We start from the raw sequence: 144,179 nt of genomic DNA, 5'->3' as shown, positions 1-144,179 counted from the left end.
ATTATAAGTTAGTGTATATGTTTGGAACACCTAGAAGGAGACGAGATAGACATATGGTGTCTTTGGCACTATTGCTCAGGGCCGGCCCCTGGGTCGATCTAGCCATGTCCGTCCGTCTGTCTGTGAACACATTATTGTGATCTAAATATAGGTCGCAATTTTAGTCCAATATACTTAATATTTGCCACAAGTATGTATTTTGGGTCAGAATAGAAACCTATTGATTTGGGAAGAAATCGGTTAAGTTTTAGATATAGCTCCCATGTATATCTTTCGCCCGATATCTACTACTATGACCCAAAAGCAGAGTTTTGCCCTGATTTGCTTTAAATTTTGTACAGGGGGAGAATAAAAGTTTTGAATCGGCCAATCCCCAGGGCATTGACCGATATACATTTTAAGTTTATAGATTTTGTAAAAGTCTAACAAAGTTTGTTTAGATCGAGCCAGATGTAAATGTATGTATTTGGGACAAAACCTTTTATCAATAGCACCCAACACATTTGACGGATTTGGTATTGAAAATGTGGATCTACAAAGTTGTGCAGGGTATTGTCGTCCCCGCCCGACTTTAGACTTTTCTTAATTGTTTTATTTAAATCTTTTTATTTAGTGGTTACTGAATTAATAAAAACCCATAAAATCAAGTTTTGTCCGGCAGTTTCATTTTGGGCGTTAATGAGTTAAAAACACGGGGTTTATGTCTTTCCGCTCTGGACCGTGGCCAAAATGGGCTAACGCAAATCCAAAGTTTCTAGCCTCCGGTCGGAGTTATAGACTTTCCCCTGTGGACAGAATCCAAAGTAGACTAACGCAAATATAAACTGACTTATGTGGTTCCATTTTATTAAATCTAAGTGTGTAAAACAGTCAACATATATACTGACGGACTTAGTAATACATTTTTATACCCTCCATCATAGGATGGGGGTATATTAACTTTGTCATTCCGTTTGTAACACATCGAAGCCACCGTGGTGCAATGGTTAGCATGCCCGCCTTGCAAACACAAGGTCGTGGGTTCGATTCCTGCTACGACCGAACACCAAAAAGTTTTTCAGCGGTGGATTATCCCACCTCAGTAATGCTGGTGACATTTCTGAGGGTTTCAAAGCTTCTCTAAGTGGTTTCACTGGAATGTGGAACGCCGTTCGGACTCAGCTATAAAAAGGAGGTCCCTTGTCATTGAGCTTAACATGGAATCGGGCAGCACTCAGTGATAAGAGAGAAGTTCACCACTGTGGTATCACAATGGACTGAATAGTCTAAGTGAGCTTGATACATCGGGCTGCCACATAACCTAACCTAACCTAACACATCGAAATATTGCTCTAAGACCCCATAAAGTATATATATTCTGGGTCGTGGTGAAATTCTGAGTCGATCTAAGCATGTCCGTCCGTCTGTTGAAATCACGCTAACTTCCGAACGAAACAAGCTATCGACTTGAAACTTGGCACAATTAGTTGTTATCGATGTAGGTCGGATGGTATTGAAAATGGACCATATCGGTCCACTTTTACTTATAGCCCCCATATAAAGGGACCCTCAGATTTTGCTTGTGGAGCCTCTAAAAGAAGCATATTTCATCCGATCCGGCTGAAATTTGGTATATGGTGTTCGTATATGGTCTCTAACAACCATGCAAAAATTGGTCCACATCGGTCCATAATTATATATAGCCCCCATATAAACCGATCCCCAGATTTGGCTTGTGGAGCCTCTAACAGAAGCCTATTTCATCCGATCCGGCTGAAATTTGGCATATAGTGTTGGTATATGGTCGGCAACAACCATGCAAAAATTGGTTCACATCGGTCCATAATTATATATAGCCCCCATATAAACCGATCCCCAGATTTGGGTTGCGGAGCCTCAAAGAGAAGCAAATTTTATCCGATCCGACTGAAATTTGGTAAATGATATTGGTATATGGTCTCTAACAACCGTGCAAAAATTGGTCCACATCGGTTCATAATTATATATAGCCCCCATATAAACCGATCCCCAGATTTGGCTTGCGGAGCCTCAAAGAGAAGCAAATTTTATCCGATCCGCCTGAAATTTGGTACATGATATTGGTATATGGTCTCTAACAACCGTGCAAAAATTGGTCCACATCGGTTCATAATTATATATAGCCCCCATATAAACCGATCCCCAGATTTGGCTTGCGAAGTCTCCAAGAGAAGCAAATTTCATCCAATCCGGTTGTAATTTGGAACATGGTCCATATCGGTCCATAATTGTATATAGCCCCCATATAAAACGTTCTCCAGATTTGACCTCCGGAGCCTCTTGGAGGAGCGAAATTCATCCGATCCGGTTCAAAGTAGGAACGTGGTGTTAGTGTATGGTCGCTAACAACCATACCAAAATTGGTCCAATCACACAAAAATTGGTCCATATCGATTCATAATCATGGTTGCCATTAGAGCCAAAAATAATCTACCAAAATTTTATTTCTATAGAAAATGTCAAAATTTTATTTCTATAGAAAATTTTGTCAAAATTTTATTGCTATAGAAAATTTTGTTCAAATTTTATTCGGATCATAATCATATTTGCCACTCGAGCCAAAAATAATCGACCAAGATTTTATTTCTATAGAAAATTTTGTCAAAAGTTTATTTCTATAGTAAATTTTGTTAAAATTTTATTTCTGTAGAAATTTTTGTCAAAATTTTCTTTCTATAGAAAATGTTGTCAACATTTTTATTTCTATAGAAAATTTTGTGAAAATTTTATTTCCATAGAAAATTTTTTAATATTTTCTTTCTGTAGAAAGTTTTGTCAAAATTTTATGTCTACTTTGTCAAACTGAATTATATACGTATTGGATCGATCTTTTTTGATTTAATATATACCACGTATGGACATACAATTTAGAAGATGGTGTTAGGTGGTTTTAAGATACCTTGCCATCGGCAAGCGTTACCGCAACTTAAGTAATTCGATTGTGGATGGCAGTGTTTAGAAGAAGTTTCTACGCAATCCATGATGGAGGGTACATAAGCTTCGGCCTGGCCGAACTTACGGCCGTATATACTAGTTTATTTTCCATCAGTTATGGTTCATTTTCACGCAGTCGAAACAGTGAAAATTAGCTCTAATGAACACTAGAAGTCTATTTTCATGTTTCAGTTTTGTTTTGGGACTAATTTTCTTGAGGCAAATTTTCATATCGCCGTAAATCCTTCTCAAAATAACTTCAATGGAAGTGAAAAAGTCAAACGGCACAGGTTCAAATTCACGCGGGTATACATTTTTTATTGTTGTATCCATTGTTGTTTTTTACGTTTTTCACATCCAAAATGGCGAATTTTCTAAGAATTGTCTAAAATAACTTCATCGGAAGTGAAAACAATGGATGTAAAATCCCAAGTTTGACTTTGAAATGTTTTGAAATAAAATATTTTGGTTCAAATAAGACCCCTTTTTGTGCAACTGGTTAGACATTTTTTTTTGCAAAAAAGAACCACTGTGCTATATTCTATCTAATGTCTTTGTTTGTCTACCAAAAACTGTTGAGGTTTTAAAATTTCAATACAATTCCAAGTGATCAGGTCGTATGTTGTATGTATGTGTCTTTGTATGTATTTTTTTTTTCGATTTTTAATTAAATTAAAAATTTTTAAATAAACATTTCACATATTCTCCCGTGTTGAGTAGTGAAAGGGGCAACGGGTGGTGGATGAATGTATGGCAAGGCAGCAGCATGTATAGACAGAACATGTGTAAAAACTAATAAATTTCTATGTCACTTTGGTGATCATCCCATATATCACAGTGATGTTTTGTTTAAATTCGAGACTTTTTTCCGCATTTACCTCTCATCATCAGAGGTAGATGTAATAGATGCGGTTATTTTTGTTGGTGGATTAGGAATAATAAGCTTTTAGAAGTTGAATGGTAAACACACACACAATCCATTCCATTTCCAAAGCATTTACGATAACAAACCACAGATGTTAAGTGTTTTCCAAGTGCTTTTCGGAGGGCGAAGGCGATACATGAGGCAAGTGCAGCAAGTGGAAGCGGCAATGTCTTTCTGTCGTCCTCTTCAATCGACACACACCACCAGGGTGATGGCGTTTTTTCGTGGGCAAAGTGTGGCCACAAGACATTCAGATTTTCAATTTTGTTTATCAAACACATTAAGAACTTTAAAAATAAAGGCAATCGACATGAATGAAATCTATACATGATCGTCATTGGTATTATCATCATAGCCATTAGATTGTGATCATTTTCCCCCTTTCGCAATGGGGAAAAGTTTGAGGAGGGAGACGCAGAAAAGAAACCATCGACGCAGTGGTTAATGAGTGATGTTGATATATGCGATATCCTTGTCTGTCTTCTTGCTGCAAAGGCTCACTCTCGATACACATTTGGAGTGGTTCAATAAGTTCACCTTTCTGTTCTTGTCTAAATTATTGGAATTTTCATTTCAAAACAAACTTTTATGTAATTTATATTCATCTATAGCAGACTACTGCTGGCATGTCTTATGCTTCTGCCATTAAAGCAAATGAACAAATGAAACAGAGATCCACTTATTATACTTGCGGTGTTGCAACTTTCCTTTACGATGAAGCCCCCCCCCCCTACAAAATAATTTCAGCAACAGTTTGTTTATAAACATTTGTGATTTGTCATTTCCGTCGAAGTGTTTAATTGTTCTCTAAACGTTTGGTGTATATTTTCATATGAAATTGGGTAATTAACCAAAATCTATTTTAAGACATTTCAAAAGCCCTGAATGGTATTTCACAGTATGGTTCAATGATGCTATCAGTCCATAAACCGCATCGAACTGTGACTTTTCTGGATGCATTGGTAGCTTCTGCAATGCTTTTGCCTGATATTCACACCAAAATCGACAATTCTGCTTATTTACATACCCATTCAGCCAAAAATGAACTTAGTCCACGAACACAATTTCGCAATAAGAAGCATGCGATGAATTTTTTTTAACAGAGCTCGCATTTTGGTAAAAACGAATGAAAATCTGAGTAAAACAAAATGCTAAACGTGCGTCAGCTATTTAAACCATTGTTGCCAAAAAGAGAATAGCTAAAAACCACCATTTATATATAGCCGCAAGTTGGGCTGGACCGAATCTTAAATGTGCAACACCATTAATCATAAAAAAGAGCTTCCTTTTAAAAACCCTTGTCGTATATAGAATTTCAGGGGTATTTGATGACACATACTATCTCAAGTATATCGGTTCAAATGATACGCTTCCCGAAGTTAAACTTAAAATTAATACATATGGAGACTACATCGGATTCAGGATTTCTATCGGAAGATTGATTGTGGTTTATGAGGGCTATATTAAACACTTAGCGATATAAACCAAATTTGACATATATCTTTATGGACCTAAAATACGTCAAGATTTTTAATTTCAGGTAAATTGTTTTATTTATTTATTTAATGTTTACATCCACAACGAGGCAAAGTCTCATATGCAGGATTCTCATAACATATAAATTTCCATTTAACAATAGATGTAATTTGTGTCTAAATCAACGCAACAGAAGTTCATTAGAAAAGGCTTTTTACATCCGGCCTAGGCGAATAAGCTCCTAATAGAATTGTAGAAAGATGTGTGCTCTTAGACTATGTTCTACTACAATGCTACCTAAGCGAATAAGACCAAGGATCCAGACCAGGAATCCCCAGATGTAGGCAGCTCCAAGGCAGGTGGTAGGAAACCATTGGGACACCTTTTTACGTCTGCGGTCAGACCCGCAGGGTATTATAGCAGAATTGTAAAATAATATTCTAACGAAAGTTTCCTAATCTTAACACGATCGAGTAAAGAACAAGTAAGTAAAGTCTAAAGTCGGGCGGGGCCGACTATATTATACCCTTCACCCCTATGTAGGCCAAAATTTGTGTTATCGTCTCAACTACTTCACATTTGCTGGAAGCTATATAAAGGAAACAATTTTTTTACTTCTACTCTAGAATTAAAATTTAAATCGGCTAACGCAACTTCCCCAACTCTGGTGTAGGTATATACGAGAGCCACATATATATAATCTGAACCGATTTTGACTAAATTTGACATGTATGTAGAATAATAATTCTGCTATCTATGCGAAATTTCACGTATATGGGAGTATAACTTTGGCCCCCCTGGTCATATGAGTGCAAATCGGACGGAAGATATATATGGGAGCCATATCTAAATCTGAACCGATTTCAACCAAATTTGGCACAATTACCGATACTACTAAACGTACTCCTTGTGTGAAATCACGGCAAAACCCTGGATTTTGAGGCCATATAAGTTCAAATCGGACGAAAGATATATATGGGAGCTATATCTAAATCCGAATCGATTTTGACCATATTTGACACATACAATACTATCGTTAAAAGTACCGCTTGTGCAAAATTTGAAGTAAGTCAGGGCCAAACTCTGGCTTTTGAGACCATATAAGTCCAAATCGGGCGAAAGATATATATGTGAGCTATATCTAGATCTGAACCCATTTTAACAAAATTTGACACACTTAACGATACTAACAAACGTACTCCTTATGCAAAATTTGAAGCAAATCACGGCAAAACTCTGGCTTTTGTGGCCATATAAGTTCAAATCGGACGAAAGATATATATGGGAGCTATATATAAATTTGAACCGATTTCAATCAAATTTACCAAGCATTGGTAGAATGTCAATACTACCCTCTGTGCAAAATTTCACGAAGATCGGTATTAAACTTTGGCCTCTGTGGTCATATGAGTCTAAATCGGACGAAAGATATATATGGGAGCTATATCTAAATCTGAACCGATTTGGCTGATATTTTGCAAGATTTTCGAGATTCATAAAATATTTGGATGTACGGTATTTTAAGAAAATCGGTGGATAAACACGCTAACTATGACCAAATCGGGGATAAATATGTATGGCAGCTATATGTAAATCTGAACCGATTTTTTCCAAAACCAATAGCGATTGTCTCTGTCCCAAGAAACGGCCCTATACCAAATTTGAGGATGACCGGACTTAAATTACGAGCTGTACTTTGTGCACAAAATTACATATACAGACAGACGGACAGACAGACAGACAGACAGACGGACATCGCTAAATCGACTCAGAATTTTATTCGAAGCCGATCGGTATACTAAAAGATGGGTCTATGACCACTATTTCTTGGCGTTACATACAAATGCACAAACTTATTATACCCTGTACCACAGTAGTGGTGAAGGGTATAAAAATAGTAATAACAATACTGATATTGAAGGTCAGGTATCTTAAAACTTCTTAACACCGTCTTTGAAATTGTAAGATAGTCCATACGGGGTATATATTAAACAAAAAAAAAGGCCCAATAAATACGTAAATAATTCAGTTTGACAAAATTTTCTATAGAAATAAAATCCAAAGAAGGACTGGGGAATTCTCCCCACTTAAATATGAGCTAAATTATTAGTTATTGTACCAAAAAGAATAGAAACAACCGAAGAAAGCAACTACAGGGATTGATGGCAACAACAACAACAATGATGTGAAGTCTAAGTAAGATTTTCCACTTCCACAAAAGTTGAAGGTATCACCTGTAATCATAAGTTTTGTTGGGTATAGTAATAAAATGTATGTTGGCAAAATTTTCTATAGTAATAAAATTTTGACAACATTTTCTATAGAAATAAGATTTTGGTAGATTATTTTTGGGGATCGGCTATGTATAACTATAGACCGATATGGACCAATTTTGGCATGGGTGTTAGTGGCTATATACTAGCGCAATATGCCAAGTTTCACCACGTACCACATTTCAACCGGGTCGGATGAATTTTGCTCCTCCAATAGCTCCGGAGGTCAAATCTGGGGATCGGTTTAAATGGAGGTATATATAATTAAGACCAGTGTGGACCAATTTTTGCATGGTTGTTAGAGACTATATACTAAAACCACCTAGGGGGCTCCGGAGGTCAAATCTGGGGATGGGTTTATATGGGGGCTATATATAATTATGGACCGATGTGAACCAATTTATGCATAGTTGCTACAGAGTATATAGGAACACCATGTACCAAATTTCAGCTGTATCGGATGAAATTTGCTTACACCATGTACCAAATTTCAGCCGGATCGGATGAAATTTGCTTCTCTTAGAGGCTCCGCAAGCCAAATCTGGGGATCGGCTTATATGGGTGCTATATATAATTATGGACCGATGTGAACCAATTTGTGCATGGTTGTTACAGAGTATATACTAACACCATGTACCAAATGTCAACCGGATCGGATGAATGTTGCTCCTCCAAGAGGCTCCACAAGCCAAATCTGAGCGTCGGTTTATATGGGGGCTATACGTAAAAGTGGTCCGATATGGCCAATTTTCAATACCATCCGACCTATATCAATAACAACTACTTGTGCCATGTTTCAAGTCGATAGCTTGTTTGGTTCGGAAGTAAGCGTGATTTCAACAGACGAACGGACGGACCGACGGACATGCTTAGATCGAAACAGAATTTCACCACGACCCAGAATATATATACTTGATGGGGTCTTAGAGCAATATTTCGATGTGTTACAAGCGGAATGACAAAGTTAATATCTTACTTTTTTAAGTATGTCTCAAAAATTTTATAAACTAAACGTGGGTATAAAGTTCAATGACATAAGTTCAATATGAACTAAAGCAAAAGAAGATTTTCGTACGATTCCCAAAAATAGTAAGAATAAACTACTGTATGGTTAAAATGGTCACGATGTGGCGCCAATGATGTAATTTCGCGAACTGCAGATAAAACGTAAAACAAGGCATTCAATTTTCGTGGTTTTAACAACGCTTTGTGGAAATCTCAAAATGTGGAGTAAAATTTGGTTCGATTTTCGTGCGAGGAAGTTCATTCTTCTTATAAAACATTTCACTTTTTTCGGTGTATAGGCCGCTATGGACCTAGTTAGGCATCGTTGGTAATGGCCCTATACTAGCACAATGTAAAAAATGTCAATTGCATCAGACTAAATTTGCTCCTCCAAGAGGATCCAACACCAAATCTGGGGATCGGTTTATATGGGGGGTCTATATATGATTATGAACCGATATTGACAAATTCTGGCATGGTTGTTAAAGACCATATACTAACACCACGTACCAAATTTCAGCCGGATCGGATGAATTTTGCTCCTCCAAGAGGCTCCGGAGGTCAAATCTGGGGATCGGTTTATATGGTGGCTGATATGGACACATTTTTGCATTGTTGTTAGATACTATATACTTACACCACATACCAAATTTCAACTGTATCAGACGAGGATCAAGAGGATCCAAAACCAAATCTGGGGATCGGTTTGTATGGGGGCTATATATGATTATGGACCGATATCGACCAATTTTGGCATGGTTGTTAAAGACCATATGCTAACACCACGTACCAAATTTCAGACGGATCGGATGAATTTTGCTCCTCCAAGAGGCTCCGGAGGTCAAATCTGGGGATCGGTTTATATGGGGGCTACATATATAATTTTGGACCGATGTGTACACATTTTTGCATGGTTGTTAGATACTATATACTTACACCACGTACCAAATTTCAACCGGATAGGATGATCCGGTTGATTCTCTTATTCTTAGAGGCTCCGCAAACCAAATCTGGGGATCGGTTTATATGGAGGCTATATACGACTATGGACCGATATCGACCAATTTTGGCATGGTTGTTAAAGACCCTATACTAACACCACGTACCAAATTTCAGCCGGATCGGAAGAATTTTGCTCCTCCAAAAGGCTCCGGAGGTTAATTCTGGGGATCGGTTTATATGGGGGCTATATATAATTTTGGACCGATATGTACAAATTTTTGCATGGTTGTTAGACAACATATACTAATACCACGTACCAAATTTCAACCGGATCGGATGAAATTTGCTTCTTTTTTGAGGCTCTGCAAGCCAAATCTGGGGATCGGTTTATATGGGGGCTATACGTAAATGTGGTCCAATATGGCCCATTTGCAATACCATCTGACCTACATTAATGACAACTACTTATGCCAAGTTTCAAGTCGATACCTTGTTTCGTTCAGAAGTTAGTGTGATTTTAACAGACGGGCGGACGGACATGCTTAGATCGACTCGGAGCAATATTTCGATGTATTACAAACGGAAAAGTTAATATACCCATCCTATGGTGGAGGCTATAAATAGTGAAAATTACCCATTAAAATATGAATCAAGTGAGTTATAAAAAAATTGAATCAAAAGATCTTCCTGTGTGATTAAAATAAAGAGCTTATTTGGGAGAACGTTTTTAAAACAGATTTTAAAGTTGTGCCCATAGAAGAACTTCCAATTTGTTTTTTGCTTGGAGGTTAATCAATGAGCTATAATATCATTATTTATTAAATCATTAAAGCCTTGAAAGCGTATCATAGATGATACATTGATTTTGAAAATAATTTGCTTCAATATTTTTAATTTTGCGCCACCAAAAATATTTTCAAAAACTTGTCACATTACTTTAAAAGCCTTTTTACAACATCGATCTCATGACAGTCAAGAATCTGTTTAAACTTTTTCCTGCTTTTTGCATCGTAATGAATAAAATTGTTTCATTTCATTTGTTTGCATAAACGTCCCATTGCAGACCAGAAGTGAGTGAAAAAGTCAAATTTATCTGCTTTATTATAATCAAAATCATGTTATCCATTTAACGACATTAGTGTACGCATGCCTGCAACACCATTAGCATCAACATTAAACCAGAATGATGTTGATGTCGATGCTGTTGCTGCATCATCACTACTTATTCGAAGATATCTTGGATGTGACTGTGCCAATATCCATCTATAGAGTCATCGTCGCAAGAAAATCGAAAACAAAAGCAATAATTCTACAGAAAGTAACCGCTATAAATGTGATTGGGGCATATACGAGTAGGGTTTGCAATCCAATTCCATAGACATTTAGGTAGAGGGTGCAAATTTTGAATAGGGCCTTTATTTTCTTCGATATTATATATCACTATTATACACGATCGGATGAAATATGCTCCTCCAGGATGGTCAAAATGTCAATTCTGGGGATTGGTTTATAAGCGGGATATATAGCTAATATGTAATGCAACAAATTAAAGCGCTAAAATTTTTAGGTTTTTATACCCTCCACCATAGGATGGGGGTATATTAACTTTGTCATTCCGTTTGTAACACATCGAAATATTGCTCTAAAACCCCATAAAGTATATATATTCTGGGTTGTGGTGAAATTCTGAGTCGATCTGAGCATGTCCGTCCGTCCGTCCTTCCGTCCGTCCTTCCGTCCGTCTGTTGAAATCACGCTAACTTCCGAACGAAACAAGCTATCGACTTGAAACTTGGCACAAGTAGTTGTTATTGATATAGGTCATCCGATCCGGCTGAAATTTGGTACATGGTGTTAGTATATGGTCTCTAACAACCATGCAAAATTGGTCCATATCGGTCCATAATTACATATAGCCCTCATATAAACCGATCCCCCGATTTGGCTTGCGGAGCCTCTAAGAGAAGCAAATTTCATCCGATCCGGCTGAAATTTGGTACATTTGGTATATGTTCTCTAATGACCATGCAAAAATTGGTCCACATCGGCCCATAGTTATATATGGCCCCCATATAAACCAATCCCCAGATTTGACCGCCGGTGCCTTTTGGAGAAACGAGATTCATCCGATTAAGTTGAAATTTGGTAGATGGTGTTGGTATTGTTCTTTAATGACCATGCAAAAATTGGCCCACATCGGCCCATAGTTATATATAGCCCCCATATAACCCGATCCCCAGAGTTGACTTCCGGAGCCTCTTAGAGGAGCAAAATTCATCCGATCCGGTTGAAATTTGGAAAATGGTGTTAGAATATGGTCTCTAACAAACACGCAAGAATTGGTCCATATTGGTTCATAATTATATATAGCCCCCATATGAACCGATCCGTAGATTTGATCTCCGGAGCCTCTTGGAGGAGCAAACTTCATCCGATCCGGTTGAAATTTGCAACGTGGAGTTATTATAAGGCCGCTAATAACCATGCCAAAATTGGTCCATATCGGTCTATAGTTATATATAGCCAATCCCCAATCACACAAAAATTGGTCCATATCGGTTCATAATCATGGTTGCCACTCGAGCCAAAAATAATCTACCAAAATTTTATTTTTGTAGAAAACATTGTCAAAATGTTATTTCTATAGAAAATTTTGTCAACATTTTATTTCTATAGAAAATTTTGTCAAAATTTTATTTCTATAGAAAATTTTGTCAAAATTTTATTTCTATAGAAAATTTTGTCAAAATTTTATTTCTATAGAAAATTTTGTCAAAATTTTATTTCTATAGAAAATTTTTTCAAAATTTTATTTCTATAGAAAATTTTTTCCAAATTTTATTTCTATAGAAAATTTTTTCCAAATTTTACTTCTATAGAAAATGTTGTCAAAATTTTATTTTGTCAAAATGTTATTTCTATAGAAACTTTAAACTTAATTATATACGTATTTAATCGGCCTTTTTAGTTTAATATATACCACGTATGGACTGTGTGGTATATATTACGGTGTTTAAGATACCTTGCAATCGCACCCAGAGAAGGAATATGATCACCTCAAACATGTTTTAAGAGCAAAATGTTATTTTTGGGTGGTGACCATGTAACATAGTTTTCGCAACCATGTTATTTTCTCGGAAATCATGTTTCTGATTTCAGCAAGCAGGTTATATTTGACGAGAAAATAACATTTTAGTGACAAACATGTTACATTGTCACCATACAAAAATAACATTTTGCTCTTAAAACATGTTTGAGGTGATCATATTCCTTCACTGCGTGCGACAAGTGTTACCGCAACCCAAGTAATTCGATTGTGAATAACAGTCTTCAGTAGAAGTTTCTACGCAATCCATGGTGGAGGGTACATAAGCTTCGGCCTGGCCGAACTTACGGCCGTATATACTTGTTTTCTTTTTTTACTTTTTGCAGGGAAAAGGTTTTTCAACGGTTAGGTTAGGTTAGGTTATGTGGCAGCCCGATGTATCAGGCTCACTTAGACTATTCAGTCCATTGTGATATCACAGTGGTGGTATCACAATGGATCCAACGGTTACGTATGGATATGTCTAGAACCATTACATGGTTATAAAGACTATGTAAGTTTTGTTTTCCTTGTTTGCAGCGAAAATAATTTTATAAAAACTTTGAGCATGTACACACATTTTTAACAAGGAAAGTGTATGTTAATTATAAAAATGTTCTTCTTTTTATACCATCCACCATAGGATGGGGGTATATTAACTTTGTCATTCCGTTTGTAACACATCGAAATATCGCTCTGAGACCCCTTAAAGTACATATAGTTTGGGTCGTGGTGAAAATCTGAGTCGATCTAGCCACGTCCGTCTGTTAAAATCACGCTAACTTCCAACCGAAATACGCTATTGACTGGAAACTTGACAGAAGTAGTTGTTATTGATGAAGGTCGGATGGTATTGCAAATGGGCCATATCGGACCACTTTTACGTATAGTCCCCATAAAACCCGACCCCAAAATTTGGCTTGCGGAGCCTCTTAGAGAAACTAATATCATCCGATCCCATGAAATTTGGTACGTGATGTTGATATATAGTCTCCAACAACCATACAAAAATTGATTTATATCGGTCCATAATTATATATAGAGTTCTCATATAAACCGATCCCCAGATTTGAACTCCGAAGCCTCTTGGAGGAGCAAAATTCATCGGATTCGGTTGAAATTTGTTACGTAGTGTATGTATATCTCTAAAAATTTAGTCCATATCGGTCCATAATTATACATAGCCCCCATATAAACCGATCCCCAGATTTGACCTCCGAAGCCTCTTGGAGGAGAAAAATTCATCCGATTCGGTTGAAATTTGGTACATTGTGTTAGTATATGGCCGCTTCAAATCATGCCAAACTTGGTCCATATTGGTCTATAGCTATATATATATAGCCCGCAGATAAACCGATCGCCAATCACACAAAAATTGGTCCATATCGGTTCATAATTGTATATAGCCCCCATATAAAGCGACCCCATATATCAATTCTGGATCTCTACTTACAGCGCAAAAATTCATATCGATTCGTAATTATTTGTAGGCTTTCCTATATATACCGATCAATAACTGAATTATATACGTACGACATGTCCCACGCTCAAAAATCCAACATGATCCAAGTCCTAAAACTGTACCACTTGCAGTACCGTCGGACTGGCATAAAAAACACTACTTGTACCTACTACTTGTTTTGAGCCGATAGCCTTTTTCGTAGGGTATAAAAATATGAAATCCAATATTTGATCCTATTTGTTTTTATATACACACAAAAAAAATTTCAAGAAAATTTTTCCAATTAAAATTTTAATTGAGTTTTAAAAAAATATTCAATTAAAAATTTAATTGATTCAACAAATTTTTTAATTGAAACAAAAATCAATCACAAAAATAATAGTATCAATTAATTTTTTAATTGGATCAATTAACTTTTTAATTGACCTTCAATTAATTTTTTAATTGATACTATCATTTCTGTGATTGAAGATATTTCAATTAAAAAGTAATTGGATCAATTAATTTCGTGATTGAATCAGAAAAAAATTTGTTTGTGTGTAGCAGAAGAGAAAGTGGCGAGTGCTTAATAAATCAAGTGAGAGATATAGGGAACATAAAATTAAAAACACAATTTGAGACAGAATTTAGTTAATTTCTTTTTACACTCAGAGGAGGAATATGATCACCCCAAACATTTTTAAGAGCAACATGTTATTTTTCGACGTTGAACATTTTTATTGCCATCATGTACTTGTTTACCGAGAAAACAAAATTTTTGAGTCAAAGATATTACCGTCCGAAACATTTTTGCGGTGACCATACTCCTTCTCTGGGTCTACACAGTGTAATAGTAGTCAATGTTTATTACAAAAATAATATACTATACTTGCAAACAAACTTCGTTTAGGAGAAAAGTATTTTTGTTTTGCGTATCCTATTGACTAACAAAAATATTGTCGTGAGGCCAAAGATTTCATGTCCTTAAAATACAAATACATAGAAGACCCCTTTTTCAGATATAACGCTTTTTTTTCCTTGTCCAAAAGACGATAAACTTTTCTATTTAGTCGTTTTTTCCTTATAATTAAATGATTCGAATTAAAAACGGATATCTTAAAATGAAAGAAATTTTTGTTTGACTAAGATCAAGTTGTCTTTAATAGTTGTGAAAAAATTCTTCAATATTAATGAAATTGTCATTAAATTTATTGTCTTTTTGCATCTTGACAACAAAACGTTAAACAATAGGAGTTGTTTTTCAGCACTTTATTTTAAAGACGATTTTTACTTGAAATAAAGCATAACTTGAAAAATTAAGTTGTCGTTAACCCGTTTTTAAAGGACTTTAATTGCACATTAAGAAAAAAACAGAAAAAAAAACGAATAAATTAAAATTTGCTACCTAGAATCCAGTACGCATAACTTAAATTTAAAAGACAATTATGTTTCAAATTTATCCTTACTTCAATTCTCCACTTCTTTGGCTTGGAATCAATACCAAAGTCATTAGTGCAAAGATAAAATCTTTGGAACTTAACATGTTTTTTCAGTCTTGATTAAGGCCCTTTTACTCATTTCGCCTTCCAGTTGGGAAAATCTTGAGATTTGTAGTACAATATAGCGTACGAGACTATAGATACACATATATGGGAATGAGCAACTACACTCGCCTTACAATCAATGACAACATTGTCCCATCAGTGTAAGATCGTTATCAGCACAAAATTGCCACTAAACGTCACTTTTCTTAAGATCAAAGTGTTGTTAGCGCACGATTGAGCATGCGCACGCATTTTCAATTAAATGCAGATGCAGATTTCGATCCAAAGACGCAAAAGAAGACGACAACGCACCAACTACAATGCAAGATGACGTTGCTTTTCTCCAATGCCTTAAAAGCCCATGACTGCAAAACAGTAAAACTCCCCACTTATGTGTGATGATACGAGAGGGAACCAACGGGGATGAACGAAGAACAATCAGCTATCAAAAGGCATTATCAGAAGTAATCTTGGTTTGTACTGGGGCACATAACAAAAGATGCATTCTCCTCACAGAGAATCTGAGGCAGTAGAGGCTAGACCGAGCTTCAAGCTTGACTTACACACAATTTACATGGAAAATCTTTGGATCATTTTACAGCTTTTATTTTTAGATTGGGTAGGCAGTGAGTTATCAAAGAATCTGTTTTCAAGCATGGACCACACTGGACTAGTTGACTAGTATAGTTCTGGCTTTAGCTTGAGGCGTGAAAGCCTTGTTTGGAGATTTATGCAACTAAGGGTGACAACAAATTAATTCACTGTTGGTTGGGCTTGTGAACTTGTTCGTCTTCAGTGGGCAGTGTCCACTCACACATGAATGGATCTTAAAATCTGATCAATTGTTGGAATAATTTACCAAGAGACAAAAATAAGAAACCAAAGCCATAAGCATCATCTGTGTGAGGACAAGACATCCCCAATGCCAGCCACATCATCTAAGCTTAGACTCTCACCTCTTTTTATTCCAAGGATCCTTACAGTTGCTGTTGCTGTGTTGTGTTATCTCTTAATATTGTCATTGTCACAAATTTGCAACAGTAAACAAAGGAGGGCGACCAGCCAGCAAATTTACTTACGGAGTATTACCACCGCCACTAATGGATTACATGACTTTCGCATTATCGCTTTGTTGTGCCAGCGATCTAAAAGCGCAATCAGCTTAAGCAAGTTCCAATACCACCGGCAGGCAACAACTGGCCAAAGAGGTAAGAAACAAGCGACAACCATAACATTACCAACTGCATTTGCAGCCACCTTCAGCAGTAGTAACACCCAACAGCAGCATCAGCAATCTCTTATCGCCTCAAGTTTTGTTTTTGTTTCTCTTTTGCATTCATAGTTAGTACGTCTGTCAGATTAAAGTTTACGAACAGCGACAAACTTTGTGTTCTCGCCATGGTGAGCTCACTGACCACAGTCACTACTGTCAGTCCAGAAAAACAATTTTCCTTTCCTTCGTGGTGACGACGGCAAAGATCTTTCATTTTCAGTTTGGTCTGTATGCACTTCTCTTGGAAATCGATTGACCATCTCCCAGGTATTCAGTGCTATCATTTGTGCAACTATGCAAAAATGGATTTAATTCAGTGATTATGAGATGGATAGTTTTTGTTTGCAATTTCCCAGGCTATCGAAACGGTTTGAAGTTATCACCTGAGATAGGTACTATTATTCGTGGTCAAAAGGAAGTTCATTTTAATGATATAAAATATGGCAAAATGAATTATTAATCTCTTGAACTATATTGGAAGTGTACTTTAAATGCATGGGTTCGATTTGATTGAAATTGTGAATCTGCATTTAGAAAAGTTGTATTGGAGATATGTACAGAACACACATTCCATATACGGTAGAAATATTTTTTTTACTTTCAATAGAAATAAAACTAAAAACAAAAATCTAAAAAAAATAAAATTTTGAATAAAAAAAAATTCTACAGAAATAAAATTTTGATAAAAATTTCTATAGAAATTGAATTTTTTCAAAACTTTCGAAAGCAATAAAATTATGAAAAAAAATGTCTATAGAACTTGAATTTCGCCAAAATTTTCTATAAAAATAATATTTTGACAAAATTTTCTTTAAAAACAAAATTTTGACAACATTTTCTATAAAAATAAAATTTTGACAAAATTTTTTTAAGAAAAAAAATTTGAAAAAATTTTCTATAAAAATAAAAAAGAAAAGTTTTCTGTAGACATACAATTTTGACAAAATTTTCCAAAGGCATCAAATGTTGATAAAATTTTCTATAGACATAAAATTTTGACAAAATTTTCTATAGAAATAAAATATTGACAAAATTTTTTATAAAAATAAAATTTTGACAAAATATTTTATAAAAATAAAATTTTGTTAAAAATTTCTATACAAATACTATTTTGACAAATTTTCTATAGAAATAAAATGTTGACAAAATTTTCTATAGAAATAACATTTTGACAAATTTTTCTATAGAAATAAAATTTTAACAAAATTTTCTATACAAAATAAAATGTTGACAAAATTTTCCATATAAATAAAATCATGACAAAATTTTCTACAGCAATAAAAGTTTGAAAAATTTTCCGCAGAAATAAAATTTTGCCAAAATTCTCTATAGAAGTAAAATGTTGACAAAATTATCTATAGAAGTAAAATTTTGACAAAATTTTCTATAGGAATAAAATTTTGACAAAATTTTCTATATAAATAAAATTTTGACAAAATTTTCTATATAAATAAAATTTTGACACAAATATTCTATACACAGAGAATTAAGACTGGTTGTGACAATCGAATTTATTGCCAACCTCCATTTGGCAGTTGTAGCAACTACCAGTTGGCAGTTGTGTCACCCGACTGATTCGGTCGACACAACTAATATTTCATATGGTGTTGGTTGTGTCTGCCGACGATATCGGTTATAACTACCTTCATCATTCGGTCGGATATTTACAGACCACCCCATTGGTGGACCTGACATGTTGATACTTGCTATAATCTTAACGTAAAAATGTCGGTTTAAATGGTTCAGAAGTAAAATCTGAAATTCTGCTGACTTCACCAGATATCGAGAAAGTTCATATTTCTTTTGTAAACCATGTATTTCAGTTATCAACCTCTCTAGTCAGGTGATTTCCCTGCATATTTGACTCCTTGACCATTGACTCTGATCCAATCTATTTCCTCCCGGGTTCTTCAGATAATTTGGAAGATGCTTATAAGATGTAAAAAATTGCCGCTGCTGAGAATTCTGCCGTTTTCATTTGAAATCAATAAAAATACGTCTTGTTTCGACATGAAATTAATATTTTAATAAAAATGACAATTGTAAAATTATTCAAATGATATTCGGTTGTGAAAACCATCCGTAAGTGCCGATAACTAAGTGATAGTTTCGATAATTAATTACGGCGGGTCGTGTCATCCGAATTCAGGCAAAAATTTTTAAAATAGAGACATTTAGTTCGTACAACTGTATGTCTTCTAGCACAAACGTAAATCCATTGAAATAGATGAAACACTGTAGTAAAGACCAACGTATGATTATAAATATAGTATATATATTGAGACAATTTTTATTTAATTATAAATGCAGAATTTTCATTACTTCAACCGATTTCCAAACAATCTATTCTCTGTGTGTAGAAGTAAAATTTTGACAAAATTTTCTATTGACAAATTTGACTAATTTTTTTCATAGGAATACAATTTTGACAATATTTTCGATAGAAATAAAATTTTGATAAAATTTTCTATATAAATAAAATTTTCACAAAATTTTCTATATAAATAAAATATTGACAAACTTTTCTATATAAATAAATAAGATTTTGACAAATGTTTCTATATAAATAAAATTTTGACAAAATTTTCTATGGAAATAAAATTCTGACAACATTTGCTATATAAATAAAATTTTGACAAATTTTTCTATATAAATAAAATTTTGACAAAAATTTTCTATGGAAATCAAATTCTGACAAAATTTTCTATAGAAATAAAATTCTGACAACATGTGTTATAGAAATAATGTTTTGACAAAATTTTCGATAGAAATAAAATTTTGACAAATTTTCCTATATAAATAAAATTTTGAAATTTTTTTTTATAAAAATAAAATTTTGATAAACTTTTCTATAGAAATAAAACTTTGACAAAATTTTCTATAGAAATAAAATTTTGACAAAATTTCCTATAGAAATAAAATGTTGACAAAATTTTCTATAAAAATAAAATTTTGACTAAATTTGTTATGAAAATAAAATTTTGACAAAATTTTTTATAAAAATAAAATTTGGACAAAATTTTCTATAGAAATAAAATATTGACAAAATTTTCCATAGAAATAAAATCATGAAAAAATTTTCTATAGAAATAAAAGTTTGAAAAATCTTCTGCAGATATAAAATTTTGACAAAATTCTCTATAGAAATAAAATGTTGGCAACATTTTCTATAGGAATAAAATTTTGACAAAATTTTCTATAAAAATAAAATTTTGACTAATTTTTTTCATAGAAATAAAATTTTGACAATATTTTCGATAGAAATACAATTTTTACAAAATTTTCTATATAAATAAAATTTTCACAAAATTTTCTATATAAATAAAATTTTCACAAAATTTTCTATATAAATAAAATATTGACATTTTTTTCTATATAAATAAAATTTTAACAAAATTTTCTATATAAATAAATTTTTGAAAAAAATTTCTATGGAAATAAAATTCTGACAAAAAGTTTCTATAGAAATAAAATTCTGACAAGATTTTTTTAGAAATAAAATTTTCACAAGATTTGTTATAGAAATAAAATTTTGATAAAATCTTCTATAGGAATAAAGTTTTGAACAAATTTTCAATATAAATAAAATTTTGAAAATATTTTCTAGAAAATAAAATTGTGAAAATTTTTGCTATAGAAATAAAATGTTGAAAAATTTTCCAATGAAAAGTAAAACATTTTAAGAAAGTTTAAGAAATTAAGAAATATATACCTGTGTTCTTCTATTTATTGATTTTGATGAATATAATTTGTAGATTGCAAGAGACGTACATTTCAAATCAATTTGCGTCAAAGAGCCTATATGTTTTATGAATAATACAAAATCTATGACATATTTACATTCCAAATATTAATAGATAAAATTATAAACAATGTCATGCGATAATAAATAAAAACATTTTCCCACCCTTCCCTTAGACAATGCAAAAAAAATTGCTAATTCCCAACAAACTGCATATACAATTACATGATCATGACCAGAACGCCTTGGGAATGTTGGAAATTTGTTTAAATGGGTATTTGTCATGATGGTGTTAATAATAATTACCAATCAGTAATTAATCTGAAATTTCTTATTTAGATTTCTCATTTAATTTGTACTAAACAGCAAAAACAACATCAATACTAACAACATATATTAACAAACAATGAGAAATACAAGATTTCTTATTGGATTTACTTTGACACTTCAAAGTCAGTTTAAATGCAGTTGACACAATGATATCAAGTTTACAGTGTCACGTTCGAGCTTGTAGTGGGCTGCCATCATCGGCTATCGAGTTATTGACCCACCACCTCAATAGGCCAACAGCTACAATATCTCAACAGCGGTCATTACGCTCGCAGAGTACTATGAAGAGTATAATTAAATCTATATACGTAAAAATAGAAAATGATATTTTAATAAGGCTTGACAACTTAATATCGTTTGTGGTAGTAGCTTTTTTTTTAATTGTTTCCATTGAAAAAGTGAACAAACATGCAATGGGACCTTTGGCGACTTCTAAGATTGATTATGGAATACGTCAAAATGAGGTCTAACAAAAGTTCACACCTTATGATATCGATTAGTGCGATTTGAATATTGCATTGCATTGACAGCAAAAATTATCACGCTAAGCTGAAGATTTTCAATTGAAAAATTTTATTTGTACATCATCAAAAACATCGCTTCTCTAACATATGACCCAAACATATAGTTATTTTTTCAACCCACACATAAATTTATTTAGGATTGAATTAGTTTTTACTTGCATTTAAACAAGAAACACAAATGACATCTGAAAACAAATAAGGAAAGTCTAAAGTTGGGCGGGGCCGACTATATTATACCCTGCACCACTTTGTATATCCGCATTTTCGATACTATATCAAATCGGTCAAATGTGTTAGGTGCTATATATAAAGGTTTGTCCCAATTACATACACGCCAAAAAATAATTCTTTCCTCCCAAACGAAACTTTAGACAAACAAATTTCGTTTTTCATTTGATTTTCGCTGTAAGGAAGTTTATTTGGAAGAAAAGTATATACTTTTTGTGATAAACGTTTTTCTTTTCCAGGATGTAAAAATAATTTCATAAAGACTAACTCAAAAAAAATCTTTTCTGGCTAATTGCATTTTCCCTCACATCTTTCTCACTTCCACGAGGTTTTTTACTTCTTAGCACCTTTTTCTGTAATACAAACAATGTAGAAGAAATTATTCAATTTTACAAATTTTTTAAATTTTACCTTTCGCCTGGACGGAGAATCGAACCGCGGGCCATGCAATTTGTAAGCCAACACACTATCAACTGAGCTATGTAGCCGTTATTGTCATCCATATAAGTTACAGTTATATAGCATAGCTTGCGACGCCAACGAGCCAATTAAACAAAGTTTACTTAACAGAAACATACATTTAGTTGGCACCGTGGATCAGTGGTTCTACGTCCACCTTGCATGCCAAGGGTCGTGGATTCGATCCCTGCTTCGACCGAACACCAAAAAGTTTTTTTGCTTTTTTTTTTACATATAAACCAGATATGTTCGGAAGATTCGGAAAAGATGTTCAACATTACCTACTACTATATTACATTTTTTTCTATGAAACTGTAAAATGTGTCTTATTAAAGACATAAAGTCAGAAAAGAACAGTGCTTGATATAAACGAAATCGACTGTGCAAAATTTTACGTGACTCGGCGTTAAAATTTGATCTCAACCGATTGCAACAAAATTTAACATTAATTGCTAGAATGCCAATTCTATTCCCTGTGCACAATTTCACGTAAACCGGTGTTTAACTGTGGCCTGTGTGGTCATATGAGTCTAAATCGCGCGAAAGATATATATGGGAGCTATATCAAAATCTGAACCGATTTCAACTCAATTTGTCACAATTGACGACATTATCAATTGTTTTCCGTGTACAAAATTGTAAGCAAATTGGGGCTTCTGCACTGAAAAAAATATTTACGTGATATTAGAGATTACGAAACCTAAATTTTAGGATGCGAAATTTACAAAATGTTAAATCTGTATCCTAGTTTTAATTTTATTGGTCATAGATTTAAGGCCAGATAGGTTGCTTTTTTTTCATTTTAAAGGAGCCGCATCCTTGGCTCGGAATCAATACCAAATCCTTAAGGGAAGTTCAAAATCTTTGGATCCAAGTAAACTTTTTTTTAGTGTGCGACCATATAAGTGCATATCGGGCGAAAGATATATATGGGAGCTATATCTAAATCTGAACCGATTTGGCTGATATTTTGTAAGTTTTTCGAGACTCATAAAATATGTTATTTGTATGTACGGAATTTGAAGAAGATCGGTTGATAAACACGTCAATTATGAGCAGATCGGTGATAAATATATATAGCAGCTATATCTAAATCTGAACCGATTTTTTTCAAAATCAATAGTGATTGCCCTTGTCCCGAAAACAGAACCTAGGCCAAATTTGAAGACTATCGGACATAAACTGCGACCTGTACTTTGCACACAAAAATACATGAACACACAGAAAGAAATTTCCGTAGTTAAACTACCGCTAAATTAAACTTATTTTTATTGTAGTTATTTATTGTAGTTTATTTGTTTGTAGTTAAATTTTATTAGTTTTTGCGAAATTTTCCACAGCCCAAGATAATTTCGTTTTTTTTTCAGTATATCTCAAACATTTTAAGAACTAAACGTGAATAAAAGAAAAAAGTCCAACGGTGTCAAATCACATGATCTTGGCGGCCAATCGACATCGCCATTACGTGAGATAACACGGCCATTGAATTTGTTGCGCAAAAGAGCCATTTTTTCGTTAGCTGTGTGGCAAGTGGCACCGTCCTGCTGAAACCACATATCGTCCACATCCACATCTTTCAATTCGGGCCATAAAAAGTTCGTTATCATCTCACGATAGCGAACACCATTCACAGTAACTTCCTGACCGGCCTCATTTTGGAAAAAATACGGCCCGATGATGCCGCCAGCCCATAAACCGCACCAAACAGTTACTCTTTGTGAGTGCATTGGTTTTTCGACAATCACTCTTGGATTCTCATTCGCCCAAATGCGGCAATTCTGTTTATTGACGAATCCACTGAGGTGAAAATGTGCCTCATCACTGAAGATGATTTTCTTCGAAAATTTTTGATTTGAACGCCCATTTTCATAATAAGTCTGGATAACTTTAACACGTTGTTGGATTGTGTATCTCTCCATGGTTCAAATTTAGTAAGTCTGAAATAGGGAAATGTCAAATAAAATTCGGAAAAAACTTGGCGTTTAGGTGTGGATCACATTGAACATTGGCCTTTACAATTTAACCACCCTTTATACACTCATAGAAAAAAATTATGCACGGCGTGCTCATTTCAAAACCATTCGTTCATAAAAGTGAATCTTCATACATGTGGTGTCAAACTGAGAACAGGCGGTTTCAATCTGACAACGATAAAATGACACCATGCGTTGTCAAAACAACAACCAGCGTTCATAATCTGAAAACGTTATGGTTACGACTTTATAAACAAAATTAAAAAAAAATCCGCTAGCGTGACTCGAACCTGTGTTTTCTGCACCATACGCGTTAACAGTCGCCTTAGCACATTGTACCACAGAGGGAGTTGCCATAATAACATCTAACGAGACTTTTCAAAGAAAAACGAATGCCGTTCATGAAATCGTGAACGCCCGTGGACGAAATTGTGAACATTCCGTTTTGATTTTTTGTGAACGTTTCCGTTTCATTTTGTCAACGTCCGTTCACGACTATGGAACGTAATTTTTTCTATTAGTGTAAAGATTGGCATTATTAAATAAGATTGGTTCTGTAAATGTTTACACGGCAATCTAGGAATTTTGGGATTGAAAATTTCGGTAATATTACTGGACTCTTTTGGCACAGTTGAAATTGTATGTATCCCTATCCGTGATTAATTTAATAATAAAAACTCTTACTATACCACTCGGTTTATTTCGTAAAAATTTTAAAAGCGACATATAAACTTGTTTCTTTAGCATTGACATTAGCGCAATGTAAATTATACATGTTACCATGTATGTACTGAAATGACAACTGTCATTTATTGTTTTATAAATCGCTATTCAGGTTTTGTGGTTGTTTTTGTTTTCGCTTTAAACGACATTTTCAATGTTCTATCAAATGATATGCAATTAAAGTTTTAGCTTGAGTGATTAAGTCGCAAATAACGATTAAGTTATGACCTATAAATTATGGCTTAGATACAAAATTAATTCTTATATTCATTGATAATATGAATAAGTTGATGGAAATCCATTTGAAGTTTACGGCTAAAATATTGGGTAGTCGAAAAAGTTTTTTCGTATTTTATCAAGCTATTTTTACAAGTTATCGACTTAACAGTGGCGATATTATAAGATATTTTTGGCCAATTTTAGCAAAATCGGAATATCGCATATACACTGAAAAAAATATTGTCGTGAGGCCAAAGATTTCATGTCCTCAAAATACGAATGGGAATTTTGCATGATAAATGCCGGATCGGATGAAATTTATTTCTCCAGATGGCTCAAGACATAAAATATGAAACAAAGGTAACAAAACCGAAAACTGGATCAAGATCATAATACAAGTGCTCTGAAAGTAATACTGTTGTGAGGCCAAAGATTTCGTGTTCTTAAAATACGAATGGGAATTTTGCATGATAACCGGTTGGCTGATAAGTCCCCGGTCTAACAAAAAAACACATGTTTTTTTTTCAAAATTCGTTTTTATTATTCAACATAATTCCCTTTAAGAGCGATACAACGATTATAGCGACCTTCCAATTTTTTGATACCATTTTGGTAGTAGTCCTTCGGTTTTGTCTCAAAATAGGCCTCAGTTTCGTCGATCACCTCTTCATTGCAGCCAAATTTTTTCCCTGCGAGCATCCTTTTGAGGTCTGAGAACAAGAAAAAGTCAGTGGGGGCCAGATTTGGAGAATACGGTGGGTGGGGAAGCAATTCGAAGCCCAATTCATGAATTTTTGCCATCGTTCTCAATGACTTGTGGCACGGTGCGTTGTCTTGGTGGAACAACACTTTTTTCTTCTTTATATAGGGCCGTTTTGCCGCGATTTCGACCTTCAAACGCTCCAATAACGCTATATAATAGTTGGTTTTTCCCTTCTCAAGATAATCGATAAAAATTATTCCATGCGCATCCCAAAAAACAGAGGCCATTACTTTGCCAGCGGACTTTTGAGTCTTTCCACGCTTCGGAGACGGTTCATAGGTCGCTGTCCACTCAGCCGACTGTCGATTGGACTCAGGAGTGTAGTGATGGAGCCATGTTTCATCCATTGTCACATATCGACGGAAAAACTCGGGTGTATTACGAGTTAACAGCTGCAAACACCGCTCAGAATCATCAACACGTTGTTGTTTTTGGTCAAAAGTGAGCTTGCACGGTACCCATTTTGCACAGAGCTTTCGCATATCCAAATATTGATGAATGATATGACCAACACGTTCCTTTGATATCTTTAGGCCTCTGCTATCTCGATCAACTTCATTTTACGGTCATACAAAATTATTTTGTGGATTTTTTTGATGTTTTCGTCGGTAACCACCTCTTTCGGGCATCCACTGCGTTCACCGTCCTCATTTCACCACGCTTGAATTTTGCATACTAATCAATTATTGTTGATTTCCCTGGGGCAGAGTCCGGAAACTCATTATCAAGCCAAGTTTTTGCTTCCACCGTATTTTTTTTTTTTTTTCCTTCAGAAAACAGTATTTTATCAAAACACGAAATTCCTTTTTTCCATTTTTTCACAATAACAAAAGTTGCTTCACAAAAGACGCTCTATCTCACAAACTAATTGACTTACAGACGTCAAATTTTGACACGAATCATTTGAAGGTTGGTACTATATAAAAATAATATGCATTTAATACTAGCGACGCCATCTATGTGTCAGACCGGGGACTTATCAGCCAACCTGTTAAATGCCGGATCGAATGAAATTTATTATTCCAGATGGCTCAAGACATAAAATATAGGGATCGGTTTATATGGGAGCTATAAATAATTATGAACCGATATGGACGTTTCCCTTTCTACTAATCATGATTACGATAGCAAAGAGAGCATACTGACATTACGTACCAAATCTCGGACAATTACAACTCTCGAAATTACACCCTCTCGTAGAAGAAAAAATTAACTAAAAGTAAAGAAGAAAATAATTGGCGCCAAATAATGACCATTTTAAGCATATAGTAGTTCATTCTTACTATATGTTATTTGGGAATCGTACAAAAATGATCTTTTGCTTAATTCATAATGAACTTAATTTAGCGTTAGTTTATTTACGTTTTTTTTTTGTGTATGTCAATGTACATCGTGGTGAAATTCCGAGTCGATCTAAGCTTGTCCGTCCGTCCGTCTGTTGAAATCATGCTAACTTCCGAACGAAACAAGCTATCGACTTCAAACTTGGCGCAAGTAGTTGTTATTAATGTAGGCCTTGCAAATGGGCCATATCGGACCACTTTTACGTATAGCCCTCATAAAAACCGACGTTCAGCTTTGGCTTGCGGAGCATCTTGGAGGAGCAAAGTTCATCCGATCCGCTTGAAATTTGGTACATGGTGTAAGTATATGGTCTCTACCAACTACGCAAAAATTGGTGCACATCGGTCGATAATTATATATAACCCCCATAACAACCGATCCCCAGATTTGACCTCCGGAGCCCCTTGGAAGGGCAAAATTCATCCGATTCGGTTGAAATTTAGTACGTGATATTAGTATATGATCTCTAACAACCATGCAGGAATTGGCCCATATCGGTTCATAATTATATATAGGCCCCATATAAACCGATCCCCAGATTTGACCTCCGGTGCCTTTTGGAGAAGCAAAATTCATCCGATTTGGTTGAAATTTGGTACGTGGTGTTAGTATATGATATTGAACAACCATGCCAAACGTGGTCCATATCGGTCCATAATCATATATAGCCCCCATATAAACCGATTCCGAGATTTGGTTTTGGATCCTCTTGGAGGAGCAAATTTCATCTGAGTCTGTTGACATTTGGTAAATTGTGCTAGTATATGGCCGTTAACAAACACGCCAGATATGGACCGGTCTATAGTTATATATAGCCCTCAGATAAATCGATTCCTAATCACAAAAAATTGGCCCATATCAATTTAGTAATTGTATATAGCCCCCATAAAAGCGACCCCCATATTTCAATTCAGGCTCTCTAAGTACCGTGCAAAAGTCCATATCGATTCAAATTTAATAATATGTATGTAATATATAACACGTATGGAGTAACTTACAATTTAGAAGACGATGTTAAGAAGTTTTATAATATTACTACAACCCAATTCTTTTGCGGATGACAGTCTTTCGTACAAGTCTCTATGCAATCCATGGTGGAGGGTACATAAGATTCGGCCTGGCCGAACTTACGGCCGTATATACTTGTTTATAGATAATATCGGTATGGCGAAACTCGAAAATTAACTTTTCATCCTCAGTACAATTTTTTTATTGTTCACCATATGCGACCTGACTGAATATTCGGATTTATTTACTTATTACTGATTTATATTTTTCTACAACGAAAACATCAGTTCAATTTCTTATAAATATTTATTTAGAATCACGTGCACCATTGCCAATGTCAACTAGATGAAATTTTCCTTTGTAAACACGTAATTTTTGGAACGAATTTGTTTATGAGGTAAAACGAAACAAACCCCCCATTTGGAAATGAAAGAGGAAGCTTAAAATTCTTATTCGTCAAACTTTAATGATACATCGTTGAATAGTCCAGAAAAAAAGAGATCTCCTTACAGTTGCCCACTTTTTATTTTGTATGGTGTCCATAATTTGGCTGATTGCGGTTATGCCAGTAAGGTTTTTAATATGGAACCTGATTCTAGTTCGTGATCTTTGGTCACGTTTTGGGGTGTGATCGATGCTAGTTTATTGGTGGAATTTATAGTGAATTCGTATGAGCACATTAATTTTTGACGTTGTCTATGACGACGATGACGGCGGAGACGTTGATGATGACGACAACAACTTTGAGTATTATGGGACGATATGGATGGCGATGATGGCGTTACTTGAGTTGGTGGCACTTGGCGCATAAGATGTCCATGAGCTTCACATCACAGCCCTACAAGGCATCACAAGGTATTCCCATTGTGGCAAACTGCAAAACCCATTTGAGTTCCATTACAATTCCTGGTGATGATGATGTTGTTGCTTGCAACCATTTTGTTTGGCAAATATTAAGTACCAGTGATTGCAAGAAGCCATCAGAAGCCACAAAAATTAACAATAGGCAACTGTTGTTGGCTCATGATAGTTGTAACCATACAAAGCCGGGGTAGAAGTTACAAGAAAACCGTTTTCATTTTGTTATTCACAAAAGTGGCTAACCTAAGATGGCTTCCATCGAACATGAAGTCTATTATTGTCTCAAAACCACCATATGGGAGTGTAATTGCACCAATAGAGTTCAGAGGGCTAATAGCGAACATTTCTTTGGTAAGAGATGGAACAATTTCTTTTTTCAGTTGAGTGCTTAAAATGAAAATTAGTCCTTTGTAAATCATACGATATCCATTCAATGGCTTCCTGATTTATATTTGATCGATAAGGTAGATGATACGATGGTTAAGTGGGGTATAGGCAGTTCGATATTTCAGACTTATTTGGACTATCCAGTCCATTGTGATACCACAATGTTGAACATTTCTCTTATCACTGAGTGCTGTCTGATTATATGTGTGTGACTCAATGGCAAAGGACCTAACTTGTATAGCCGAGTCCGAGGGGCGTTCCACATTGCAGTAAACATACATAGAGAACATTTGAAAGTGTCACCAGCATTACTGAGAGGAATAACCCACCGCTGAAAAGTTTTTTGGTTTTGGTCGAAACTGGGAATGAACCCATATGCGTTGTACTTTATGCAAGGCGGCCATGCTAACAATTGCACCACTGTGACTCCCTAATTGTCGATTTGATCTCCTACACACAAAGAAAATTTCATTAAAATTGAGCCAACGAAAATGTTTCATTGATACAACGAAACATTTTCATTAAGACAATGAAAATATTCGTTAATAGTACGAAACGTTTCGTTGACTAACAGAAAATTCGTTATAATAACGAAAAATTTCGTTATATCAATGAATTTGTTTCATTGGCTCAATTTTAATGACACATTTCATTAATATAACGAAACTTTTTCTACCAGTGTAGTTGTTATTATTTATTTATTTATTGTTTATTTTAATCATACAGTAAATGTATGATAAAAAAGAAAAGGGAAAAATAGCATTGGCTGCTAAGGCCATCAGCTAACACCTAGTTGTTCGATTTCCAGTCGTTCTTTCGAAATTATTATTAGAATTTCTTGAAGGCTTAAAGGAATGAAATTTGTTCCTTTAGGAGGTTCGAAGCCCAATTTGGTGCTTGGATTATGTGGGGTTATGTATAATTATGGACGGATATGGACCAGTTTTTGCAGTTTTGCACCCTATTTGCTCTTCCAGAAATTAAATCTGGGGATTGGTTTATATGGGGGCTATATTTGCAACTTCATTCACCACGGGAGCCACCGTGGTGCAATGGTTAGCATGCCCCCTTGCACACACAAGGTCGTGGGTTCGATTCCTGCTACGACCGAACACCAAAAAGTTGTTCAGCGGTGGATTATCCCACCTCAGTAATGCTGGTGACATTTCTGAGGGTTTCAAAGCTTCTCTAAGTGGTTTAACTGCAATGTGGAACGCCGTTCGGACTCGGCTTTAAAAAGGAGGTCCCTTTGTCATTGAGCTTAACATGGAATCGGGCAGCACTCAGTGATAAAATGAAATTGCTAGCTGAACATCGCTAGATCGACTCAAATTCGCCATGACCATGTGTAGTTCGTATATCCTTGATACGCGTGCTGTGTGACATGTGGTGCCATCTTGTTGAAACCACATGTCATGCATGTGAAACTCTTGTATTTTGGGCAAAACAAGTTGGATATCATCTTATGGTAGCGGTTCACAGTTATGTTACGATCCGCATCGTCATTGTATACGTACGGTCCAATGATGCTACAAGCCCATAAAATGACCAAACATATGCATTGGCAGCTTTTGAAATAGTTCTAGCTGATCTTCACTCTAAAATAGAAAATTCTGTTTATTCCACTTGAGCCAAAAATAAGCTTCATCGTTTAATTCACTTTTGCGATATAAAAGCGGATCTTCGGCCAACATTGCAACAACCCATACACACTGAAAAAAAAATTCTAAAGATTTTTGTATTGATTACGAGCCAAAGAAGCAAAGAATTGAATGAAACATTTATCATTAGATACGTTTTTCCTTTAAATTTGAGTCTTGTGTACTTGATTCTATGGAACAGATTTTAATGTATTTGTTTTTTTTTAAGACAACTTTTTTTTTTTTAAAGACAACTTTAATTACAAAGTTCAGACCCGACTTTAAGTATGAATTATGCTCTGTTTCAAGTATGTATAAAAATTCTTTAAAATAAACGCTTTTTTGCTTTGTAGTAAAAATACAACATTTAAAGACAATTTCATTACTTTTGAAGACTTTTTCAGAATTATAAATTCCAAGTTGACCTTAGTATATGTATAGATATATAGTTCTAAGTTGAATCTCTTATCTATAAGGACAAAACGACTTCATTGAAACCCCAGCAGAAAATTTGGAAATTCTTCTAAAGGCACAACTTTAAAAGCACTTCCAAAAATGTTCTCTCAAAGATGTTCTTTAGTACACAGAGAATACAGATTGGTTGTGACAATCGAATTTATTGCCAACCTCCTTTTGGCAGTTGTACCAACTACCAGTAGGCAGTTATGCCACCCGACTGATTCGGTCGACACAACCAATATCTCATATGGTGTTGGTTGGGTCTGCCGACGACATTGGTTGTTGCTACCTTCGTCATTCGGTTGTGTTGTCCAACTTTGATAATACTAAAGACCGAATTAAAAACCAATTTCGTCCCAGTTAAAAATTATATTTTATAATACCCTTCACCATAGTATGGGGGTATATTAACTTTCTCATTCCGTTTGTAACACATCGAAATATTGTTCTAAGACCCCAAAAAGTATATATATATTCTGGGTCGAGGTGAAATTCTGAGTCGATCTGAGCATGTCCGTCCGTCCGTCTGTTGAAATCACGCTAACTTCCGAACGAAACAAACTATCGACCTGAAACTTGGCACAAGTAGTTGTTATTGATGTATGTCGGATAGTATTGCAAATGGGCCATATCGGTTCACTTTTACGTATAGCCTCATATAAACGAATCAAAATTATTCAATTGAGGTAAATTTGGTTACTACAACCATTTATGTTGTGGATCAATAGAAAATCTTTTGAAAATCTCATCAAATGGTTACAGGTATGAATAAATATATGTAAATACAGATAATTGGTATAAACAACTAATATTGATTTCTAAATATAGAATGTTCATAAGAACAACCGAATTCCAACCATTCCCTTCTCTGTGTGTACAAACTATTTAAATTTTGTCGATAAAATTTCAAAATTCAATTTAGATAAATTTCGAATTTTTGAAATTATTTGAAGTCAAACAAGCGTTAGAATGCATCAAAATCATAAAAAATTATAAAATTAGATTATTTGGCAAAATATCACAAATTTTTCCAATCCGCATCCAATTTTGCACCACTTCCAGATCCAAAAAAAAACATTTTCATTACTTTTTAGGCGTCGCTTTTTTGGCTGGAAAGTTTATATAATTTTGGATACTTTATGTCAGACAAATGTATCTTCTGTACTACCAACTTTGCATTCATATTTTAAGGGAATGAAATGTTTGATCTAACGACGATACTTTTTTTTTAGTGCACCAAAAATTCTTTGTTGCGGTAGGTCGTTCGGCTTCAATTCAGTCACCATTATCATCATTAAGTCTGGCCGATACACCTGCGATAGTTTCTTCAGTTCGTATGTTACACTATGCAAGCGTGATTTAATGACCAACACTGATAAATAAGCATGCCCTGTTCCAAAGATTTTGTCTTTAGAAAAGATAAAAATATTAAATATGTATATACAACAAGTATAAACGGCCGTAAGTTCGGCCAGGCCGAATCTTATGAACCCTCCACCATGGATTGCATAGAAACTTGTACTAAAGACCATGATCGAATTACTTGAGTTGCGGTAACACTTGCCGATGGCAAGGTACCTTAAAACTTCTTAACACCGTCTTCTCAATTGTAAGTTGATCCATACGGGGTATATATTAAACAAAAAAGGCCGATTAAATACGTTATAATTCAGTTTGACAAAATTTTCTATAGAAATAAAATTGTGACAAAACTTTTATATAGAAATAAAATTGTTGTAGATTATTTTTGGGGATCGGCTATATATAAGTATAGACCGATATGGACCAATTTTGGCATGGCTGTTAAATATCATATACTACCACCACGTACCAAATTTCAACCAGATCGGATGAATTTTGCTTCTCTAAAAGACACAGAAGGTCAAATCTGGGGATCGGTTTATATGGGGGCTATATATAATTATGGACTGATATATAAAGATATACAATTAGTTCTTACCAGATATGATTGATAGAATTAGATATAACAACATGTATAATGAGATATTGAATTAGATCTAATCATTTATAACACTATACATAACATCCCAGCAAAAAATACTTCAGCAGTAAGAGTTTAGTTGCGCTTTTTGGTATATAATAAAGTAGGCAGTGCATCCACACTGCATGAATCGGTGGCAATAACGTAAACGAGTATTCAAACTAGTTTATGATCATTCGTTTACGTTCTAGCAACCAATTCATGCAGTATAGATGCATGAACGGTAGTGTTGTTTTCCTTCACGCCAACAATGCTATACTCAAGATTATATATCACTTCTGAGCAATATTTCTATTAAAATGAGCAATTATATCAGCGCTATGTAGAAGCTGCTCTAAATCGGGACATCGCCCACAAAAATTAGCGCTGATTCGGTTGTTTTGTAAGCAGTTGGTACTGCATCTCTCCCTTATAATCCTGCTGAAATAGTTCTCCATTTTTTGCTTGCATATCTCCGTCGATTTATTTATATATACAAGCCTACCTGAGCAGAAATAATTATATATACTTTCATATTATTATATATATTAATTTTTACACGGTTCTTTCAAATAAAATTTTAAAAACCCATCTCCTATTTTTAAACGCTTTTAGAATTGTAGATAAAATGCGAAAAGTCAACAAATTTAAAGACGATTTCATTAATTTTGAATATTTTTTCAGAAGTATAAAAGCCAGTTTTATCTCCAATCACTTAACTATAAGGGAAGATCGACAGACAAAATCGAACATTTTATCGACTTTTGGTCAAGGAAAAAACTTTATATCTTCTATCCTAAACAAAATTCACATTCGTATTTTATGGACATGAAATCTTTGGCCCCACGACAGTATTTTTTTCAGTAAACAATGTAAATTTGGTGTGAAATTCAGTCCAAATAGACCGGTTAGCCGCCGTGATGGGTCAATATATCTGGCCATAAAATGGAAGAAGCGCGTGATGAACTTTCTTAAAAGAGCTGGCTTTTTGGTAATAAAATTCAATAATTTGCAAGCGTTGTTCATTTGTAAGATGATCCATGGTTAAATTATAGGCCAAATCGAAGATGTTTGATAGCGAAACAAAACACAAAACGTACTTCAGCTGTCATTGCCCAAAAGATAATAGCTAAAAATCACATCTTATTACTAGTGCACTGAAAAAAATATTGTCGTGAGGTCAAAGATTTCATGTCTTTAAAATACGAATGTAAATTTTGCTTAGCATAGAAGACGCATTTCTCTAATATTAAGTTTTTTTCCTTGTCCAAAAGTCGATAAACTTTTCACTGAAGTCGTATTGTCCTTATAATTAAGTGATTTCACTTAAAAATGGGTATCATAACATGAAAGAAAAAATGTTTGGGCTAAGGTCAATTTGAATTTAATAATTCAGAAAAATTCTTTAAATTTAATGAAATTGTCTTTAAATTTGTTGTCTTTTTGCATCTTGACTACAAAGCAAAAAATCGTTCAAATATAGGACATGTTTTTCAACACTTTATTTTAAAGACGTTTTTTACTTGAAACATAGCATAATTTCTACTGAAAGTCGAGTCTTAATTAGGAAAATAAAGTTGTCGTTAACTCGTTTTTAAAGGACTTTAAGAGCATACGACGAAAAAAAGCTGAAAAAGCGAAAAATTAAAAGTTGCTTCCTGGAAGCAAGTACACAAAACCCAAATTTAAAAGAGAATTGTGTCTTAAAATTATCCTTACTTGAATTCTCCGCGTCTTTGGCTCGGAATCAATACCAAAATTTTTAAAGTAGAGACAAAATCTTTGGAACCGGGCATGCTTTTCTTTCAATGTGGTTGGCCTGTCTTCCGTTCATGTTTCAGTACTTGAGAAACCATCTGCTAATTAACATTCCATTAAGATGTATTGTGACTTAATTTGTCTTTATTTTTGATATATACAGATCTCGTTAGAGGTTTCAAGTTCATTTTTTTGTGTTTGTTGAACAAATTTTTTCCGTAAAACATTTTATTTTATGCTCGATTTTGTTTATTCCTTGCGTTAAATGCATCGTGGGAATTTGTATAAAAAATCGGTAATTTAAAAATTCTTATGGAATTGCTGCTGTTTATAATGACATATATCGACAAGCGATTGCAGGAAAGCATGGCCATCGCCACATTAAAATAAACTCAGAATAAGTGCAGTATTTTCGAAATAGGCCCCACAATAAAGTCTTACCCAGTGATGATGGAGGTGTTACTTATGGCTTTGATGAGTTGTAATTGAAGAGAACTGACCAGAAGACGAATGGTTGAGAATATCCTTTTGGAATGTAATGATATTACACATAAATACCACGTTGATGTATTGCTATAACACGATTTACAATCAAGAGGAATGTGTATGTGATCAATTCACTAAATGTCTACCCGTATTATATTCTTATTTTGAGCACCAAGTCACGCTTTTTCTGAATGTGTGTGCTCTTAAAATGAATATGTTCTGCACTGAAAAAAATATTGTCGTAAGGCCAAAGCTTTCATGTCCTTAAAATACGAATGCAAATTTTGCTTAGCATAGAAGACGCATTTCTCTAATATAAAGTTTTTTTCCCTGTCCAAAAGCCGATAAACTTTTCACTTAAAATGGGTATCATAACATGAAAATAAAATTTGTTAGGGTAAGGTCAACTTGACTGTAATAATTCAAAAAAATTCTTTAAAATTAATGAAATTGTCTTTAAATTTGTTGTCTTTTTGCAACTTGAGTACAAAGCAAAAAATCGTTAAAAAATACGACATGTTTTTCAACACTTTATTTTAAAGAAGTTTTTTATTTGAAACGTAGCATAATTTCTGTTGGAAGTCGAACCTGAATTTGGAAAATAAAGTTGTCGTTAACTCGTTTTTAAAAGACTTTGATAGCATATGAAGACAAAAATCTGAAAAAGCGAAAAATCAAAGTTTGCTACACAAAACCCAAATGTAAAAGAGAATTGTGTCTTAAAAGTATCCTTACTTGTATTCTCCTCTTCTTTGGCTCGAAATCAATACCAAAATTGTTAATGTAAAGACAAAATCTTTGGAACCGCGCATGCTTTTTTTCAGTATACTTTGCTATGAAATAATGATTGATATTGTAAGCTATCCAAAGACAGAAGAATTAAGTTTTGAATGGCTATATTTCGAAATTAGCAAGTCTGTAAGAATTATATTGTAAGTTGTTTAAATCTTTTCGATATGGTTCGGTTGTAAGATCGATTTTTATAAACTTGAACTGACCAAAAATTATTGGCTTAATAAGACAGATAATGCAGCCTAAATTTTAAGACACGCAACTAACTTGTTATTAATGACAAATTTCTTTAAAATAAAAAAATGTTAATTAAATGAAGGTTTATAATATTTGATTTAAAACTTTGGGTACGAATATTAGAAATTAGCGAAATTCTTGTGTTTATAAAGTCGTGCCTTTAGAAGAACTTCGAAATTAGTTTGCTAGGTTGTCATACAAAATCGATAACAGATATTATTTCAGGCCCTTTTCATACTGAAGAAGATACTGACCTAATATAATAGAATAAGCAACCTAAATTTTAGGACACAAAATTTACGCTATATAAAAGACAAATTTCTTTAAAATTAAGAAATTTTAAATAAAACAAGTATATATGGCCGTAAGTTCGGCCAGGCCGAACCTTATATACCCTCCACCATGGATAACGTAGAAACTTCTACGAAAGACGGTCATCCACAATCGGATTACTTGGGTTGTGGTATCTTAAATCGTTTTCTAAATTTTGAGCATTCAGGTCGAAAACCTATGTTGTTAGCACCTATATTACCTGTTTATTTTCATAATTCATTATGATTGTAAATATATAAATAAATAAATAAAATTTTGAGCACAATATTGTTTGGGAGAATTTTTTTTAAGCATATAATATTTTTGGGTGCAAAATGCTTCCAAACATATTATATGTTCACATAATAACATATTGTTTTTTGGAAGACAACATTATTGAATTTGGATGCAAAAATACAAAATGTTTGGAACTTAGACTACCCAAACATATATTGTTTAGACCAATATGCTTTCAAACATATTATATATTGGAAGAGATCAAACATATAAATGTTTGGGCAATACCCAAAAATGTATATGCTTGAAGCAAAATATGTTTGGGAGTATATGTTACAGAAGCGATTTTTTGTAAGGGTGCACAAACAACGATATGCGTTTCTCTTCGATCGGACTTCAAATGACGACACAGCACAATAAATTGTATTTCGGGGGGTCGTAGGGTGCACGAAAAAAAAAGTTTTGGTGTTCTGAAATTGTCTTCGAGTATGCTACAAAACTGGGGGGTGACCGCATCAACTTTTTTTCCCCTTTAGGCCGTGACCCTATCTAGTGTATATATTAGACAAAAAAGGTATGTGTAGGTAAGTCTACAAATAATTACAAATCGATATGGACTTTTGCAGGGTACGTAGGGTGCCAGAATTGAAATATGGGGGTCGCTTATATGGGGGCTATATACAATTATGGACTTGATATGGTCCAATTTTTGTGTGATTGGGGATCGATTTAGCTTAGGACTATATATAACTATAGACCGATATGGACCTATTTAGGCATGGTTGTTAACGGCCATATCTAGCACAATAAAAAAAATTTCAACAGACTCGGATGAAATTTAATACTCCAAGAGGCTCCAAAACCAAATCTCGGGATCGGTTTATATGGGGGCTATATATAATTATGGACTGATATGAACCAATTCCTGCATTGTGGTTGGATACCATATACTAACATCACGTTCCAAATTTCAACCGAATCGGATGAATTTTGCTCTTCCAAGGGGCTCCGGAGGTCAAATCTGGGGATCGGTTTATATGGGGGCTATATATAATTATGGACCGATGTGGACCAATTTGTGCATAGTTGTTAGAGACCATATACTAACACCATGTACCAAATATCAGCCGGATCGGATGAAATGTTCTTCTCTTAGAGGCTCGGAAAGCCAAATCTGGGGAACGGCTTATATGGGGGCTATATATAATTATGGACCGATGTGAACCAGTTTTTGCATGGTTGTTAAAGACCATATACTAACACCATGTACCAAATTTCAGCGGGATTGGATGAAATTTGCTTATCTTAGAGGCTCCGAAAGCCAAATCGGGGGATCGGTTTATATGGGGGCTATATATAATTATGAACCGATGTGGACCAATTTTTGCATGGTTGTTAGCGGAAGTTAGCGTGATTTCAACAGACGGACGGACGGAAATGCTTAGATCGACTCAGAATTTCACAACGACCCAGATTATATATATGGGGTCTTAGAGCTATATTTCGATGTGTTGCAAATGAAATGACAAAGTTAATATACCCCCATCCTGGTGGAGGGTATAAAAATATTGTCGTGAGGCCAACGATTTCATGACTTTAAAACACGAATCCGAATTTTGCTTAGCATAGAAAACGTATTACTCTGATATTAAGTATTTTTCCTTGTCAAATAGTCGAAAAAACTTTTCAATGAAGTCGTTTTGTCCTTATAGTTAAGTGATTCGATTTAAAATTGTCAATTAAACCCTAAATAAATGTCTATACTTCCTTTAAAATCATAAAGCCAAAACTATTTACAATGAATCTAATGTAAAACTACACTCCTTCTCATCCAATAAAACAAACTTTTTCCCAGGCAAATCATTCGGAGGGTGAATCTTTCTTTACAAATTACTCCCCATTGTACACTGTTTTGACAGATCATTTGGCGCTACAATTAATGGTTGATACCGTTTGTTTTTGTTTTTGTATAAACGAAATGTTCTCAACGTTCTGCCCCGGTCGGTCTTTCTTATCACACAGAGTATCTGACATTTGTGTCACGAATTAGCAAAAGACCATCAACAACTTTTCACAATCGCATTTAAATGCTTTGGTGGTATTATTTTTGTTTCTGCTGTTGTTGTTGTTGTTTTTCATAAGAAAAACAACAATACCAATCTCCAGCACTTGACACTATCAGTATTCAAAAATCTGATGAAAAACGTAAATTGTTCAAAAGCGCCCACCATTATTGTGAAACACTGGGATTTTATTACATCCAAAAGTACTGTGGTACTAGGGTTAATGAATAAGTAAATATTCTCGGAATAGAGATAATTCAATTTTCGTACACGCAAAAAAAAAAATTCTTTCCTCCTAAATGAAATTTAAGACAAAAAAAAGATCGTTTCTCATTTGCTTTTTGCTGTAAGGAAATTATTTGGAAGAAAAGTATGTACTTTTTGTGATAAACGTTTATTCTTTTCCAGGATGTAAAAATAAGTTCATAAAGACTAACTCAAAAAAAAAAAACAATCTTTTTTGGTTAATTACATTTTCCCTCACGATGTTTTTTTAGTTCTTAGCACCTTTTTCTGTAATACAACCAAAGTTTTTTTTTTTTAAATTTTACCTTTCGCCTAGACGGATAATCGAACCGCGGACCATGCAATTTGTAAGCCAACACACTCTCCACTGTTATTGTCATCAACAGTCTAACAGTTATATTTATATAGCGTCGTTTTCGGCGCCCACGAACCGATTGAACAAACTTTATTTAACAGAAACATACATTTAGTTGGGCACCGTGGAGCAATGGTTAGTACGTCCGACTTGCATACCAAGGGTCGTGGTTTCGATCCCTGCTTCGACCGAACAACAAAAAGTTTTTTGTTTCTTTTTTACATATATTCCAGATATGTTCGGAAGATTCCGAAAAGATGTTCAACATTATATACTATTATGTACTACACAACAACTACAACATTAAATACTACTATTAGGGGTTTTTCCCGGGAACGGGATCCCGGGAAATTGCTATTTTCTCGCTCCCGCTTTCCCGGGAATGAAGTGCGGGAATTCCCGGGAAATTTTCTTTACAATATTTTATGTATAATAGAGGGTTTTATATGGCAAATGACAGTTGAAATCTAGTTAAAGTGGATTTTGGAAGTTTAATGTGAATAACTATGGTTTTAGTAGTTGCCTTGTGGAAAATACATAGTCGTGGGTTCTAATCCAGAATCCAAAGGGCTCCTAATTGTTAAAAAGAAGTTTGCACTTCCTAATTTATGATTGTCATATTTCTGTAAACCGACATTGCCATAGACTGGTAGACTGAGTAAACCTTTAAAACCAACTGGACGTTTTACCTTATGTAACCAACGTTGGCAATTGCATAATTTCATAATTATTGCAAGGATGTTTTTTTATGAAATAAGAAAATTCCAACCATTTTTAAGGCAGTTACTTTAATTTAAAATTTATAACTTACTAGCGTAACCCGGCCCGCTTCGCTGCGCCTTCCGAAGCGTATTTGTAAGAACATTTTGCGTGAACTTAGTCAACCATATCCTTCGTGCTGAAAACAAATTCGAAAAGATTTGAATTCTTTCAAACAAATCGGACTACTTGCTTTTTCGTAAAATCGGACTAATTGCATATGTAAAACGGTTCGTCTTAAAAAATGTCGGGGAGAGGGTGTACCCTTTCCTCCAAATTTTTTTAATAATGTTCTGCATTCAAGTAGTTGGACAATCTTCTATATTTCTTGTGAATTTTTAGTGGTTTGTCATTTTTAAGTGGTTTGTCAAGGAAAGGTATCCTTCTCCTCAACATATCTGAAAATTAAGCACTATATTATAATAACATACAAAGAATTACTGTTTCCCATCCAATAAATCGGAAATTGCAAAAGTAGTAAAAAATTGTACCACATTAACATTTGCTAAAATGTTGGAAAATGATGCATCCTCTACGTTGGCTCCCAATTTCATGTAAATTTAAGTTTTTTACTAAAAAGAAGTCTGGCAGAAGCTTGTGCATAAATAATAAAATTATGTACCGAGTTCATAAATAATAAAATTATGTACCATCTACGAACAACCCTCTACTTTCAATTTAAGAAAAAAAAACGGACAAAAGGGAAACCACCTTCGCTCCACTCCCACCTGATATCGGACTATCACGTACCCTATATTAATTTCACAACTACTCAATGGTCCCTATAAATTCTATCGAAGTAAATCGACAAAGTTTATTTCAATTTTCCCCTTCCCCAACCAGATATCGAAAAATCATATACTAATTTAAAAATCATGTATAAATTTAATCACCTCCTCCCACGTTCCCTGTAAATTTCAAGTAGATCGGAGATGTTTAAATTTTGCTCTTATGTTTTAAAGGGACGTCGCTTTCCCCGATAACACCGTAGTGAATAGCACCTCTAACCTTCCCTGAAAATTCTTGAAACTTTCCTTCAAGTGTGGGGCAAGGAAGGTTGCCTCTTCGTTCATAACCTTCCCCCACTGCTTTTGTAAATTTCAAGAAAACTTAAGAATTTTTGTTTTTTTGCAGTTTTAGAGGAGGACCTCCTCCCCGACCAAATATCGAAAAGTGATGTAGCGTATCTTTTGTAAAAGTCCCAGAAAATGCCACGCAAATTATAAGCCTAAAGGGGAGAGGCCGTCCAAATATCACAAAATCAGGTATCAACTATTAATATCGTAACATCTCCCCAGTCCTCTGTAAATTTGGTAAAGTTTAATGGTTTCTCTGTATGTAACATACTTATTTTTCCCCGACCAAATATTAAAAAATCAGGAACCTGATATAAATTTCATAACCTCACCCATTTTTTCCGTAAAATTTCAGTCGGGGGAGTTTAGTTTTGTTTTCACTGTACTTTAAAAAAAAGTCGGGCAAATGGGTGGTCCTCCTCCCGGACCAAATATTGAAAAATAATGTAGCGGATTTTTGTCTAGATGCCAACCCCAACATTCAATGAAAATTTCAAGCAAATCGCATAATTTTATTCCAAGTTTCAAAAAGTAGGGCAAGGGGGAGGTCCCCCTCCCCGTCCACATATGAAATCATCAGGTACACCATATTAATTCCATAACCTCACCGCATGTTCTCTGTAAATCTCAGATAATTTAGAAAATTTTAGTTTTTTCACTGTACTTCAAAAAAAGTCGAACAAAGGGGAGGCCCCCCCCCGCCACCAAATATCGAAATATAAAGTAGCGGATCTTTATCTAGATGCCAACCCCAACCTTCAATGACAATTTCAAGCAAATCGGTCAACTTTGGTCCAATTTTCAAAAAGTCCGACAAAGGGGAGGTCCCCCTCCGCGACCAGGTGTCAAAAAATGAGGTACCCTATTTTCACCACATGAACGCCCCCTACGATCTCTGAAAGTTTCAAGTAAATCGGTTCAGCCGTTTTGGAGCCAACTCGGAACATACAAATAAACAAACAAACAAACAAACAAATAAACAAACATAGATTGAATTTTATATATATAGAAGATAGAAGATAGATACACATTAGGCTTGAAATCTATTAAAATTGGGGTTTAAAGCCCTTATTTATAGGGCATACGACAACTGAAATCTAGTTAAAGTGGATTTTGGAAGTGTAATGTGAATGTTGTATTACATGGTAGTGTTTCCCTTTTGGGAATATTGACTGAACATGTGCGTTTATTGGCAACGTTTAACAATGGTGAAATCGAAATAAGTTTCTTTCATTTCCAAACAGTTTTTTAGTGTTACAAAAAATCCCACTATAGTAATAGTGTTCTTCAGAAAACTATACCGAAAGAGACTGCCTTAAGCATTGTCACAATGTTTTGTATTACAAAATATTTTGTATTTTAGTATGATTTATGTCTGATGTAAGAGAACAACATAATATATATATATATATATTGTTAGTTGTCCAGAGAGCGCCTTATAACCGTAGCTTTAGGCGATTTCTAATTTATTCAAATGTCTAAATGTATTCCACATCAAAGCAGGTTTCCCTTTGACCGGGATCCCGCGAAATTCGAAAAAAAAATTCCCGCTTTCCCGGGAATGCAAAAAGTCCGGGAAAAAGAAAACCCTAACTACTATATACAATTTTTACTTTGAAACTGTAAAATGTGTCTTATTAAAGACTTAAAATAAGAATAGAATAGTGTTTGATATAAACGAAATGGACTGTGTTTTTTGCTGATAAAAGTTTAAAATTTTCGAAGAAATTCAAAAAACTGCAACAAAAGAAAAACGTTTTAATATGTACACAGGGAGACAAAGTTGCCTTTATCTCTAATTTAACGATTTAATTAGGGCGCAAAATTTTCCGATCAATAACGCAATCCTTATTTCTTCTTAAGATTATGGAGACAAAAGACGAAAATATGTAGGCGGTACGGTAATTGTTCCAGATATAATAACAGCTATATACATAGAAATACCCAGACAGCTGAGAAAGGAGGGAGAATGGTCTCGGAGGAAATGCTGCAAAGATGAAAAAATTTTTACTTTGAAGGACGTAAAAGTCTCACTATTAAGCCAATTTCCCTAGGTGGCATTTAAATTCAAAAGAAAGGGAATCTGTACCTGTCTGAATGTGTTCGATTCCTGCTTCGACCGAACACCAAAAAATTTTTCACCTTCTCTAAGTGGTTTCACTGCAATGGGAAACGCCGTTGGGACTCGGCTTTAAGGTCCCTTGTCATTGAGCTTAACATAGAATCGGGCAGCACTTAGTGGTAAGAGAGAAGTTCACCACTGTGGTATCACAATGGACTGAATAGTCTAAGTGAGCCTGAATTATCGTGCTGCCACTCTCCTAACCTAACCATGTTGCATGTAGTAACTTAAGACAGTAAGCTGCAACAATGGCTGGTCTGTGAAATAAAAATAATGAGTCGAAATAAATTTTCTGCAGACAAAAATTAATATTTGTTGATTTCAAAAATAGTTTAAGCGCTTCGGAAATTTCTATGAAGTACGGTTCCATTTTCAAACACAAAAAAAAACATAAGGAGGTAGTACGACAAACACCAAGAGATGAGAGATTTCATCAAATGTCTGAAAAAACATATTCAATGGCCGAGAACCTGTGATAGATTAGGTTATCGGGTTATCGATACTTTGGACTAAATAGTCTACGTGAGCGATTCAGTCCATTGTGATACCACAGGTGCTGAACTTTGCTTTTTTCCTATTTAATGCTTAGCTCAACGACAATGAACCTGCTCTTAGAATCGAGTTCAAACGACGAATAGGAGCAGTGGATGATGGATGGTCTATGTAAGGCGTGTTTTGAAGATGAAGATACTGTGGAATACTACCTATGTCACTTCGTTCCTTTAACAAGATAAAGAGCCCACCATATTGGCGAATAAATAATTCGGGACCTGGCACAGCTTGAAAATGGAGACTTGAAACAAATTAGGGATTTCCTGGAATAATAAGCGAGATGAATATTGACATATGTAAGTGTATGGCCTCCATCATGAGACGGGGGAACTTGAATCCGCATTTCAACCTAACCTGTATTCAGTTTAGCCCTAGCGATATTTCAATATCGCTATAAGAAATACTATTTATACCCTGCACCACTACTGTGGTACAGGGTATAATAAGTTTGTGCATTTGAATGTAATACCGAGAAGAAATAATCATAGACCCACCTTATAGTATACCGATCGTCTTAGAATTAAATTCTGAGTCGATTTAGTGATGTCCGTCTGTCTGTCTGCTGATGTATTTTTGTGTGTAAAGTCCAGCTCGCAGTTAAAGTCCGATCGTCCTCAAATTTGGCATAGGGTCCTTTTTCGGCTCAAAGACGATCCCTATTGATTTTGGAAAAAAATGGTTCAGATTTAGATATAGCTGCCATATATATTTATAGCCGATCTGGTCATAATTGACGTATTTTTCAACCGATCTTCTTCCAATTTCGTATAATTGAATATTTTGTGAGTCTCGTAAATTTTGCAGAATATCAGTCAAATCGGTTCAGATTCAAATATAGCTCTCATATATAGCTTTCGCCAGATTTACACCCCTATGGCCCCATAGGCCAATGTTTTGTTCCGATTTACGTGAAATTTTGCCCAGAAAGTAGAATTAACATTATAAATATACGTACCGAATTTGTTTGAAATCGGTTCAGATTTAGATATAGCTCCCACATATAGGTTTCGCCCGATTTACACTCCTATGGCCCCAGAGGCCAAAGATTTATCCCGAGTTGCGTAAAATTTTGCACAAGGAGTAGGACTAACATGACAATATATATCTGTCGTCCGATTTACAGTCATATGATTACCGTAGATCAAAATTTCCTACCGATTTACTTAAAATATGGAAATGACATTTTTACTATACACGCCAAATTTAGTTAAAATTGATTCAGATTTAATTATAGCTGACATATGTTATATATCTGTCGTCCGATATACGTACTTATATGGCACCAGATTTACTTGAAGTTTTGCACAGAGAGTTAGACTAACGTACATATGCCAAATTTGGTCAATTTCGGTTAAGATTTAGATATAATTCTCATATATCTTTCGCCCGATTTAGATTTATATGACCACGGAAGCCAAAGTCTCATTTGGAATATTTTGAAGTTTTGCACTGAGAGTTAAATTAAATTTTAGCAATGTTTGCCAAATTTTATCAACATCTGCTCAGAATTAGACAAAGCCTCCATATATATGTTCTGCCGATTTTAGCAAATATGACCAAAATTTTCACTTGTTCCTTGTAAAATCGTCACTGTTAAGTCGAAAACTCGTAAAAATTATTCAAATTTACCTATACTCTAATTCGTATATATCACCCTATAAATCATTTAGACTTTCCTTACTTATTTTATATAACATACTTTAATTTTACCGAATAGTCATGAATTCTTCTCATATGATAAACCTTATAATTTTTAATCAAAGATAACTTTGAAATTTTCAGTTCGAATTAACGTATAGAAATATTTTATTTGATCAAATGTTGATATATTTTTCCTTGAAAGCAACATCTAACGATGTCCATATAATTGATATAGTCGCCCTACAGCATAGATTTGTTTTTGTCTGCCAGCAGCTTCGAAGATGGATGTCAATTGGTTCAGTTTTTCATATAGCCCATATTTAAGCGGATCCGCCGAATTGGCTTTGTGTAGGCAACACAATGTTTATCCGAATTGCCTGTAATTGAAAATCTAGAGGTATTTTATGTTACAAGAAAATATGTTATTGATGCCCAAGAGTCTAGAAGCCGGAAAATATTTTTATTGACGCCCATAAAAAGATATTTCAAGAAACGGTAACAACAACAGAAATGATGCGAAAAGTTAATGCCAGCTTTGATGGACATCTACAACGTAAGGTAGACAACTTTGTTGTGAGCTGCTTGATGCAACACATATTGAAAATGAGCTTGGACTAAAGTCGTTGAAGCTTCAGAAAGTACAAGAGCTCACCGATGTACAAAAAAGTTAGACTGGTAAAAGTTAAGGATTTGCTTCGCTTGTTTTGGTTTTCTCCGCTGAGATGTATTTGCAAATTCACTAGTTTGTGAACAAACAAAATTATCGGGTTTACTTGCCAATGAGGTCAGCTGACAATGTAAACCTTCGTTTGGCCACCAAAAGTGCAAGCTGGGCCCCCGTAACGGCCAATGGTCACTCCTCGCTCATATTCATCGACAATGGGGTGTAAATAAATTCCGAATATTTTCGGGAAAAGTTCTAAAGACAGTATTGAAGCCCTGAGCAGATAAATATTTCGGACATTCCAACAGGACTCAGCATCATCCGTCAACCTAGAATGGGGTTCCTCACTTTATTTCTAGATTATATGTTTTTCAACAATACAAAAAAAATATATATAGTGCTTTACTTTGTTGCATTACACATCAGCCACTCTGTTTACAATCGAGTAATATATTCGAAAATAATCAGTATCTATCCCGCGATAGGTTCCTCAATGGCAATTGACACCATTTTCTCGACTTGAAATAGGTAACTTGACATGGATGAAAACTTTGTTGTACAATTAACGAAATGGGCTTTAAATTCGCATTCAGAAATAGGAGGCGTTTTTCATAAATTTATTTTAAATGGCATAATATCTACTTAAAGTCGTTTTTGAATTTCGAATTTTAAGTTGCGATTAACACGTTTATGAAGAACTTTGATATCACAACATTTGACATTTTTTTGCAAACATTTGTATTATTGTTATCATTTGTACCACTGTGAAATGTAACCTAGTTGGCCAATGCTGGTGTGATGGTGACTATGTAATTTGCATGTTCAAATTCATGCTTAACACTGAATGAGCAGTTGCGTGAAGCAATCAAGCAGGCCAGCAACAAATCCCAAATGGGCGACAACTCCCTGCTAAGAGAATATAAACAGGCGGTGGTCCTTTGGTCTATGGCCTGCTTGAATAGAAACAAAAAATGCTTGCCTATGACACCCACACGACAATTGATGCACGCAATATGTTCACGACAAGCGAGCAGCCACCACACACATACATGTACTGTATATGCCATTCTTGTCGAGGAAAACGACAGGACTACTTGTGATGGTAGTGATGTCGGAAAATTGAGGAACATTTGAATTTGTACATTTTCCCAAGTCCCATGTGGGCAGTGAAGTTTTTTAATCAAGAGTTTGTCAAGTCGCTTGTTAATGTCGTTATTGTTGTTGTTTTGAGCATTGGCAAATAATCAACAAGCGACGAATAAACAGAATGCCATCGGTTGGCGAAGTAAACGATCCATCCATCAATCAAGACACGCTATGTTAAACACAGTAGACGAAAATTTGGAATTTATACAAAATTTTATAAAATGATTGGGAATTTCAATAAGATAGTAAATCTACATTTCAAAGAATTTTTAAGGGACATATGTAGCTTTAAATCTAGGATCAATAAAATTAAAATTGGGATACAGGTCTCTAACATCCATGCAATAATTGGTCCACATAGGTTCATAATTATATATGGCCCCCATATAAACCGATCCCCAGATTTGGCTTGCGGAGCCTCTAAGAGAAGCAAATTTCATCCGATCCGGATGAATATATGGCCGCTAACAACCATTCGAAAAGTGGTCCATATCGGTCTATAGTTATATGTAGCCGATCCCCACTCACACAAAAATTGGTCCATATCGGTTCATAATCATGGTTGCCACTCGAGCCAAAAATAATCTACCAAAATGTTATTTCTATAGAAAATTTTATAAAAATTTTATTTCTATAGAAAATTTTATAAAAATTTTATTTCTATAGAAAATTTTATAAAAATTTTATTTCTATAGAAAATTTTGTTAAAATTTTATTTTGATAGAAAACTTTGTTAAAATTTCATTTCTATAGAAAATTTTTTCAAAACTTTATTTCTATAGAAAATTTTGTCAAAATTTTATTTCTATAGAAGCTTTTTTAAAATTTTATTTCTATAGAAAATTTTGTCAAACTGAATTATATACGTACTTAATCGGTCTTTTTTAATTTAATATATACCACGTATGGACTTACTTATAATTTAGAAGACGGTGTTAGGAGGTTTTAAGATATATTGCCATCGGCAAGCGTTACCGCAATCCAGGTAATTCGATTGTGGATGGCAGTGTTAAGAAGAAGTTACTATGCAATCCATGGTGGAGGGTACATAAGCTTCGGCCTCGTCGAACTTACGGCCGTATATACTTGTTGTTTTTGCAATTCGGCATACAAGGCTTTTTTTATGCTGAACCAAAAATATATTTCTGAGAATTCTCTAAAGTCCGAAATTTAATTAAAACCTACCTAAAAACTTTAGGTACTTTTATTCTGCACTTGACTAATTATCTTCCATTGTGTTGAATATAACAATTTGTAATAGCATTCGTAACAAACAAAATCACTTACTCAAGGAAAGCGAAAACATCACTTAATGGCTTAGAAGTACAAAATAATAAAGACAATTTGCATATAAATTTATTACATTCCATTTATTATTAGGCTCTGCACAACAGCACTCGTTAAGGAGGCAGCAGGATAATTAATTTTGCCAGAGTGGGAGGGTAGAAGGCACTCGAAAGCAATCCAACAGGAAACTTGTCAACAAACGATTTTGTGTGAACATTTAAAAGTTGGATACAAGTCACACTAGTCAAAACTAGTGGCATAAACTCATCACCACCCCTCAATGACAATCTTAACACCACCCTATAACATTACTGCTATCAAAGTGTCAAATCTGACAGTTTAAATAACTTGTCAGTCATTGTTCTTCTCAAAGGAAATTTGTATTTTTGGGTGGGAGATTGTTGCTTAGAATGCTTCCTGTTTCAGGGTGGTGAATCCTTAAGCTTCGAGTAATACCTAATGGAGTTTTGAGTAGTTCTGTTTTTTGCAATTTTCTTATGAGGGAAAATGTCAAGGAGCTCATATTTTATGCATGAAAAAAAAACATTCACTATATGAATATTTTTTGTGCAGAACATATCTCCTGTGGGGAATTTTCCTACTTTTCAATTTCCATGCTAAGCTGTCATACCAAATAAAGGGTGATGGTGTTAATATTTAAGTGTTACGAAAGAGGGGATATGGTGCTATGGTGGTATCCTGGTGTCATGTAAATTGATGTAAGAGTGAGTTGTCGTCTATTCACCCACATGATATTGATGATGTTGCGTATTTCTACTCGTACATGTATGCATCTGTATCTTTAGAAGATATTGTTAAACTCGTAAATCTCTGTCAACATGAGTTGGTGAAAAGTTTTCATCAACTTAAGGGAAACAGAGAAAATTTTGATAAATTATCTTAAAGTAAAGTGTTGACATATTTGTTTAAAATTAATTCATGTTGTCGTTGGGCTAGCAATTAGTTGTCACAGGTAAATAAAGGTTTAAATTTGTTACAGATTGCTATCTGAGTAATTTATATTTTTATACTCTTCACCACTACTGTCGTACAGGGTGTACTAAGTTTATACATTTGTATGTAATGCCAAGAAGTAACAGTCTGAGCCCCATCGTTTAGAATACCGATCATCGTTTAGTATAATCACAATGGACTGAATAGTCTAAGTGAGCCTGAATCTTAATCGAGCTGCCACTTTAACCTATCGTTTAGTATACTGTCTGTCTGAATATGTAATTTTGTGTGCAAAGTATAGCTCGCAGTTTAAGTCCGATCGTCCTCAAATTTGTCATTTTGGCTCAAAGACAATCTTTATTTTTTTTTTAATCGGTTCAGATTTAGATATAGCTGCCATATATATTTATCACCGATCTAGAAATAATTGAAATATTTATCAACATATCTTCTTAAATTTCGCACAGCAAAATATATTGGGGTTGTCGTAAAATATACAAAATACCAACCGGTTCAGATTTAGATATAGATCCCGATATCATTCGTCCGATTTGCATATATATGGCATCAACAGCCAGAGTTTCGCCTCTAAGAAAAGCACGTTTCATCCGATCTGGCACATAGTGTCGGTATATGGTCTCTACCAACCATGCAAAAATTGGTCCACATCGGGAAATTTAGTACATGGTATTAGTATATAGTCTCCAACAAACTAGTAAAAATTGGTCCACATCGGTCCATAATTATATATAGCACCCATATAAACCGATCCCCAGATTTGCCTTGCGGAGACTCTAAGAGAAGCAAATTTCATCCGTTCCCTTCGAAATTTGGTGTTAGTATATGGTCTCTAACAACCAGGCAAAAATTAGTCCATATCGGTTCATAATTATATATAGCCCCCATATAAACCGATCCACAGATTTGATTCCCGGAGCCTCTTGGAGAAGAAAAATTCATCCGATCCGGTTGAAATTTGCAATGTGGTGTTAGTATATGGCCGCTAATAACCATGCCAAAATTGGTCCATATAGGTCTATAATTATATATAGCCGATCCCCAATCACACAAAAATTGGACCATATCGGTTCATAATCATTGTTGCCACTCGAGCCAAAAATAATCTACCAAAAGTTTTATTTCTATAGAAAATTTTGTCAAAATTTATTTTTATTGAAAATTTTGTCCAAATTTTATTTCTATAGAAAATGTTGTCAAAATTTTATTTCTATAGAAACTTTTATCAAAATTTTATTTCTATAGAAAATTGTTCTATAGTTTAATATATACCACACATATGCACTACCTTGCAATTTAAAAGACGGTGGTTAGAAGTTTTAAGATAACTTGCCATCGGCAAATGATACCGCAACCCAAGTAATTCGATTGTGGATGACAGTCTTCAGTAGAAGTTTCTACGCAATCCATGGTGGAGGGTACATAAGCTTCGGCCTGGCCGAACTTACGGCCGTATATACTTGTTATTATTTCTTTTGGGACTTTCGACTATTTGTGCTGACTTCGTAGTTAGAATAATCCATTTTTGAATCTTGTAAATTGTAAAATTTTGCCCAAGATGGTTATTTTTTTTGTTCGAATTTAATTACATGGCTGTCAATCTCCAGTAAATCAATTGTCGACGGCAATATACTGAATTGGTTTATATGTAAAGTAAAAATTTTTCTAATGAATTTATTGTACCTTTTCATACACCATAAACTAACTAATAATACCCTAATAAATAAGCCATTGTACACTGAAAAATCCCGTGCAAGCCTCCAAACATTTTGTAAGTACACTAATGATATTGGTATTGATTACGAGCCAAAGTTGCGAAGAATTGAAGAAAGGATACTTTTAAGAAATTGTAGTTTTGGCAATAAATTTTAATGTTTTCGTGTTGTTTTTTTTTACGTTTTTAATGTGAGGTACAAGTTCAGTAATTAAGGGCGTTAACGGTTCAGCGTTAACGGCAACTTAAATTTCCTAATTTAGACTCGACTTCAAGTAGAAATTGTACTATGTTTCAACTAAAAAATGTTTTTGAAATAAATTATTGAAAAACATGTCCTATTTTTGAATCCATTCATTAATTACAATTTAATTAATTATAAAGAATTTTTCAGAATCATTAAAGCCAAGTTGATCTTACACACATAAAAATATCACCAATATTTTTCCAATTAGAATTTTAATTGAATTCTAAAAAATTTTCGACTAAAAATTAATTGGATCAATTAATTTCGTGATTAAAGACAAAAAAATATTTTTATACCCTCCACCATAGGATGGGGTATATTAACTTTATCATTCCGTTTGTAACACGAAATATTGCTCTAAGACCCCATAAAGTATATATATTCTGGGTCGTGGTGTAATTCTGAGTCGATCTGAGCATGTCCGTCCGTCCGTCCGTCTGTTGAAATCACGCTAACTTCCGAACGAAACAAGCTATCGACTTGAAACTTGGCACAAGTAGTTGCTATTGATGTAGGTCGGATGGTATTACAAATGGGCCATATCGGTCCACTTTTACGTATAGCCCCCATATAAACGGACCCCAAAATTTGGCTTGCGATTTCTCTAAGAGAATCAAATTTCATCCGATCCGGCTGAAATTTGGTACATGGTGTTAGTATATGGTCTTTAACAACCATGCAAAAATTTGTCCACATCGGTCCATAATTATATATAGCCCCCATATAAAACGATCCCCAGATTTGGCTTGCGGAGCCTCTAAGAGAAGAAAATTTCATCCGATCCGGCTGAAATTTGGTCCATGGTGGTAGTATATGGTGTCTAACAACCATGCAAGAATTGGTCCATATCGGTCCACTTTGACGTATAGCCCCCATATAAACGGACCCCCAAATTTGGCTTGCACACCCTCTAAGAGAAGCAAATTTCATCCGATCCGGCTGAAATTTGGTACATGGTGCTAGTATATGGTGTCCAACAACCATGCAAGAATTGGTCCATATCGGTCCACTTTTACGTATAGCCCCCATATAAACGGACCTCCAAATTTGGCTTGCGATTGCTCTAAGAGAAGCAAATTTCATCCGATCCGACTGAAATTTGGTACATGGTGTTAGTATATTGTCTCTAACAACCATGCAAAAATTGGTCCACATCGGTCCATAATTATATATAGCCCCCATATAAACCGATCCCCAGATTTGGCTTGCGGAGCCTCAAAGAGAAGCAAATTTCATCCGATACGGCTGAAATTTGGTACATGGTATTAGTATATGGTCTCTAATAACCATGCAAGAATTGGTCCATATCGCTCCATAATTATATATAGCCCCCATATAAACCGATCCCCAGATTTGAACTCCGGAGCCTCTTAGAGGAGCAAAATTCATCCGATCCGGTTGAAATTTGGTACGTGGTGTTAGTATATGGTCTCTAACAACCATGCAAAAATTGGTCCATATCGGTCCATAATTATATATATCCCCCAAATAAACCGATTCCCAGATTTGGTTTGCGGATCCTCTAAGAGAAGCAAATTTCATCCGATCCGGCTGAAATTTGGTGCATAGTAGTAGTATATAGTCTCTAAGAACCATTCAAAAATTGGTCCATATCAGTCCATAATTATATATAGCCCCTATATAAACCGATCCCCAGATTTGAACTCCGGAGCCACTTGGACGAGCAAAATTCATCCGATCCGGTTGAAATTTGCAACGTGGTGTTAATATATGGCCGCTAATATCCATGCCAAAATTGGTCCATATCAGCCTATAGCTATATATAGCCGATCCCCAATCACACAAAAATTGGTCCATATCGGTTCATAATCATGCTTGCCACTCGAGCAAAAATAATCTAGCAAAATTTTATTTCTGTAGAAAATTTTGTCAAAATTTTATTTCTATAGAAAATTTTGTCGAAATTTTATTCCTATAGAAAATTTTGTCAAATTTTATTTCTATAGAAAATTTTGGCAAAATTTTATTTCTGACGAAAATGTTGTCAAAATTTTAATTCTATAGAGAATGTTGTCAAAATTTTAAATCTTGTGAAAATTTTGTAAAAATTTTATTTCTATAGAAAATTTTGTCAAAATGTTATTTCTATAGAAAATTTTGTTAAATTCGTATTACTATAAAAATTTTGTTCAAATTTTACTTCTATAGAAAATGTTGTCAAAATTTTATTTCTATAGAAAATTTTGTCAAACTTAATTATATACACGCAAAAAAATAATTCTTTCCTCCCAAACGAAATTTTGGACAAACAAAGTTCGTTTCTCATTTGCTTTTCGCTGTAAGGAAGTGTATTTGGAAGAAAAGTATATACTTTTTGTGATAAACGTTTATTCTTTTCCAGGATGTAAAAACAATTTCATAAAGACTAGCTCAAAAAAAAAACATTATTTTCTTGCTAATTGCATTGTGCCTCACATCTTTCTCACATCCACGAGGATTTTTAGTTCTTAACACCTTTTCCTGTAATACCAACAATGTAGAAGAAATTATACGATTTTATAAATTTTAAAATTTTTTTTTACCTTTCGCCTGGACGGAGAATCGAACCGCGGACCATGCACATTGTAAGCCAACACACTAACCACTGAGCTATGTACCTGTTATGGTCATCAATAGATAAATATCCATATAAGTTATATTTATATAGCATAGCTTGCGGCGCCCACGAACCGAATAAACAAAGTTTATTTAACAGAAACAAACATTTAGTTTGGCACCGTGGAGCAGTGGTAGCTACGTCCGACTCTCATGCCAAGGGTCGTGGGTTCGATCCCTGCTTCGGCCAAAGTTTTTTTTTGCTTTTGTTTTTTTTTTACATATATTCCAGATATATTCGGAAGATTCCGAAAAAATGTTCAACATTACATTGTACTATATTAAATTTTGAACTGTAAAATGTGTCTTATTAAAGACCTAAAGTCAGAAAAGAACAGTGTTTGATATAAACGAAATGGACTGTGTTGTTATTTCAAAAATATTTTTTTTTATTGAAAAAATAAAAATTTTGTAACAAACGAATTTTTTTGGTGATAAAAGTTTAAAATTTTCGAAACAATTCAAAAAACTCTAACAAAAGAAAAACGTTTTCGGTACACGTTTTCCAAACGTTTTTTTTCTTTGCGTGTACGTATTTAATCGGCCATTTTAAGTTTAATATATACCACGTATGGACTACGTGGTATATATTACGGTATTAGGAAGTTTTAAGATACCTTGTCATCGGCAAGTGTTACCGCCACCCAAGTAATTCGATTGTGGATGACAGTCTTCAGTAGAAGTTTCTACGTAATCCATGGTGGAGGGTACATAAGCTTCGGCCTGGCCGAACTTACGGCCGTATATACTTGTTTTCTTTGTAATCAAACAAATTTTTCTCTCATATAAAGATAGCCATTTTTATTGCGAATCACTTAACTAACTTCATTGAAAAGTTTATCGACCTATAGCCAAGGAAAAAACTATGTCTTCTAATTATAAGCAAAATTCGAAATTTTTGAAATTTTCGGTCTCACAACAATATTTTTTTTTTTTTTTCAGTGTATCATTACATAAATTGCTGTACATTATGTTCGTACAAAAAACATTCTCGAATGCGCATCACAGGTTATAAATGCATTTTATAAAACAGTTGATCTTTTTTTCACTGTATATAACAAATACATTGGGTAAAAAAATTGTGTAAATTTGAATTATCTTTGAAGGCATATTTGATTCTAGTTACCCATATGATGTAAGACCTTTTCATTTTATTTTTATTTAAATTTTTTTATATCCCTTAAGGTCACTATTTCCCCAAATGTCCAAAAATCCCATTATCAAAAGCAATTAAATGAAAATGAATAGATTCATAATTGATATTTCCTTCGAATTTATATATCTATCATTTCCTTTTAGTCTAGAGTCCTAAAGGATATGCGAATTTAGTGTTAACACTTAATGGTCATTGGGAAGAGAAAAAACTGTTTTATGAGAATAAATTTTACACAGATGACCAAAAATAAAAGGATTCATTATCATAAAACACTTATTTTTATGGAATACAAACCAGTTAAAACCACCCCATTCATTGTAAGTGTATCCCTGCAGGAAGGGGTTAAGGGACTTAGTTTTGCAATTTTATTTTTCTTTACACATACCAACCAAACTTGTGATATATTGTCACCCTTGTATAACAAGACAAACGTTACAATCTTCCAAGGGATTTATTAAAACTGAACAACAAAAAGTAAACCTCCAACTACTTTTTCATCTCGAGAGCTTAAGGGTGATGCTGATTTTAGGGTTAAGAAAAGGGTTCCGCAACAAAAGATATCGGGGGGAAATGATTTGTCGCCTTTTAGGCAAACGATTACCACATTATAAGATATTGGCCAACAAAGCTTTCCGGTATTTTTCCAGTTTGGCATTCAGGTTTTCTTTACTTAGTTGAAAAGTGGCTTGAGGGGTCGTAAGTAAAGTGAAGCATACGTGATGTGTGGCGTTGTGGCATGGACCCTTAATGCACTCATAAGCACGTTCCAAGGATTGTGAATTATTGTTGCCTTGTATTGCCTTTGCTAATTCACTTGGTATTCAACGTGTGCTGCTAGAGACTGATGCTCAGTGGCCGACCGCCTAAGAGTTGTGACATATTTTTAGCATTCCCTAAAGGCACATAAATAATCCTGTTGAATTCCTTCCCTTTTATTTTTATGAATTTTTCGATTGAATGGCTACATCTTATGTATTGTGATAAAAATAAGGAATTCAATATTGTTATCATTAGGTAGGTATTATTTGTGACCGGAACAGGTAATGTGGTGGTGTATTGAGCCACGAGTTTGCTTTGTAGAGCTATGAATATTGTCTTTTAAAGCTTTAAGCCCAGTAGTAAGTTCTAATTTAAGTAGTAGTAATTATTAAAACCTGAACCACTTAGTAGATCTACATATAAATGTGCTGCATATAAAGGTTAATATATTCCATATACATATATTTCAATCTGAGTCGATTCGGAAAAATTTTTTACTCTTCTAGAAAATCTCTATACTTAAAATTTAAGCCTGTTAATACACTGGGACGGAACAGAATGAGTTTTAAAAAATATTCAATTAAAAATTTAATTGATTCAACAATTTTTTTAATTGGAACAAAAGTTAATATTACTCGTATTAATTAATTTTTTAATTGATACAATAAATTCTGTGATTGAAGACATTTCATTTAGAACATTAATTGGATCAATTAATTTCGTGAAATGAAACAAGTTTTGTGTGTACCCTCCATCATACAAAGCGTAGTAAGTTACATAAGGACTACCATCCACAACAATTTTCGCACGGTAATTAGAGATCCAAATTTCAACCTTATCGGAAGAAATTTGTTCTTCCTATAGGCTGCAGAGATCAAATTTTGAGGATCGGTTTAAATGGGGGTACGAAATCGTACGAAAATGTTATTTTGCTTTAGTTCATATTGAACTTATGGGCACGTTTTATATCCACGTTTAAAATGTTTGAGACATACTTAACCAAGTAAGTAAAGTAGAAAGTCGAGCGGAGCCGACTATATCATACCCTAAACCACCCCTACTGAACTAGTAAACATGAGCATTTGTAGGGTATCATTGATATAGTTCCATATTTATAAAAATTAAGGGCACATGTTTAAGGGAGCTCTATCCCAATCTGAACAGAAATGCCAGATCTTTTGAGCTACACGCAGAGAAGAAACATGATTGTCACAATCATATTCAAAGAGCAAAATAATATGATAGGAGCTATTTTTGCGGCGACCATTTAACATTTTCACCTGCTACCATCAAGGCCGTAGCCAGGATTTTAATTCGGGGGGGGGGGGGGGGGGGGGGGGGGTTCAACTTTAAAAAAAAAATTCATATAATCTCATGTGTAGAAAATTTTATTTATGCATAGGTATGTATACAATATTTTTATAATATTATATTGAGCCGACGGGCTTTTTGGGCAGCAAATAAATCAATGACTTCTTCAGTCGGCACATTTATTCGGCGATGAACCGACATTAATGCCAATCCATTGAGTCTACTCTCGCCAGTCGAATTTCTAAGATACGTCTTTAATCTCTTCATTTTTGAAAATGAACGTTCGGATGAGCACGTAGTAATTGCAGGGATGAAAAATGCAGAACTAAAGTACTTTTTTCAATACTTTTTCACCCCGGTCAGTACCGTAGTACCCCCGCGAATGGTTTAGTACCTTTTGTGTAGACATTTTTGAGTCGATATTAGATTTATGGTACAATAGCTTTGACAAAATATTTTAATATTTTGAGAAAGTCTTTATCATCCTTTTTTGCTAATAGTCTTTTACAAATATGGCAAAATAGACATGTTCATGTGGGAAGAAAATCTCGATTTTGTAAAAGATATAGTCAAAAACAGGATTTTATTGAACTTCAAGAATGTTTTAGTCGAAAAAAGAATGCGATTCTATATTATCAATTTTTTATTTAGGTAGAAAATGTTGTCTAAATTTTATTTCTATATAGAATTTTTGCAAAATTTTATTTTTATAGATAATTTTGTCAAAATTTTATTTCAATTGAAAATTTTGTAAAAATGTTATTTCTATAGGAAATTTTTGCAAAATTTTATTTCTATAGAAAAAATTTTGCAAAATTTTTTTTCTATAGAATTTTTTTGCAAAATTTTATTTCCCTTCGTTATGTTTTGTTATTGTTGGTTTTGTTCTTTAAGCATTGTTGATGTTTTTTTATTGCAGCTTAAAACCAACAGAGGAAAAGAATGTTTGTCAAATTTATTTGGGCAAAGCCCTATAGACTGCAAGATGGTTGGATGGACGCACGTTTCGGAATTACCACATTCCTCATCAGCATCCCTTACTTGCAGCAAAACTATCAACCAATTATAAGAAGAAATTCAGGCATTTCATTAAACCCAACAATGAACCACACTTGAACCTTCCGAAAAAAAAGGTTTTTGTATGATAGCCGGCTATAGAAAATTTTTGCAAAATTTTATTTATATAGAAAATTTTGTCAAAATTTTATTTTATTTAAAATTCAGCCTCTTGACAATAATCTTCCAGTGAAATTTTTGTTGAAATTTAGTAAAAAGTACCTTTCCGCTCAAAAAATACCTTTTTTGTACTTTCTTAAAAATTGTATTTTTCATCCCTGAGTTACTGGCAAAGTGACCAAAATTTTTAAAAGAATATGAAGTTTGGAAATATCTCCTTATTGCACTCTCCAAGTGCTTCCATCGCTGAATTAGGCAGGTTCTTTTCGCAGGTTTTGCGCCATTTCATTTACACATGTGTGTTTGGCTGTTTCGTTGTTGTTGCTATGGCCAAACAAAGCGAGTCATGTTCACAAAAAGAACAACAAACACACATAAAAAGCAGAAATACATTTTCCAAAAATGAAATTTGTGGTGCGAAAACACCGACCGTCGTTTGACGGGCTTTTCAACTAGTATTATAGGATTTGTGCAAGTTTTATAGGTAAGCGTTTTCAAAATAAAACCTTCTGCTTTCCTTCAACATCTTCGATAAGATTTTTCTATGCAGCTAAAAATATATATTTATTTATATAAAAATATTCATTCATTTCGGGGGGGTTTGATCCCCCTCATCCCCCCCTGAATACGGCCTTGGCTACCATGTTGGCTCAGTGAACATGGTTCTAAGAAAAATAAAATTGTCCTCATCTAAAATGTTATTATATTGATAAAAATAATTTTGTTTGAATCAAAAGACAATGTTATGGTATTCGTCAAAAATGGTTTTCTTCCAGTTAAAAGAACATGGTCACCACCTAAAATGTTTTGATCTTATGAAAAAACGTTTATCGCCGTCGAAAAAAGGACGTCACTTGAGAAAAGAAAACACAAAATTAACTTTATTTATTGGTTTTTATTTATTTTTACATGAAATCATTGTTTATTCGTATTTATAATGTCGTGCAAGCAAACATCATATATTTTTACACACTCTATTTTGGTTCAATTTCAACAATAAGTAATCATTCCATATTTACTTCGTGCCCAACAAATGTACCAACGCAGACAAATAAAATAAATAAATGCAAATAAAAATAAATTATACCATATATCAAAATGCAGAACAAAAAACAGGCACATTTTTTTCAATTACACTTTCCTTTTTTGTGGTCACATAAAATAACGTGCCACTTCTGAATAAATAAATTAACACAAAACACAGTAATTCCGTATTCTCCGTCCATTCCAAGAAACAATCAACACACGACTGACGCGAAAAATTAAAATCGTTTGTATCTGCTCAATGTTTTTATAAAATTCTTTTCGCTGCAAAAAAAAAATTAAAAAAGTATATGGTCACGACAACAATGTACATGATCATGTAATGGTTCTAGACATGTCTATACTCAACCTATACAAAATACTTTTTTCTCTGCAAAAAAGTAAACAAATTGAATGATCAGGAACATAATTTTCCCGACCATGTAATGGTCTCAAATTCTATCATTTAAATAATAGAACATGTTTGCGGCATTTGAGAACCATTTAAATGCTTATTGCCAACATATATTTTTCTTAGCTCGAAAATTATTTTTACAAAGACAAAATACATGGTTTTCGCGACAATTACCTACTCTAGATAAGCATTAAATGTATGCGGCAACCATGTCCAAACATGTTTTTTCTGTGCGTGTATACTTGACTTAATACCTGCAGAATTAGTGTGCCAATAATATTAAGTCCATTATTAAAAAGGAGGAAATCGCTCAATTAGTGTGGGCAATAAATTCAAATTTATTATTTAAGAGCTACATGTAAGTCTTACTACGATCGGCTAGTACATCAAAATTCGAAATTTGAGTAACATTGGTTAATAAATAAGACTATTATGTCCAAATTTGGGAAAATTGAGCGATGACTATATATGGGAGCTATATCTAAATCTTAACCAATTTGTATAATGTTTTGCAGTTTTGATTCATGCCACAGAAGGTTTCCTTGTGGAAAATTTGAGTAAGATTAGTTTATAAATAAGGCCTCTATGGTTAAAACTATGGTTATTAAGGGTAAATTTTTCAAAATCGGCCGATACTTATATATGCGAGCTATATCTAAATCGGAACCGATTTGGATGATATTTTGAAGGTTTATATTACAGAAGATTATATTGTGCTAAATTTGTGTAAGATCGGTCAATAAATGAGACCACTATTGTCAAAAATTCATTTATTAGGGCAAATTTTTGAAAATCGGGCGGTACATTTATATGGGAGCTATATCTAAATGTGAACCGATTTCAATGACTTTTGCATACGTAGTTAGGACCATAGAAGATTGATGTAAGCCAACTTTAAGTAAGATCGGTTAATAAATAAGGGTTTTATGGTTAATTTTGGGAAAATTGGGCGACACATATATATGGGAACTATATCTAAATCTGAACTGATATCGATGAAATTTTCCACATACAGTTAGTGCTTTATAAGATTACATTTAGCCAAATAAATAAGGGTTTTACGGCCAAATTTGTCAATATCGGGCGATACATATATATGGGAGCTATAGCTAAATCTGATTCGATTTCGATGCAAGTACTACAAAAGATTAGAGTGAGCCAAGTACTACAAAAGATTAGGGTTAGCCAAGCTTGAGTAAGATCGGTTGATAAATAAGGGTTTTATAACCAAATTTTGGAAAATCGGGCAATACATATGTATGGAAGCTATATCTAAATCTGAACCGATTTCGATGAAATTTTGCAGACTTGAAGGGTGATGAAAAAGATTACTTTGTGCCAAAGTTGACGACGATCGGCTAGTATAAAAGTGCAACGTGGACCCATTTGTCGAAATCGGGCGATTCATATACATATATGGGAGCTATATCTAAATTTGATCGGATTTTCAATAGCGGTTGTCCTTGTTCCTTAAAAACGCCATATACTGCATTTCATCAAAATCGGTTAATAATTGCGACCGGAATCCTGCGAACAACAAATACATGGACAGACAGACGGACGAACGGACACCAAGGGCTAGATAGACTTAGGAGGTGATTCTAAGTCGATCGGTATATATTTTATGGGGTTTAAAATCAATATTTCTGGTAGGCACATTTTTTGGCAGATCAATGTTTTTATACCCTGACCACTAGGTATAAAAAAGTATGAAAAGGAAAAGGACTACTAGGGTATAAAAAGGAAAATTTCATTGGGCTGTGGAAATTTTCGAAAAAATAATAATATTTAATTATAAACAATTTTTTGCTATACAAATAGGTTAAGTTTAGCGTTTGTTTAACTACGGGTGGTTTTTTAGGTGTGCTGAGCTAGATCTTGCCAAGATGGGTCGACGCCAAGATAGAAATTGACGACATTTACAGAAGTCGGAATATAAAAAAATGCGTATTGGTAAATCTTCACTGAAATTGTGCATAATATTTTGGCATTTTGATCATATTTTCTGAAATTGGGGGCTTTATCTAACTCTGAGCCGATTTTGATCAAATTTGCTACACTTAAAGAGAATATAAATGCAATGTGAATGTTAAAATATAATGTCAATTAGATTAAACTCTCGTTGAATCTCGGGGTAAAATTTGAAATCTAAATCTGAAATTAGAACATACATTGTTAGTATGTTCTAATTTCTCTACAACATTTCATTTAAATCGCAGTAAAGCTTTCGCCTCTATGGTAATAAGAGCGTAAATCGGTCGTAAGTTATATATAATACGAGTATATCTCTGCTTGCTTGCTTCTATGTCCATATAAGTCCATATCAGGCTAAAAATATGTATACTCGTATATGACAGCTAAATCTAAACCGATGTGCCGATGTGAAAACGCAAGCCAAAGTTTTGCTCCGAATTTTGCACTGAGAGTGCAAGTACTTTATTCAGTGTACTGCCACTTCATTATCAATAAAATTATAATTTAATACACCGAACCTGTAACTTAATTATATATTTTTCCATCACATTGTACTCCATACCCTGTGCATACTGAATTTTGTAAAAATTTTGATATATTTTTTTCCTCCTATAAATAGGAAAATTGCGTGCGTGCCTCTTTCATTGTATTCGTTTGCAATATGTTTCGGTTTTATTTGCCCATTGAATGCATTGCGAAATAACCAACGGTGTCAATGCGTAAAATTTTATTGAGTCGCATATTACGATCAGCCGAAAGGCACGTACCATAATTCTGTAATGCGAGCTATATTTATGCGACCATTTCCTGTTTTGGGGGTAGAATCAATTGCAGTTTCAATGAAATCAGATTCGCTAATAGCTTCTCTATGAAAATTAAAAATTAAATTTTATGCCACATACATTTTTCATTACGAACTACAATGATTATTACAGAGGACGTGATATTGATACATCGGAAAATCTGTGATCAGACATAGAATGTACGAAATGCTAGGATAAAGAATATTTTTTCTTAGAAACAAAGAAATAACGAGTGAAATCTCGACCAGACGAAACGTAATGTTGTCAAGTAAAGGACAGATTTCACAACTATACAATTTATGCAATGGTCAGAAAAACTTTCTTTATATTAAAGAAATTGTAAGTTTTAAGTGTTTAGACCCATGCCTTTTGTAACATATCGAAATATCGTTTTCCGACTATAGGAGGTATATAATCTTGTTCGGTGGACTTTCTAAAACGATATACACGCAAAAAAATAATTCTTTACTCCCAAACGAAATTTAGACAAACAATGTTCGTTTTTCATTTGCTTTACGCTGCAAGTAAGTTTATTTGGAAGAAAAGTATATACTTTTTGTGATAAACGTTTATTCTTTTCCAGGATATAAAAACAACTTCATAAACACTAACTCAAAAAAAAATCTTTTCAGGTTAATTGCATTTTCCCTCACATCTTTCTCACTCTCACGAGGTTTTTTAGTTCTTAGCACTTTTTTCTGTAATACAAACAATGTAGAAGAAATTATTCGATTTTATATTTTTTTTTACATTTTACCTTTCGCCTGGACTGAGAATCGAACCGCGGACCATGCAATTTGTAAGCCAACACACTATCCACTGAGCTATGTAGCTGTTGTTGTCATCAGACAATTATCCATATAAGTTTTATTTATATAGCATAGCTTGCGGCGCCCACGAACCGATTAAACAAACTTTATTTAACAGAAACATACATTTAGTTGAGCACCGTGGAGCAGTGGTTGCTACGTCCGCCTTGCATGCTAAGGGTCGTGGATTCGATCCCTGTCTCAACCGAACACCAAAAAATTTTTTTTTTTTTTGTTTTACATATATTCCAGATATGTTCGCAAGATTCCGAAAAGATGTTCAACATTACATACTACTATATTAAATTTTTACTATGAACTGTAAAATGTGTCGTATTAAAGACTTACAGTCAGAAAAGAACAGTGCTTGATATACACGAAATGGACTGTGTTGTTGGTTCAAAAATATTTTTTTTTTGAAAAAATAAAATTTTGTAACAAACTAATTTTTTTGGTGATAAACGTTTAAAATTTTCGAAGCAATTCAAAAAACTCTAACAAAGGAAAAACGTTTTCGGTAAACGTTTTATTTCTTGGCGTGTAACGATGTCCGCCTGTCTGTTGTAATCAGACTCGTCTTTTATCTATAGGCTAGTCAAGTTCGAAGATGGGCTATATCTGTTCAGGTTTAGATAAGCGGACCCCCCCAATTTGGGGTCTTGAATAAGGCACCGTAATTTTTATCCAATTTTCATTAAATTCAAAACATAGAGCTACTTCCGGTCCTCACATAGGTGTGCCTAATATGGTATAAATCCCGATTTGACTTCTTGGGCTTCTAGATACCGCATTTTTATACCCTCCACCATAGGATGGGGGGTATATTAACTTTGTCATTCCCTGTGTAAGACATCGAAATATTGTTCCAAGACCCCATAAAGTATATATTCTGGGTCGTGGTGAAATTCTGAGTCGATCGAGCCATGTTCGTCCGTCCGTCTGTTGAAATCACGCTAACTTCCGATCGAAATAAGCTATCGACTTGAAACTTGGCGCAAGCAGTTGGTTTTAGTGTATGTCGGATGGTATTGTAAATGGGCCATATCGGATCACTTTTACGTATAGTCCCAATATAAACCGACGCCCAGATTTGGGTCTCTTAGAGAAGCAACTTTCATCCGATCCGATTGAAATTTGGCACATGGTATTAGTAAAGGGTGATACGGTCCAAATTTGGTCAAGGGAAAACGCGTGTAAATCGGTGAAATCGTTTATTTAAAAAATCAAATTAAATTTCTTTTTCAAGTTCAATTAGTATAAAATTCAGGAAAAATATTCAGTTAAGCTTTCGCTTTTCCAAATCCGAATTGCCGGACCTCACGCTTGACACCTGCCATCAGATTTTGTACAGCCACCTTGTCCACCTTCTTCGCCGCAGAAAGCCAGTTTGCCTTGAACTGCTGCTCGTCCTTAGCAGTTTCTTTGGTCTTCTTTAGGTTCCGCTTGACAATAGCCCAGTATTTCTCAATTGGGCGGAGCTCTGGCATGTTGGGAGGGTTCTTGTCCTTGGGAACCACCTGCACGTTGTTGGCGGCGTACCTCTCCATGGCCTTTTTACCGTAACGGCAAGATGCCAAATCCGGCCAAAACAGTACGGAACAACCGTGTTTCTTCAGGAAAGGCAGCAGACGTTTATTCAAACACTCTTTCACGTAAATTTCTTGGTTGACAGTCCCGGAAGCTATGAAAATACTGCTTTTTAAGCCACAGGTACAGATGGCTTGCCAAACCAGATATTTCTTTGCGAACTTTGACAGCTTTATGTGCTTGAAAATATCTGCTACCTTTCCCCTTCCTTTTGCCGTATAAAACTACGGTCCCGGAAGCTGCTTGTTGTCGGCTTTGACGTAGGTTTCGTCGTCCATTACCACACAGTCAAACTTCGTCAGCATCGTCGTGTACAGCCTCCGGGATCGCGCTTTGGCCGTCGTATTTTGTTTATCATCGCGATTTGGAGTCACTACCTTCTTGTAAGTCGATAGTCCGGCTCGTTTTTTGGCTCGATGCACGGTTGTAGACGATACACCCAGCTTATTTGCGGTATCTCGGAGAGAGAGGTTAGGGTTTCGCTTGAAACTACCGGCAACTCTCTTTGTCGTCTCAGCGGCTTCCGGTTTTCGATTTCCCCCCGATCCAGACTTCCTGGCTGTCGACAAACGTTCCCCAAACACTTTAATTACATTTGTAACGGTGAATTCCAAAATCAAAATAAGAGCAACATTCTACACACACACACCTTCAAAATGAGGAGTGTTCAGGTTTTTTAAATGCAAAATTGAAAGAAAAACGTCAAGTTTATATTGACCAAATTTTGACCGTATCACCCTTTTTATGGTCTCCAACAACCACGCAAAACTTGGTCCATGTCGGTCCATAATTACATATAGCCCCCATATAAACCGATCCCCAGATTTGACCTTCGGAGCCTCTTGTAGGATCAAAATTCGTCCGATCCGGTTGAAATTTGGTACGTGGTGTCCGATTTGGTTAAAATTTAGTACGTGGTGTTAGTATATGATCTCCAACAACCACTCAAAACTTGGTCCATGTCGGTCCATAATTACATATAGCCCCCATATAAACCGATCCCCAGATTTGACCTTCGGAGCCTCTTGTAGGATCAGAATTCGTCCGATCCGGTTAAAACTTGGTACGTGGTGTTAGTATATGGTCTCTAACAACCATGCAAAAATTAGTCCATATCGATCCATAATTATATATAGCCCCCATATAAAGTTATATAAGTTTTAAGATACCTTGCCTGAGGGCTGAAAATCCTATATTTGGATCAGTTTCTAAAGTGAATAACGTTTACCTAAAAAGTGCTCATCCGCACGCACGGAAAAAACATGTTTGGACATGGTTGCCGCATTAATTTAATGCTAATCTAGAGCATTTAATTATCGCGAAAACCATGTGTTTTGTCTTTGTAAAAATAATTTTCGAGCAGAGAAAAATGTATACTGTCAATAAACATTTAAATGGTTCTCAAATGCCGCAAATATGTTCAATTATTTAAATGATAGAATTTGAGACCAATGCATGGTCGGGAAAATCATGTACCTAACCATTCAATTTATTGACTTATTTTAAGAAAAAAAAAAGTATTTTTATAGGTTACATATAGACATGCCTAGAACCATACAGATGATGTACAATATTCGCGGCCATTTAATTTTTTAAGAATTTTATAAAAACATTGAACAGGTACACACGATTTTCATTTTGCGCGTCAGTCGTGTGTTGATTGTTGCTTGGAATGGACGGAGAATATGGAACTACTGTGTTTTGTGTTAATTTATTTATTCAGAAGTGGCAACTGGTTTTATGTGAATGGAATGATTATTTATTGTTGAAATTGAACCAAAATAGAATGTGTAAAAAAATATGTGATGTTCGCTTGCACGACATTATAAATACAACTAAATATTAGTTTATAAATAAATAACAAATAAGTAAAGTTAATTTTGTGTTTTCTTTTCTTAAGCGGCATCCTTTTTTCGACGACGAAAAAAGTTTTTCATAAAGATCAAAACATTTTAGGTTGTGTTGGGTTCTTTTAACTGGAAGAAAACCATTTTTAACGAATACCATAACATTTCAGATTGTGACCATTGTCTTTTGATTCAAGCAAAATTCTTTTTATCAATATAATAACATTTTAGATGAGGACAATTTTATTTTTCTAAGAACCTTGTTCACTGAGCCAACATGGTTGCAGGTGAAAAAATTACATGGTCGCCGCAAAAATAGCTACTATCATATTATTTTGCTCTTCGAATATGATTGCGACAATCATGTTTCTTCTCTGCGTGCGGAATTAATTCCAGTTTGTTCGAAATAAGAAACTTGCATAAACATTAATATTTTTTTATGGTTTTTATACATTCTAACGCTTGTCTGAAATATTTGACCTCAAATGTTTTCAAAAATTCGCAATTTTTCTAGAATACATATAACATTTTATCGACATAATTTAAATAATTTGTACCATTTTATTAATTCTTTCTCAGTTTTTAACCTATTTAGAAAAAGTTAAAATTACCCATTAAAAATATGAAAAAAGCGAATTAATATAAAGTGAATTTAAAAGACTTCCTGAATAAAGAACATCTTTGGAAGGACATTTTTGGAAGTGCTTTTAAAATTGTGCCTTTATAACAACTTCCAAATTTTTTTGCTGGGATAATATTAAAATATTTCAAATCAAAATAAATTCCCTCTCTTGTGTACAATCATTGAAAATTCAATTCCATTTCGTTCAAATTAAATTAATTAAATATAACATTAAAACAACTTTTTGCTGTGAGTGTAATATTTGCCACTCGTTTAAGCGATATTTTGCAATAAAATTGATTTTTTTATTCCATATTTAGCACTCCACCTAAAATTTGCTTTGAATCTGCTTCAACCTCATAGTATTGGAGTAATATTAAAATGTGATAATTTCATTTTACATGGTGTAAAGCAGATGTGGCACATTCGATTACAAAATATTCTCTCCCTGATAAACAGAAAATTTTCATTCATTTTTCATATTTTTAAACCATTAGTAAAGTTGTCAATGACGATTTTAATCGATTTCAATTCTTTTCATCTTTCCATTGGGGGACGACTATAAATATAAGCACTGTAAATAAAAAAGAAAAAAAACGAAAAATATGGTAGGGGCACGTGGTAATTTTTTAAAAGGGGTGTTCTGTATTCGAATAAGAGTTTGGCACGAAATCTTATTCCAAAGCTTCCTGTGATAGGAAACTGTGATATCGTACTGAAAGACAATTTGAATGGATGTTGTTTATTCGTTTGACAATTAGCTATTTTTCGAATTTTATTTGTTTATTCATGAAATTTTGTCGTTTCCATATAGCCCGGAAGTTCAATAAACCCAATCTAAAATGTACAAAGGAAGTTGACATTTTTCCTGCCTCTTCGTTTCGTTTCCACAGATAAACAATATCCTATATACTCGTACTTGAGCTAGCAATGAGCCACTGAAATCAAGGGTATCCCCATGTTGAGTAGGCTATATCCGTGTATCCCTTCACTCTTGAAATTAACATTGACTTTTGTGGAATATCAATGCACTTGTAGATTTCACTTAAAAATAAACAGAAATCAGGGTGTGCTGTAGCCATGTCCGTCTGTTCGTGTTACTTCACCCTTCATATGGATAGGGTATGTTAATGACCTTTCAATTCGAGCAATACAGAATTGTGATTGAATGAAAATCCTTGGTGGTTTTTGTTCCTCTAGTTATCTAGGGTATTTAAATTATTTCACCGCTGTTTTTTGGGACTTTTGAAAATATTTCAGACTACTTATCTGTGGTTTTGGCTTGGTTAAGTAGCTCAAAACTGCCTGCCATTTTTTTGTCTACATTTACACATCTCTATAAGTTTTCCGTTTTATTTTTATTTCGTTGATATTTGTGGTAGAATAAAAATGTTTCGCTGCTGTTTTCCCCATTTGTCTGGGTTTGAATGTATGTTGGTATTTCCAGTTTTATTTTCTGGAGGAAAACATTCTCATATGTGAAAATATGAAAAAAGTTTTTAGTTGATTTTTTTTCATTTTTTTTTTGGCAGAAATTCCATATACAAATATAACATTCAGACATACTCATATCATGAATAAGTTCAAAAGTGGATGGATGACATTCAAATTTTGAGCTCATCTACTTTTTGGAATACAAATACGTGATTTAGTTTTGGCTACTCAAAATTGTTTTATTAAAGTTTACGGTACTTTTTTATTCAAACAAAACTATAACTTGCCATTAGAAATATCTTCAAAGTGGTTCACAAATTATTGGAATTTCAAAGAGAAAGAAATTTAACACATTGAAATAAATTGAATATTAAAAGTAAAACCCCTTTAGGAATTTATTGAACTCACTCAAAACCAAACTAACTTTTTACTAACAAATCTGAAGTGACTTCCAGCTAACTTATGCAGTCTTGAGTAAACTTAATTGTGTTCAAACTCTCCTCTTCTCGATCAGTAATGAGTTACCTTTTTGTTCATTCAAAACTGATGCCTATGTATGTAAGTAAAATAAAGTCATAGAAAAAATCAAATAAGTAAAGACAAAAATATATTCAATGCTATAAATGTCATTTGGATTTTTAAATAAATAACAGGTTGGCTGATAAGTCCCCGGTTTGACACATAGATGGCGTCGCTAGTATTAAATGCATATTATTTTTATATAGTACCAACCTTCAAATGATTCGTGTCAAAATTTGACGTCTGTAAGTCAATTAGTTTGTGAGATAGAGCGTCTTTAGTGAAGCAACTTTTGTTATTGTGAGAAAAATGGAAAAAAAGAAATTTCGTGTTTTGATAAAATACTGTTTTCTGAAGGGAAAAAATACGGTGGAAGCAAAAACTTGGCTTGGTAATGAGTTTCCGTACTCTGCCTCAGGGAAATCAACAATAATTGATTGATATGCAAAATTCAAGCGTGGTGAAATGAGCACGGAGGACGGTGAACACAGTGGACGCCCGAAAGAGGTGGTTACCGACGAAAACATCAAAAAAATCCACAAAATGATATTGAATGACCGTAAAATGAAGTTGATCGAGATAGCAGAGGCCTTAAAGATATCAAAGAAACGTGTTGGTCATATCATTCATCAATATTTGGATATGCAGAAGCTCACATTTGACCAAACCAACAACGGGTTGATGATTCTGAGCGGTGTTTGTAGCTGTTAACTCGTAATACACCCGAGTTTTTCCGTCGATATGTGACAATGGATGAAACATGGCTCCATCACTACACTCCTGAGTCCAATCGGCAGTCGGCTGAGTGGACAGCGACCGGTGAAACGTCTACGAAGCGTGGAAAGACTCAAAAGTCGCTGGCAAAGTAATGGCCTCTGTTTTTGGGATGCGCATGGAATAATTTTTATCGATTATCTTGAGAAGGGAAAAACCATCAACAGTGACTATTATATGGCATTATTGGAGCGTTTGAAAGTCGAAATCGCGGCAAAACGGCCCCATATGAAGAAGAAAAAGGTGTTGTTCCACCAAGACAACACACCGTGTCAAAAGCCATTGAGAACGATGGTAAAAATACATGAATTGGGCTTCGAATTGCTTCCCCACCCACCGTATTTTCCAGATCTGGCCCCCAGCGACTTTTTCTTGTTCACAGACCTCAAAAGGATGCTCGCAGGGAAAAAATTTGACTGCAATGAAGAGGTGATCGCAGAAACTGAGGACTATTTTGAGGCAAAACCGAAGGAGTACTACCAAAATGGTATCAAAAAATTGGAAGGTCGTTATAATCGTTGTATCGCTCTTGAAGGGAACTATGTTGAATAATAAAAACGAATTTTGTCAAAAAGTGTGTCTTTGTTTGGCCGGGGACTTATCAGCCAACCTGTTATTGTGATTTCAGAGGACTTTTGCATTTTTCCGATGGATTGCGGTAAGTAACATTTAAATGCATAACTAAAATGCAATTTAATAATTGAAATTTGTATTTTTTATGTAGAACCCTTCATAGTGGTATCATTGACCAATAAATGTTTCAATGAGCTGTTTAATGGGGATAGCAGTAAATCAATTTATCATTTTCTTCTTATGTACATATACATATATTATTATTGTTATTTTTTATATGCAATTCTTTGTAATATAGGAAAAGATCCAGAGAAATTCTTTCAAGGCTTTTGGAGTTCCCTGATGAAGCCCACTTCCAGTCAGCGAGCTACAACACAATCTCAATGGAAAGAAAAGCGGAAGATATTAAGAAAACACTCAAGCCTAATATTACCCGAACTTATATTTGCGTTATATTATATTTTACATTTTATTTCTTGTAATATAGTAACAAAGACTGAATAAGCTTATAATTGAACCCACCATGAACCCACAAAATTTTGAATATTTTTAGAAAATTTTAACTAAACAGTATTACAAACGCTGACATCACGCCGATGTCATTAAAATAAGTAAATATTTTTGGACAAATTCAAGAAAATTTATTAGACATAATTAAGTTTTTTCACTTGTTGAAGAAAAATTTTTAGTTTGGAGGGGGAAATTGGAGTTCAAAATTGCAAGAATGTCTTTATTGACATACGAATTTCATGATGAACGCATTTGTAGTAAAATTTGCAAATTTAAAGAAATACTGAACTATTTTGTGAAGACACGAACTTAGTTAATCTGTATGCTTCATTTGTGTATATTTTTTCCTCGGTTTTAGTTAATTTAACTAGCGTCCGCAAAAAATTATTAGAGTAAAGGAAACATTCTCCATATATAATAATTCCATGAACTAAAATAAAGTTAAATTGGCTTAAGTGAAATAGAGAGTTAATTTTTTTTTTAGTGTAAAAAATAATTTTATTAACCAGATAGCTCACCATAAACTAATCAGTTAGAAGCTAACGTATGCCCTCTTTATGTATCATCAGCCAAAATCTAACTCATTTTGAGGTAACTTTTGGTTAGCTGAAACTTATGCAGAGGTGAGTGAGAGCTGACTCGTTCCAATGACAACACGTGTTAAAACTGAATAGGATTTGAGATTTTGAGTCACTTGTGACTCAGTTTTATTAACCATTTGTTAGCTTAAAGCCAGCTCAATTTCCTACAGGGACACATATATACGGCCGTAAGCCGTAAATTTTTTCCCTGCGAGCATCCTTTTGAGGTCTGAGAACAAGAAAAAGTCGCTGGGGCCAGATCTGGAGAATACGGTGGGTGGGGAAGCAATTCGAAGCCCAATTCATGAATTTTTGCCATCGTTCTCAATGACTTGTGGCACTGTGCGTTGTCTTGGTGGAACAACACTTTTTTCTTCTTCATATGGGGCCGTTTTGCCGCGATTTCGACCTTCACACGCTCCAATAATGCCATATAATAGTCACTGTTGATGGTTTTTCGATAAAAATTATTCCATGCGCATCCCACAAAACAGAGGCTATTACTTTGCCAGCGGACTTTTGAGTCTTTCCACGCTTCGGAGACGGATCACCGGTCGCTGTTCACTCAGCCGACTGTCGATTGGACTCAGGACTCGACGGAAAAACTCCGGTGTATTACGAGTTAACAGCTGCAAACACCGCTCAGAATCATCAACACGTTGTTGTTTTTGCTCAAATGTGAGCTCGTGCGGCACCCATTTTGCACAGAGCTTCCGCATATCCAAATATTGATGAATTATATGACTAACACGTTCCTTTGATATATTTAAGGCTTCTGCTATCTCGATCAACTTCATTTTACGGCCACTCAAAATTATTTTGTGGATTTGTTTGATGTTTCGGGCGTCCACTGCGTTCACTGTCCTCATTTCACCACGCTTGAATTTTGCATATCAATCAATTATTGTTGATTTCCCTGGGGCAGAGTCCGGAAACTCATTATCAAGTCAAGTGTTTGGTTTCACCGTATTTTTTCTCTTCAGAAAACAGTATTTTATCAAAACACGAAATTCCTTCTTTTCCATTTTTTCACAATAACAAAAGTTGTTTCACAAAAGACGCTCTATCTCACAAACTAATTGACTTACAGACGTCAAATTTTGACACGAATCATTTGAAGGTTGGTACTATATAAACATAATATGCATTTAATACTAGCGACGCCATCTATGTGCCAGACCGGGTACTTATCAGCCAACCTGTTATTATAGGGTGATTTGTTAAGAGCTTGATAACTTTTTTTGTTAAAAAAACGCATAAAATTTGCAAAATCTCATCGGTTCTTTATTTGAAACGTTAGATTGGTCCATGACATTTACTTTTTGAAGATAATTTCATTTAAATGTTGACCGCGGCTGCGTCTTAGGTGGTCCATTCGGAAAGTCCAATTTTGGGCAACTTTTTCGAGCATTTCGGCCGGAATAGCCCGAATTTCTTCGGAAATGTTGTCTTCCAAAGCTGAAATAGTTGCTGGCTTATTTCTGTAGACTTTAGACTTGACGTAGCCCCACAAAAAATAGTCTAAAGGCGTCAAATCGCATGATCTTGGTGGCCAACTTACCGGTCCATTTCTTGAGATGAATTGTTCTCCGAAGTTTTCCCTCAAAATGGCCATAGAATCGCGAGCTGTGTGGCATGTAGCGCCATCTTGTTGAAACCACATGTCAACCAAGTTCAGTTCTTCCATTTTTGGCAACAAAAAGTTTGTTAGCATCGAACGATAGCGATCGCCATTCACCGTAACGTTGCGTCCAACAGCATCTTTGAAAAAATACGGTCCAATGATTCCACCAGCGTACAAACCACACCAAACAGTGCATTTTTCGGGATGCATGGGCAGTTCTTGAACGGCTTCTGGTTGCTCTTCACTCCAAATGCGGCAATTTTGCTTATTTACGTAGCCATTCAACCAGAAATGAGCCTCATCGCTGAACAAAATTTGTCGATAAAAAAGCGGATTTTCTGCCAACTTTTCTAGGGCCCATTCACTGAAAATTCGACGTTGTGGCTCGTTAGTAAGTCTATTCATGATGAAATGTCAAAGCATACTGAGCATCTTTCTCTTTGACACCATGTCTGAAATCCCACGTGATCTGTCAAATACTAATGCATGAAAATCCTAACCTCAAAAGAATCACCCTTTAGATGCGTTTTTATCTTAAATTTAAAGTTTCAATATTTCAGTTAATTTAAGGACAATTTCTTTAAATAAAAGATCTGTTTCTTCACTTTAAGGAAAATTGACCTTAGTCCAAAGACATGCGACTTTAACGGAGGGATGCAAATTTACAAAATTTTGTGTCTTAAATTTAATGAAAAAAATTTTTGAAGCAAAGATTACAAACTTATTTTAATTAAAATTTCATTATTTAAAAGAAATTTGTCCTTAATATTTTGTAAATTTCGCAACCTAAAATTTAGGTTGTGTAATCTTTAATATCACGTAAATATTTTTTTCGGTGCAAACGATCATTTTTAAGTTTTTACAACTGATTTTTTTATAACTGAGTAGATTCAATGGCGAACACTTAAAATATCTACCTGTATGTATGTATAAAATTTTCAGTCCATGACATGTCTTATTATATTGGTTTTATTTGGTGAATTTATGCAGAAAAGGTTCAATAGTTCAACCATTCGGTTCCAATTTCCATTCATGACAGAAAAGCAATACTCAATTTGTGTCCCCAGTAGATCATTTGGCATTCACTTGACGTAGCCAGATCATGTCGTTGCAATGTCTATGTTCACGATATTGCATTGCAGAATGACGATATAGATGAGGAAGACATACTAAACCGTCAATGCCTACATACAACTTGTCGTCTATATATTTGCCCCAACCAGCGAGACTACGACTAATGGAAAAATGTTCATATTAAATTGATTTTATTGACAGCAAACTAAAATGGCTTTTAACTTTTTCGTATGTATTTTTTTTTTGTTTTCTTAATTCTGATGACGACATGTTGACGATATGTTACTGTGTCATAAATTATATTTACAACATCGACAGTGGAACCAACTAGAAGATTTTTATATACTACACAGAAAAAAATATCCGTAGTTAAACTAACGTTAAATTTAACTTATTTTTATTGAAAAAAATCATTGTTTGTAGCAGGGCTGTGGAGTCGAGCCAATTTTGCTCGACTCCGACTCCGACTCCGACTCCAGCATTTTTCATCAGCTCGACTCCGACTCCGACTCCGGAGTCGACTCCGGGTAATATAACTAAATCTCATTTTAATACCACTAATTTGTAGTTCTATTGTTGGGGTACCGTAAGTGGATCGATATAAAGTATCGTATTTATTTATGTGTGCAAAAAAAGGTCTTAATTTCACATTAGATGCCAATTGAACTCTATATTTCAAATTTAGGGCAATGTTGAATAAATAAAATAATGATATAAATACCCATCATAATATGAGAAGTTACCAACAGTATATGTATTTGTGGACCAAAATTATTGATACTATCTCAAATCCTTTAAATTTGTTGCGAGCTATATAAAGCTTTATATTTTCATATGCATGAATTTGAATCTGAATCTATTTAGACAAAATTGTATATACTTCTACAAAATCTATGTACTTAAAATTTAAATCTAACGTTAAAATTGTGTTACCTCCCATAACACAAATTTAACGAAAAATAAAAATGCAAGGAAAGTCTAAAGTCGGGCGGGCCGATTATAATATACTCTGCACAACCTTGTATTTAGATCTACATTTTGATAAAATCTCAAATCAGACTTCTACAAAACTCGGGCAATATTTGGGAAATATTTATAATTGTTTAGACAATTTCGCAAAAATGCATTTATGATTCATTCATTGAAAAAATTGAAAATTTGAGTCATTTCTACAAGTTTTCGACTTAGCAGCAATTTTTCCAAAATTGTATGCTCACTGAATACAATTTTGGAAAAAATGTTGTCTAGTAAATAAAATTTTGCAAAATTTTATATAGAAATAAAATTTTGGAAAATTTTCTACAGCAACAAAATTTTGACTAAATTTTCTATAGAAATAAAATTTTGGCAAAATTTTCTATAGAAATCAAATTTTGACCAAATATATAGAAATAAAATTTTGAATAAAATTTTTATAAAAATAAAATTTGGCAAAATTTTTATAGAAATAAAAGTTTGAAAAATTATCAATAGAAATACAATAAAAAAAAAAAATTGAGTAGCAAACAACATTTTGCAAAATTTTCTATATATATTTCTATATATAATAAAATTTTGCAAAAAATTCTATAGAAACAAAATTTTGATCAAATTTTATAAAAAAAAAATATTTCTATAGTAATAAAATTTTGAATACATTTTTTATAGGAGTGAGTATCAGTGAGCATCAGTAAGAAAAAAAATTGAGAAAATTTGCTATAGAAATAAAATTTGACAATTTTTTCTTATAGAAATAAAATTTTTTAAAAAAAATTATCAATAAAAATACAATTTTAGAAAAATTTTTGTGTAGTAAATAAAATTCTGCAAAATATATTACAGAAACAAAATTTTGACTAAATTTTCTATAGAAATAAAATTTTGACAAAATTTTCTATAGAAATAAAATTTTGACCAAATTTTCTAATAAAAAATCTATTACCATAAAATTTTGGCAAAATTTTCTATAGAAATAACATTTTGACCTAAATTTTTATAGAAATAAAATTTTGAAAAAATTTAATTTTGCGAAATTTTCTATAGAAATAAAATTTTGACTAAATTTTCTATAGAAAAGAAATATTTCTATAGTAATAAAATTTTGAATAAATTTTTTATAGAAATAAAATTTTGATAAAATTTGCTATAGAAATAAAATTTTGACCAAACTTTTTTATAGAAACAACATTTTGACAAAATTTTCTATAAAAAACAACTTTGAAAATTTTCTGTCAATATTCCACATTCATGGCCTTAAAATAGAAATAATATCGATTGTTCGAAATATTTCAAATAAATTGATATGGGCATTAAAATGGATCGATCCAGCCCATCTGCTAGTCTAACATTCTAAGAAATATAAAAAGATAGCCGTAATTGGAAGTTGATTTTCATTTACAATCATGCTGTACATTGATCGAATGAATAACGCAATGGAAACTAATATGCGCAAAAACTTGCTTAGTTACAAAAATGTGAAGTGTTTTAAAAAATTTGGTTTAGCCGGAGTCGGAGTCGAGCAAAATTTTTACGACTCCGACTCCGACTCCAGCAAAATCTTCAGACTCCGACTCCAAGACTCCGACTCCGACTCCGGCTCCACAGCCCTGGTTTGTAGTAAATTTTATTATTTCTGTGAAATTTTCCACAGCACAATTAAATTTTCATTTTTTAAGTATGTCTCAATCAAACATTTTATGAACTACACGTGGCTATAAAGTTCAATAACCGTATACATAAGTTCCATATGAACTGAAGCAAAAGAAAATTTTCGTACGATTCTCAAAAATAGTAAGAATGAACTACTGTATGGTTAAAATGGTCATGATTTGGCGCCAAGGATTTTCTTCTTTACCTTTAGTTAATTTTTTCATCTATGCACCCTCAAAAAAATCGCTTCTCTAACATATGTTCCAAACATATTTTGCAGGAAGCACATGTATTATTGGATACTGCCGAAACATTAATATGTTTGTTTTATGTGAAAATATTATATGTTTGGAAGCATTTTGAGCCCAAAAATATTATATGCTTGGAAAAATTTTCCCCAAAGAAGATTGTGCTCATTCTCTCACATAATTTTCGCTTCCACGAAATTTTTTAGTTCTTGGCACCTTTTTCTGTAATACAAATAAAGTTGAAGAAATTATTCAATTTTATAATTTTTTTAAATTTAACCTCTCGCCTGGACGGAGAATCGAACCGAGGACCATAGTTTGTATCCACTGGGCTACGTAGCTGTTATAGTCACCAGTAGACAATTAACGTTATAAGTTACATTTATATAGCATAGTTTGTAGCGCCCGCGAGCCCATGCAAACATAAAAAAAACATATTTAACAGACACATACATTTGTTGGCCACGTGGAGCAGTGGTTAGAATGTCTGCCTTGCATGCAAAGGGTCGTGGGTTCAATCCCTGCTCCGACTGGACACCATGTTTTTTTTTTTTTTAATTTACACATTTATATTTATACTATATAAAATTTTTATAATGAATCTTCGAAATGTGGTTTATTAAAAATTTACAGTCAGAAGCAGTGCTTGATATAAAAGAAATGGACTGAGCTTTTGGATAAAATATAATTTTTTTTATTGCAAAAATAACAATTTTGTAACAAAAAACTGTTTTTGGTATAAAAGTTTGAAATTTTGGAAGGAATTTAAAAACTCTATGCTTTGTTCTGAATGTCTATTCTCTTTACTCCGAATACTCATTCCAATATTCAAATTAAATAATATTTAGACTTAAGCATATCAAATTTTTGGTATTATAATAAAACAGTTTTCCGAAACACCATACAAGCGGTTTCACAGAAATTGATGTCTTTTGATTCTCTCGCTGTGTTATTTTGATATCTTTCGTCAACCCTCCCGGCAAGTCTGCCAATAAAATTTCAAGAAAAATCGTCACTTTTTTCGATAAAAATCGTCATAATCGGCACTTGCATTTTAAAAATTGTCAAAAAATCGGCAATATAAATAATATTAAAATTAAACATATTTGTTGGGTAAACACAAAACAAAAGTATTTATTTCATATACAAAACAGAAAATTAGTGTACACAACCATGCATTTCAATAAAAAAATATATAAAGAAATCAGTTTTGTTTACAAATAACATTACCATAAAAATCATTTTCTGGTTAAACAAAAAAAATCATAATTTTTGTATAAAAAATCTATTTTTCTAAAATATTGTTATTAATTGAGTAAATTTTTTTAATTAAATATTTTGAAACTAAAGAAAAAGTTTGTCAAAACTTTTATTTCTATAGAAAATTTTGTCAACATTTTATTTCTGTAGAGAAATTTTGTTATACAGAAAATTTTGTCAAAATTGATTACTTCTATAAAAATTTTGTTAAAATTTTATTTCTGTAGAAAATTTTGTCAAAAGTTTATTTCTATAGAAAATTTTGTCAAAAGTGTATTTCTTAAGAAAATATCGTCAGAATTTCATTTCTACAGAAAATTTTGTAAAAATTTTATTTCTATAGAAATTTTATGAAGTACCTCTTTGTGGAGAGGAATATTTTGAAAAATCTACGACAACATTAAGAACTCTACCAATTTACCAAACAGTAAAAAATCAAAACCAATTGTTGTAGAATTCTACCAACTGTGGTAACCGTGATAACAACACATCTGCAGTTATAACAAAAAAGGATAATACGAAACAAATCCAAACCACACACATAACAATATAACACACATAAAACTGTTTTCATGTTGATAAATACAACCTTGCGAATACACTCTGACCGGCAGGGTTTATGGCAATGATAATTCGCAAATGTAGTAGCGACATCTACATGCAAATTAAAAGCATGACTTCAAAATATGGTTGCATGGGGTAATTGGGAAGAGAATATTAAATTGGTTTGCAGATATTTTCGAGAATTATGCATACTACTCCGAATTTTTTCTGCAGAGTTGAATACTCCATTATGTGTGCGAGAGTATTGCATATTGCTGTTATGAAAAAGGGGAGAACAAAAACTTACCAATAGAGAGCCACAGTCTTTTTTATGTATGTACATATAAACGCAAATGGTAACCACAACACTTGGTCATGGACATTATTTTGTCTAACAATTTCGCAATCGTTCTATATAGCAAATAATAGATATACACACGCGAATAAAAACAAAACTCAAAAATTGTTCTGAGTAAAATGACATGTAAAACTCACAAGACAAAAATAAACCGCATAACTTTAAACGAGAACCGATCAACGCAAGCTTAGTAAACGAACTGAGAATGGATGGTGTTGCATTTTTGTTGGATACACAAATTATTAGAGAACGAATAGAAACGGATATAAATCTCTTCGAATGTATACTGATGGAAACGGAACTCCATTAGTAGGTCTGACATATTTAGCGATTTACAGATATTGACCACTTTTTTAGTACGAAACTGCTCTCTTTTTTTGAATTTTTCAGAAATATTGCCACAACATGTAAGAAATGCAGAAATGGGTTACTCTGATATTAGAAATGATCGGCAATATAAATAATATTAAAATTAAACATATTTGTTGGGTAAACACATAACAAAAGTATTTATTTCATATAAAAAACAGAAAATTAGTGTACACAACCATGCATTTCAATAAAAAAAATATATAAAGAAATCAGTTTTGTATATAAATAACATTACCATAAAAATCATTTTCTGGTTAAACAAAAAAAAAATCATAATTTTTTTTTATAAAAAATCTATTTTTCTAAAATATTGTTATTAATTGAGTAACATTTTTTTAATTAAATATTTTGAAAATAAAGAAAAAGTCCCGTGTTTTCCAAAAACAGGTGATTTGATGTGGTTATTTTTTATACTGTACTAGAATTTTATCATAATTAGTAAAAGTTTCTATTGCAAATTCTGAGTAAAAGGTATTAAAACAACTTGAGTTATTTCTTTTTGGGTTATTTTTTGAGCAGAATATTCCATCCAATGAATTATTCTCCAGCTATCATCTAATTTTAGTTTTTTGCTTAACATTTTCTACGGTTACTGTGGAATTTGGAAGAATCATGATTATTTGTAGGAATTTTGACAAACCCCTCGTCAAGCCAAAGTACCCCACGTTTTGTTTCCGAATTTTTTCCCAAAATTGGTCAAATTTATTTTAATATTTTCAAAAATTTCTTCAAAATGTAAAAATTTTAACTCCCTAAACTATGTGTCTAAAGAACGTAGTTAATATCGTTAAAATCGGAATTGTCCATCTTGTGAGAAAAAAATCGTCAAAATGCCGATAAATCGGCAAAATTGGCAGCCCTGTTTCCATCTCTATTTCTTTCTCTATACTCTCTCTCTCTCTGTCCCTCTCTGAATAAAATATAACAACACATATATGTTTACACGAAATTTTTAAATTTTTATATATTTACATTCACACATATTATTGTTATGGAACATTCTTGCCCCAAACATTTAGTGTTAGTTTAGGAACATTACATGTTTGCACTTAAATATATTCTGTTTAAAAATTGTACCCGAAACACATTTTGTTTATATCGGAACATTTGAAAAACATATTTTTCTAACAGTGTCAGAAGGTTAATTTCGTGCACTGTAGTTAAAAAGTACAACAGGGCATTAGATTTTCCTGGTGTTGACAACGCTTTGTGGAAATCTGAAAATGTTGAGTACGATTTAGTTCAATTTTCGTACGAGTTAGTTTATTTTTCCTATAAAACAGTTCACTTTTTTCGGTGTGTCAATTGCATTATGGAAAAGTTTATGAAATAAAAAATTTGGGTTAGTGGATTAAATATTTTAAAATGTCGGTGAGAAGACTCCATCAAATTAGAGCACCGAGATGTTATATACAAGCCAGGGCTGCCAATTTTGCCGACTTATCGGCAGTTTGACGATTTTTTACTTACAAAATGGACAATTACGACTTTTTCCGATTTTAACGATATTAACTACGTTCTTTAGACACATAGTTTAGGGAGTTAAAGTTTTTACATTTTGAAGAAATTTTTGAAAATATTAAAATAAATTTGACAAATTTTGGGAAAAATTTCGGAAACAAAACGTGGAGTACTTTGGCTTGACGAGGGGTTTGTCAAAATTCCTACAAATAATCAAGATTCTTCCAAACTCCACAGTAACCGTAGAAATTGTTAAGCAAAAACTAAAATTAGATGAAAGCTGGAGAATAATTCATTGGATGGAATATTCTGCTCAAAAAATAACCTAAAATGAAATAACTCAAGTTGTTTTAATACCTTTTACTCAGAATGTGCAATAGAAACTTTTACTAATTATGATAATATTCTAGTACAGTATAAAAAATAACCACATCAAATCACCTGTTTTTGGAAAACACGGGAGTTTTTCTTTATTTTCAAAATATTTAATTAAAAAAAATGTTACTCAATTAATAACAATATTTTAGAAAAATAGATTTTTTATACAAAAATTATGATTTTTTTTTTGTTTAACCAGAAAATGATTTTTATGGTAATGTTATTTGTATACAAAACTGATTTCTTTATATATTTTTTTTATTGAAATGCATGGTTGTGTACACTAATTTTCTGTTTTTTATATGAAATAAATACTTTTGTTATGTGTTTACCCAACAAATATGTTTAATTTTAATATTATTTATATTGCCGATCATTTCTAATATCAGAGTAACCCATTTCTGCATTTCTTACATGTTGTGGCAATATTTCTGAAAAATTAAAAAAAAAAGAGAGCAGTTTCGTACTAAAAAAGTGGTCAATATCTGTAAATCGCTAAATATGTCAGACCTACTAATGGAGTTCCGTTTCCATCAGTATACATTCGAAGAGATTTATATCCGTTTCTATTCGTTCTCAAATAATTTGTGTATCCAACAAAAATGCAACACCATCCATTCTCAGTTCGTTTACTAAGCTTGCGTTGATCGGTTCTCGTTTAAAGTTATGCGGTTTATTTTTGTCTTGTGAGTTTTACATGTCATTTTACTCAGAACAATGTTTGAGTTTTGTTTTTATTCGCGTGTGTATGTCTATTATTCGCTATATACAACGATTGCGAAATTGTTAGACAAAATAATGTACATGCTTAAGTGTTGTGGTTACAATTTGCGTTTATATGTACATACATAAAATAGACTGTGGCTCTCTATTGGTAAGTTTTTGTTCTCCCCTTTTTCATAACAGCAATATGCAATACTCTCGCACACATAATGGAGTATTCACTTCTGCAGAAAAAATTCGGAGTAGTATGCATAATTCTCGAAAATATCTGCAAACCAATTTAATATTCTCTTCCCAATTACCCCATGCAACCATATTTTGAAGTCATGCTTTTAATTTGCATGTAGATGTCGCTACTACATTTGCGAATTATCATTGCCATAAACCCTGCCGGTCAGAGTGTATTCGCAAGGTTGTTTTTATCAACATGAAAACAGTTTTATGTGTTTTGTGTGTGGTTTGGATTTGTTTCGTATTATCATTTTTTGTTATAACGGCAGATGTGTTGTTATCACGGTTGCCACAGTTGGTAGAATTCTACAACAATTGGTTTTGAGTTTTTACTGTTTGGTAAATTGGTAGAGTTCTTAATGTTGTCGTAGATTTTTCAAAATATTCCTCTCCACAAAGAGGTACTTCATAAATTTCTATAGAAATAAAATGTTTACAAAATTTTCTGTAGAAATGAAATTCTGACGATATTTTCTATAGAAATAAACTTTTGACAAAATTTTTTATAGTAATAAAATTTTGACAAAATTTTCTATAGAAATAAAATTTTGACAAACTTTTCTACAGAAATAAAATTTTGACAACATTTTGATAGAAATAATCAATTTTGACAAAATTTTCTATATAACAAAATTTTGACAAATTTTTCTACAGAAATAAAATTTTGACAAAATTTTTTATAGAAATAAAACTTTGACAAAATTTGTTATAGAAATAAAATGTTGACAAAATTTGTTATAGAAATAAAATTTTGACAAAATTTTCTATATAAATAAAATTTTGACACAATTTTGATAGAAATAATCAATTTTGATAAAATTTTTAAAATTTTCTTTTGTCAAAATTTTATTTCTACAGAAAAAAAATTTTGACAACATTTTGATAGAAATAATCAATTTTGACAATATTTTCTATATAACAAAATTTTGATAAATTTTTCTACAGAAATAAAATTTTGACAAAATTTTCTATAGAAATAACACTTTGACAAAATTTGTTATAGAAATAAAATGTTGACAAAATTTGTTATAGAAATAAAATTTTGACAAAATTTTCTATATAAATAAAATTTAGAAATAATCAATTTTGATAAAATTTTTTAAACAAATAATCAATTTTGACAAAATTTTCTATAGAAATAAAATTTTGACAAAGTTTTCTATAGAAGTAAAATTTTGACAAAATTTTTTATAGAAATAAAATTTTAACTAATTTTTTTGTATAGATAAATTGGAAAAAAATTGTACAAAATTTTATATAGAAGTACAATTTTGACAAGATATTCTATAGAAATAAAATTTTAACAAAAATTTCTATAGAAATAATCAATTTTGACAAAATTTTCTATAGAAATAATCAATTTTAATAAAATTTGTTATAGAAATATAATTTTAACAAAATTTTCCATAGAAATATAATTTTAACAAAATTTTCCATAGAAATAAAATTTTGACAAAATTTTCTATAGAAATAAAATTTTGACAAAATTTGTTATAGAAATAAAATTTTGACAAACATTTTTACAGAAATAATCAATTTTGAGAAAATTTTCTATAGAAATAAAATTTTGACAAAATTTGTAATAGAAATAACATTTTGACAAAATTTTCTATAGAAATAAAATTTTGACAAAATTTGTATAGAAATAAATTACCTCTTATTTGTAATAGAAATAAAATTTTGACAAAATTTGTATAGAAATAAATTACCTCTTATTTTAATATTTGAATAATATTTATTGAATAATATCCGCACAACAAGAATACAAAACTCTTATAATTATAGTACGGGGAGAAAATCCTACATATTTTTAAAATCTTATAACTAATACAATTATATAAAACAAATTCAAATAGAGAGTTAAGACAACAAATTATAAATCACAACAAGGAAAAAAATGACAAATTTAAAGTTTGAAATTTAACAAAAAGGAATGAGGTTAATAAAAAATATCCTTTAATTTTTAATTAATATAACTAATGCAAAAAATTATAGATTATAGCATAGAATTAATTTCAAGAAGATATAGAAAATAGCAATTTAAATTTTTTAATTAAATTTAAGAAATTAATCAAAAAAAGTATAATAAATAAATAATAAATAATAAAAATACAAAAAAATATATATATATAATAATAATAAAAATAATAATAAATAAATAATTTTTATTTATAAAATATATAAATAAATAATAAACCCGTTTTCATTCACTATTCAGGACGTTTAATCTACAGATTCCTTGTTTGAAAATTACCGAATTGCTGAGAGTTTGTAATTCATTTGGTAGAGAGTTCCAAAGACGTATTGCGAAAATAAAAAACAGCCATTGTGATACTAATTTCCGATGCAGCATGGGTATAAGATTCTTACCTCTATTGGATCGGGCAAAGCTAATTTTCCGATACAAATACAGTGGTGTGCGCGTATAAATTATCTTCTGTAAGTAGATAAGTTCTTCTAAAGGCATAACTTTAAAGCACTTCCAAAAATGTCCTCCCAAAGATGTTCTTTATTTTAACTACACAGGAAGTTCTTCTATTTTATTTTTTTAACTCACTCTTTTTTATATTTATGTTTAATGGGTAAATTTAACTTTTTTTGTTTCAAATTATTCAAGTTTTGTCGAAAAAAATGTATACTAATTCTAGAAATATTACGAACTTTTGAAAATTTTATAGGTAAACGTTTCAGACAAGCGTTAGAATGCATTAAAAAATTATAAAAATTATTTATTTGGCGAAATATCACAAAATTGTTTAATTCGCATCCAAAAAACTGAATTCGGATCACACCTTAAGAACTGATACAACTTAACGGCTCTTGAAATGGTGGTAATCCGTCCTATGAGAAGCCCATGTTAAATTAATCGCTTCTGCGCCAATTTGGCACTACTTCCGGATCCAAAAAGAACATTTCGCTACTTCTTTGGCGACGCTATTTTTTGCTGGGGAGATTTTAAGAATGTCAAAGGGTAGGAATGTACAAAAAAATTTTGGTTCTTTAAAATATTTTGGGACCCTAAAAATGTTACAGTTCGTTAGACAATTTTTTTGAACAAAACTGTAACAGCCAACGCCGATAACTAATTTTATACTCCAAAAAAAGTGAACCTCTATTTTATTTATATTTGACTATAGCCAATGTTTACTTTAATTCATGGAATTATTATGTTTGGAGTAAGTTTCTTTTACTCTTATAATTTTTGGCGTACGTTAGTTAAACAAACTAAAAAACGGGGGGAAAAACTATACATAAATGCAGATTTACTAAATTCATGCTTCTCCCAAAATTGTTCATTATTTCTTTAAATTTGTAAATTTTACTACAAATAAGCCCATCTTGAATTTAGTATGGCACTAAAGGGATTCTTTCAATTTCGAACTCCATTTTTTTCCTTCAAACTACAAAATTAACTTTAACATGTGAAAGAATTAATTATGTCTAATAAATTTTCCTAAACTTGTAGAAAATATTTACTTATTTTTATGATTTCAGCATTACTGTTTACTTAAAATGTTCTAAAAATATTAATAAATTTTCCAAAATTAACCAAATTTTTCTTCCTGTTTGGTTCACTGCTTCTTTTATCAGTGTAGCAGACTTTTTCTATGAGTGTATAGCTTCATTCGCTCTCTGTGTATCATCTTGGCCTATAATTTTCCAGGAGAGTCGGAAAGCTATTTTCCACCCACACAAAGAAAAACCTTTTTTGGAACGAAATTTGGACACACTGAATTTCTACTTATTTTAAAATGTTTTCTTTAACCCTCCGATGGGTGGACTTTTATTCATGCATAAATCTGTCTTTTACATGATTTCATATATGATGATTTACCACTTTTGGGTACTAATCTGGAAAGGTAGTCTATCATGTTTGAAAAGCAGAGTTATGAAATAATAAAAGTCAAAAACTTCCACAGGGAAAAAAAATATTGTCGTGAGGCCAAAAATTGCATGTCCTTAAAATACAAATGCGAATTTTGTTTAAAATAAAAGACGTATTTTTCTAATATAAATTTTTTTTTTCTTGTCCGAAAGTCGGTCAACTTTTCAATGAAGTTGTTTTGTCCTTATGATTAAGTGGCCCGATTTAAAAATGGGTATTTTAGCAGGAAAGGCAATTTTGTTTAAGTAAGGTCAACATCTCGTTAATAATTCTGACAAATTCTTTTTAAAATTGTTGGCGTTTTGTATCTTTGTAGTAAAGGAAAAAACAAAACAAAAAAGCGTTCAAAAATAGGACATATTTTTCAACACTTTATTTTGAAGACTTTTTTTATGAATTGCTATGCTATGTTTCAAGCATGACTTCTACGCAAAGTCGGGTCTGAATTTGAAAATTTAAGTCGTCGCTAACACGTTTTTAAAGGACTTTGATAGCATATGAAGAAAAATGATGATAAAACGAAAAAAATCACAGCAAAATCATTGGTGCAAAGACAAAATCTTTGGAACCGGGCATGCTTTTTTCAAGTGCACCCATCGGAGGATTAAAAGCAAATATACTCGCATTTATTACCGTGATGTTTGTCTTTAATGTTTTTTATTTGCTTTGAAAGAACATTTTTTTTTTTGATTATCTGAAATGTTGCATATAGACCATCGGTTTGAGCATTGATTTATTGGACCCGTCCATAAAATATTCTTTGGGCATTGTATTACTAAGATATTCCTTTTCCTTCAGTTGAGTCCTGCCAGAGAGCCTTCGAATGCCAAAGTCACGATCCTTTCTGTGACCTATTATTTTCATATACCGTACTTATATCGATACTTATACACGCAAAGAAAAAAAAAACGTTTGGAAAACGTGTACCGAAAACGTTTTTTCTTTTGTTAGAGTTTTTTGAATTGCTTCGAAATGTATAGACTTTTATCACCAAAAAAATTCGTTTGTTAAAATTTTTTAAAGCAACAACACATTCCATTTCGTTTATATCAAACACTGTTCTTTTCTAAATTTAGGTCTTTAATAAGATACATTTGACAGTTCATAGTAAAAATATAATATAGTAGAATGTAATGTTGAACATTTTTTCGGAATCTTCCGACCATATCTAGAATATATGTAAAAAAAAAACAAATAAAAACTTTGGTCGAAGCAGGGATCGAACCCACGACCCTTGGTATGCAAGTCGGACGTAGCAACCACTGCTCCACGGTGCCCAACTAAATGTATTTTTCTGCTAAATAAACTTTGTTTAATCGGCTCGTGGGCGCCGCAAACTATGCTATATAAATATAACGTATATGGGTAATTGCCTATTGATGACAATAACGGCTACATGGCTCAGTGGATAATGTGTTGGCTTACAAATTGCATGGTCCGCGGTTCGATTCTCCGTCCAGGCGAAAGGTAAAAAAAAAATTAATTTATAAAATCGTATAATTTCTTCTACTTTGTTTGTGTTACAGAAAATGTGATAAGAACTAAAAAACTTCGTGAAAGTTAGAAAGATGTGAAGGAAAATGCAATTAGCCAGAAAAATATTTTTTTTTTGAGTTAGTCTTTATGAAATTGTTTTTACATCCTGGAAAAGAATAAACGTTTATCACAAAAAGTATATATTTTTCTTCCAAATACACTTCCTTTCAACGAAAAGCAAATGAGAAACGAACTTTGTTTGTCTAAAATTTCGTTTGTGAGGAAAGAATTATTTTTTTGCGTGTACCTTCCCTTTCCTATATCTTGATGACATTTCCATCAATATCCTAGCATTTTTGCTCCACTGTCACTTGCATTTGTGCAATTTTTTTAATAGTTTTATGATCAAAATACCTCTTTCCAAACACAAATATTGAATATTAACGTAGAGGAGAATCCATCGTTCGGTTGTCGTTGCTTTGCCTGCTGCATCTGTGGTTACTTAAGCGAATGCTATTGTGTCCTCTGATGCAGTGTTGTTTGTCATAAAAATTCATTGTGGTGCACTTTAGGCGCATAAAACTATCAACTCAAAAAAGAGAAAACATCCAAAGACACTGCCACCATATGGTGAGGAGGACGGTGAGCTGAAATACAAACTGCAACTAATTGAATTAGAGGCACCCAAAAACATTACACTCTCTGCACTTGGAGCACACGCAAAATACGACAGTCGCCTAGAGAGTTCACAAGGAACAGCATCCAAGAAGCATCAAAGACATATCTTTTGGGCTAAGATACAGACAGACAGAAACAGAAGGACGGACATTTTTCAGCCACATAGGCCAATGCATCAGTTTGTTCGATGTCTAATTGAAGACATCAACACTTGCCTGATTTTGTTTTAAATTACAGACGTCGCATTTCGTTTGTTCGTTCAATCGTTGACTCCATAGCTGACAAAATTCTCCAATGCCATTTAGAAAAAAGGGGGACATCAATTTTCGAGCATGTTGAAAATTTGTGGGCACTACTGGGAGGTGTAATAGTGGGGCATCATAGGATTTGTATGTGGTTAAATGTTTTCACATAGTCTAGCTATACAAGATCTATGGAACTATAATCTATCTGTGACTGGGAAATGGTGACTGTTTCTTTTCTCTTGTTGGCTTAAGTTGTAATTGAAAATGTTTACGTTACTCACTGCATTGGTTGGATGGATCATTGGATGGATGGATGTTTAGTATAAACGACAGAAATGTTGAACTCGTGCTAAATGTATACAAAATATTGTAACGAGGTGACAAATAATAACACAATGCAGACATGTTTTTTATGGGCAGGCTACTAACATGCCCTTCTAGTCAGCCAATGTGCCATTTGAAATAAAAACTTTTTCCATAAGGCAATGTGGAAATCGGGGGAGCTTTCCGAAGGTTGTCCTCCCCCATTAACAAATCAAGTACGCGTCGAAACATAATAACACTTCGTTGCAGATTTTTTTAAAAAATAAAAACTATAGTAGATATATAATTACTCTAGCATAATGATTTTTACCAGCAAAATATTATCCACTGAGCATCTCATTTTTTCAGCCAAGTTAACGGAAACCAAAGTTCGAAAATCGGGCAATGACCAAGAATTAAATTTTATGAGTTGGCCTCTGAGTATGCAAAATATCTTTGACTTATATTGGACAGGAAGCTTACCGAATATTGAAGAAAGGCAGAGCTACGATAGCCTTGTACTCGTAAAAAAGGCAATAGGAAAAAAGCGGAGACTAAAATCTAGTTAATGATTTTACTTAATCTTAGAAAATTTCTTTAAAATTGGTAGACATTTCGTGCACCATAGTAAAAAAATGAACTTACTGACGTTAAAGTCTTAAGGGCCAAATCATGGTCATTTTTTACTACCATCTAAGTAAAAATATTATTAAGTTTTATAAAATTGAACTGATTGGTATGAAACAAAATTGTAATACGTGTAAGTAAAAATTTCGTTACTGGCACGAAAAAATTACCAAATATTTGTAATTTCAAACTATATTGGAGTACACCACTTTAAGTAAAATTTTTAACTAATTTTAAAGAGTCGCGTGAATAATAATTATTACGAGATTTTCATAAAATTTTTGAAATTTGAATTACTTGGGTAGAAATGCGCCTAACTAAATTGGAGTTGAAAATTTGCCACAAATTATGAGCTACTTTTTTGTTTATTCAAGTACACTCACGCACGATACGTATGGTATCCAATCACACTCACGCACATTCACGAAATGAAAACCGTTGTACTCACGCACAAACTACTTTTAAAGACTCACCCTCACGCACGATTCACGACAATTCACCTGATTCACGAGACTCACGACATTTTTCAACTGGGAGTGAGCAAAGTTAACAAAATTGAAAATGAGAATATAGTTTAGCAGCTAAATTAATTTCAGTTAACATACGAGCAAAAATTAAATCTTAAATCTTAAATCTTGATTTTTTTCGGAGCGAGATTTTGCAGAAATTTTATTCACGAACCGATTTTATTTCTCACGCATGACATATTTCTTTTAGTCCCATTCACGCACATTCACGAGATTTGGATTTTGCTCACGACTCACGTGAATCACGCGCAAACCTCTACTACCTTACTTATTCAAGGGTATCTAGAATCTGTTTGTGTGCCTCTGGCTACCTGCAAGCTCATACTGCGTGAAAATGCTGTTACAATGGCGAATTTCCGATGGGAGAATTGCAAGGATTGCAACGACATTAACCAAATATGGCCCCATTTAAACTTAAACCGCATACTAGATTGTTGTTAGTGTTCTCGAAATGTCAGATATCACTCCTGATAGGCGTGTTTGCAAAAGCTATTGGCGCGAAGGATAATGACTACTGCATGAGCTGTCATGATTTGGAGGAAAAGGAATCAATTAGACACCTCTTGGGTGAATGTCCTGCATTTTGTGTAAGGCGTAAGCGAATTTTAGAAGCATAACATACAGCTTTAGATTACTGGCGGACCTGGAAAATGTTAACTTAAGCAGTCTGCTAATGTTTTTGGAACAAAATGTTTGTTTCAACAGAAGACAATAGTGGAGTAGGTTCAGCGGTTAAAACTAGAAATGCCCATATGTAATAGGTACATTTAATTAATGTGGCATTACAATGAACTGAATAGTAAGCCTGCAAATAAATCGGGCTGCCACTTTAACCTAACCAAATCTAACTTATGAGTTGGGCTGCATATCCGATAAGTCAACAACACCCAAAAGAAATAAACGCTGAACGATATATTCAGCTTATAGTGAGCTGAACATATCGTTCCCAAAAAGTGCGAGAGCTCATCGATGCTGGATACTGGAGAGAGTTAGGCTAGGTTAGGTATAGAGGCAGCACGATTTATTAGGCTCAATTAGAGTATTCAGTCTATTGTGGTACTGGTGAACTTTTCTCTTATCATTGAGTGCTGCCCGACTATATCTTTATCTCAATGATAAGGACCTCCTTTTTATAGCCTAGTCCGAACGGCGTTCCACATGAGTTGAAACCACTTAGAGAAGGTTTGAAACACTCAGAAATGTCACCAGCATTATCCATCGCCGATTTGTCACTGCATCACGGTAGCTTCCAAGGAGTTGCTTCGCTTGCTTCGAATGTGACAAGTGACCGAATTTTGTTATCTTCGAAGTTCAAACTTCGAAGAATTTCACAAACTTTGGTCGTGTTGAAATTCTGATTCGATCTAGCGATGTCGGTCCGTCCATTCATCTGCACCCAGAGAAGGAATATGATCACCTCAAACATGTTTTAAGAGCAAAATGTTATTTTTGGGTGGTGACCATGTAATATGGTTTTCGCAACCATGTTATTTTCTCGAAAATCATGTATCTGATTTCGGCAAGCAGGTTATATTTGACAAGAAAATAACATTTTAGTGACAAACATGGTACATGGTCACCATACAAAAATAACATTTTGCTCTTGAAACATGTTTGAGGTGATCATATTCCTTCTCTGTGTGTGTATCTTGAAATTACGATAACTTCCAACCGAAGCAATTTGTATACCCTCCACAATAGGACTTTGTCATTCCGTTTATAACACATCGAAATATTGCTCTAAGACCCCATAAAGTATATATATTCTGGGTCGTGGTGAAATTCTGAGTCGATCTGAGAATGTCCGTCCGTCCGTCTGTTGAAATCACGCTAATTTCCGAACGAAACAAGCTATCGACTTCAAACTTGGCACAAGAAGTTGTTATTGATGTAGGTCGGATGGTATTGCAAATGGGCCATATCGGTCCACTTTTACGTATAGCCCCCATATAAACGGACCCCCAAATTTGGCTTGCGATTGCTCTAAGACAAGCAAATTTCATCCGATCCGGCTGAAATTTGGTACATGGTGTTAGTATTTGGTCTCTAACAACCGTGCAAAAATTGGTCCATATCGGTCCACTTTTACGTATAGCCCCCATATAAACGGACCCCAAAATTTGGCTTGCGATTGCTCTCAGAGACGCAAATTTCATCCGATCCGACTGAAATTTAGTACATGATGTTAATATATGGTCTCTAACAACTATGCAAAAATTGGTCCATATCGATCCACTTTTACGTATAGCCCCCATATAAATGGACCCCCAAATTTGACTTGCGATTGCTCTAAGAGAAGCAAATTTCATTTGGTACATTGTGTTAATATATGGTATCTAACAACCATGCAAAAATTGGTCCATATCATTCCATAATTATATATAGCCCCCATATAAACCGATCCCCATATTTGAAATCCGGAGCCTCTTAGAGGAGCAAAATTCATCCGATCCGGTTGAAATTTGGTACGTGGTGTTAGTATATGGTCTCTAACAACCATGCAAAAATTGGTCCATATCGGTCCATAATTATATATAGCCCCCATATAAACCGATTCCCAGATTTGGTTTGCGGATCCTCTAAGAGAAGCAAATTTCATCCGATCCGGCTGAAATTTGGTACATGATATTAGTATATAGTCTCTAAGAACCATTCAAAAATGTGTCCATATCAGTCCATAATTATATATAGCCCCTATATAAACCGATCCCCAGATTTGAACTCCGGAGCCACTTGGACGAGCAAAATTCATCCGATCCGGTTGAAATTTGCAACGTGGTGTTAATATATGGCCGCTAAAAACCATGCCAAAATTGGTCCATATCGGTCTATAGTTATATATAGCCGATGCCCAATCACACAAAAATTGGTCCATATCGGTTCATAATCATGCTTGCCACTCGAGCAAAAATAATCTAGCAAACTTTGTCGGAATTTTATTCCTATAGAAAATTTTGTCAAATTTTATTTCTATAGAAAATTTTGGCAAAATTTTATTTCTGTAGAAAATGTTGTCAAAATTTTAATTCATTCTCTATAGAATTGTCAAAATTTTAAATCTTTTGAAAATTTAGTAAAAATTTTATTTCTATAGAAAATTTTGTCAAAATGTTATTTCTATAGAAAATTTTGTTAAAATCGTATTTCTATAGAAAATTTTGTCCAAATTTTACTTCCGTAGAAAATGTTGTCAAAATTTTATTTCTATAGAAAATTTTGTCAAACTTAATTATATACGTATTTAATCGGCCATTTTAAGTTTTATATGTACCACGTATGGACTACGTGGTATATATTACGGCATTAGGAAGTTTTAAGATACCTTGTCATCGGCAAAAGTTACCGCAACCCAAGTAATTCGATTGTGGATGACAGTCTTCAGTAGAAGTTTCTACGCAATCCATGGTGGAGGGTACATAAGCTTCGGCCTGGCCGAACTTAAATATAAAATATCTTTTTGATATTTTATATTTTTGATTAAATATATCATTAAAAATCTCTTCCAACATCGTTTCTTGAACAAAACAGATGACAAATTTGATCTACCACCCCATACAAATCATGCATTAACTGAAGGTTAAAGAAAATTGCCTCCACCTCGCGTGCTGCTTCCATTAACATTTAATATGAAAATTGAATAATTGGAGGGAGCTGACAAATGTATTCTATGTTGTGTGATGGAAACTATGTGTGATATTTGACTGTCAACAGAACAACAAAAATACAAAAATTTGTTTACATTTTGTTTTACGATATTTCATGATCGTCAGAATCGTTTGCTAGACAGGCGACTTCAGCATCAACACCATCACTTCTCTGAACAGTGTAATGTATGTGAGGTATGTGTCATATCTTGTGTAAAGGGTGGCCCATATGAAATCATGTGTGTAATTCATTGTGGGAGACAGTGGTTAAAAAAAATATTGATAAAAAATTATGTAAAAATATGACAAAATTCCTAATAATTTAGATCATCTTTTTTCTTCTATACACTAAAAAAAAGTTGGTCCGATTCCAAAGTTTTGGTGCTTTTCTAAGAGCTTGCTGATCTGTAATTTAAATAAAACACATGCCAAATTATGAAATTGCAAAAAAATTATTTGGTAGATAGTTTTTATTGTCATTAACATTTAAATATAATTTCGGTCTTATGGCCACCACGAATATTTTGCACAAAGGTCATTCTGGAGGTCCAATCTTCGACCACCTTTTCAAGCATTTGAGGGGGTATTTCAGCAATGACACTTTGAATATTGGTTGCTAAAGCGTCAGTCGTTGCACGTTAATCAATGACTTTAGGTATAATAATAATCGATTGGCGTCAAATCACTCAAACGCGAAAGCCAATTCACCGGTCCATTGCTCGAAATAATGTTGTATTCCTTCCAATAAGTCCATTGTTTCGCACACAGTATTACAAGTGCATGTATGAAAGAGAACTTTTGTGCGGTAATTCTAGAGTCATAATTGAAATATGGGGGTCGCTCTATACACGGATGAAAAAGACTGTTTTTCATATGTTTGGCTGTAAACATTATATGTTTGGAACACAAATTTTTAAACACAATATTTTTGAGTGCAAGCATATAATGTTCATAAACTAGCATAACATGTTTGGGACATATATGTTAATATGTGAGAACATATTATGTTTGGGACATAAAATGTTTGTAAATATAATATGCTTGGATGCAAACATATATTAATTTAGAAATAGCCTATAAACATATATGTGTTTAGTAGCTTGGAGCGCTATTTAACAGGGAGCGATATTGAATTAAGTTGGTGGTTGTTGCTTGTTATTACAAAATTAACATTTTATTTTTCCTTGGGCAATTGATCAGCTACTTCTTTTATCCTTACAAACTGTGTGGTCCGCTGTTCGAATCCCCGTCCGGCAAAAGGTAAAATTAAAATAAAAAAAAAATCATAAAATTGAATAATTTCTTCTACAATGTTTGTATTACAGAAAAAGGTGCTAAGAACTAAAAAATCTCGTGGAAGTGAGAAAGATGTGGGGGAATATACAATTAGGCAGAAACAAAATTTTGAGCATTCAGGTCGAAAACCTATGTTGTTAGCACCTATATTACCTGTTTATTTTCATAATTCATTATGATTGTAAATATATAAATAAATAAATACAATTTTGAGCACAATATTGTTTGGGAGAATTTTTTTTAAGCATATAATATTTTTGGGTGCAAAATGCTTCCAAACATATTATATGGTCACATAATAACATGTTGTTTTTTGGAAGACAACATTATTGAATTTGGATGCAAAAATACAAAATGTTTGGAACTTAGACTACCCAAACATATATTGTTTAGACCAATATGCTTTCAAACATATTATATATTGGTAGAGATCAAACATATAAATGTTTGGACAATACCCAAAAATGTATATGCTTGAAGCAAAATATGTTTGGGAGTATATGTTACAGAAGCGATTTTTTGTGAGGGTGTATGGGAGATATATACAATAATGAACACGAGTCTACCAAAAATGGCAGATTTTGTACTGTTTGGTAGATTGGTAGAATTTTTGATGTTTTCGAAGATTTTGCAAAATATTCCTCTCCAACTATGAAATGCTTCTTATTTTTTTTTATAGAAATAACATTTTGACAAAATTTTCTGCAGAAATAAAATCTCGACAAAATTTTCTATAGACATAAAATGTTGACATACTTTTCTATAGAAATAAAATTTTGACAAAATTTTCTATAGAAATATTAAATTTTGACAAAATTTTCTATGACAATAAAATTTTGGTAGATAATTTTTGGCTCGAGTGACAATCGTGATTTTTCTGTGATTGGGGATCGGTTTATTTGGGGGCAATATATAATATAGATATATACGGACCAATTTTGGCATGGTTTTTATCGGCCATACACCAACAAAATGTGCCAACTTTCAACCGAATCGGATGAATTTGGTCGTTCAAGAGGCTCCGGAGGTCAAATTTGGGGATCGGTTTATATGGGGGCTATATATAATTATGAACTGATAGGGACCAACTTTTGCAAGGTTGTTAGAGACCCTATACTAACACCACGTACTAAGTTTCAACCGGATCGGATGAATTTTGCTCCTCCAAGAGGCTCCGGAGCAGTGCTGCCGCTACTACTTCAATCGAAGTATTTTGCTTCATTTTCACAAAATTTACTTCGTCACTCCTTCTTCCAAAAATCTGCTTCACTTTTTGTTCTGCTTCAATTTTTTAAAATATTCCCCATATTACCTAATTGATTTTCCTATTCCTTTAATTACGATGAACATAGCGGTTTTAATCATTGAATTATTAACCGATGTGGACCAATTTTTGCATAGGTGTTAGAGACCATATACTTACACCATGTACTCTTAGAGGCTCCGCAAGCAAATCTGGGGATCGGTTTATATGAGGGCTATATATAATTATGGACCGATGTGGACCAATTTTTGCATGTTTGTTAGAGACCATATAACATACCAACACCATGTACCAAATTTCAGCCAGATCGGATGAAACATGCTTCTCTTAGAGGCTCCGTAAACCAAATCTGGGGGGTCCGTTTATATGGAGGCTATACCTAAAAGTGAAACGATATGGCCCATTTGTAATACCATCCCACCTACATCAATAACAGCTACTTGTGCCGAGTTTCAAGTCGATAGCTTGTTTCGTTCGGAATTTAGCGTGATTTCAACAGACGGACGGACATGCTCAGATGGACTCAGAATTTCACCACGACCCAGAATATATATACTTTATGGGATCTTAGAGCAATATTTCGATGTGTTACAAACGACTTACAAACGACTAAGACTTTTCTTATGTATTTTGATCTGCTGAATTCGAAAATGAGGATAAAATTTTTGCATGATTTGACATCGGATTTATTCACTCAATTGCTTATAACTTTGCCATTATTCGGTAGACTTTTTATACCCTTCACCACTACTGTGGTACAGGGTATAATAAGTTTATGCATTTGTATGTAACGCCAAGAAGGAGTAATCATAGACCAACCTTTTAGTATACGGATCGGCTTAGAATTAAATTCTGAGTCGATTTAGCGATGTCCGTCTGTCTGTCTGTCTGTCTGTTGATGTATTTTTGTGTGCAAAGTACAGCTCGCAGTTTTAGTCCGATTGTCCTAAAATTTGGTATATGGTCCTGTTTCGGCTCAAAGACGATCCCTATTAATTTTGGAAAAAATCGGTTCAGATTTAGATATAGCAGCCATATATATTTTTCACCGATCTGGTCATAATTGGAGTGTATATCAACCGATCTTCCTCAAATTTCGTATATCCGAATATTTTATGAGTCTCGAAAAACTTGCAAAATATCAGCAAAATCGGTTCAGATTTAGATATAGCTCCCATATATAGCTTTCGCCCGATTTACACTCATTTGCCCACAGAGGCCAATTTTTTGCTCCGATTTAGTTGAAATTTTGCATAGGGAGTAGAATTAGCGTTGTAACTATGCGTGCCAAATTTGCTTGAAATCGGTTCAGATTTGGATATATCTCCCGTATAAAGCTTTCGCCCGATTTACACTCATATGACCACAGAGGCCAATTTTTAACTCCGATTTAGTTGAAATTTTGCACAGGGAGTAGAATTAGCATTGTAGCTATGCGTGCCAAATTTGGTTGAAATCGGTTCAGATTTAGATATAGCTCCCATATATATGTTTTTCTGATTTCGACAAAAATAGTCAAAATACCAACATTTTCCTTGTAAAATCGCCACTGCTTAGTCGAAAAGTTGTAAAATGACTCTAATTTTCCTAAACTTCTAATACATATATATCGAGCGATAAATCATAAATAAACTTTTTCGAAGTTTCCTTAAAATTGCTTCAGATTTAAACGTTTCCCATATTTTTATACCCACCACCATAGGATGGGGGGTATATTAACTTTGTCATTCCGTTTGTAACACATCGAAATATTGCTCTAAGACCCCATAAAGTATATATATTCTGGGTCGTGGTGAAATTCTGAGTCGATCTGAGCATGTCCGTCCGTCCGTCTGTTGAAATCACGCTAACTTCCGAACGAAACAAGCTATCGACTTGAAACTTGGCACAAGTAGTTGTTATTGCTGTAGGTCGGATGGTATTGCAAATGGGCCATATCGGTCCACTTTTACGTATAGCCCCCATATAAACGGACCCCAAAATTTGGCTTGCGAGGCCTCTAAGAGAAGCAAATTTCATCCGATCCGGCTGAAATTTGGTACATGGTGTCAGTATATGGTCTCTAACAACCATGCAAAAATTGGTCCACATCGGTCCATAATTATATATAGCCCCCATATAAACCGATCCCCCGATTTGGCTTGCGAGGCCCCTAAGAGAAGCAAATTTCATCCGATCCGACTGAAATTTGGTACGTGGTGTCAGTATATGGTCTCTAACAACCATGCAGAAATTGGTCTACATCGGTCCATAATTATATATAGCCCCCATATAAACCGATCCCCCGATTTGGCTTGCGAGGCCTCTAAGAGAAGCACATTTCATCCGATCCGGCTGAAATTTGGTACATGGTGTTAGTATATGGTCTCTAACAACCATGCAACAATTGGTCCACATCGGTCCATAATTATATATAGCCCCCATATAAACCGATCCCCCGATTTGGCTTGCGAGGCCCCTAAGAGAAGCAAATTTCATCCGATCCGACTGAAATTTGGTACGTGGTGTCAGTATATGGTCTCTAACAACCATGCAGAAATTGGTCTACATCGGTCCATAATTATATATAGCCCCCATATAAACCGATCCCCCGATTTGGCTTGCGAGGCCGCTAAGAGAAGCAAATTTCATCCGATCAGGCTGAAATTTTGTACGTGATGTTAGTATATGGTCTGTAGCAACCATGCAAAAATTGGTCCACATCGGTTCATAATTATATATAGCCCCCATATAAACCGATCACCAGATTTGACCTCCGGAACCTCTTGGAAGACCAAAATTCATCTGATTCAGTTGAAATTTGGTATGTGGTGTTAATATATGGCCTCAAACTCCCATGCAAAAATTGATCGATATCGGTCCATAATTATATATAGGCCCCATATAAACCGATCCCCAGATTTGACCTCCAGAGCCCCTTGGAAGAGCAAAATTCTTGCCATTCGGTTGAAATTTGGTACGTGATGTTAGTATATGGTATCCAACAACCATGCAGGAATTGGTTCCTATCAGTCCATAATTATATATAGCTCCCATATAAACCGATCCCCAGATTTGAACTCCGTTGCCTTTTGGATAAGGAACCTCTTGGAGGAGCAAATTTCATCCGAGTGAGTTGAAATTTGGTACATTGCGCTAGTATATGGTCGTTAACAACCATGCCTAACTAGGTCCATATCGGTCTATAGTTATATATGGCCCTCAGATAAATCGATCCCCAATCACACAAAAATTGGTCCATATCATGTTCATAATTGTATATAGCCCCCATATAAGCGACCCCCATATTTCAATTCTGGCTCTCTACGTACAAAAAGTCGATTCGTAATTATTTGTAGACTTAACTATACATAACTTTCTTGTCTAATATATACCATGTATGGACTAAATCACAGTCTTTCGTAGAAGTTTCTACGCAATCCATGGTGGTGGGTACATAAGATTCGGCCTGGCCGAACTTGCGGCCGTATGTACTTGTTTTTACTAACATTGTGTTCCACCCTAGTGCATTAGTCGACTTAAATTTTGAGTCTATAGATTTTGTAGAAGTCTATCAAATTCTTCCAGATCGAGTGATATTTAAATGTATGTATTTGGGACAAACCTTTATATATAGCCCCCAACACATTTGACGGATGTGATATGGTATCGAAAATTTAGATCTACAAAGTGGTGCAGGGTATAATATAGTCGGCCCCGCCCGACTTTAGACTTTCCTTACTGGTTTTTTACTAACATTGTGTTCCACCCTAGTGCATTAGCCGACTTAAATTTTGAGTCTATAGATTTTGTAGAAGTCTATCAAATTCTTCCAGATCGAGTGATATTTAAATGTATGTATTTGGGACAAACCTTTATATATAGCCCCAACACATTTGACGGATGTGATATGGTATCGAAAATTTAGATCTACAAAGTGGTGCAGGGTATAATATAGTCGGCCCCGCCCGACTTTAGACTTTCCTTACTGGTTTCTAGTTGGTCTTGTTTCTTACGTTAAAGTATCATCTTTACGATACAATTGACCATTTGTAGCTCGATATATGATTTGTTTAGTGTAAAAAGCCGAAAATAAAAATAACGGGATCTGCCAAAAACTGTTCCATAAAAAAAATTTAACCGTCGTTTTCGAATTCAGCAGATAACAATACATAAAAAAGTAACCTCTCATCAAATTTCGTATTTTATTTCCGAAGAGGTTGTTACCATCAAATAATTCTATAGCATTTTCTTTTATTCAAGGGTACCCATTTTTAAATTACATCTCTTAACTCTAAAGACAACTCGGCTTCATTAGAAAATTTGTGGACTTTTGGTCAAGGCGAACATTTTTGTAATGGAAAACTGAGATACATTTGTATTGTATAATCTATCGATATTATTACATTCGCCTGTGGATACCAAATGTAAGTTGTGTGTGTGATTTTCGAGAAAAAAAAAAACAATTAAAATAGAAACATTTGGTTGCTACAACTTGCATCACAAATGAAAATTCATTCCAATTATCACCAAGTGGTAGAAATGACGAAAAAATGCTGATAAAAAATGAATGTAAATTGACCCAACTATCATTGACTTCAAAATGTGGAATTTTCATTACAACAATCACTTTCCAACCAATCTATTCTCTGTGTGTAGTATAATTAAAAACTTAATTTAATTTCATGAGAAAATTAAAAAAAAAGAGATCGGAAAAATATCAGTGGGTATGGAATTATAAAGCAATTAAAATTCACGAAAAAAGCTAAACTAGATCACAAAAAAACCCGTAGTTGTATTTGAAATTGTATTTGGCATTGTCAATCTGCTTTAACGTCAAATTTCATGTTTTTCAGTGTTACCGAGTAGTTAGTGTCAGAAAATGGCTGTTCACGTTATGCGGTATTTACCTGTCATTTTCAATAGCATTTATGTCACCATCCTTTTATCGAAATACTTATTAAAACGGGATTTGAATTTTTACAGCAAATATAAACACTACAGGCGAATTTCTTGCCAAAGTATTTGGTTCTCTTAAACAATCAAACAAGGAACGAATTGTTGTCAAATTTATTTTTATTGATCAATTTCGATTTTGTTAATCATTAATCAATATTACGTATGTTAACAATAATCACCTATCAATACCACTGTGCATAGCTATTAATTTTATGATATTTTTTTTGTTTCTCACCCCCCATTCTCTATTAAATTTTAGGTCTAAATTTGAATTATTGTTTTGTTGATCGCCAACGAATTGTTTACCAAAAGTGACGATCGAAAAATAAAAGTCCAAATGAAATGCTGAAAATAATTTATGATACATTTGCATGGATTGGTTTATGTTTCGTGCGACACACTGCAGATTGTTTATAGCGATTTGGGGGAATTTATCAACGAAGTTTTATTAATGCAACAGAAATGTTAACCGGTTCACAGCTAGGCTCATACAATACAATTCAATTTAAATGGTAAAAGGAAAATATTGAATGTAGGATTTCGTATGAAATAGTATGGATAATGCATGTAAAATCCAATAGTCTCTACTAAAGATATTTTGTGGTACAGTTTGTAACCTAATTTGATGGTGAAGAAGTACTAGAGACCGGCACATGGGCCAATCCTTCTACAAGTCATTGTAGGTTCGACTGCCTCGGAGATAACAGTTGGATCTATGTAAATATGTCCTTGGTCATGCAGCAATTCTTCGTTGTTCTCGCGATATCCGTCTATTGAAATCAAGCTAACTTCCAAACACAGTAAGCTTTCGGCTTGATAATAGAGTTATCCCAAACTGGTTGCAACTTCATAATGCTGTCAGGGATTCTAAATCCAAATGCTACAAAATCCATGTTTCGGTATAGCCCGATCTCCCGACTTGAATTCGTGAGCTTCTATACACTGTACTTTTTATCCGATTTGACCGAAATTGGAAATTATAACGAAAACAGGTTGCCGAACGTTTTATCTAAAATTACCATTGAATGAGGAATACAGTAATGCCAGGAATTTTTTTAAAATTCCCTACGCGGCTCCTAAAAATTCCCTTTTTTCCCTACGCCCAAAATTTGTTTCCCTACATTTTTCGCTACGGTAAAAAAATTGACTAAATTCAAACAAACATGACAAGAAAATAACAAATATTTCTTTAAAATTAATAGTCAGGGACCCTCAATAAAGGGACCAAATGTGCAATAGTATTAATACTGACATTCTAAATCGGATTTCAAACGTTGCAACAGCATTGCTCATTTTTACCACCAACCAACATTTTTCTTGTACACTTTAAAGGACGCGTGTTTCTTCAGGTAAGATTTTCCACAATTTACGAATTTTCCACAAGCAATACACCAACACTTAAATTCGTCATTTTCTAGCCAATCCTTTAATTCAACAGTAAGCCAATTTGCACAAAAAGGTTGTTTTCTAAATTTTGCTGTTTTCTAAATTTTTGTCGATCACATTTTTTAAAAAAATTAAAAACTCTTTTGAATGTAATTTGCCAATAGGTAAAATAGGTAGCGTAAAACAGTTATTTAAAGATATTCCGGAATAAATATTCTACATTTGTATAAGAGAACCGCAAATGCACTGTTGAAGTGATCTTTGTATTAGAAAATATTGGGAAGCACCAAGTTGGGGAAGTCATCACCTGTTTATGTACCCAGCAAAAAAGCGTCACCAAAAAAGTAATGAAAATGTTCTTTTTGGATCCGGAAGTGGTGCAAAATTGACGTACAAGCAATAAATTTGACATGGGCTTGTCATAGGACGGAAGTCCTCCATTTCAACAGCCGTTGCACTGAATTTTGCATCACTTCTTTAGGTGTGATCCGAATTCAATGTTTTGGATGTAAATTAAAAAATTCCGTGATATTTCGTCAAAAAAAAAAAAAAATAATAATAATTGTTGTTGTTTTTATTGCAGCTTAAAACCATACATTGACTAAACTACAAGTGTAGCTTAACCAACAGAGGAAAAGAATGTTTGTCAAATTTATTTGGGCAAAGCCCTATAGACTGCAAGATGGTTGGATGGTCGCACGTTTCGGAATTACCACATTCCTCATCAGCATCCTCTACTTGCAGCAAAACTATCAACCAATTATCAGAATAAATTCAGGCAGTTCATTAAACCAAACAATGAACCACACTCGAAAAAGGTTTTGTATGATAGCCGGCTTATGCCGAAATAAATTCAAAACAAACATATCTCTTTTCCTATGCCACTGTCAAATCATCGATTTGAATTCAGTTTTTATAATTTTTAATGAATTCTAACGCTTGTCGGAAAAGTTTGATCTCAAATATTTTCAAAAATTCACAATTTTTTCAGATTGGATTTAGCATTTTTTTCGACAAAATTTAAATGAGTTGGACCATTTTATGAATTCTCACTCTGTTTTTAAACTATTTGAAACAAAAAAAGTTAAAATTATCCATTAAAATATGAAAAATTCAAGTTATAAAAAAGTGAATTAAAAGAACTTCCTGGGTAGTTAAAATAAAAAATATCATTGGGAGTGCATCTTCTGGAAGTGCTTTTACAGTTGTGCCTTTGGAAGAACTTCCAAATTTTTTTGCTGGGTACCTAAATGAAAGCGTTCATTCCTGCAAAATAAAACTATTTCATGTTATTAAAAACCAATGCAAAACAAGTATGTACGGCCGTAAGTTCGGCCAGGCCGAAGCTTATGTACCCTCCACCATGGATTGCGTAGAAACTTCTACTAAACACTGCCATCCACAATCGAATTACTTAAGTTGCGGTAACGCTTGCCGATGGCAAGGTATCTTAAAACCTCCTAACACCGTCTTCTAAAATGTATGTAAGTCCATACGTGGTTATATTAAATCAAAAAAGATCGATAAAATACGTATATAATTCAGTTTGACAAAATTTTCTATAGACATAAAATTTTGACAAAATTTTCTACAGAAACAAAATTTTAACAAAATTTTCTATAGAAATAAAATTTTCACAAAATTTTCTATAGAAAGAAAATTTTGACAAAATTTTCTACAGAAATAAAATTTTAACAAACTTTTCTATAGAAATAAAATTTTAACAAAATTTTCTATAGAAATAAAATTTTGACTAAATTTTCTATAGAAATAAAATTTTGACAAGATTTTCTATAGAACTAAAATGTTAACAAAAATGTTCTATAGAAATAAAATTTTAACAAAATTTTCTATAGAAATAAAATTTTAACAAAATTTTCTATAGAAATAAAATTTTGATAGATTATTTTTGACTCGAGTGGCAACCATGATTATGAACCGATATCATATGCTGACACCACGTACCAAATTTCAACCGGCTCGGATGAATTTTGCTCCTCTAAGAGGCTCCGGAGGTCAAATCTGGGGATCGGCTTATATGGGGGCTATATATAATTATGGATCGATATGAACCAATTTTGGCATGGTTGTTAGAGACAATATACTAACACCACGTACCAAATTTCAACCGGATCGGATGAATTTTGCTCCTCTAAGAGGCTCCGGAGGTCAAATCTGGGGATCGGTTTATATGGGGCTATATATAATTATGGGCCGATGTGGACCAATTTTTGCATGGTCATTAGAGAACATATACCAACACCATGTACCAAATTTCAGCCGGATCGGATGAAATTTGGTTTTCTTTGAGGCTCCGCAAGCCAAATCGGGGGATAGGTTTATATGGGGGCTATATATAATTATGGACCGATATGGACCAATTTCTGCATGGTTGTTTGAGATTATATACTAACACCATGTACCAAATTTCAGCCGGATCGGATGAAATTTGCTTCACTTAGAGCAATCGCAAGCCAAATTTGGGGGTCCGTTTATATGGGGGCTATACGTAAAAGTGGACCGCTATGGACCAATTTTTGCATGGTTATTAGAGACCATATACTAACACCATGAACCAAATTTCAGCCGGATCGGATGAATTTTGTTTCTCTTAGAGCAATCGCAAGCCAAATTTGGGGGTCCGTTTATATGGGGGCTATACGTAAAAGTGGACCGATATGGCCCATTTGCAATACCATCCGACCTACATCAATAACAACTACTTGTGCCAAGTTTCAAGTCGATAGCTTGTTTCGTTCGGAAGTTAGCGTGATTTCAACAGACGGACGGACGGACATGCTCAGATTGACTCAGAATTTCACCACGACCCAGAATATATACTTTATGGGGTCTTAGAGCAATATTTCGATGTGTTACAAACGGAATGAGAAAGTTAATATACCCCCTTCCTATGGTGGAGGGTATAAAAAATCTTTTAACGATGCCGCTGACCTTTTCTAAATAATATCAATACAATAACCTCGTTGGCGATGAACTACGTATTCAATTAGTTGATGCCTTGGCTACCGTATATTTTGGATCTTATAATATTTGAAATATGAAGCTAAAGTACTCTTCTTGTTGCAAAATATAGTAAAATCTGAAAATTGGAAAAATTCCCTACATTTGTAGGAAAAATTAAAAATCTGTCCTTTTTCCCTTCCAGTTGTAGTTTTAGGAAAAACTTTATAAAAAAGGATTTTCCCTACGCATGGCATCACTGGAGGAATACTAAATCTGGGGGTATTTTAGGTTCAAGCATAACTCTGCCGAATATGGTATCGGTCAATGTTTTGGCCTACACGGATGAAAAAGACTGTTTTTCATATGTTTGGCTATAAACATTATATGTTTGGAACACAAATTTTTAAACACAATATTTTTGAGTGCAAGCATATAATGTTCATAAACTAGCATAACATGTTTGGGACATATATGTTAATATGTTAGAACATATTATGTTTGGGACATAAAATGTTTGTAAATATAATATGCTTGGATGCAAACATATATTAATTTAGAAATAGCCTATAAACATATATGTGTTTAGTAGCTTGGAGCGCTATTTAACAGGGAGCGATATTGAATTAAGTTGGTGGTTGTTGCTTGTTATTACAAAATTAACATTTTATTTTTCCTTGGGCAATTGATCTGCTACTTCTTTGATCCTTACAAACTGTGTGGTCCGCTGTTCGAATCCCCGTCCGGCAAAAGGTAAAATTAAAATAAAAAAATCATAAAATTGAATAATTTCTTCTACAATGTTTGTATCACAGAAAAAAGTGCTAAGAACTAAAAAATCTCGTGGAAGTGAGAAAGATGTGGGGGAATATACAATTAGGCAGAAACAAAATTTTGAGCATTCAGGTCGAAAACCTATGTTTTTAGCACCTATATACCTGTTTATTTTCATAATTCATTATGATTGTAAATATATAAATAAATAAATAAAATTTTGAGCACAATATTGTTTGGGAGAATTTTTTTTAAGCATATAATATTTTTGGGTGCAAAAGCTTCCAAACATATTATATGTTCACATAATAACATATTGTTTTTTGGAAGACAACATTATTGAATTTGGATGCAAAAATACAAAATGTTTGGAACTTAGACTACCCAAACATATATTGTTTAGACCAATATGCTTTCAAACATATTATATATTGGAAGAGATCAAACATATAAATGTTTGGGCAATACCCAAAAATGTATATGCTTGAAGCAAAATATGTTTGGGAGTATATGTTACAGAAGCGATTTTTTGTAAGGGTGTATCTAACTATATGACTTCTTGACCAATTTGTATCCGTTTTGCCTGGAATTCAAACTCTGGTTTTTTAGGTTACCAGCCTTGTAAGGGAAGTCAAAGTCAATCAGCGCTTAACTCTGCGAGGAATGCACTGATGATTTTATAAGGAAATGTCCCACTTGAATGCGCTTCTTATTTGTATGAATTTTAGCGCCTTCGGATGCAGTTAATTTACATGATGAAACCATTGCAATTTAGTGCGCTAAAAAATGCTCATAACAATTTAGAATATTGGAACCATAATAGCACTGAAGTACTGCCAGTTAGCGGTAAAATACTGCTTTTAAAAATTATGAATTGAACACACTTTTTAAACAGCCTTTCTTTTTTATAATTGTACTAGCTAGGCCCCGTCCGCTTTGCTGACCTCAAAAGTTATTACCTTGAATTGACAATATACAAAGCACGAAAAAATGAAAATGAGTTCTGTCGTTCGCAAAACACGTCAAACACATGACATCAACAAATTTATTTTTACTGATATTTCTTTGCACAAAAGCGTTCGTTCGTAAGAAGTCACGATAAAATAAAACACAAAAAGCTCTTGCTTACAGAAGTGCAACTTGGTAAGCAAAGGAAGATGCAACCGCATGCTCGAGTGTTAGAAATTGCACACTTGCATATTTTAATTAATTTTTGTCGGGCGTTCAATAAAAAAAAAAAACTATTAAGTGCGTGGCCCGCTATAAACGAGGAATTTATTTACACGACTAGAAGATGTAGCGCGGAATTCTGCACTTGCAACTTCACTCAGAAAAGTAGTATCTACAGTAGGACACTATAATTTAGGTGCTTCCAACTTTATAATTAGTTTTTGCGTGGTATGTACTTGCCGTATGTACTTGCTTTAATATTTGTCATGTTTTATTCTTGGAAATTACTATGATTATATTATACAATTTAGCTTTGTGCATTTTCAAGGCAAAAGTATTAGAGATTTTCATATTTTAGTTGCATTTTTCACCATTCCACATATATTCGACACACCATACCCCCATAGAGAACCCCACTGATTAGTTGTAATTGATCTTTCTTTTAATGCTTGCACTGATTTTTTCTTCATCATTTAATGGTTTGTTAGTTTGTCTTTTCTCCTGCTTTATACAGTATTGGCCGTTTTGGTGGTTTCTGTGGTACGAGTAATTTGAACGAATGCAATGCAACTGACTGTGCTGGTGGCCATGTTTTCATTTGCGAGAGTTTTTGTGTTTTGTGTTTTTTTTTCCAGGAGTTATTCGCGTGTTTGCTAATCATTAATCGCATCGCATCGTTTGTTTATGAGGTAAAACAATTAAAAGAGTCATTTATTGGTGGATATCGATATGGGTGGTCTGTTTCGGTCCATTAAAGTCTTTACGGATTATTCTTGAATTTTTTCATTCTTTGAAATAAATCAGAAATTGATCTGCTATTGTGATATTGAAGTGTTAACATGTTAGTGTACATAGCGAAATAATAGAATAAATGAGAAATTGCTTGACTGGAGGAGATATATTCTTAGCACTAAATAATTATTATCGTATTAATCTATTTTGCAAATAATGTTGCTACTACTTAGCTTTCTTTTTACAACTGAAGAAATTTTTACTATTATGTACAACAAAATGTTCTAGTATCAGTCAATATAATTAATACCCACCACCATGGAACGCTTACAATAATTTTCTTTGTAAATATCTCCGCATCGTATCGTATACAGTAAAAACTCCCTAGTCTGGAAGGACATAGTTTCGATCTTTGTCCAAACAAATTGTCAAGGCAAAGTAGCTAGTTATTGGGAGTTTTAAATATATATTGGTTTTTGGTTTAACAAGACTGACTGAACATCATTTCATGCCAGCTCGCCTCTACAATGCCTATAGTTGGCGCAGTTGCCATTACTTTTTGTGAATTTATTAACTGAATCAGATGAATTTTGGTCTTCCAAGAGGCTCCGGAGGTCAAATCTGGTGATCGGTTTATATGGGGGCTATATATAATTATGGATCGATTTCGACCAATTTTTGCATGGGTGTTTGAGGCCATATATTAACACCATGTACCAAATATCAACTGAATCAGATGAAATTTGGTCATCCAAGAGGCTCCGGAGGTCAAATCTGGTGATCGGTTTGTATGGGGGCTATATATAATTATGCACCGATGTGGACCAATTTTTGCATAGTTGTTAGATACCATATACATACACCATGTACCAAATTTCAGCCGGATCGGATGAAATCTTCTTCTCTTAGAGGCTCTGCAAGCCAAATCTGGGGATAGGTTTATATTGGGGCTATATATAAATATGGACCGATGTGAACCAATTTTTGCATGGTTGTTAAAGACCATAAAGAGTGATACGGTCTAAATTTGGTCAAGGGAAAACGCGTGTAAATCGGTGAAATCGTTTATTTAAAAAATCAAGTAAAATTTCTTTTTCAAGTTAAATTAGTATAAAATTCAGGAAAAATATTCAGTTAGGCTTTCGCTTTTCCAAATCCGAATTGCCGGGCCTCACGCTTGACACCTTCCATCAGATTTTGTACAGCCACCTTGTCCACCTTCTTCGCCGCAGAAAGCCAGTTTGCCTTGAACTGCTGCTCGTCCTTAGCAGTTTTTTGGTCTTCTTTAGGTTCCGCTTGACAATAGCCCAGTATTTCTCAATTGGGCGGAGCTCTGGCGTGATGGGAGGGTTCTTGTCCTTGGGAACCACCTGCACGTTGTTGGCGGCGTACCACTCCATGGCTTTTTACCGTAATGGCAAGATGCCAAATCCGGCCAAAACAGTACGGAACAACCGTGTTTCTTCAGGAAAGGCAGCAGACGTTTATTCAAACACTCTTTCACGTAAATTTCTTGGTTGACAGTCCCGGAAGCTATGAAAATCCTGCTTTTCAAGCCACAGGTACAGATGGCTTGCCAAACCAGATATTTCTTTGCGAACTTTGACAGTTTTATGTGCTTGAAAATATCTGCTTCCTTTCCCCTTCCTTTTGCCGTACAAAACTCCTGTCCCGGAAGCTGCTTGTAGTCGGCTGTGACGTAGGTTTCGTCGGCCATTACCACGCAGTCAAACTTCGTCAGCATCGTCGTGTACAGCCTCCGGGATCGCGCTTTGGCCGTCGTATTTTGTTTATCATTGGCTCGATGTTTTTTGGCTCGATGCACGGTTGTAGACGATACACCCAGCTTATTTGCGGAATCTCGGAGAGAGAGGTTAGGGTTTCGCTTGAAACTACCGGCAACTCTCTTTGTCGTCTCAGCGGCTTCCGGTTTTCGATTTCCCCCCGATCCAGACTTCCTGGCTGTCGACAAACGTTCCCCAAACACTTTAATTACATTTGTAACGGTTGATTTGGCAACTTTTAGCGATTTTGCCAGCTTTGCGTGCGAGTAGCTCGGATTTTCGCGATGCGCGAGCAAAATTTTGATACGCTGCTCTTCTTGCTTGGACGGCATTTTGACAACTGAAGAGTGAATTCCAAAATCAAAATAAGAGCAACATTCTACACACACACACCTTCAAAATGAGGGGTGTTTTTTAAATGCAAAATTGAAAGAAATACGTCAAGTTTATATTGACCAAATTTTGACCGTATCACCCTTTATACTAACCCCATGTACCAAATTTCAGCCGGATTGGATGAAATTTGCTTCTCTTAGAGGCTCCGAAAGCCAAATCGGGGGATCGGTTTATACGGGGGCTATATATAATTAATGACCGATGTGGACCAATTTATGCATGGTCATTAGAGACCATATATTAACACCATGTACCAAATTTCAGCCGGATCGGATGAAATTTGCTTCTCTTAGGTCTGCAAGCCAAATTTGGGGGTCCGTTTATATGGGGGCTATACGTAAAAGTGGACCGATATGGCCCATTTGCAATACCATCCGACCTACATCAATAACAACTACTTGTGCCAAGTTTCAAGTCGATAGCATGTTTCGTTCGGAAGTTAGCGAGATTTCAACAGACGGACGGACGGACAGGCTTAGATCGACTCAGAATTTCACCACGACCCAGAATATATATAATTTATGGGGTCTTAGAGGAATATTTCGATGTGTTACAAACGGAATGACAAAGTTAATTTACCCCCACCCTATGGTGGAGGATATAAAAATGTGTACCCATGTGTTTTAGATTAAAGTTGTAAATTCCACAAATTAGAATTTAAAAAAAAGTCGAATTTGGACATTTTTTGTTTTTTAAATGCACATACATTTTTTATAGATTTCTCTCATCTTTTTTACTTGTTTCTTATTATAACACCAAATAAGGATACGTTTTAAGCTTTTATCGGCTATTTTGGTCAAGTAGTATATGAATTCTTCTCCTCCCAAAATCGGCAATTTTTCAAAAAGAAAAAAAAATTGTTTTCAAAAATTCTCATTTGGTAAAGCACCGATTGGTAAGCCGATCTATTTTCCAAACAGCCGTATGTGCCCACTAACTAACTGTGAAAGGTTTCAACATCTTATTAGTAAACACACGCTCACAAAAAATCGCTTCTGTAACATATACTCCCAAACATATTTTGCTTCAAGCATATACATTTTTGGCTATTGCCCAAACATTGATATGTTTGATCTCTTCCAATATATAATATGTTTGAAAGCACATTGGTCTAAACAATATATGTTTGGGTAGTCAATTTCCAAACATTTTGTATTTTTGCATCCAAATTCAATAATGTTGTCTTCCAAAAAACAATATGTTATTATGTGAACATATAATATGTTTGGAAGCATTTTGCACCCAAAAATATTATATGCTTAAAAAAATTCTCCCAAACAATATTGTGCTCAAAATTTTATTTATTTATTTATATATTTACAATCATAATGAATTACGAAAATAAACAGGTGCTATATATATAACAACATAGGTTTTCGACCTGAATGCTCGAAATTTTTTAGTTCTTAGCACCTTTTTCTGTAATACAAACATTGTAGAAGAAATTATTCAATTTTATGATTTTTTTTATTTTAATTTTACCTTTTGCCGGACGGGGATTCGAACAGCGGACCACACAGTTTGTAAGGATCAAAGAAGTAGCTGATCAATTGCCCAAGGAAAAATAAAATGTTAATTTTGTAATAACAAGCAACAACCACCAACTTAATTCAATATCGCTCCCTGTTAAATAGCGCTCCAAGCTACTAAACACATATATGTTTATAGGCTATTTCTAAATTAATATATGTTTGCATCCAAGCATATTATATTTACAAACATTTTATGTCCCAAACATAATATGTTCTAACATATTAACATATATGTCCCAAACATGTTATGCTAGTTTATGAACATTATATGCTTGCACTCAAAAATATTGTGTTTAAAAATTTGTGTTCCAAACATATAATGTTTATAGCCAAACATATGAAAAACAGTCTTTTTCATCCGTACAGCTGAGAAATATGCAAATTACAAGGAAATAACGTTTTTTTAACATATGTCCCCGCTTTGGGGATTTTTGATACCACTTTAGGGAATATTTCTTAAAACAATTTTCCCTGCAAAAATTAATAAAAATCATAACGATATGATTCCAAAATATCGGAATTTTTGAAAAAAATTGTTTCGTACCCAAAAACTTCAAAGTTTCAATTATTTTGTTCTTTTCAATTGTATAGAAATAAAGCTCTCTCAAGTACCTTTCCAACGATGTATTGTATTTAGACCCGTGCTTAGCTAAATACGCCAAAAACTTGTACTAAACGTCACTAAATCGGGTAAAATAATGCATTTCTGCAAATGTACGTTTACATTGGGGCTATACCTAAATCTGAACCGATTTAAATCAAACTCGGCACACTTGACGATACTATCAAATTTGAAGCAAATCAGGGAAAAAATTTGGCTCCTGGAGCCATATAAGTGCACACTTTACTGTACTACTAATCAGACTTCTGCACCCAGAGAAGGAATATGATCACCTCAAACATGTTTTAAGAGCAAAAAGTTATTTTTGGGTGGTGACCATGTAACATGGTTTTCGCAGCCATGTTATTTTATCGGAAATCGTGTACCTGATTTCGGCAAGCAGGTTATATTTGACGAGAAAATAACATTTTAGTGACATACATGTTACATAGTCAACATACAAAAATAACATTTTGCTCTTAAAACATGTTTGAGGTGATCATATTCCTTCTCTACGTGTGAATAAGTTCAAGCAAATCTAAGCAAAACTTTGTCTTCTGGGGCCATATAAAATATTGGCAAAATCCTTTGTTGCTGCAGAAGCCAGATCTTTGCCTAGATGTGCACGAGTAGTCTAATTAGTAGTACAGTAAAGTGTGCAAAATTTGGTGGAAATCGGTTCATATTTAGATAGTTCCCATATATCTAATGTCCGATATCACGGTGGCCATGTACACCGGAAACTAAATTTTCACTCCGAGACCACAAGTCATTACTGTTGAAAATACGGCATTGCAAGGGAAAATACCACAGTATTTCAAATCTACTACTTACTTAAGTTTTGCGAGGCATGGACATACAATGAAGGGTTTTTTTGTGAAAAAGGGATCTTTTTGTCCATCAAATGTATACTAGGCTCTGCAAAAACTAGGAGCACAATACAGAAGTCTTGAATTTCAGTTTCATTTTCATTGAAAGAAGCCCATAAAAAGAAGAAGCTCCATTATGGTTAGCCAAAACTACAAAATAATAAAATCTCATAAACATAATTGCAGAATTTTCAATGGGTTTGAAATAAGTCTTGGTTATATCTGTCCTTTAAGTTATTCAATTTAAACTTCTTTGGTCGTTTACCATTTTTGTCTCTCTCCTACTGCATATTCTGTGCAAATTGGATATTGCACAGTGGGGTGAGTTATAATAAGCAAGAATGTAGGTGATTCCAATAGAAGGGGCACAAAGAAATTACCTGCAGTTACTGTTGGCAATATATCTTAACATTGTCTTAATATTGTATTCTAAATTGCAAGTTGGGCTATAAGGAATTTATGTTAGACTGGCCGAATCCGGCCTTCTTCGTGATATTTTGAAAATGAGAGTCTATTTATTTAAAATATCGAATTTACTTAGCATAAATTAGATGGCAATTTAATGTAAATTAAAGTTTTAAACAAGTCTGGCGAAAAGGAGCTTCCCCCGCTGTGCAGATATAAAAAAAAACCTATTTTGGGATCACCACTCACCTTCCGTTTCAAGGATGTATTGCTGATGCATTGTTTATCGGGTGGTACAGTGTTCCAGAGACGTATTGTGCCAATAAAGAACTGTCATTCGGATGCCAGACTTGTCCTTCTAAAGGGTATTATATTCCTACCTCTATTAGATCTAGTAAACTGAATTCTATTATATAGATAGCTTGGTTTTCGTTTGGAAATCAATTTATGTAGAAATACTAACGACATCACATTATTTCTGAGTTGGATTAGAAATTTAATTGTATTAGATAATTTTTTAATTGACGTTTTTAAATTCAATCAACTTTTTAATTGAAAATGTTTTAGTGATCTTTTTTGTGTGCTGAGACTTAAATTTCGTTAAGATTTTCTTGGGTAATTAGTGACTTCTATCACATTACCAATACATGGTTAAGTCATCGAAATTCCAGAAAAAAATTGATAACATTATAAATCTTATATCCCATTGTGCAACATTGGTTGGTTGATAAACAATTGTCTGTCCTTCCAGCCAGGTCTAATCATTTCGTTGCAGATTTTGAATGCAATGTTTGATCATGGCCGCATAGTATTTTCGCATTCGTTTTTTTTTTATATTTCATGGTTTGACGTTGTTTTGTAACAGTAGCTTCTCCAAAAAGCGTTGAAACAAATTACTTTCGATACAATCTCTTTGTTGGATTGAATGATTTCTCCTACCACTGTTTGTGATTTGGTGGTCCCCACTGCTGGATCTGTTGATTCTGGCTAATGGTGATGGTGGTCCACATTAACATTTTGCATGTCTCTGATTATGGTGCCTTTTCTTTTTTTTTCGTTTGTTGTAATTTGATACTTTTACCGATAGTTTTGTTTTTATTGTTGTTCTGAATGGAGCAGCTTGTTTTCGTGTTGAGCTTTTTCTCTCTAGCATTGAAAACTGTAACTTTTTAGACTACAAATTGCAGGTATTTTGCAGCACCTTTTTGTGAGTGGGGTGGCAATTTTTTATTCAAATGAGAGAAACAAATTTCTCACACTATAGATGATAGTAATTGAAAGAAACAATGTATAGTGTTTCAAAGAGACACACCATTTTCAAGAGGCACACCATTTTGAAACTGTCCTTTTGGATGTCAGTGGTAAATCATTCGAATTTTTATAACCTATACCGCACTGTTGGTATTCTAAAGTTTTGCCGTCGCATGAGTTTAAAACAAATTGATGTTTGTCATTATGACTTTCACAATATTCGTAAGTTTGTTATTGCGTTATAAATAAACAGATATCTTGATTTTTGCTTATATGATGTATACAAATGATTTTCCAATAAGAGGTATTATTTAAAGAAATGTGTAATTTTTTGCAATAAATTATTGAATATTTATTTCGTAATAAAGAGGAAGATGTAACGTAATAATGAAATGTAACATTAGTTAAATAGTAGCCGCTCTACATCTTCGGTAGCCTCCCCAATTTTATCTTTGATGTATTGAATCAACGCTGGAGTGTTGGCGAGGATCTTATATTTTTCGCGGCCCAAACAGAGAAATTGTTTCGATACTTGTGTGGAATTTTTTGCTTTTGGACAATAACATTAAAACAATAGTATACACACGCAAAGAAAAAAAAACGTTTGGAAAACATGTACCGAAAACGTTTTTCTTTTGTTAGAGTTTTTTGAATTGCTTCGAAAATTTTAAACTTTTATCACAAAAAAAATTCGTTTGTTACAAAATTTTTATTTTTTCAATAAAAAAAAATTATTTTTGAAACAACAACACAGTCCATTTCGTTTATATCAAACACTGTTCTTTTGTTACTTTAGGTCTTTAATAAGACACATTTTACAGTTCAAAATTTAATATAGTACAATGTACTGTTCAACATTTTTTCGGAATCTTCCGAACATATCTGGAATATATTAAAAAAAAAAAAAAAAAAAAACAAACAAAAAAAAAAAAAAACTTTGGTCGAAGCAGGGATCGAACCCACTACCCTTGGCATGCAAGTCAGATGTAGCAACCACTGCTCCACGGTGCCAAACTAACTGTTTGTTTCTGTTAAATAAACTTTGTTTATTCGGCTCGTGGGCGCCGCAAGATATGCTATATAAATATAACTTATATGGATAATTATCTATTGATGACCATGACAGGTACATAGCTCAGTGGTGTGTTGGCTTACAAAGTGCATGGTCCGCGGTTCGATTCTCCGTCCAGGCGACAGGTAACAAAAATTTAAAAATATATAAAATCGTATAATTTCTTCTACATTGTTGGTATTACAGGAAAAGGTGTTAAGAACTAAAAAACCTCGTGGATGTGAGAAAGATGTGAGGGAAAATGCAATTAGCAAGATAACTTTTTTTTGAGTCTTTATGAAATTCTTCTAAAATTTCGTTTGGGAGGAAAGAATTATTTTTTTGCGTGCACCGATTAAAATTTTTGCAAGGTCGAATCATATGCACCCTGCACCATGGACCACCATGTACCAAATTTCAGCCGGAGCCGATGAAATTTGCTTCTCTTAGAGTCTCCGCAAGCCAAATCTGGGGATCGGTTTATATGGGGGCTATATATAATTATAGACCGATTTCGACCAATTTTTGCATGGGTGTTTGAGGCCATACATTAACACCACGTACCAAATTTCAATTGAATCAGATGAATTTTGGACTTCCAAGAGGCTCCGGTGGTCAAATCTGTTGATCGGTTTATATGGGGGCTATGTATAATTATGGACCGATGTGTAGCAATTGTTGCATGGTCATTAGAGACCATATACTAATACCATGTATCACAATGGACTGAATAGTCTAAGTGAGCCTGATACATCGGGCTGCCACATAACCTAACCTAACCTAACACCATGTACTAAATTTCAGCCGGATCGGATGAAATTTGCTTCTCTTAGAGTCTCCGCAAGCCAAATCGGGGGATCGGTTTATATGGGGGCTATAAATAATTATGGACCGATGTGGACCAATTTTTGCATGGTTGTTAGAGACCATATACTAGCACCATGTACAAAATTTCAACCGGATCGGGAGAAATTTGCTTCACTTAGAGGCTCCGCAAGCCAAATGGGGGGTCCGTTTATATAGGGGCTATACGTAAAAGTGGACCGATATGACCCCTTTGCAATACCATCCGACCTACATCAATAACAACTACTTGTGCCAAGTTTCAAGTCGATAGCTTGTTTTGTTCGGAAGTTAGCGTGATTTCAACAGACGGACGGAAATGGTTAGGTTAGGTTAGGTTATGTGGCAGCCCGATGTATCAGGCTCACTTAGACTATTCAGTCCATTGTGATACCACAGTGGTGAACTTCTCTCTTATCACTGAGTGCTGCCCGATTCCATGTTAAGCTCAATGACAAGGGACCTCCTTTTTATAGCCGAGTCCGAACGGCGTTTCACCTTGCAGTGAAACCACTTAGAAAAGTTTTGAAACCCTCAGAAATGTCACCAGCATTACTGAGGTGGGATAATCCACCGCTGAAAAACTTTTTGGTGTTCGGTCGCAGTAGGAATCGAACCCACGACCTTGTGTATGCAAGGCGGCCATGCTAACCATTGCACCACGGTGGCTCCAGGACATGCTCAGGTCGACCCAGAATTTCACCACGACCCAGAATATATATACTTTATGGGGTCTTAGAGCAATATTTCGATGTGTTACAAACGGAATGACAAAGTTAATATACCCCCATTCTATGGTGGAGGGTAAAAAAGGTGTTGTTCCACAAAGACAACGCACCGTACACTGAAAAAAATATTGACCTAATATGGAAGATTATGCAACTTAAATTTTAGGACTCGAAATTTACGCAATGCTAAGGACAAAATTCTTTAAAATAATTACATTTTAATTAAAAGAAAGTTTATAATCCTTGCTTCAAACATTTTTTTCATTAAATTTAGGACACAAATCGTGAAATTTTGCGTCTCTCTGTTGAAGTTGTAGAACTTTGAAGTAAGGCAAATGTTCCTTAAAATAAAGAAAAACATTTTTAATTTAAAGAAATCGTCTTTAACTCAACTGACATATTGAATTTTTAAATTTAAGAGAAAAATGCTTCAAATATAGGCTAAGACTTATTTTAAGGATTTGCTTCTTTGGCCCCCAGCGAATTTTTCTTGTTCTCAGACCTCAAAAGGATGCTCGCATGGAAAAAATTTGGCTGCAATGAAGAGGCGATTGCCGAAACTGAGGCCTATTTTGAGGCTAAACCGAAGGAGTACTACCAAAATGGTATCAAATAAGTAAGTAAAGTAGAAAGTCGGCCGGGGCCGACTATATCATATCCTAAACCACCATTACAGAATTAGTAATCATAAGCATTTGTGGGGTAACATATAGGTTTGGGAGATAAACCGCAGTTGCATATTTAAGAAAATTAAGGGGTACATGTCTATGGGTGCTTTGTGTCAATCTGACTACAGCTCATAGTCAATGTTGCCACGGAAAATGTTCGATTTACCCTGCAAGGACAAAAAAAGTTCCCTACTTTCCCATACATTCCCAAACAATTTTCCCTACTATATTTTTCGTTAAATTTAAAAAATTGTAAAAAACAAAAATGGTTCTAAGTACTTTATTATCTTAAAACATGAATATGCAACGAATATAACTTAGAATATAAATTTGTATTACCACCACGGTTGCCACAGTTGGTAGAATTCTACCCCAATTAGTAATCTTTTTGTTAAATCTCTATAAAATAAAATTTTGGAAAAAGTTTCTATAAACAAATTTTAGTGAGAAATTTTTCTATAGAAATCCAATTTTGACAATAAATTCTATAGAAATAAAATTTTGAGAAAAAATTCCACAGAAATAACATTTTGAGGAAATTGTTTATAGAAATAATATTTTGAAAAAAAATTTCTATAGAAATACAATTTTGACAAAATGTTCTATAGAAATAAAATGTTGACAAAATTTTCTACAGGAATAAAGTTTACCACACATTGTTAAAGATCAAGCCTTGTCGGCTTCTAATTTCCTCCTCTAGAGCCAACAAAATGTAAAAATTATTACAAATTGTGTTGAGTGAAAATGTCCTACATTGTGGCCCTACGTCCCTACAAGACGCTAAATATTAGAAAACCCCTACATATAGGGAATTTCCCCTACTTCTAGCAACACTGGCTGTGTTGATATTGCGCCTACGGAATTAGTATGCCACTAATATTGAGCCCATTATTAAAAAAGATAAAATCGTTAAATTAGTGTGGGTAATAAATACAAATTTGTAAAAATCGAGCAATATTCTTATGTAAGAGCTACAAGTACGTATAAGTACGATCGGCTAGTACATCAAAATTTGAAATTTGAGTAACATTGGTTAATAAATAAGAGTACTATGGCCAAATTTGGGAAAATCGAGCGATACATATATATGGAAGCTATATCTAAATCTGAACCAATTTGCATAATAGTTTGCTGGTTTGATTAATACCACAAAAGGTTACCTTGTGCAAGATTTGAGTGAGATCAGTTAAGAAATGAGGCCTGTATGGTCAAACATAAGGTTATTAGGGGCGAATTTTTCAAAATCGGGTGATACATATATGGGAGCTATATCTACATGTGAACCGATTTCGATGAAATTTTGCACATATAGTTAGTACTATAGAGGTCTGGATCTAGCCAAATTTTAGTAAGATCGGTTAATAAATAAGGGTTGTATGGCCAAATTTGGGAAAATCGGGCTATACATGTATATGGGAGCTATATCTAAATCTGAACCGATTTCGATGATTTTTCGCACATATAGTTAGTGCTATAGAAGACTACATTTAGTCAAATTTGGGTAAGATCGGTTGATAAATAAGGGTTTTATAGCCAAATTTATAAAAATCAGGCGGTACATATATATGGGAGCTATAGCTAAATCTGAACCGATTTCGATGATTTTTTGCACATATAGAAAGTGCTATAGAAGATTATATTTAGCCAACTTTGAGTAAGATCGGTTGATAAATAAAGGTTTTGTGGCCAAATTTGGGGAAATCGTGCGATACATATATATGAGAGCTATATCTAAATCTGAATTGATTTGGATGACATTTTGCAGACTTGAAGGGCGATGGAAAAGATTACCTTTTGCCAAATTTGGTGACGTTCCATTTGAAAAAACGCGCAACGTGACCCCATTTGTCGAAATCGGGCGATACATATATATGGGAGCTATATCTAAATTTGATCCGATTTCTTCCAAATTCAATACCGTTCGTCCTTGTGCCCAACAAACTCCCTGTGCCAAATTTCATCAAAATCGGTTAATAATTGCGACCGGAATCCTGTGAACAACAAATACATGGATAGACGGACGGACGGACGGACGGACACCAAGCGCTAGATCGACTCAGGAGGTGATTCTGAGTCGATCGGTATATATTTTATGGGGTCTAAAATCAATATTTCTGGTAGGCACATTTTTTGGCCGATCAAACTTATTATACCCTGACCGCTATGTGGTTTAGGGTATAAAAATTGGAAGGTAGTTATAATCGTTGTATCGCTCGTGAAGGGAACTATGTTGCATAATAAAAACGAATTTTGACAAAAAAAATGTGTTTTTCTTTGGTAGACCGGGGACTTATCAGTCAACCTGTTAAGGTGAAAAACTTAATTATAAGGACAAAACGATTTCGTGAGATCAACTTTTGGACAAGGAAAAAAACAAACTTTGTATCAGAGAAATACGTATTCTATGGTAAGCAAAACAACTCATACGTATTTTATGGTCAAGAAATCTTTGTTCATACGACAATATATTTTTCAGTGTATGTTACATGTTCGAAGTTTCACGTCGAATTCGTGTTTTGTTCGGAAATTGGCGTGATATTAGCAGACAGATGAACATCGGCAAATTGATTCAGAATTTCACCACGACCCAGAATATATGTAACAATATATACTTTACGGGGTGTGAGAACAATAGTTCGATGTGTTACAAATGGAATGACAAAGTTAGTATACCTCTCATCCTATGGTGGAGGGTAATAAAATTAAAAGTCAATTATGATTGCAAAATGTTTACATTTATAATACAAATATTTTCAATTAAAAATATAATTGAATATTTTATTGGGAAATAATTAATAGTTAGATCAAAAACTTTTGTTGTTATTACCTATCTCATTTAATATCATAATTTTTATGGTTTTAAATTCTTTAATAAATAAGTAAAATAATTAATAGTCATTACAATTTTGACTCACATACATAGACAGAGAGATTCACACATATTTATAAAATTAAATTTCTAAGATAGTATAAACTCCTATAAAATAAAAAAATATATTTCATCTAAAAATAAAATAAATTTAAGTAAATAATATTACTATAAATAGACGCTCAAAAAATTAATTGAGGTTTGCGACCAAAATCAATTAATTAATTCCTGAATTTTATTTTTTTAGTTAATCCTGTGATTGGTAATACCATTTTCAGGATTGAAGTAATTTCAATTGAACAATTATTTGGATTAATTAATTTCGTCATGGAATCAGAAACAAACTTTTTCTATGCTGGAACATTTTTATAGGGATTGTTTACCCTGATCTGGGGTGTAAAATTTAACAGATTTTTTTTATTATATTTAACCTCATCTCATAGTGGTGTAAGGTATAAAAATTGAATGGTACATAAAAACATCATCATGCTTGGACTACTGATAGTGCAAAAGAGCTATCTCATAATAATAATGAAAACAATATTATTTTTATTTGTTTTATTATCACCGTCGGATCTTTTGCATGGATGCCTTTGTGTAGTGTGCTGGTCAGATGTCGCCTTCGAATACAAAAGAAATTTTTAAAATAATAAATGATAATTTCGTGACATTATTATTATTTTTTGTTTTCTATTTGTTCATTGTTTTTTTCTGTTCCGTAGCGAAAAAACATTCTTTTGAACTTTTTGTGTAAACTGTCACTGTTTGTCTTTCTCGAATGCTTATCGTTTTTCTTTAGGCTCCTGTTACGTCTATTTCATGGAATAATCGCAATTCTTTGTATGTTCAGTTCGGTTGTTTTTAGTTCATGCAAAAATATTGTCATCAATCACATTGCGTGTTATGACTAGATTCTTTTTTAAAATTTGTTTTTATTTTGTTTCGCATATTTTTTCTTTAATCTCAATCTTAATTGTCAACATTTGTTTGCATTTTTTTTTTCTATTTAATGCGAAATGCGAATTTCTGTCCGTCCACTAGCCTATTCATAGATGGCTGACTGCTTGTCTAGCTGGTTGGCTTTCTTATCTATGATTATTTTTTTTTTTTTCGTCAATTGCTCCGCACATTTCGCAAGTCAATTTATGCTCCAGTTGTTGCCTGGAGTTGACAGCTCTGAATTGACATAAATCAATGACCATTCGATGTCAATGAGGCTGATGTTGTCAATCTTTGTGTGGACGTTTTTTTCTTTGAGATCTTTCTTTCATGGGAGATGTTTTTTTTTTTTCAACTCTGGTTTATTGATGTCATCGCAGCCCTACAATGTGATGGACGACAATAAAGTAGCGGTTGTAAGACGATAAGCATTGATTTTGCTCAAGGAAAAAGAACAAAGTATGTCATTGATGAGGAAATGCATCTTTAAGCTGATGAAATTGACAACCAATCTTAAAGGAATTTCATAGGTTTTAAACACAAACAAATTTAGATATTTAAGCAAGTGTAGATGGGATTCGAATAGTCCGATGAATAGCAAAATTTTAAGACACTTGTAGTCTCCAAATTTGCTCAATTTATATAATTTATATATAAAATTTAGTGCGCGTTACTAACAAATTTATGAACTATTTTAGTTTCGGGGATAGATATCCACCACCATAGGATTGTGGTATGGGTACAAAAAGTTTTTTCTTCCGTTTTTAATACATTGAAATATAGATTTCCGACTATAAAAACTACATGTATTCTTGATCATGGAGAAATTCTAACACGATATAACGATGTCCGTCTGTCTGCGGTAATCAAGCTAAAGCCTTCAAAAGTACAGCTATTTATCTGAAATTTTACACAAACTCATCTTTTATAGGTAGGCAGGTCATGCTCGAAGATGGGCTATATCGACCCATGTTTCGATATATCCCCCATATAAATCGATCCACCAATTTGACTTCTTGAGATCATGTAAACCACAGCTTTCATCCGGTTTACTTGAAATTTTAAAGCCAGAGAAGTTTTAGGTTCAAAAAACCTGTGCAAAAATTGGTATATATCGGTCCATGTTTCTATATAGTCCTCATTTAGACTAATCTCCCGATTTGACTGCTTAATAACATGGAAGCCGCAATCTTATTTGAAATTTGAAAACTAAAAGTATTTTAGGCTCATATTTGGGAAATATATGCCCATGGTTTCATATAGCCCCCATTTAAATATATCTTCTGATATCAGTCCTTATGAAATTGGTCCATAAAGAACTGTGGCAAATTTGGTATATGTCGTCCATGTTTTGATACATACAAGCCGTAATTTTCACCAGATTTTCATGAAATTGGAAATCTAGAGGTTTTTTAGGTCCATAAAAAGCTGTATTAAATATTGTATATAACAGTCTATGTTTCGATATAGCTCCCATATATACCGATTTCCCGGTTTGACTTTTTGATTATATAGAAACTCCCATTTTCATCCAATTTGATGGAAATTTGGAAAAGACAATTATTGTACGAGTTCCATGAAATTCTGAAAGTAAATAATATCTGCATTCACACTAAAGTAACCACAATACATGTATATGGCCTCCAGGAAGCTCAAGAAACAAAATCTGGGGATCGGACCTAAGAAAAACTACTTTCCTCTAGAAGGAAATTTTAGTCAAGCGAAATTCCTTTTTAGTGTAAATTAGTTTCTCTAAGAGCAAATAACTCCGAATTTACTGCAAGCAATGCAACGATTGTCTCCTACCCTTTTTATTTGACTTTAAGGAAAACTGTTTAACTTCAAAAGAAAACATTGTTTGTCTAAAATAAAAAAGAAAACTCTTCTTTACGTGTATATGAATTATTTTTGTAAGTTTGTTAGAAGACATATACTAACATCACGTACACAGAAAAAAATATCACCAAAATATTTCCAATTAAAAAGTTAATTGAAGTTGAAACTTTTTTCAATTAATAAATTAATTGGTACAATTAACTTTTTAATCAATATAGAAACATTAAGTTAATTAAGTCAATGATTGAAAATTGTAAATTTTTTAATTAAAAAGTTAATTGATACAATTAACTTTTAATCAAATTCGGAAGACTAAGTCAGTTAAAAAAGTGATGAATTTTTTTTTTAAATTTTTCATTAAAATTTTTGTCAAACAATCTATTGTTAATCCAAATAAAAATTCTAAGCCAATTCAGAATGTAATTGAAAATAGTTACCTTTTTTAATTACTAAATTAATTGAGTTTTGCAATCAACATCAATTAAATTTTTAATTGAATCAATTAAAAAATTAATTGAAATTTGGTAATGAAATCAATTAATTTTTTAATCAAGAATTTTTTCTATGCCCAATTAAAACTGTGATTGATACTATCATTTTCGTGATTGAAGACATTTCAATTAAAATATTAATTGGATCAATTAATTTCGTGATTGAATCAGAAAATTTTTTTTTGTGTGTACCACATTTCTACAGGATCGCATGGAAGGTTTCAAAAGTCAAATCTGAGGACCGGTCTATACGGGGTCTATATATGTGGTTATGGACCAACATGAGCCAATTTTTGCATAATTATTAGGGAGATTAGTGAGTAATTTATTACGTGCCAAATTTTAAACACACGCAAAGAAGGAGCATAATCACCCCAAATATGTTTCAAGAGCAAAATGTGATTTTTGGACGCCCGTGTAAATTAGATAGTATTAGATCTAACAAGTATATACGGCCGTAAGTTCGGTCAGGCCGAATCTTATGTACCCTCCACCATGGATTGCATAGAAACTTGTACTAAAGACAATCGAATTACTTGGGTTGCGGTGACACTTGCCGATGGCAAGGTATCTTAAAAATTCTTAACACGATCTTCACAATTGTAAGTTAGTCCATACGGGATATATATTAAACAATAAAAATCCGATTAAATACGTATATAATTCAGTTCAACAAAATTTTCTATAGAAATAAAATTTTGACAAAATTTTCTATAGAAATAAAATCTTGACAAAATTTTGTATAGTAATAAAATTTTGACAAAATTTTCTATAGAAATAAAATTTTGACAAAATTTTCTATAAAAATAAAATCTTGACAAAATTTTGTATAGTAATAAAATTTTGAGAAAATTTTGTATAGAAATAAAATTTTGATAAAAATTTTCTATAAAAATAAAATCTTGACAAAATTTTGTATAGTAATAAAATTTTGACAAAATTTTCTATAGAAATAAAATTTTGACAAAAATTTCTATAAAAATAAAAACTTGACAAAATTTTCTATAGTAATAAAATTTTGACAAATTTTCTATAGAAATAAAAATTTGGTAGATTATTTTTGGGGATCGGCTATATATAACTATAGACCGATATGGAACAGTTGTGGTATGGTTGTTAGCGGCCATATACTAGCGCAAAATTTTGACAAAATTTTCTATAGTAATAAAATTTTGACTAAATTTTCTATAGAAATAAAAATATGGTAGATAATTTCTGGGAATCGGCTATACATAACTATACACCGATATGAGCCAATTTTGGCATGGTTGTTAGCGGCCATATACTAGCGCAATGTACCAAATTTCAGCCGGATCGGATGAAATTTGTTTCTCTTAGAGGCTCTGCAAGACAAATCGGGGGATCGGTTTATATGGGGGCATATATAAGTATGGACCGATGTGGACCAGTTTCTGCATAGTTGTTAGAGACCAAATACTTACAACATGTACCAAATTTCAAACGGATCGGGTGAATTTTGCTCTTCCAAGGGGCTCCGGAGTTCATATCTAGGGATCGGTTTATATGGGGGCTACATATAATTATGGACCGATATCGACCAATTCCTGCATGGTTTTGAGAGACCATATACTAACACTATATACCAAATTTCAACCAGATCGGATGAATTGTGCTCCTCCAAGAGGCTCCGCAAACAAAATCTGAGCGTCGGTTTATATGGGAGCTATATGTAAAAGTGGTCCGATATGGCCCATTTTCAATACCATCCGACCTACATCAACAACAACTACTTGTGCCAAGTTTCAAGTCGATAGCTTGTTTCATTCGGAAGTTAGCGTGATTTCAACAGACGGACGGACGGACGGACGGACGGACATGCTTAGATCGACTCAGAATTTCACCACGACCCAGAATATATATACTTTATGGGGTCTTAGAGCAATATTTCGATGTGTTACAAACGGAATGACGAAGTTAATATACCCCCCATCCTATGGTGGAGGGTATAAAAATTCCCATTCTGATCTTAGCAGATATACCCAGATATGATGATATAGAATTAGATATAATATGTAATTCCGTATATACCGAGATATAAAACCAGATCTAACTACATGTAGAGATAGATATAATGTTATCTAGGACATTAAATCTGGGCCAATATTGAGATCTGATCAGATCTAATTCCATAGTAATCAGATATGATTGGATCCTACAATTTTATCTACTCATATCTAATCATACCAAATTAGATCTCTCAATTTTTACACGGGCGTCCAAAAATCACATTTTGCTCGTGAAACATGTGAACATGGAACAGTTATATCGCATAAATGTTGTTTTCTCGGTAAAAATGGTCCATGTTTACTGTGCACAAATAACATTTTGCTCTTAAAATATGTTTGAGTTGGTCATATTTCTTCTCTGCATGCAGATCGTATGAAATCCTCCAAAAGACTTAAGAAGTAAAATCTGGGGATCGGTTTAATTTAGTACCTATAAGGACCATCACTTACAAAATGTAAACCACATCGGATGGAATTTGGTTTTGTAGGAAGCTCTAGAAATCAAGTCTGGGGATGGGTTTATATTAGAAGTGTGCATGTGAGTAATATTTTATTCACGCACACTCACGACGGAAAAATCTTGCTCACGCACACTCACGTAAGATATTGTTTGGTAGGACTCACACTCGTGCACACTCACGAAAAGAAAGTTTGTACTCACGCACGAAAATGTCTTGACTCACAAAAAAATACCGTGACTCACGAATAATTTTATGAGTAATTTACCTGAGAGACGTGTCTGAAAACATGAGCATGATTAAAATCGAGAGCGTTCTTAAATTCTTAACACCCTAGGTGTCACTAAAATTGTAAATGAATTCAACTCGTAAGCGTTTAATGTTCGGGAGCGGAATTATTTTCGTGAGCGTATTTTTCCGAAATTCGTTACTCACGCACACTCACGAAGATATTATTTTCGTGACTCACGCAAGACATTTGGTTTGTTAATCGCCGTCACACACACTCATGCCGTTGCCATCAACGTGACTCAGGACTCACGCGTGAGTCACCAAAATTTTCGTGAGTCACGACTTTTTCGTGTCACGTGCACACCACTAGTTTATTAGGGGGGTTACAAAGGGTGATTCTTTTGAGGTTAGGATTTTCATGCATTAGTATTTGACAGATCACGTGGGATTTCAGACATGGTGTCAAAGAGAAAGATGCTCAGTATGCTTTGACATTTCATCATGAATAGACTTACTAACGAGCCACAACGTCGAATTTTCAGTGAATGGGCCCTAGAAAAGTTGGCAGAAAATCCGCTTTTTTATCGACAAATTTTGTTCAGCGATGAGGCTCATTTCTGGTTGAATGGCTACGTAAATAAGCAAAATTGCCGCATTTGGAGTGAAGAGCAACCAGAAGCCGTTCAAGAACTGCCCATGCATCCCGAAAAATGCACTGTTTGGTGTGGTTTGTACGCTGGTGGAATCATTGGACCGTATTTTTTCAAAGATGCTGTTGGACGCAACGTTACGGTGAATGGCGATCGCTATCGTTCGATGCTAACAAACTTTTTGTTGCCAAAAATGGAAGAACTGAACTTGGTTGACATGTGGTTTCAACAAGATGGCGCTACATGCCACACAGCTCGCGATTCTATGGCCATTTTGAGGGAAAACTTCGGAGAAAAATTCATCTCAAGAAATGGACCGGTAAGTTGGCCACCAAGATCATGCGATTTGACGCCTTTAGACTATTTTTTGTGGGGCTACGTCAAGTCTAAAGTCTACAGAAATAAGCCAGCAACTATTCCAGCTTTGGAAGACAACATTTCCGAAGAAATTCGGGCTATTCCGGCCGAAATGCTCGAAAAAGTTGCCCAAAATTGGACTTTCCGAATGGACCACCTAAGACGCAGCCGCGGTCAACATTTAAATGAAATTATCTTCAAAAAGTAAATGTCATGGACCAATCTAACGTTTCAAATAAAGAACCGATGAGATTTTGCAAATTTTATGCGTTTTTAAAAAAAAAAAAGTTATCAAGCTCTTAACAAATCACCCTTTACCTAAAAGTGGTCGTTATGGTCCAATAAGAACAACTCGTGTCAAGTTTCAAGTCACACGGGCGGACGCACATCGCTAGATCAACCCAAAATTGACTTATAGTGGATAACATGAAAACTTGGCTTATATAGACTAATCCCACGATATGACTACCTATCGTCATGAAGACTTAATTTTTGCATGTAATGCGGAATTCAACCTAAATAAATCACTCAAAAATTGTTCCACGCAATGTACTAAATAAATATAGCCTCTATATAGACCGAACCTTAGATTAGACTGCTTGAGCTTCCGGTCTACCGGACTCCAACAACCATACAAATTGTCGATATCAGTCTATAAAAATTATATGCTCTGCACACATTTGTATATACACTGGTAGAAAAAGTTTCGTTATATTAACGAAATATATCATTAAATTGAACCAATGAAACAAATTCGTTAATAAAACGAAAATTTTCATTATTATAACGAATTTTCTGTTAATTAACGTAACGTTTCGTACTATTAACGAATATTTTCATAGTATTAATGCAAATGTTTCGTTATATTAATGAAAAATTTTCGTTGGCTCAATTTTAATGAAATTTTCTTTGTGTGTACTCATTTTTAATATACATTTTGCAATTTTTATGATATTTTAATGGAATTTCGTTTGGATGGGTAATTTATACTACCGACCATCATCGACACCATATTTTGTATATATCGCCGATTTTCACATATATTTATGGGCCTATAACCATATACTAATTAATCTTATTAAAATTTAGTCAAATGTTATCATCTATGATAAGATTTCCTTAGTGCTAACAGTTAAAAGCTCACTCTACTGAAAGAGAAACCAAAATTCTTTACTTCGGTAAGAGTATAGGAATGAGGTCGTGTTTAATCTGCCATATTCCTTTCACATGTCTACAATTATTTGGGCATTTACATAACACACTGGTTTGTGTATCAAACGATTGCTCTCATAAGATTTCGTTTTTATGATAGAAAGTAAACTTGTTTAAAATAGAACATACTCTCATATCAAAGGCTGGACTTTGTTGGTCTTGGCCAATTTACCGGTTGAGATCTCAAGTACTACACGAAGGGATTACTCAAGTACATCCTCATGGCCACAATTAAGGTCGTACCCATGTATATGATGCAAGCACAAAAATCCTTTGAAAATACTCTTGGTTTCAAAATTGTTAGAATTTTGTGCATATCTATACATTGGTAATGGAAACCACAAGTCAAGCAGTTAACTTCACCAAAAAAGGAGTAAAAATACAAATGCCGCAAAAGGAATACATGTTGCGAAATTTCCAATTTAAGTACCACTAATCCTCTGAATAAACCATGAAATTGTTATGATCCAACAACAACACATGAACTCGTATGGGATGTACTCCTTTGATTTGGGATGCAGTGTGTTAAGAGATCTTTATACATTCACATATATGTATGTGCATGTATATGTCGTAGATTAGAAAACTATTTTGAACAGGGACGTACATCTAAAGACGAACTTCAATAGATATACGAGTATGGATTTTTTTTTATTGCGACCAGAATAAAGCCTGTAATAATGGACATATGGTGAAATTTTTATGTAAGTAAATCAATCGAAATAAGCTAGGTGCATTAATCGCCATCAAATAGATGTGGTGCAGATGGTTGGTATGGTTTAAGATCCTCTTTCTGACCGATGGCTGATGCCGGTGACATTTTGGAATATTTCAAAGATGCTATGAATAAAAGTGAAGCAACCAAACTAAAAGTTATTCAAAAACTTAACATGTCAAGTTTTCAAACTTGTTACTAACATGTTGGCTGATAAGTCCCCGGTCTGACACATAGATGGCGTCGCTAGTATTAAATGCATATTATTTTTATATAGTACCAACCTTCAAATGATTCGTGTCAAAATTTGACGTCTGTAAGTCAATTAGTTTGTGAGATAGAGCGTCTTTTGTGAAGCAACTTTTGTTATTGTGAAAAAAAATGGAAAAAAGGAATTTCGTGTTTTGATAAAATACTGTTTTCTGAAGGGAAAAAATACGGCGGAAGCAAAAACTTGGCTTGATAATGAGTTTCCGGACTCTGGCCCAGGTAAATCAACAATAATTGATTGGTATGCAAAATTCAAGCGTGGTGAAATGAGCACGGAGGACGTTGAACGCAGTGGACGCCCGAAAGAGGTGGTTACCGACGAAAACATCAAAAAAATCCACAAAATGATTTTGAATGACCGTAAAATGAAGTTGATCGAGATAGTAGAGGCCTTAAAGATATCAAAGGAACGTTTTGGTCATATCATTCATCAATATTTGGATATGCGGAAGCTCTGTGCAAAATGGTTGCCGCGCGAGCTCACATTTGACCAAAAACAACAACGTGTTGATGATTCTGAACGGTGTTTGCAGCTGTTAACTCGTAATAACCCGAGTTTTTCCGTCGATATGTGACAATAGATGAAACATGGCTCCATCACTACACTCCTGAGTGCAATCGACAGTCGGCTGAGTGGACAGCGACCGGTGAAGCGTGGAAAGACTCAAAAGTCCGCTGGCAAAGTGATGGTCTCTGTTTTTTGGGATGCGTATCGAATTATTTTTATCGATTATCTTGAGAAGGGAAAACCTATCAACAGTGACTATTATATGGCGTTATTGGAGCGTTTGCAGGTCGAAATCGCGGCAAAACGGTCCCATATGAAGAAGAAAAAAGTGTTGTTCCACCAAGACAACACCCGTGCCACAAGTCATTGAGAACAATGGCAAAAATTCATGAATTGGGCTTCGAATTGCTTCCTCCACCCACCGTATTCTCCAGATCTGGCCCCAGCGACTTTTTCTTGTTCTCAGACCTCAAAAGGATGCTCGCAGGGAAAAAATTTGGCTGCAATGAAGAGGTGATCGCCGAAACTGAGGCCTATTTTGAGGCAAAACCGAAGGAGTACTACCAAAATGGTATAAAAAAAATGGAAGGTCGTTATAATCGTTGTATCGCTCTTGAAGGGAACTATTTTGAATAATAAAAACGAATTTTGACAAAAAAATGTGTTTTTCATTGTTAGACCGGGGACTTATCAGCCAACCTGTTATGACTAACCGTTGGGATCTTTTGTAGTATAGACGCCCTTCCAAAAATGCCTCAATATACTACCATAATATATTAGCCTTCCATTTTATATCATCATCGCTTTTTTCTTTTGTTTTTTTATACCCTCCATCATAGGATGGGGGTATATTAACTTTGTCATTCCGTTTGTAACACATCGAAATATTGCTCTAAGACCCCATAAAGTATATATATTCTGGGTCGTGATGAAATTCTGAGTCGATCTAAGCATGTCCGTCCGTCCGTCCGTCCGTCTGTTGAAATCACGCTAACTTCCGAACGAAACAAGCTATCGACTTGAAACTTGGCACAAGTAGTTGTTATCGATGTAGGTCGGATGGTATTGAAAATGGGCCATATCGGTCCACTTTTACGTATAGCCCCCATATAAAGGGACGCTCAGATTTGGCTTGTGGAGCCTCTAACGGAAGCATATTTCATCCGATCCGGCTGAAATTTGGTATATGGTGTTTGTATATGGTCTCTAACAACCATGCAAAAATTGGTCCACATCGGTCCATAATTATATATAGCCCCCATATAAACCGATCCCTAGATTTGGCTTGCGGAGCCTAAAAGAGAAGAAAATTTTATCCGATCCGGCTGAAATTTGGTACATGATGTTGGTATATGGTCTCTAACAACAGTGCAAAAATTGGTCCACATCGGTCCATAATTATATATAGCCCCCATATAAACCGATCCCCAGATTTGGCTTGCGAAGCCTCAAAGAGAAACATATTGCATCCGATCCGGCTGAAATTTGGTACATGGTATTGGTACACTCTGGTTCATATGAATAAAGGCAGTGTAGTTTTTGTACATTTCGGCAATTTGACCTCAAAATTCTGCACATATTTTTTTAAAATCACGTTTTTAGAACTTTTTGGATAGTTTCCAAAGCGATATGGCAACTACCAAGTGTTCTGTTTTAAGGTAACGGTACTTCGAAAGACAAAAGAAAGAAAATGTCAAAAACAGACGCTATATAAGCGGTTCAGTTGAATAAATGCAGTGGTTATTTCAGCTAGTTTAAAGTGGTTTTGTGAAAAAAAAAAATTAATTTTAAGACTGTTTTTAAGTTAATAAAGTCAGTAGGACAAGCTTTTGTTAAAAATGGTCAAAGGAAAAGCCTTGACAGTGGTGGAGAAAACCAAAATCGATGTGCTTCATTCAGAGGGGTACTCAAATCGTAAAATCGCAAAAAAAATTGGTCGGAGTCCATCTTGTGTTGACAATTACATAAAAAATCCAAGTGACTATAGGAAAAATTATAAAGGAAGACAATCAAAAGCAACATCAGCAGCAGAAAGACGGCGTATCATCCGATGTGCTTCTAATTCGGGAAAATCAATTTCAAAAATTAAGCACGAAGTCGGCGTTCAAGCTAGCAAATCCACCGTACGTCGAGTAATTTTGAGTGCCGGACACTTGAAACGTTTGAAATTGGTCAAAAAGCCTCCATTAAATTCTGCACGAAAAAACCAACGACTCGAGTTTGCAAGAGATCACATGGCATGGACGGTAGGCCAAGGACCATTGCAAACTGACTGGAGAATGGTGATATTTACCGACGAAAAAAAGTTTAATCTTGACGGTCCTGATGGATATAATTATTATTTCCATGATATAAGAAAAGAAAAACGTTATTTGACCCGTCATCATAGCAGACAAGGAGGTGTTATGGTGTGGGGGGCAATCAGCTACTTTGGAACCATCGAATTAAGCTTCCAGAGCACAAAAATGAATGGAAATACTTACAAAGAAATATTAGAAACAGCTTTCCCAAAGTTTAGCCATTTGTTTGGACCTCTTCCTTGGATTCTACAACAAGATAATGCACCAATACATACCGCCCGACAAGTAAAATCATTCATTGAAAGCCAAAATGTGCAGTTATTGAAATGGCCGCCTTATTCCCCAGACCTAAATATAATTGAAAATGCTTGGGGATGGCTTTCACGGAAAGTATATGAAGGAGGAAAACAATACGAAGATAAAGAATCGCTCATTATAGGCATAAAATCTGCTTGGGAGGAAATATCCCTGGATTACTTAAAGGCATTATACACATCTCTTCCGAACCGAATTTTCGAAACAATTTCCCAACATGGAGGCTACACACATTATTAAATATAATATTTAGTTTCTAAGTAAACTCATCTTTATGAATAAGTCATAAAAAAGTTAATAAAATTAACGTTTCAACCAATTTTCTGTATTGCCTTTATTTATATGAGCCAATATTTTCCTTTATTTAATTCATAAATTTGGTCTAACTTAAGTTATTGGGTAAGTAAAAAGATATTTTGAATTGAATTGAACATTGTCGAATAGAAAAATATCCATATCACACATTTTCGGAAATGTTCCTTGCGTTTAGAAGGGTTTTCGTAAGCACAAACAATTTATTTCAAAAATTTTAGCATGCCTTTATTAAAGTGAACCGCAGTGTATATGGTCTCTAACAACCGTGCAAAAATTTGTCCACATCGGTCCATAATTATATATAGCGCCCATATAAACCGATCCCCAGATTTGGGTTGCGGAGCCTCAAAGAGAAACAAATTTCATCCGATCCGCCTGAAATTTGGTACATGATGTTGGTATATGGTCTCTAACAATCATGCAAAAATTGGTCCACATTGGTTCATAATTATATATAGCCCCCATATAAACAGATCCCCAGATTTGGCTTGCGAAGTCTCCAAGAGAAGCAAATTTCATCCAATCCGGTTGTAATTTGGAACATGGTGTTAGTATATGATCTTTAACAACCGTGCCAGAATTGGTCCATATCGGTCCATAATTATATATAGCCCCCATATAAAACGTTCTCCAGATTTGACCTCCGGAGCCTCTTGGAGGAGCAAAATTCATCCGATCCGGTTCAAATTAGGAACGTGGTGTTAGTATATGGTCGCTAACAACCATACCAAAATTGGTCCAATCACACAAAAATTGGTCCATATCGGTTCATAATCATGGTTGCCACTAGAGCCAAAAATAATCTACCAAATTTTATTTCTGTAGAAAATCTTGTCAACATTTTATTTCTATAGAAAATTTTGTCAAAATTTTATTTCTAGAGAAAATTTTGTTAAAATTTTATTCGGTTCATAATAAAATTTTCATCATAGTCAAAATTTTATTTCTATAGAAAATTTTGTCAAAATTTTATTTCTATAGAAAATTTTGTTCAAATTTTATTCGGTTCATAATCATGGTTGCCACTCGAGCCAAAAATAATCTACCAAGATTTTATTTCTATAGAAAATTTTGTTAAAATTTTATTTCTGTAGAAATTTTTGTCAAAATTTTCTTTCTATAGAAAATTTTGTGAAAATTTTATTTCTATAGAAAATTTTGTTAAAATTTTATTTCTGTAGAAAATTTTGTCAAAATTTTATGTCTACTTTGTCAAACTGAATTATATACGTATTGGATCGATCTTTTTATACCCACCACCATAGGATGGGGGGGTATATTAACTTTGTCATTCCGTTTGTAACACATCGAAATATTGCTCTAAGACCCCATAAAGTATATATATATTCTGGGTCGTGGTGAAATTCTGAGTCGATCTGAGAATGTCCGTCCGTCCGTCCGTCTGTTGAAATCACGCTAACTTCCGAACGAAACAAGCTATCGACTTGAAACTTGGCACAAGTAGTTGTTATTGATGTAGGTCGGATGGTATTGCAAATGGGCCATATCGGTCCACTTTTACGTATAGCCCCCATATAAACGGACCCCAAAATTTGGCTTGCGAGGCCTCTAAGAGAAGCAAATTTCATGCGATCCGGCGGAAATTTGGTACATGGTGTTAGTATATGGTCTCTAACAACCATGCAAAAATTGGTCCACATCGGTCCATAATTATATATAGCCCTCATATAAACCGATCCCCCGATTTGGATTGCGAGGCCCCTAAGAGAAGAAAATTTCATCCGATCCGGCTGAAATTTGGTACATGGTGTTAGTATATGGTCTCTAACAACCATGCAAAAATTGGTCCACATCGGTCCATAATTATATATAGCCCCAATATAAACCGATCCCCCGATTTGGCTTGCGAGGCCCCTAAGAGAAGCAAATTTCATCCGATCCGGTTGAAATTTGGTACATGGTGTCAGTATATGGTCTCTAATAACCATGCAAAAATTGGTCCACATCGGTCCATAATTATATATAACCCCCATATAAACCGATCCCCCGATTTGGCTTGCGAGGCCTCTAAGAGAAGCAAATTTCATCCGATCCGGCTGATATTTGGTACGTGATGTTAGTATATGGTCTCTAACAACCATGCAAAAATTGGTCCACATCGGTTCATAATTATATATAGCCCCCATATAAACCGATCACCAGATTTGACCTCCGGAACCTCTTGGAAGACCAAAATTCATCTGATTCAGTTGAAATTTGGTACTTGGTGTTAATATATGGCCTCAAACTCCCATGCAAAAATTGGTCGATATCGGTCCATAATTATATATAGGCCCCATATAAACCGATCCCCAGATTTGACCTCCAGAGCCCCTTGGAAGAGCAAAATTCTTCCCATTCGGTTGAAATTTGGTACGTGATGTTAGTATATGGTATCCAACAACCATGCAGGAATAAGAAGTTTTAAGATACCACAACCCAAGTAATTCGATTGTGGATGACAGTCTTGCGTAGAAGTTTCTACGCAATCTATGGTGGTGGGTACATAAGATTCGGCCTGTCCGAACTTGCGGCCGTATATACTTGTTTGATTTAATATATACCACACTGTTAGAAAAATATGTTTTTCATATGTTCCTATATAAACAAAATGTGTTTCGGGCACGATTTTCAACCACAATATATTTAAGTGCGAACATGTAATTTTCCTAAACTAACACTAAATGTTTGGGACATCTATGTTAATATGTTAGAATATATTATGTTTGGGGCATGAATGTTTCATAAAAATCATATGTGTGAATACAAACATATATAAATTTACAAATTTCAACTAAACATACATATGTTGTGATATTTTATTCAAAGCGGCAGAGAGAGTATAGAGAGAAATAGAGATGGAAACCGGGAGAGTTGACGAAAGATATCAATATAACACAGCAAAAGAGTCAAAAGAGAACAATTTCTGTGAAACCGCTTGTATGTTGTTTCGGAAAACTGTTTTATGATAAGGCCAAAAATTTGATATGTTTAAGTCTAAATATTATTTAATTTGAATAAAGAGAATATACATTCTGAACCAAGAGAATAGACATTTGAAAAACAAACAGCTTATGTTTTCGCCTTGAGAGCAGCATTTTATGTATGTGTGGACATGTGTTTTGTTTATCATTTTGGCATTATTTTTTTCTTGGTTCGTTAAAAGAAATCAGGGGTCTTCATAAAAATAACGAAAGGGCACTATACTCTTTTTAGAGTTGGGACGGTAAAATGAAATAAGGAGGAAATAGTGAAAAATTACACAGTAAAATGTAAAAAAACAAAGTTTAGTTTCACTTTATTAAAAAGTAGTTCCCGAGGAGTTGACGGACACCATCAAATATAAAAGCGGGCATTAAGTTCGACTTTTAAAGCTAAAACAATTTAAAAAGTTTATTTTCTTTAAAATGAATTATTAAAGAAAAATAAAAGGAATTTTAGAGCGATGGTGTTAAATGCTAGTAAAAAACTGTTCACTCCTAAATAAATTTATGTTTATATTATAAAATTATGTATGTATGTTTATACTCGACTCCACGTTCTTCTTTTGTTAGTTTTTGAATTCCTTCCAAATTTTAAAGTTTTGTACAAAAACAGTTTTTTATTACAAGATTGCTATTTTTGCAATAAAAAATAATATTTTATCCAAAAATCATTCAATTTCGTTTATATCAAGCACTGTTACTGACTATAAATCTTTAATAACCCACATTTCGAAGTTTCATTATAAAAATTTAATATAGTATAAATATAAATGTGTAAATTAAAAAAAAAAAAACAAAAAAAGTGTTCGGTCGGAGCAGGGATTGAACCCACGACCCTTTGCATGCAAGGCAGACATGCTAACCACTGCTCCACGTGGCAAACAAATGTATGTTTCTGTTAAATAATGTTATGTTTGCATGGGCTCGTGGGCGCTGCAAACTATGCTATATAAATGTAACTTAAAACGATAATTATCTACTGGTGACTATAACAGCTACGTAGCCCAGTGGATAGTGTGTTGGCTTACAAACTGTATGGTCCTCGGTTCGATTCTCCGTGCAGGCGAAAGGTAAAATTTAAAAAATTTATAAAAGTGAATAATTTCTTCAACATTATTTGTATTACAGAGAAAGGTGCCAATAACTAAAAAATTTCGTGGAAGTGAAAATTACGAGTATGTTAGGGAATGAGCACAATCGTGTTTGGGAAAAATTCTTCCAAGCATATAATATTTTTGGCTCAAAATGCTTCCAAACATATAATATGTTCACATAAAACAAACATATTAATGTTTCGGCAGTATGCAATAATATATGTGCTTCCTGCAAAATATGTTTGGAACATATGTTAAAGAAGCGATTTTTTTTGAGGGTGCACGTATGGACTTACATACAATTTAGAAGATGGTGCTGGAGGTTTTAAGATACCTTGCCTTCGGCAAGCGTTACCGCAACTTAAGTAATTCGATTGTGGATGGCAGTGTTTAGAAGAAGTTTCTACGCAATCCATGATGGAGGGTACATAAGCTTCGGCCTGGCCGAACTTACGGCCGTATATACTTGTTTTTTTTTTTTTTTTTTTGTAACTGAGCATAATATTCATAAACATAACGGCTCCTGCTACTACTTGTATGAGTTATTTTAAAATTGAAGAAAATGAAATAACTTCCCAAAATCCATATTGTGGAATTATTTCACTATGACAAATTTGGGAGTTATTTCATTTGAAATAACTCCCCATAATTGCAAATGAAATAGGTCCTCAAAATATGAAATAACTCCCAAAAAATCGTTGTTTTAGTTCTCTGTAGAGGAAATTGGGGACTTATTTCGATTTGGGGTGTTGGGGTGTCATTCATTGTATGAACCCAGTTTTTTCATTGTATGAATGAAAGGCGAACGTTGTATAAATGAACACAAACGTTATATTAATGAAACCCAACCAATTATTGCATTTGAGTGTAGTCATTGGTAGTGTATTATTTTTTGTTAAGATCTTTGAAATATGATTTATATACAGTAGGAAATAATAATTATTGATAAATTAAGTAATTTAATAATCATATATTGTGACTTTCACTTAAGAAAAAAGCCTCTTATTTCTAAAACCAAAAAATGATATTCGTATCGCCGTGTCCATTTATCCAGTTTTTTTTGCAACCAAGGTTCATTACGGTAATTGTTCCGCCTTCTTCATCTGAAAGTTCACTTCCCCGGGGCATTTTCACTAAAGATTACAAATTTATATTAAATTTCTTGCGAATACACAAAAAACACCAATTTAACTCACCCACCATCTATGTTTATTATTCACAACGAAACTGTAATGAGCCTGTGCACTCTTCAGCGAAAAGAACGTAGATGTTGTTAAGGTTTGACCATCAGACAAGTTTTCTGTTGAACTTTTTACCGTTTGTTTTTTAAGACGCACACGCAAACATGTGCTTATTGCCATGCTTACACGTGTATGTACAAATTACATAGACGCTACAGACGTATTAGAGAGAGTTTGGAGAGACGTTTTAGAGAACGAGAGAGAGAGAGAGTAAGGAGAGGCAGAAATACTCAAACTCTCATTCGTATTATTAATGAACATATTTCATTAATATGGCGAAATATAACAATTTAAAATTTATTTTTTAACGATCCATATCATTATATTAAAGATCGCTTTCGTTTTATAAATGAAATTCTCAATTCCAGTTTCGGAGTATTAAAACGACTATTTTAAGGGCTAAAAGTATCCAAAAGTTACTCTCTATGTGCAAATGATTATAATAATTATATCTTGGAAAAATTTTTATTCTAATTCTTGAAAAAACTACAAAAAACTTGAAAAAACTACAAAAAACTAATATGACGAAAAACCAAAACACAAAATTGTCTTTTAACGATTGATTTCGTTGTATTAACGATCACTTTCGTTCTTATAACGAAAAATTTCGTAATATTAACGAAAAATAATCAACGAAGGCCGTTCGTTAATAGTACGAAACGTTTTCCTACCAGTGAAGTGGTATGTTTTACGTGAAAGCGAAATAATTTTTCTCACACTGAAAAAAATATTGTCGTGAGGCCAAAGATTTTATGTCTTTAAAATACGGATGCATTTAAGACGCATTTCTCTAATATAAATTTTATTTCCTTATCCAAAAGTTTTCAATGAAGTCGTATTGTCTTTATAATCAAGTGATTTGCCTTAAAAATGGGTATCATAACATAAAAGATAACATTTTCGGGGTAAGGACAACTTGTCCTTAATAATTCAGAAAAATTCTTTAAAATTAATGAAATTGTCTTTAAATTTTCTGTCTTTTTGCATCTTGACTACAAAGCAAAAAATTGTTTAAAAATAGGACATGCTTTTCAACACTTTATTTTAAAGACGTTTTTTACTTGAAACATACAAAAAAAAGTCTACTGGATGTTGAGTCTGAATTTGAAAAATAAAGTTGTCGTTAACTCGCTTTTAAGGGATTTTGACGGCTTGTGAAGAAAAGAAGCTAAAAAAACAAAAAAATTAAAATTTGCTTCCTAGAAGCAAGTACACAAACCCAAATTTAAAAGAGAATTGTGTCTTAAAAGTATCCTTACTTGTGTTCTCCGCTTCTTTGGCTCGGAATCAATACCAAAATTTTTAAAGTAAAGACAAAATCATTGGAACTGGGCATGCTTTTTTTCAGTGCACATTAGGGCAATTTTAGCAAAAACAGTACAAACTCAAGAAATTCGCTTTTGTAACAATACTCCCAAACAATAATCCCAGCAAGCATATATATTTTCAGAATTGGTCCAAACAAAGTATTGTTTTTATTGTTCAAACATATTATGTTTCACCTTAGGCATACACTGGTAAAAAAAAAGTTGTAATAACTTTTTTGTGTGTATATATTTTAAAGGCGCCAATTGGTTACTTCCATTTTATTACTTGCAGCATACCCTCTTGGTCTCTCCATCTAAACATATATATGATAATAGACAATTTCTAAATTAATATATGTTTCATCCACATATTATATTTAAAAGAGTATTATGTCCAAACATAATATATTCTAACTTATTAACATATAGTTTGCAAACATGTTATGCTAGTTTATGAACATTATATGCTAGTACTAAAAATAATGTGCTACAAAAATTTGAGTTCCAAAGATATAATTTTTACATCCAAACAAATGCAAACAGTCTTTTTCGTGCGTGTAGTTTCTATGAAATAAAATAAAATCAATTTGGCTTTAGTGGTCCTTTTCTGAGACCACAAATACCCGCCCGACTTTAGCACGCTCCTATATGTAAACTTCAGGACATGCAACGTCTCTGATTTCATGGAATTCGTGTCACATAATAAACTCATACTAGATGAGTCCATGCAAACAATTTACGACAAATCTTTAGAATAATTAAATTTTCCTAATAAAACTATGTCTTGTGGAAAAGTAAGTTTTCTGGGAGATTAATTGAATTTTACCACAAAACTACAAGAAAAGCAATTACTCATAATTTCAAGGAGTGAGCAAACATAGAGAAGCATATGTGGTAAAGACAAATACGTGTCCTTCGGTAGTTTTCCTTGAAAGGACAAAACAATGTAATGACATTTGTTGTCTGTCACTCATCTCCTTTCCCCCTCATTATGGCCATAATTTTATTTGCTCCCATACCACAGAAGAGTAATGGCAAATGTCTTGCTATTGTTATTAAAACACTTGTCTATCTAACCGAAACATATGAGGCCAAGTCACAGGAACGTGCGTGGTGCTATTGTCATTGACATTATCCCAAACTCCCTCTGTTGTCATTGCAAAATGGACATCTAGAAAATGTTCTTCATACGTGTCACCCATTATTCCAAGAAGGCTGGTATATGCTTCCATATATGAGAATGATGTTTGATTGCTTTTCGTAGTCGTCTAGCAACTGTTTAGTACTACGAAGGAGTCCTTAAGGCTATACGTTCCTTTGCTTGAGACATTTGGTTTATTGGCCTCTTCAAGTGAAGCTCATACCCTGGTCAATCGTCATCGCAATGTCCATCAAGCTATGCTTTTTTTTTGTGGATTACAGGTTAATCATTGGCCGAAGTAGAATTTGTTTTCCTTTTATGTTGTTTTATTTAGCCACTGTCAGTCACGCGCCGATTTGTGTTGAGTACTCCAAAGTGGTGGCATGATTTGAAGACATTTGTTTGTCTGCCACAATGCACAGCTGTAGGGAGATTGTTTGTCAACAGCTGGGCTTTTTATTTATCAGCTTCAATATTTCTTCCTTAATTCCTCTCAAGTTTTGGGAAACTGTTTGGTGTCGTAGGTACTGAGTTGTGGCATTTGTGGTTAACCTGCTATATTTCGTCATTAATGCTGCTGATTGGCCAAATAAGGGTACCCAAGTGGGCTCATATTTTTTGACAAATTTTTTCTTTCTTTGCTATTTTTTAATGCACCATAGTTATTTATTGTTCGGTGTAATTTTTTGTAGAGGCACTCAGAAGTTGTTACACACTCCATCATAGGATGGGGGTATATTAACTTTGTCATTCCGTTGTAATAAATCGAAATATTGTTCTAAGACCCCATAAAGTATGTATATTCTGGGTCGTGGAGAAATTCTGAGTCGATCGAAGCATGTCCGTCCGTCCGTCTGTTGAAATCACGCTAAATTCCGAACGAAACAAGCTATCAACTTGAATCTTGGCACAAGTAGTTGTTATTGATGTAGGTCGGATGGTATTACAAATGGGCCATATCGGTCCACTTTTACGTATAGCCTCCATATAAACCGATCCCCAGATTTGGCTTGCGGAGCCTCAAAGAGAAGCAAATTTCATCCGATCCTGCTGAAATTTGGTACATAGTGTTGGTATATGGTTTCTAACAACCGTGCAAAAATTGGTCCACATCGGTCCATAATTATATATAGCCCCCATATAAACCGATCCCCAGATTTGGCTTGCAGAGCCTCAAAAAAGAAACAAATTTCAACCGATCCGGCTGAAATTTGGTACATGGTGTTGGTATATGGTCTCTAACAACCGTGCCAGAATTGGTCTATAACGGTC

This window comes from Haematobia irritans, chromosome 3 (genome assembly GCF_050003625.1).
Source record: "Haematobia irritans isolate KBUSLIRL chromosome 3, ASM5000362v1, whole genome shotgun sequence".
In the NCBI taxonomy this organism is placed as follows: Eukaryota; Metazoa; Arthropoda; class Insecta; order Diptera; family Muscidae; genus Haematobia; species Haematobia irritans.
This window is presented reverse-complemented; position numbering follows the sequence as displayed.